Here is a 144179-nt window from a genome sequence, read left to right on the forward strand (position 1 = left end):
GAGAGGAAAAATGTTTGAGATGGAGAGAGACAGAGTTCTTATAACTTTGAGTATCTGGATTCAGCCATGCCTGAAGGCCACTCAAACTATCAGTTAAATGAACCTACAAATACCTCACTCTCCTTTTTTGACTTGTGTTTTATATCACTGTAACCCAAAGAATACTGTCTAACTCAAGGTCTTAGAGACAGACTAATGCAATTGCCTCTATGCGAACATCTACGTGGGTGAGATTTTATTCCTTCCTGAGGCACGAAGACCTGGATTTAAAGTAGCACCCTTTCAGAGCATGGGTTTGTATACATCTTCTCTGAAAGGAATCTCTAAATGCTGCCAGCTCATGACTGTTCTTTTTGCTAATTCTTTATGCCACATTCACACTTAATTAAATGCCTGATATGTGGCAATGGCCTGAAATTGGTTAGCAGGCCATCTTTGAAAGGCAGGGAGCTCAACACTCTCCAGTCCCCAAACTGGGACTACGAACCCCTGCCCAACTAAATCGTATACACGAAGCTATGGCACCATCAAATTAACTGCCCGTGTATTTTACCATCTTTCTTTACTTGTCTAACAATTATATTTTTTTCTTCAAAGAAAGATAAGACTCGGTTACATCCCGGTCTACTTTTTCCTTGTCTACTTTTTTGACACTTTGAGTGTGAAAACCCAGAACTGGCCAGTGCCTCCTAATGTGGCTGCACCTAATGTCATTGGTGGGATTCTTGCAAAGGGTCTGCATGGAGCCAACTGAGCTCTTCCCTAGAAGGAACTAGTTTGCGAAAAGAGCTCATGAGGGCAAGGATGCAGATGCATCCGCAGAGCAGGGCGGGATGAACACTGCAACCCCAGCAGCCAGTCCCCACCAACTTCAACCCAGGGACACTGAGGCAAAGATGAGTTATGCGATTTCCCAGCAAGGGCGGGGCATTAATCAACTCCCACTGCATACCAGAACTGGACAATTCACGGGGTAGACCTGGCTTCATCCAGGCTTTAAACAGTGTCACCGGGGCCTGTGTCTCTGATCTGCTTTCCCCAGTGTTGTCCTCATTTTCAATTCTCAATGGAAGACTCAGACTTACATCTTCCTCTTGGCCAGGGGTTCCAGACAGAGATACAGTTCTTTTACACCCTCAGCTGGTGTAGTCTCTGAAACGGACTCTGATTGGCTGACTTGGGCCACATGCCCTCCCCAAATAAGTGCTGGGAATTGTGCATGGAGAGCTCTCTGATTGGCTGGCCATCTGGAGGCAGTGAGCCCTTGATTGACAGGTCTATCAAAATCAGGTGGAGTGCGTGTGGTTAATTTCCAAAAGGAAGGGATGCACTGCAGACCTTGAAATACACGAGAGCTCCCATAGCCATACAGAAATGATTTATTTTCACGCGCCATGCCACCTTCATCGGATTGGCCTTGGCTTGCTCACCGGGAGTGGACTAGAAGGCTGCACTTGATTAGCAGGGTCTGCCACGGGTGCAGAATATGGGTGTGGTGAGCACATGCTTTCTTATTTGCTGCATCTGAGCTTCTCAGGCATGAGAGGCTAGAAAGTTCACACTGACTTAGTTTGGAGAAAGTTCCTATTCGCACGTCAGAGGAGCCGATCCAGAAATCCCAGGGCACTGCATTAGCTTGCTCCCAGTCTCTCTCCCCTATCCCATTTCCTGGCTTCGCAGGAGCCCTTCCTCCCTCTCAAGGGCCTCTGCTTGGGCGGGGGAAGGAAGCCCAAAACACTGTTCTGGGGCTCCTGCTCCTCCCCTGATGCCTGCACAAGTCCTCGAATATCCCTTCTTTTGGGAGGAGGGACTGTTCTGGGGCCAGGTGCTTTCTTCTTGCCTTACATCCTGGATGGAGAGAAATTAAATATAAATAAATAAATAAATAAATAAATAAATAAATAAATGATAAATCAAAGAAAAAGGAAGCGAAGAGAGCTCTGCAGCAATTTGGACATCTTACTCTGAGCTGTTCTCTTGTCCCCAGTCAACAGCATCTTGGCTGGTGAAGGGAAAGGGTAGCGGCCTGGACACCTGGGTTCAAGAGCCACATCTGACTCAATGAGTGGGGGCCCTTAACTCCTTCTCTGGCCTCGCTTTCCCCATTCCTAAGACAAGGGTCAGGACCTTACAGCCTTCTTTAGCCCAGACTTCCTGGGGTGATGGTGATGCTAGAATCAAGAATTTCCTCCTCGCCCTGGCTGGTGTGGCTCAGTGGATTGACCTCTGGCCTGTGAACCAAAGGGTTGCCTGTTCGATTCCCAGTCAGGGCACGTGCCTGGACTGAGGGCCAGGTCCCCAGGTGGGGGTGCATGAGAGGCAACCACACATTGATGTTTCTCTCCCTTTCTTTCTCCCTCCCTTCCCCTCTCTCTAAAAATAAATACATAAAATCTTAAAAAAAAAAATTACCCTCTTAAAATGGCTTCTCACATGGGGTGGGAAAAGTGGTTCCTTCCGGTCATGTGCAATCCCATACAAACTTCTTCTTCTTTTTTCCAAAGATACTTTTCAAGAACAAAGAGAACTTGGGCACACATGGTCCAGACACTCTATTCAGAGCAATGGTGTAATTGACCCCAAGTCCCTTTTCAGTAGTGACTATGAATTCAAGAATGAACTCTTTTTTTTTTTTTTTTTTGGCAAATCCCTTTGCTTCTCTGAATATTATATTCTTTCTCCATAAAGTAGGGATGAGAATATTTATCTTATTGAGTTGTTGAGATGTTAAAATATGATAATGGGTTTGAAAATCATAAAGAATCAAACAGGAGACAGGGATGAGCTGTTACTAAGCTGTTACTAAACTCACTCAAAACTGGCCTAGAAATGGGCCAGAAATCCCTTTAGGCCTGTTTGTACTGTGCCTTGCACGTAGCAAACATGAGGCAAATATTTGTCGAATGATTGGAATCCCAGGGGCTGTTTTTGAGTTATAATGTTATATTTTGAGTTATAATGCAACCAGACAGAGCGCTTGGGCTGTGCTACTTCAGGTCCCAGACTCAGGTCTCTGATGGGGCAGGTGGAATGGCAGATTTGGGGCCAGGGCCAGGGGTGTCTGATTCCTGCTTGATGACAAGGCCACCTATAAGCGTGGGAGAGGGGGCATCTGTCAGCCAAGATGGATAGATAGCTTCCTATCTTTCTGTCAGGCGAGGAGTGGGGGTGGGGTTTTGTTTTTCTGCTTGAACTGTAGCTGTTTTTCCTCTTTTCTTCTGGGAATAAATTACTATGGCTTAATAGCCCTTACAGGAGTTTCTGGAAACTCCAACTGGATGAATCCCAAAAACTGAATTCTTTTTCGAGTTTCCAACTCCCCCAGATCCTTATTTAGAAGGAAAATGGGGTCAACCTCTTCGCCTCTGGCAGACACCCGATTACCCTCCAAACGATCACTTCTCCTTGATTGTTCAGGTTTTCCTTCCCAATGGATTCCACAAACATGGCTGAGCCACCCAGACACACAGGCACTTCCTGAGGATGAAGAGGTGGCTTTGGAAGCCACATCACCACCTCCTTGACCACGTGCTCACCCCAATCAGGACAGAGCTTGGGGCTGGTGGAAGCTGACCTGCTACCCAGCCTCGTTGCCCTGTTCTATATTCCTTGCTCCCCAGAAACATCCATGGACATCCATCAAATGCTTTTATGCTGATATAGATGCATATGGCTTAATAAGCATTGGCAATGCTAAATTGTCAATTCAATTAAACTCCGCAGCCCCCAGTCCCCAACTTAGAAAACTGCTCTATGCAGCCAAACATCTGTAGCCCTGGATATATAATCTCCTTTCATTTTGTTTTGCTCCGGACAAAATGGTGGAAAAGCTGAAATTTATGCCTCTGGAATCTGAGGCATTAACCATTGTAAATCAGCCTTTGGTGCTCAAAGGTAACAATTACCGCTCTCATTAATAGATTTCCCCAGCCTCGCTCATAAAACAACTCTGGAAATGTCTCCGGGGACAGGGTGGGGGAAGTGTGCCCAGGGATCACTAACCATCAAGTACTCTGGACAAAGAGGGAGGCCACATCCCTCTCCCTAGAGGCCGCCCGAAGGACGTGACAGCTCGCATGTGGTCCCCTCATGGGGCCAGGGTGCTGGGTGCATGAGGTGGGTATTCTGGCCGTGCAGGTCCCTCACATCTGTGCAAATGCCCCCAGCCAGGGGCTCAGAAGCCTGAGGACTTGAAGAAGGAAGGCCTGGGGTGGGGAGGAGAGAGGGAGGCTTGCATTTTTATTAGGACAGGTGACTTTCTTCTCTTGAAAACACTGGGGATAGGAAAGATCATGGAGTCCATCTCTTTAGCACTCACACGAGAACCACGGGAGCCTGGGACTTGCCCCAGGTCACCCAGCACGTCAGTGGCTGAGCTGGATGCCATGACAATGAAGAACAATGTAGAAGACTACCCAGAGGGCTGAATGTGTTTCTCAGGTGGCTTTGGACCCATTTTGTCTCTTTGGTTGAAACATAAAGTAGCTCTGAACCCAAGCAATGCTTCTTCTGTCCTGTAGCTGAAATAGGAGTAACAATTCTGAGGTCACACCTGTGGCCACTGGAAATGGTGGATCAGGGGCTGCTGGAAGGGAGGTCCTTTCTCTTCAGACATCTGGATCTGGATCTGGGTGAAAACGCTGGACTGTGGGGCAGAAAGGATAGAGACAGTTCATTACCACAGTGACACGCCCCTATATTTATGTCTTTATATTTTTTAAAAAGATTTTATTTACTTATTTTTAGAGAGAAGAGAAGGAAGGGAGAAAGAGAGAGAGAGAAACATTGATCAGTTGCCTTCTGTAGGTGCTCTGACTGGGAACTGAACCCACAACCCAGGCATGTACCCTGACCGGGAATCCAACTGGTGACCTTTTACTTTGGGGGGTTGACACCCAACCAACTGAGCCACACCAGTCAGGGTTGCCCCCCATTTTATTTTATTTTTATATGTATATTTGGGTGGGATTCTTGTCTCTCTTCTTCTGGGTTGCTGGTTTGTTGAAAGAATCACCTAAGATCTGGATACCGACAGAGCCTGTGTAAGAATCACCACTACATCATTAGCTAATGAGGCTTGTCTGCAAAGGGCACTGTGGTTCCTGCCTGAGACTTTGCTGGGAGGTGACCACCTTGCTGTGCATGTTGTGTGTGAGCCTAGCAGAATGTTTGACACTTTGTGGGGCTCACAAACTATGACCCTGCCCTGCTGGGTCAGTTTAATTCTCCCCAGCAATTTACTCAGATGTGAGCAACCAAAGCTTTCCCGATCTCTGGAAGACCTTCTGGCTCTTGGGAAAAGCCTGGCTCAGAGAGGCTGCCCTGCTGCTGGGGGCACACAGCATGGTGAGCGCCAGGCAGTCAGCTTCCCAGGCTCCATGCCTCCCACCTCTGAGCTTCGTATCCGCTCATAGCAACTCCACCAGGTCGATTGACAGGGGTAGCTACGCTTTGTTTGTTTCAGCTGTGGTAAAATACATGCAGCATATAATTTACTATTTTAACCATTTTTAAGTGTCCAGTCCAGTGGCATTAAGTGCATTTACATTGCTGTACGTCCATTGCCTCCACCCATCCAACGAACGTTTTCCTCATTCCTGTGCCATGGAACCATAACTCCCCACCAGCCTCCACCCAGCCCTTGAGAGCCTATCCTACTTCCTGTTTCTATCCTCTTTGCCTATTCTAGGTCCTCCTATAAGTAGAATCAAAAAATATTTGTCCTTTTGGGTCTAGCTTATTACATTGAGCATAAAGTCTTTACAGTTCATCTGTGTTTGTAGAGTGTGTCAAAATTTGTTTTTAAGGCTGAATAGCATTGCATTGTTTGTATGGACTGCATTCTGTTTATCCATTCATCCATCCATGGACATTTGGGGTATTCCCACCTTTTGACTATTGTGAATAATGCTGCTGTGAATATGGTGTATAAATATCAGTATATGTCCCTACTTTCAATTCTTTGGGGATAGATTTAGAAGTGGATCATATGGTAATTCAATGTGGAATTTTTTGAGGAGCCACTGTAGTGGCCTGTATTTTAACTTTCCCAGTGGGAGGGCAGGGCTGCAGGGGTGGCATCTGATGAGCCCCCACCCCCCAGGCCTTTCCTAAGTTAGGGAAGGGTGCTGTGGCTGGCCAAGGAAGCCCCTGGAGCTGGATGGGGGCCTCTTGGAGGTTCAGCACCACCCTTCCCCACTCCCCCAGCCCTCACCACCAGTTTTACACTAAGATCCAGGAAAGGAAACACTAGCTCTGTGCACAAGGATGAAAGCAATTGTTCTTGGTCTTATGATTAAACAATCACAGCAAGATCCCCACCCTAAGCCTGTCTACACAAACTCCAAATTGGGTTCAGAAAGGCGACTTAGGGAGTTCTAAGGGGTTATGATTGAACACATGGGCTTTGGTGCCAGTTCATATTCTGGTTCAGTCACTTACTAGTTGGGGACCTTGGACAAATCATTGAACCCGTGAGCCTCAGTGTTCACATGTATAAAACAGGGATGACAGGATGCTGTGATGTCATAGAGACATTATATGTGAAGAGCTGCGCAGAGACTTGGGCCACAAGGAGCTCTGTCCAAGGACTGGGACTTCCTTCTCAGAGGCCAGTGACCACACCGTGAGTAAGGGTGGTAGGTGTCCCCACCCGACAATTTGGCCCTGTCCAGCTTGCCTGCTCTGGATGATGTGGAAGGGAGGGCCCCACCTTGAGCCCCGCATGTTACCCAATCACTGTAGGGCCTTTTAGATCCTGAGGCTGGTGCTGCCCGTGGGGACCTCGAAATGGAAATCAGCGCACGGTGTGGGGGGTTATTATCTTTGGATTCTGGTGCTTCACGGGTCATGTGATATGGCTAATCCTTAATTACACCTAATGTTAAAGGTTAGTCCACCTCTGGGATGTTTCCCAGCTTGAAGGTGCTTAAGGGAAATTAGTTCATTGGTAAAACAAAGTGTCAGGTTGCAGACCCCAGTGGCTCCCCACAACCTACATGGTGGTGATGGGTGGGTGGGGGCTGCTGAGAAACGTCTCCAACGTTGCCTCCTGACTCATCCGTTACGTCTCACAGGGTGTCAAGTGGGTGTTTCCCCCCAAAGGAAGATATTATCGTGCCCAGGGAAAGGCGAGTTAAAAGGGCTTCAGAGGCATTGGACTGAACAGTCACTCAGATGGACAGAGATCAGCACGGAAAAGATGAGGCCCAGGAAATGACACGCTGATGGCCCACCTTTTTGGCTCCTCCATGAATGTCCTCCACCCCCACCTCTGCTGCGCTTTGTACAGTCAATGGAGCTGTTGCCAAATTGCTCAGAGGTGCTCCTGACTCCGCCCTGGGCACTGAATGTCCCAGTGGGTCCCCCGGTCATCACAGCCAAGTAGCTGATAGGTTCAAATATTTCGTTGGGTATCACTAGTGGGCACACAGCCTTGGGCTCACAGGAATGAGATCTTGGCAAAAGGCTTCAGTGGTCTTAGTCTCAGTTCCCCTGTCTGTTAAGTGGGGAGAATTATTTACGGAACTAAAGTGAGATAAGGTGCGTGGCACGGAGGAAGTGCACGTTCAATGAAAGTTGCTGCTTTGATCATCAGACCGATTCTTCATCATCTCCCGTGTGCCAGGGCATTGGGAAGTTCTGAGGATCTAGGAGAAAAATCCAATACCACTGTCACTGCCAGACTGCTGCTCAGGGCACGTACGAGCTGGCAGTACCTGGAAGGAGGTGGGCATTAGTTAAAGGCCTCCCTTTCCACAGCTTGGCCTCCAACCTAAACCCACTGCTACCCGAAAGAGCCTCAACGAGTTCAGCACATTTGAACTTGCAAATAATCTTTTATTTATCATCAGTGTGCCCAGAGTTGAAGCTGGTCATGGGTTTTTATTGTGCTGCAGTAAGTACTGTTGCAAAGCCCAGTTAGTGTATTTATTATCAGGTTTTTTTATGATCAGGTAAAAGTAATAATAGGACATTATAGAGTTTTGCCCACTGGACCCAGTTTGAGCGTTCATCGATTTTTGAGATGAGGGAGAAAGTTTTGGGGTGGAATAGAGGTCTGGGCTTGGAAAACATTGACTTTGTTGGACAATGTCATCATGCCGTTTGACTGTGATGACAATCCACTTGAGTTACATTGCATTACCAAAAAAAAAAAAAAAAAAAGTGGCAGGAGTCCAGGGGTTAGAACGCAGACACCCACATGTATTTATATTTGCAACGCCCGGGCCATGTGTGCCGTGATACAGCGGACTAGGAAGTTGTGGGACTGAAAATAACATATGTCTGTCTCAAGTGCCAGAGGAAATTGTAGCTCTGGTGAGAAGGGGAAGGGAGGGTACAGATTCAGAGACGGGGGAGGAAATATGCTCCTTGTTCAACTGTGGTGTTCATACACACGCCCCCATTTCTCCTTGCACGTCACGGGCAGCCACGGGGTGAAGGCAAAAACAAATGCACAGTGGGGTGGGGGGAGGGGGGGCAGTTGATCGCTTCTTTGTGAGCTGGTTGGCTTCATCAAGTTCTGGATTGAAAATAAAGCTCTGGGAGGCTGAACTTGGATGCCGCCTTACCCGCTTGCTGCGATTTTTCTGACTTCCTCGGGGTCCTGTTCATTATGACGAAGCTGAAGCAGGTCGAGGTGGAGATGGTAAGAAAGAGACTTCTCATTTTACCAGAAAACTCCCTTCATTTAAAATGATTAAAATAAAAATCTCCAAACCAATTACTTTCAGTCTCTTGAGAGTGAGAGGATTGTCTAGGGTTTTTCTGGACTCAGGGACCCCTCAGATCACATTTCTCTGCTGGGTGGGGTGCTATTTTTAAAGCTTGGTTACTGCCCTCCAACTCCAATTCCATGTGCCTCTGTATAAATAGAAATGACTAAATTAAAAAAAGAAATAATGGATTGAATTCACATCTTTTCGAAAAAAATCTTCATGAAAGCAAGTAACTGGTTTGACTTCACGTTGCCGTTTTGACGTCATCAGACACAGCCTAAGACCCAGGGCACGCTTGGTCTTTGCAAGCCAAGTAGAAGGAATCCAACTCTGACACTTCTCACTGATTCTGTGATTCATCTTTCTTGGAGCACCTCTGACAACCAGAACCCCAGTCCAGAGCCCAGAACCAGCGGCAAGCCTCCCACCAAGGCCCTTAGCTTGAAACTAGGTCCCCAAGATTTTAACATACACATTGGGCAAGCCACTTACCCCCAACTCCCCCATGCCTCAGTTTTGTTCATTTACAGAATGGACATAATACTCTCGCCACCTGTCAGGGCCAGGAGAGGATGGGACAAGCTGGAAAAACAGCCAGGGCAGGGCCTGGAGGAGCTGATGAAGTGAAGAAGTCTGATATCCTATTGTTTTCCTGTCTCTTCTTCACCTTACAGGTAAAATATGGCTCTAATCTACCTTCTGTTCAGAGGTGAGTTCAACTTGTAGGGAATACTAGGCCTGAGGATTTGAGGCTGGGGGCTGGTCTACCACAGTTAGAGCACCTCCCATGGGCCAGCACTTGGCACAAGTGCTTCCCCTTGGTTTGCTCAGTGACTCTTCACAATGACCTTCAAGAGTGGCATCGCTGGTCCCATTTCACAGATTGGGAGACTGACAAGCAGCTGCTCCTTTAGCATCAGTTGAAACTTAACTATAACACTCCCTGCAAGTTAAACAATATTTTACAACCAAATAAGAAAAAAAAAATCATGCAGCTTCCTGCAGAGAAGGATGCGACAGGTATGCAGAGCAAGGCATTCAAAGATTAAAATCTTGGGAGGGAAGCACCAGGTCTTTCCACATCTTGTCTTGTGGGTTGAGTAGTATCCCCAGCCCCTCCCCAATATGTGTCCACTCAGAATAGGACCTTCTTTGGAAATGGGATTTTCACAGGTATAATTAGTTAAGGATCTTGAGGGCAAAGCATCCTAGGTTTATCATGAGAACTAAATCCAAGGAGTGGTGTCTTTATAAGAAGCGGACAGGGCATAGAGACACGCAGAGAAGAAGCCATGTCAAGACTGAGGCAGAGACTGGAGGGATGCAGCTACAAGCCAAGCAACGCCGGGAGGCACCAGCAATGGAAGAAGCAAAGAAGAGCCCTTTGGAGGGAGCTTGACCCCGCCAACACCTTGACGTTGGACTTCTGGCTCCCGAAATTGGGAGAATATAAATTTCTATCGTTTTAAGCCACCAAGTCTGTGGCAATTTATTATAGTAACCCTAGCGAACTAAGACGTTCTGCCGTTCTCTGGTTAGCTGTTTACATCTGGTCATGGGAAATGAGGCAGGAGCGCATGCTAAGCACACACGGGAAAGTGTTGGCTCTGTAAAGGCGAATGTTGTTTCTTTGGTAAAACAAGGCAAAAGGCAGAATTCCCTTGTTCTTGCCCTGGATGTGCCTTAAAGATGGGATCCATGAGTCTGCAGAGGAGCCCAGCAGCGTGAGGCGTGGGTTAACGGGGGTGATGGAAGATGACGTGATTTATTGCTTTGTTAAGCAGTACTTTCAACCATGGATCTTGCTTTGAAGTTTAAATGCTTGCTGAAGTAATAGGCGGGCTGCGGGGATTTGAACACACAGAGAATAAGTATCTCCGGAGGAGGGACAGTGAGCATGGCTGATGTTTCTATTGGGAAGCGGGAGGTAGGAGGTTGGAAGACTTGACTGGAAAAACTGCTCTGGGCGACCAGTTGACATCACCAATAATTTAGTGACATCAGCATATGGGGAAAAGTAAAGTAGGCTGGTTGAGCCATATCTCCAAGGGACTGATATGAGAAATCCTTCAAACTAGGACAACCATTGGGGGGGGCCTCCAGCCTCAACAGGTGAGTGGGCAGTGTTAAGTGAGAGGCCTGGGAAGGGTGGACGCTGCACATGAGGCCAAATTTTGAAGAGAACAAATGATCTGATAGATCGAGAGCCAGCCAAGAGCAAAGCACAGCAGGTCAGCTGGGAGATGCCTGAAGCCAAAACTAGAATCTTGGCAACAGTCATCGTTAAGTATGTAGCCGTGCATGCGTGAGTGCATGCGTATTACATTTTTAAAAAGAGGTTAAAACCTCATAATTACAAGACTTTAGTAATGTCTCCAGAGGAGTCAGAAATGATCATCTATATCCAAAAGGACATCCAAACTTCTAACTTGGGACCGAGGGTGTGGCTGGGAGGATTTGACCTCCGGAAACTGGCCATCTCCCACTGGGAGAAGGTGAAGATGGACCAGTTGTGTGGGAGGAGTTAATGCAGGAGGAGGCCGGAGAGGGTTCCCTGGAGCAGTAAAGGGCTCCTTGGCTCTGTCTGTGCCTGCAGAGGACAGACTGCCCGCCCGTGTCCATCTCTCTGTTTTGTCAGGGGGCTGGCCTTCCTGTCAGGCTCTCAGTTGGTGCCCAAATCGCAGAGGCTGAGAATTATTCAAGTTGATGGAACTAAAAACGTGATTTATAATGAAATAATAGCTCCCACATATTGAAGGCAACAACATAGGGCAGTCGCCCAGAGCCTGCGTTCTGAAATTCAATCTTGCCTCTAGCTATATGACAAAAATTATGAGATCAGCACATTGTACATGATTATCCCATTACCTAATCTCCTCCGTCAGAGAAGTGGGTTCTAGGACCGTAAGAGGCAACAATTAAATGAAATGATATGTGTGAAAGAGAGAAAGCCTGGCACGTGGAGAAACTGCATACAAGTGAGCTGCTATTTTCAGGTGTGTGCTCTGTGTTGAACTATATTATCCCATTTAACCTGCACTACGTCGAGGGCTGGGAGAGGTAGGTGTTCTTCTCTGACTCGTATTTAAGGAAAAAGACGCTAAGGACTTGAGTTATTTGCCTGCCTGGTGAGCGGCGGGGTCAGGATTTGAACTCACAACTATGAACCTTCAACCATTCTACTACTCTGGCTCTGGGTATAATATTACCATGGTTCAGATCAAGTTGAAAGGAGAAGCAGCAATGTGTGCCCCTGTCACTATCCCTCTCATGAGTTAGTGGCCTTGCCATCTGCAAGGCACCAGCAGAAGGGCCACACACCCAGATGAGCAGACCCAATCATTTCTGTTGCTTCTGGGGCCCAGGTACCCCCACACTCTGTCTCCTGGCTTCTTGCCTCACTCTTGAATGTTAATTACTATTTGGTTGTTAATGACATACAGTAGCAGACACACATACACACACACACACTCCCCTTCAATTTATGCCTCTTTCCTCTTTGTTTTGACTAGCTCTGCATAGAGTTTTGCCAGAATCCCCAGAGGTACAGGTGTCCAAGATTGTGAGGATATTGAAGGTGGCTTGTCAGGGCTGTCCGGTGACAAACCTCATAGATTCAGGGCCTTGCTTTTTGGCAGGTTTGGAAAGCCATCCCAAGACACCTCATGACTCCTCTCTTTTCTCACTCCATCTCACGCCTTCTTCGGTGGTCTGTCTTTTTAGCATTCCCAGCTCCGCTGGCCTCTCTCTGTCCCATCATTTTCTGGGGATGAAGTGCCAGATAACTGCCCGAGGGTGGGTGTATCATTCCAGAACCCCTCTGCTTGCTGCACAGCCCCCTTTCTGTGACATTCTCATTACTGTCTATATTCCATTGTATGACTACCCCTCAATGTATATATCCATTCTATAACTGATGTATATTCAGTTTGTTTCCCATTGGGGGGCTATACGGAATAATGCTGAGATGAGCATTCTTGGAACACATAAGAATGAACACATCTCTGTTCAGTATAGAAGTGTTTGATTATAAGGTTATATATGGGTTCAACTTAAAAAAAAATCCTGCCAGTTTTTCCCCTATGTGCTCGTACCAATTTATATTCCCAGAAGCAACATAGGAGAGTTCCAGTCACTCCACATCCTTGTCAAGACTTCGCATTACATTTTTAAAAAAATTTAAACTGTTCTGTTGGGTGTGCAGTGGTATAACTGTGATTTTAATAGGTATTTCTATATTTATGTTGAACATTTTTCTTATGTGTAGTGGCCATTTTGATGGCCTTTTTGTAGTGAAGTGTTTGTTAAAGTCTTCTATCCTTGTTTCATTGAGATGCTGATATTTTTCTCATTGAGTTACAGGAGTTCTTTATATGTTCTCAATACAGATTTGTTAGATTCGTTTTCTGACTTTCTTCATGGTGTTTTTGTTGAACAGAAATTCTCATTTTTCTTGAAGAAGTTAATTACATTTTACAGATATTAATGATGATAAAAGACTGAATCATCATTGGAATTATTTCCTGTTGAATACTGTTTCCTACACTGCTTTTAGTTTTTAATTGCAATTAAAATTTTAATTTTAATGAAGTCTGATTTGTTAATTTTTCCTCTATGATGATTGCTTTTTGTATCCTGTTAAATTTTTTAGCTTACCCTAGGCCTATGAGGATGTCCTTGTGTTATCTAGAAGCTTGTTGTTCTACTTCCACATTTAGATCTATAGTCCATCTAGGATTGACTTTTATGTGTGGCGTGAGGTTGGGGTCACCATCAGCTTTCCGTCATGTGGACATCCAGTTCGGCCCTGCAGTAGGCGGAGAGCATCTTCCCTTCATCCATTGCAGATACACCTTTATTATGAACTGGGTAACCACGAATGTGAGCACCTCTTTCTGAACGCTTTTCTGCTGGCTCAGCGAATTCTTCGGGGATCAATGGTGGGTGGCCCGGGCCTCACCAGGCTCCCGAGGATCTTGCTTTCAAAGGAGCTCCTGTGCTTCCTCTGCTGAATCACTCTGTCTGTCTCTGTCCTCTTCTGGCTTCTTCCCATAGACACAACTAATTGGTTGGCAAACTTATCAAAATAGCAAAGTCTTGTATAACGTTGGCCATGTGGTCCTGTTCTAAATATACTTGAACTCATTTACTCTTACCACAAATCCATGCTGTAGTTACTATGATTATTTCCATTTTTTTCTGAGAAGAAAACTTAGGCAACTAAGACCCCACAGGTAGCACATGCTAGGCCAGGAACTTAAACCCAGGGATTCAGCTTTGGAGTCCATGTCTTTGAGCAGAACACAAGGCTTTCTTTCAGCCAAAGCAGAACGTGGAACGGTGGAGGACAAAGTCACCCTGGCCTAGGAGTCAAGACATCTGAGTTCTTATCTTGGCTTCTACATCTGCCCGATGCAAGATTTTGGACACATCAATTAATCTCTGAACCAGTTTCTTCAACAGGAAAGTAAGAGCGTAAAATGATATTTTCAGCTCTGACATTTTACAATACCATTTATTTGGAAGTTTCCTAAAGACATTATGGATGTTTTTTTTGGAGAGAAAGAAATTGTACAGTGGGGACTAATGCTGTGGTACATATCGGGGAGGAGCCCACATAGCATGGTAAGAGCTGGGTCGGGGTTGTAGCAGTGAGGAAGTAGGGAGGAGGGGATGCGCAGGGACCTCTACCCTCACCCCTTCCTATCTGCTTGTCCCCTCCCTGGACCCTCAGATCGAGCCTCTCAGGTTACATGCTGGAGGAGGGGGGAGTCCTTTGTGCTAAGTTTTCTAATTGACCCTCCCCTTCTGGGAATTAGTTTGAGACCGTTTCTCTTTATTCCCAAGGTTATGGTTTCTGCGCGAGCCTCCTGGGAGGCGGGTTCTCTGCCCAGAGCTGGCTAATTGTTCACCCACCGTGTCCATTCGCTGGTGAAAATCACACCAGGCTCTTCCCCACGGACGCCAAAGGTCGATGAGGGGCAGTGGAGTGTCCTTGGGGGCCCTCGAAGCCTGAAGCTGGGGCCTGGGAACAGCCTTTTATCATTAACTCTTGGAAAAGGATATTATTGGTGGTGATAGTAGGGGCAGTAAAAAAATAACTTAGAAATGTCACGCAAGTAATACAGGTTATTGTTAGAAAAATTTAGGAAATTCGGATACTCAGAAAGAGGAAACATAAAAAGTCACTTGCAATCCCTTAATCCAGAGATGACCACTATTAGTATTTTTGGAGTGATTCTCTTTATAGGTTTTCTGAGTCTCTCTCTTTGTAGATTTCTCTTTCTCTTGCTGTATGTGTAATATGCATAAATGTAAATATATAATATATACATACCTATATACACAAACCCCTGGCTGGTTTGGCTCAGTGGATTGAGCGTCGGCCTGCGAGCTAAGTGTCGCTGGTTCGATCTTCCAGTCAGGGCACATCAGAGAAGGAAAACCCTGACTCCAAAAAACCTCCGCTGCCTTGCGGCATACCTCTTCAGGGGAAAGGCTAAGGGAGTAAACCCCGACAGAAAATCCGGAGCCGGAGTCCCTAAGGCAGTTTGACGTTGTAGTCAACACCGGCAACTCCTGCAGCGCACCTGAAGCCAAGCTGTATTGACTCCGTCTTTCCCTTGGACCCTTCAGCTGCGAAGAGAGGGGGGGTCTGCTGCATGGGCAACAGCAGACCCTCCATATCACCCTGCCCAGGCTCTGTAGCTTCAGCTTCACTGGAGAGGACACTCCAGCGTCATCGCAAGATGTCGATTCAACACGGGAGGAGACAGATACCGTGTCACTCCCGAGTCGGACTGCACAGCCATTCTCGGCGGTGCAGATAGACTCTTAAGAAGAAGCTACACCATCGTCTCTGGAGACGGACGGCTGCCGCCGACGACGACGATATACACAAACACTCATGTAATTACTTAAAAAAATAGATTCTACTCTTTTGGGGCTAGATTTTTAAATTTGGCACTATATCATAAATATTCCCTACATCACTTACCATATGCTGTCATCTTTAATAGCCATATGACAAACCACAGAAGTTCCTCATGTTTACTATTATACACTGAGAACATCCTTGTTGATGCATTTTTGAACACACTTCTCATTATTTCCTTAGGATATTTTTTAAAATATTGGAATGAACATGTTCCAGTGATTTTTGAAAGCTAATTAAATCCAAAATACTGTTCCCATCATTATCAATAAACACACGGCACCAATGACATTAATAACCCCTTTTTAATGGAATGCTTTATCCATGACCAACTCTCTCTCTCCGTTATCTCATTTAATTGTTCAGAGAGGTGTAGAACGAGAAGGCTCATTCATTCCCATTTTACAGCTGTAAAAACTGAGGCCTTAGGAGGGTCACTCGCTGAGAAGAGCAGAAACAGGAAGCAGCCTGGGTGCTGTGCACTCTGCTGTGCTCCCTGCCCCCGGCAGGGCGTGTGGGGCCTGCCCAGAATGAAGCCCTGGCTCTCAAGTGCTACGGGTAGAGGCTGGTGCCTACAGAGACTGACATCTGCCAAGGGGGAAACCTGGGTCACACAGGCGGGACCCTGTGACAAGAGGTGGGCTGGGGCTTTGAGGGGCTTTCCTGGAGCTGAGCCAGGAAGGAGGGGGACAGGGAGTCACAGAAGAGCGGAGACAGCATGCCAGGCAGGGGACATGGTGTGAACAAAGTGATGAAGTCAAGGAAACCCGACCCGCCTCCCTCCAACTCACTCCAAGTCCCGTGTTGAGATCAGCTTACAGGAGGTCTGTTCTAGCACCTTCTCCAGACACTGACAGCGAATGGGCAGTGTCACAGGCCACGGTGGTAATAACGGAAATTTAATTTTCTGTTAAGCAGCCTACATACATTTAAATCATTCCATTCTGCAGATAGACATGTTTTTCTGATCTCTTTGTTCCTCAAAGTGGTAATCGCCTTTTGCCTGATTATAAGAATATTACGAATTCAATTGTAAAAGATAAAATCTTACACAATGCAGACAAGCATAAGGATGGAAGCAAAGGCTGGCAGGACCTCCCCATCCGCAGACAACGGCTCAGAGTCCCAGCTTCCAGACTCCCTCAGGCCTGTCGACTCTGGGGGTTTTTCTTTACAGTTTCACATACACGGGATCCGGCCAGACACACTCTTCCATGGTACGTTTTCCCACTCAACAACCTGGCTTGGCCACCTGCCCCGCCATTACGTACGGATTTCCATCATTATTTGTATTTATTTTTGTAGAGCCTGACTTTCAGTAATCCAAAATGGTCAAATTTCCGGTGTGTAAAAGGTTCATTAAAGAGCCTAGAAACTGGGGTTTGACACACAGACGAAAGTCCTTCTTCTCCTCAAAATGGCAAGCGATTTCTAAGCTGTGGTGGCCCAGGAACAAGGGATCTTCCTGTTTATACTTGTTGCTCTTACTTTTTGATTTAGCAAATTTTCTAACTATTTAAAGTAGAGAGACCGGTACAATGAATTCTCAAATACCCATCACCTGGTTTCAACAACCATACAGATTTTGCCACATTTACTTTGTCTATCCTCTATTTTATTTTCTTCTTTTGCTGAATTATTTTAAAGCACGTGCAGTTATCTTGTCATTTTACCCTTTCATCCTTTCGTATGCGTTGCTGAAAATTCAAAACATTTTCGTACGCAGCCACACTGCTGGAAACCCACCTAACAAAATGAACCTTGATTATTCCTGGGCCATCTGGTCTATCATCAGATTTCCCTGATAGCCCCCAGATTATCTGTCCTTTTTACAGTTTTCTGTTTGGACCAGGAACCAAACAGGGAGAGTACTTTTTGTTTGGTGGTTGTGTTTCTTAAATTTGTTTTCTAGAGCAATTCTCAGATAATTTCAATTTACATATGAGACAGCAATGGTGAATTTCAGCTATACTTCGACCCTTCTGTTTACCTCAAGGGGAAAGTCTCAACTTGTTGGGAGTATGTTTTCAGTACAGATTTGGAGGACCTCTAATAACTGCCTTGCTTTCTTTATGAGTTTCTTTCCCAAACCCCTCCTCCATCCCTCCTTTCTTGTTCACTGCCTTAAACAGGCAAACTTCTCTAGCTAGATTTTAATAATACTACTTTCTTTGCATGTGGTTACTAATACTGTTACCTTTTACTTATGGTAACTGGCATGAATATGCTATTTAAGGTAGTGTAGTAGTTTTTACACCCTGGCTGGTTTGGCTCGGTGGATTGAGCGTCGGCCTGCGAGCTAAGAGTCGCTGGTTCGATCTTCCAGCCAGGGCACATCAGAGAAGGAAAACTCTGACTCCAAAAAACCTCCGCTGCCTTGCGGCATACCTCTTCAGGGGAAAGGCTAAGGGAGTAAACCCCGACAGAAAATCCGGAGCCGGGGTCCCTAAGGTGGTTTGACGTTGTAGTCAACACCGGCAACTCCTGCGGCGCACCTGAAGCCAAGCTGTATTGACTCCGTCTTTCCCTTGGAGCCTTCAGCTGTGAAGAGAGGGGGGGCCTGCTGCATGGGCAACAGCAGACCCTCCATATCACCCTGCCCAGGCTCTGTAGCTTCAGCTTCACTGGAGAGGACACCCCAGCGTCATCGCAAGATGTCGATTCAACACGGGAGGAGACAGATACCGTGTCACTCCCGAGTCGGACTGCACAACCATTCTCGGCGGTGCAGATAGACTCTTAAGAAGCTACACCATCGTCTCTCAAGACGGACGGCTGCCGACGAGTAGTTTTTAATAAAATACATTGATTTGAGTAAAATAAATGGTTCCGTTGAAAGAAAAGCCATGGAATGGATGCCATGCAAAAGCAACACCCTTCGATAAAGTGCATTTAACATTTTGTTTCTGTTTTTACTTTTTGGTAACTCGGGGTGTATTGGGAACATCACCAATTGCACAGGGATGGCCCTGGGCATTGTTCTGTATCCCCAGGCTAGTCTAGTCCCAGGCTAGTCCAGTGGTTGCTATTGCATGTACGTTTTATTTTTATTATTTTTTAGAGAGAGAGAGAAGGGAAGGGAGGGAGAAAGAGGGAAAGAAACATCAATCAGTTGCCTCTCGCACATGCCCCCACTAGACCAGAGACTAAACCCAAAACCTAGGCATGTGCCCTGACTGGGAATCGAACTGGTGATCTTTTGTTGGAGGGACGATTCCCAACCCACTGAGCCGCACTGGTCAGGGCCATTGCATCCACTTTTTGTAGTGTTTCTGTCTCATGTTTTTTGGTACATTTTCCTTTCTCATTCTCCTACTTGCTTCCAATTTGTTACTTCTCAAGTACTGTGAGCTGGGAACAGGTCAACATGTTGTTCTGATTGTACCCAAATTAAGAGGCAGTAGACTCTGAGTGTAGGTCTGATGGGACAAACATGAAGTGAGCTCTTTCTTAGGGCCTGCCCATCCCACCTCCTTTTCTGTGTCACTCTGCTCACATCCTCGGGCTTGCTTGAAGGGTGGCCGTTGGCGATGGTAATGAAAACAAGCCCCTGCTTCTTTTGGCAGGTAAAGTGACATGCAAGAAGATCCTGGGTTCCCTGTGTCCCCACACAGATGTTTCAGGCTGTAACATCGGTTTCTGAATTGCGTCCCTCCATCCATGTAGCATGTTGAAGTGGAATCAGCATTATGCCCTCCTATTTGGGGAGAAAGGATCTGCAGTTCAGAGAGGTTAGCTGATTTTCCAAAGGTCACCACGGCTGGCTTATGGCAGGGTTGTGGCTCGAACCAGCTCCTATGGATGTTAAGAAATGCATTGCATTTTTATACAAGTTTACTTGATCTAGGCTGGTGACATGTGCTGGGGAGCAGGATCTCAAATGCTCCCGAAAAGAACAGTTTTGCAGTTTCTTTTATGCATTCGAAATTAAGGAGGAAGCATAAGGACAATTACGTGGAGGTGGGAGGGAGCCAGGTGGGGATTGGATTATGGGAGAGTTAAGATTATGTACAGGTATTAGAAAGAGGGGTTTAAAAGGAGGGATTTCAAAGGCACGTTAACTTAGATGCACAGAAGCATTACAATGGGCAGGGTTTGCTTAAAGCAAAGATCGCCTTTTAGTAAAAAAGTTTTATGCTGCGGTGTGACTGCGCTCCATGACCTTCCCCATTAGGAATTCACAATCAGATCACCCTGAGAGTTACTTTCTGTAGAATCCTTTCCCATCCTTTTTCCCTTTTGGTCCATCAAGTTTGTGATTTTTGCACCCTGTCCCCTTGTCTACTTCTGGCCCGGGCCAGATGCACCTGGGGGTGTGGAATCGTGTGTGTCTGTGGAGGAGGGGTACCTGGAGGGAAGGGTTCTCTACAGCCAAGAGCCAGCACAGCCTGGGGCACTTAGCCAGACCAAGGACAGGAGCTGGGGGACTGGGGCAGAAGGATTCAGGGGAGTTCCGCAGCTAGGGACAGGCTCCTACGTGGCTAAAGATTTCCTCAGCCAAAAATACAGCTGGGCTGGAGTGGGGGCCAAGAACGCTAAGTCCTCATTACTTCTCAGCCTCCTGGCTGGGGAAGGTGGAACAGGGTCTCAGGAGTCCCTGAGCTGGGTTCTGGGCCCTTCATGGCTGTGTGCCCTGAGCCAGGAAACATCCCATCTCTGAGCCTCAGCTGAAAAGAGGGACTGGGACCTGGGTCAGGGACCCCCAATGGGATCCTGGGTAGGGAGATTGTCAGGCCCCCTCTGCCCCTCTCCAAGTACCTCAGCAATCAAAACAACTCTGTGCTTTTTGTTTTTGTTTTTAAATTCTTAAGACCTCATTGAAAGGATTCTGATGCCAACATTTTTCTTAAAAACTGAACAAATTGATCTTGTATGTTTCAGTCTCTCCTCCTCCTGCCTTTGCACTTCAGGGTCAGGGTACTTCTCCACCCCCATCAATATTAACCAGGTCCCTGGGAGACAGTCTTGGATCCTACCCTCTCCTCCTCCCTTCCACTACATTCTATCCAGCCACTTCCTCGGTTTCCCTTTTAGCCCTCTGCCACGGTCCTGACCTTGCACAGCTGCCTCACCTCCTCACTGGCCTCCCTGCCTTTAGCCTCATGCCCTGGGCTCTCCACAGAGGCGTTCAGGGGCTCCCCCTGCCTGACAGGAGAAAGCCCAAGCTGTGAGGCATTCCAGGCCTCTGGGTCCCCTCTTCTTGCCCCTCTCGTCCTCCCTCTCTTCCATGGCTGACCCACGGTTTTGTTTCTTGTCATCTGGAGCCCCTGGCCTCATCCTGCAAGACTCAGCTCCAATGTCATGTCCTCAGTGAAGTTTCCTGCAGGCACCTGCCCCAGCAGATGAGTCACTTTTGTGTTCCTGCAGCTGCTGCTAAGCTTTGTCATGTCACTCCTCCCAGGTCTGGGTTCCTCGCTGGACCCAGGCTTCTCAGGGTCTGGGATTTCCAAATTCACCCGAATCACAGACTTCGTGTCTCTAGAAGGTCTGGGCTTAGCAAATGCTTGTTGAGTAACAAATGAGCTCCCCCAGGTCCAGGGAGTTTGGATCTTGCCATTTTGACACTATGAACGTGTAGACCCTACCATGCTGACCCCTAGGATTCTGTGACTGCAGCTTTATGAACACCAACTTAAAAACAAAATCGGAATTATACAAAGACAGATGCATTTACACTGAGAGATTAGAGCAAACTCCTTCAAGCCAATTTAATCGATTGATTACTTTTCTATGGAACATGGATCTGCAGGTCCTGATTTTCTTTCGTTTTCATCAATATCAATTCTTTTCAAGGTCGATTTTACAGTGAAGGTGTGCTTCACGGATTAGTTTTTTGGCTGTTTTCAAGTTTTGTAAATTATAAGTTTATGTTGGAGTTTTCTGTTCTGGGTGTTCTTTCTACCCAATCCAGGTTTTCCGGGACAAATGTCGTGGTATGTTTTTTTTTTTTTTTTTTTTTTTTTCGTTAATAAAATTCACGTTTTAGAGCAATTTTTGGTTCATTGAAAAATTGAACAGGAAGCCCAGAGGGTCCCCATACACTCCCTGCCCCGCCACTGCCTCCCCGCCATGGACATCGTGCACACAACGGTGCATTTGTTACAACTGATGAACCCGCAAATGACACATCATCACCCAAAGGCTAGAGTTTACATCAGGGTTCACTCTCGGTGTGTGTATTCCATGGACGTGGACTAATGCTCCTGTGGGCATTAACTTCCTGGCGCTTCTGGCCAGTCCAAGGCGCCCTCCGAGAGAGAGCCCTCGGGCAGAGGCTGTTGGGCGCTCGCAGTGGGGCACTGTAGGTGTGTGTTGAAAGGGTAGGTGCCAAGGAACTGGGAGGGGTGGCTAGGAGGCCTCAGGTCATTTGCACTTACTGTTCCCTGATTACAGCAGCTTTCCCCTCGCTCTGAGGGGCTGACACTTCATGCTTTAGCTGTCGGCCCAAAGTCTCTCCTTCTGACAGACCCTCTCTAAATTAGCACCCCACCTTCCAGAACTCTCCATCATCTCATCTCATTTATTCCCATCGCAGTGCACATCACGATTGGAGACTAGCGTATGTATTTGTTTGTGTGCAGGCACTGCTATATCTTGAGTGCCTTCCAGATGCATCTGGCTCATACATAGCTGCACCTCCGTAACAATTTTCTCTACACATGTGTGTGCCTTGTCATCTACACCCTGGCATAAATATCAACATGGCTTCCCCTGCGACCCCATACTTACTACCAGACAGGGGCAGTAAAGACTGAATTTGGGTTATGGGAGCATGAAGACGCTGCTCAGGTTTTCAGGCACGTTGGCCAGACGTTTACTCATCAGAAAGGTCTGAGCTCTGTAACGTCCTTGTGCTTTGAGGGAAGGATGGTTTTGATATCACAGAAGGGTAACAGAGGCACTGCCCAATATTGATGAAAATAGCTGAGGTGCAAGCTCCCTGAATGATCAGATATTTTTTCTTCAGATCCCTTCTGACAGTCCACTTGCAGGTATTAAACCGACAAGAGTCCAGTGAATGTCCTTCAAGATAAATTTCATGTCATGTTTTCTGTGGAAAGAGGTTTATTGCATCCCTTCAAAAACCTACAGGGTATCCTGCTTCTATTTTTTAAAACTATATTTAGTTTGCTTTGAAGAGGCGCAAAACTGAGATGCTATTATGTTCCTTTCCTATTTTGCAACATCCAGAAATTCCTTCGCTATTAATACTCCAGAGAAACAGATTTCTTTGATTTTTTTTTTTTTTTTTTCAGTTTAGAAGATCAAAAGCTGCCAGAAAGTTTTCAAAAGAAAAATAAATCTCTGAGAAGTTGGATTTGAAATTCTGCAGGGTCAGGGCCCGCGTCCACGGTGTCAGGAGCCGTGTAATGAGAGGGTTGCTGTAATTGTGGTGTTTGGCCCCCTCTCTGCCGCCCTCCTCTCCGAGGGAAGTCCTGGCTGAGCCTCTACCATCTGCTTTCTCTTGTGAAATTGTAGAATGCCGCGCCTACAATTAAATTTATTGTAAATCTGCACAGGCAGGATCATTTCCTAAAGAGAGCGGTTAAAAGAAATGACTGCTGATCTCTGGAAAACCCCACAATTTCTTGGAGGTGAGCACTCAGATGGCAGGATGTTTTGAATGCAGGATCTCGTTTTCTTTTAGGGTCTCATCATAGACATCACGCTTATATGTTATCACCTTGATTCTACCATAAAGGAAGTGCCTGAACCAACACCTTACGCGGCTTCTCTCTGCTCCGGGAAGGCAGGCGGCTTAGCAACTATCTCCCTGCACTTTCCTGGGTGCCTTGGAACATCTGTGTTCTGAGATTCCAAGGGACTTGGGGGTCTTGGAATGCTGCTGAATGGAATAATGTCCCTTTTCTGTTCCTGGATCCAATCCAGGATCCCACACTGCCTTTAGTTACGTATCCTTCAACTTCAGTCTGGGACAGTTCTTCAGCCTTTTCTTGTCTTTCATGACTTTGAAACTTTTGAAGAATACAGGTCAGTTATTTTGTGGAATGCCCTGAGTTTGTTTTTTTTCTGATTTTTTTCTTATGATTAGATTGAGGTTATATATTTTTGGTAAGTTACCACATGTGTGTCATTGGGGCCTCCATGATCTTAATATATCTTATTGCTGGTGATATTAACCTTGATCATTTGGTTAATGTGATGTCTGCTGAGTTCCTCCAATGTAAGGTTGTTATTTTTCCCTTTGTAATGAATAAATCTTGCGGGGATATATTGAAAGTGTGCAAGTATCTTTTTTCTGCTCAAATGTCGGCCTATTGATTGTAGCTTCCACTGGTAGATCGTGAGTTCAACACTTATTCCTGTGATGTTCTAATGGTGATTTTCTATGCGCTTCATTCTTTCATTTATTAACTGAAATTTCTCTGTACTGAAGAACAGTCCTTTCTTATCTGTTTGCTTGTTCATTTATATTAGTATAGCCTCATAAATGTTTGTTCTATTCTATGGTTATAATCCAGTGCTACCTTTTTAATTTTGTCACTCAGGTTGTTCCAGGTTAAACTTTGGGAACTCTTCCGGTTGGTCCCTATGCCTTTTTTTTTTTTTTTTTTTTTTTTTACCATGTTCCCACTTCACCAAATTTCTTTTGGGCACTTTCTTTCTGGCACCTGGAGATGCTCTGTGTGTACACAAACCATTGTGCATTTTCCTTGACCAGTCTTGAAATCAAGACTACCCTCTCCAAGGAGCCCTCTTATTGCAGAATAGTACTTAGAAACTAAGGTTTTGTTAGCTGTCCTCATCGCTATTGGAATATCTTTGCTTCAAAGCCCCTTAACAGACAGACCTTGGAAATCGTCGTCGGCAGCCGTCCGTCTCGAGAGACGATGGCGTAGCTTCTTGAGAGTCTATCTGCACCGCCGAGAATGGCTGTGCAGTCCGATTCGGGAGTGACAATCCCTGCCGCACTTGTTACAGGTGAAGGCAGATGGCTGTTGTTGCTGCTGCTGACGCTGCTTCCTCCTTGATCTTTTCTGGGCCGCCTCCTCGTTGCGCGCAGCCTCTGCACGTGACGTACCTTGCCTGACCGCGAGCCTCCAGGCTAGGCGGTCGTCTGCTTGAACTTCCCATGTGTTGAGATTGATGGAGCATTGTGTCATGTCCTTTTTGCAGATGTCTTTGAACCGCAGTTTTGGGCGCCCTGTCATCCTCTTGCCTTCTGCTAGCTTGCCGTAGAGGAGGTCTTTGGGGATACGGCCTGCATCCATTCTTTTGACATGGCCGAGCCACCTGAGGCGTCTCTCGCTAAGAACTGCATGCAAACTGCTCATATTGGCTCGCTTCAGCACCTCGGTGTTGGGGACCTTATCCTGCCAGGCGACATGCTTCAGTTTCAGTTGGAAATACGTATATGCATACTATTTGGTGCATTCACATACATTTATCTACACTTCTTAAAAGCAAACAAACAAACCATGAGTGTATACTGATGCCTCTTATTCCAATCAAACACCACAGGACTCACTCTAACTTTCTCACTTTCCTTACTTACAACTTTTTCTTATATGAAAAACCTGGCTCTCATTATTTACTACTTACTTAATTATCCAACTATTCTATACACATAAAAACAGTTTCAGAATACCTCACTCTTACTCTAACTAAAATACAGGATGTGCATATAGTTCTGTCTTTAGCCTAAAAATAACCAGTAAACATATTGTTTCCTGAAGTAATTTAGGGTTAGTTCTTTTTTCCTCACACCCTTCAGTGTGGTTATGATTCCTTTGTGATACAGTCAGCTTCATTTGTTGCACCTGGTTTTCCATTTGAGGAACCTCCATCTTGATTTTTTTTAACATTACATACAGTACAATCCATTCTGTGGGAGGTTCTATGTCTTTTGACACATTCATGGAGTTACGTGCCCGTCACTCTAGTACCATACAGAACAGGATATCTCCAGTAACTCTCTCGTGTTGTTCCTGTATAGCTAACCCACCAATTTATTTACTATTTCTATAGTTTTGCTTTTTTTCCAGAATATCATATAAATGGTATCATACAATACGTACCCTTTGGATCTGACTTCCATCCCTTAGCAAGTGCATATAAAATGCATCCATGTTGTTGTGTGTGCCAACAGTTCATTTTTATTGCTGAGTAGTATTCCATTTTATGGATATACCACCAGTTGATTTTTTTTCTACCGACTAGCTGAAATACGGGTTATTTCCGATTTTTGAAGATCATAAATGAAACTGCTTTAAACAGTTTCTTTTTTTGGTGTGTGAACATAAATTTTTATTTCTCTTAGGTAAATACCTTTTATTAGGATAATGCTGACCCCACCAAATGAGTTTTCTCTTTTTTTGTCTTGTCAACTTAGCTAGAGGTGCATGAATTTTTTTTAAGTATATTTTATTGATTATGTTGTTACAGTAGTTCCAATTTTTTCCCCTTTGCTCCCCTCTGCCCAGTACCCCCCCTTCCCTCCAGGAATCCCACCCCTCTTAGTTCATGTCCATGGGTCATGCATATAAGTTCTTTGGCTTCACCCTTTCCTATATTATTCTTAACATCACTCTATTTTGTACCAACCAATTATGCTTCTTAGTCCCTGCAACATTTCCCCATTTCTCCCCCTCCCCCTCCCAGATGATAACCCTCCAAATGATCCCCATACCTATGATTCTGTTCCTTTTCTGGTTTGTTTAGTTGGATTTTGTCTTTATTTTTTAGATTCAGTTGTTGATAGTTGTGAGTTTGTTGTCATTTTAGTGTTCATAGTTTTGATCTTTTTCTTAAGTAAGTCCCTTTGACATTTTATATAATAATGGCTTGGTGATGATGAACTCCTTTAGCTTTACCTTATCTGGGAAGCACTTCATCTGCCCTTCCATTCCAAATGATAGCTTTGCTGGATAGAGTAATCTTGATTGTAAGTTGCTTTTCATCACATTGAATACTGCTTGCCAGTCCCTTCCTGCCTGCAAAGTGTCCTCTGAGAAATCAGCTGATAGTCCTATAGGCACCGCCCTGTAGGCAACTCTCCGCCTCTCTCTTGCTGCTCCCAGGACTCTGTCTTTATCTTTCACCTTTGGCTTCTCATTGATGATGCTTTCTGGTGTGGTCCCCTCTGGGTTCAGCAGGCCTGGGGCCCTCCATGCTTCCCAGACCTGTATGTCCATCTCCTTCACAAAATTTGGGAAGTTTTCCTCTTTTTTTTCAATTCTTGCTTCCTCATTTTGCACCAGTTGACCGCTTTTCTTTCCTTATGTTCCAAATCATTGATTTGAACCCCAGTTTCCTTCCCTTCACCATTGGTTTTGTGTGAATTTTGCTTCGTTTCACTTACCATAGCCTTCACTTCTTCTCTTACGCGTTTGCCGTACTCAAGCATATCTGTCAAGCCTGTGAGCATCTTTATCGCCAGTGTTTTGAATTCTGCATCTGTTAGGTTGTCTATCTCCTCATCTGTGAGGTTGGCTATCTCCTTGTCACTTAGTTCTCCCACTGGAACCTTGATCCGTTCCCCCTTTTGGGCCATACTTCTCTGTCTCCTCATTCTGATAGGCTCTTGTGTTGGTTTGCCTCCGTGTCCCAGGTAGAGCTGCCACTCCTGTAAAGGGCGGAGCCTTAGGAATTCGTCAGTACAGGGTGACCTGTTTCACCATGTTGTGGCGCTGTATGTGGGGGAGGGGTCTGAGAGGGAACAATGCTGCTTGCCTTGCACTCACCCCTTTTCCAGGCACCTTTCCCACTTCCGCACTGGACTGGTGCCCCTCTAGCTGCTGCCCTGGTCATCGTTCCCAGAGTGGGTTGGTCTGCGGACGTTCTAGGACCATGGGGGCCCTTTAAACAAGTGGACTCTGCTGAGACTGGCAGTTTCTGCCTCCCCCCCATCCCCACTGGTCTGCACAGTCAGAAGCAATGAGGCTTGATTTTCCCTGGTACTGGGACCATGAGCTATGAGGTCTGGTGAGGAGCTGGGAACACTCCCAAGGTGTCCTTCCTGACTTTAAAACGTGTGACTGCACTTTCTGCTGGCCTGCCGCTGCTGCTGCTGCTACTGCTACTACACCACATCCTCTCCACCCTGGCTCCACCCCTCTTACCTGTCTGGATAAGTATCTCTTCTCTATATCTTTGTTTGCTGGACTACCATGCAGTTTGATTTTCTGGAACTTCTGGTTGTTTCTATCTTTGAGGTAGTTGTATTCTTTCTTAGTTGTGGAGGGAGACACAGCATGTCTGTCTATGCCTCCATCTTGGCCAGAAGTGGGGTGCATGAATTTTATTGATCTTTCAAAAAATCAACTTCTGGTTTCTCTACAATTTTTTTTGTTTTTAATGTCAATAATTTCTACTGTCATCTTTATTATTTCTTTCCTCTGATTGCTTTGGGTTTACTTTGTTCTTCCTTTCTGTCTTGTTAAGCTAAGAAAGGCTCAAATTACTGATTTAAGACTACTTTTTTGGAAATATAAGGAATTAATGCTATAAAGTTCTCCCTAAGCACTGTTTCACTGTATCCCACAAATTTTATGCTGTATTTTCATTTTTTTATGGTTCAAAATAATTGTTAATTTTCCTTGAGATTTCTTTTCTTTTTGATTTATGGGTTATCTAGAAGTTTAATTTTCAAATATTTCGGTATTTTCAGAATATCTTTCCGTTATTGATTTTAAGTTTAATTCTTCTATGATCTGAGGACATAGTTTGTATGATCTGTAGTTTTTCGATTTGTTAATGTTTAATGGCCCAGAATATGATCTATCTTGGCTAATGTGCACTTAAGTGCACATTAAGTTTTTGCTTCATGTATTTTGAAGCTTAGTTTTTTATGTGATACATGTTTCAGTTTGTTATGTCTTTTTGGAGAATTGACTTCTTTATTATTATACAATATTCCTTTTTATATCTGATAATATCCTTGTTCTGAGGTCTACTTTGTATGATATTAATATAGTTACTCTGGTTTATTTTGGTTAGTGTTTGCATGACATATTTTTCCACATTTGTTCTTTTAACCTGTTTGTGTCTATATTTAAAGTGAGTTTCTTGTAACAGCGTATAGTTGGGACTTGTTTTAAAAAAATTTAATCTGACAGTCTCTGTCTTTTAATTTTTGTGTTTAGAACATTCATATTTCATGTAGTTATTGATATGTTTAGATTAAAAATCTACGATCTTGTTAGCTGTTTTTATTTGTTCCATCTTATCTGCGTAGGATAAACTACTAGAAACTGGATTGTTGGGAATGTTAAAAATTCCTTAGAAGGATTTTACTGAATGTTCCTAAATTGTATTCTAGAAAAGCAACATCAATTAACTCATCCATTAACAAATACGAGTGTTCATGATTACGGTTTGGGGACTCTGGGCCAAGCTGCCCTTGTGGCATGAGTTTCTTTCCCTTCCCGCAGTCCTGGCACGTGCTTGGAAATGCATAATACTGAACCAGGGTTTCCTGGTTTCTGTGTCTGGACAGCTCTCACTGCATGGACCCTGCCAGAAAGGAGGGCCCGGAGTGAGGCTGGAATAGGTACCAATAAACCTCAGTTCAGGCTGAGACTACCACGTGTTCTTCCGATGGCTGATTAAGATATTGGAAGAGCATTTGACATTACCTGTCTTAGGAATTCAAAACCAATTCGAAGGCACAGACCAACCACACTGACACAGCCCCAGCAGCTCAGACGGGACGCGAGGGCGATAACTTTCTGATCAAGGCAACTTCTGATTATCGTCCTGGCTGATAAACAACTGAAACGATCTTAATATTTTCGGTAGTGGGAGGATGTTGTGGTTTGGACTTTTAATTCCAATTAAAATACTAAATGCTTTATACAGCAGCTGCTATTTAAACTGCCAATAATATTTAACATGAACTTACTTACCATTTCCTATCCACATACTGTATAATTTATAACACTAAGCTCTTTCAATACTCCAAAATGCCAGATAAACTTTTCTCATTTGCTCTTAATTTGGTCACGCAGGATAATACCAACATCTGAAGGCTCTTTAAACTGCTTTTTAAAATGCATTCCTGTGAGTGCCACCCATGCCCCCTCTGCTCCTTGTCATCATCCATAATTATTTCCAATCCAAAGCAGCCCTTAATACACTTATTAATCTGGCATTCTCGTCAGTGGGAAGCACATTCAGCTCTATTAATTTTTAAAATAACCCCTTTTTTATAGGAGCCTGCAGATGCTTGGCTATTACTGAAAAGCTATTAGAAGTTAACACCTTTCTCTCCCCGGAGACGGGCATCGGCCTAGGCCTCCAAATGCCACCCTGTTTTACATTCTCAGCTGCTAAGATGAAGTATTAGGGATTTTTTTTTTTTCCCTTTTTGCTTCAGGATTGGTAATGCTATTATTAGCTAATGGCAGAATTCTGCCTGGCTGGGGGACTGCCTGGGCTAAGAAACACAGCGTTTTAGATTTCCTGGCCTTCTGAGTTGCATAGTTCCAGCTGTGGAATGTCTGTGCCTTCAGGTGAGTGAGACAGGATGGGCCTCCTGGAGAGAGAGAGAGAGAGAGACAGTGATTAGTCCCCTCTTCCCGCAATGGCCCCTTCCATTGGGGTGACTCCCTACGGCCATTGCAAGCACCAGGAAAACATCAGAAAATAGCTGAGGCTCTTGTGTAACAAAAAAACTGCATATGGACACAAAGTGACAGCTCTTGGCTTTGGGAGTCTTGTTGATGCAGTGGGGGCCTGGGTGGGAAACAGGAGAGGATGCTAACAAATGATTTGCCATGGTCCCTGGCTCCACTTCCAGGTCACCTGCTGGGAAGTAGGAGGGACAGGGAAGCCAAGTTCTCAGAAATGGCCACTTCTTAGGATATATCACAGCTGGGAGCCCCAGTAAGGAGGAAGTTGAGGGACAGCATTCTCAGGAATCAGTCTTCAGCTGAGGTCCTTGGGTTCTGGGCTGGACCTCAAACAGGCAGACCTGGTTGCAAACGCACGAGATTAACAGGATGCTGATGGTGCCTGTTTGGTCTCATGAGTTCCCTCCTCATCCTCATCCTCATCCACACTTGCCTTTGGGGGAACAGAGGCCAGAAAACAACACTGGCAATGCTGAAGGAGAGACTGTGGTTCACTCTGATGGCAGCTCTCCCGAGGACCAGCTCTGCTGGGGTGCAGACAGCCGTGGCACCCACCCACTGAGGCTGGGCCCCTGACCAAAAGCCCCACCTCTGCTTTCCTGAGGCTTGGCCATCGGCCCTGTCTAGCTCACCTGTAGATAGTTTTCTTAGAGAAGTTCCTGTTAAAACATTCATAGCCACAGTCCTGGAAGAAACATTACTAGCCCCCAGATGAGGAAACTGAGGCTCCGAAAAATGAAATCATTTCCTGAGCTCACACTGGGACCTTGCTGCTGCTGGGGTTTGTGCTTCTTCTGCTCTAACACCTGCTTCAAAGGCTCTGCTAGTTTAATGGGGGTCCTGAGTCTTCACCAGCATAAATAACGAGGAAAAACACCACCCTGGTTAGTTCAAGCTGCCATTGCTGGTCACTGTGTGGGCATCTCAATCACGACTGATTTCCTGAAGAAAATTTTCAAGGCACTTCTTTAAATAGTAAAAAAAAAAGAAAGAAAATCTAGGAAGGGGTTAAGATGTGGAACAGTATCCCCAAGATAGAAATAACTCATGACAGAACTGTTCTAATATAAGGCTTCAAAACAACACTCGTTTTTGTAACATTATAAAGACTGTTTACTAGCTGTTCTATTTTTTTGAGGGTGCCCCAAATAAATGCAGTTTGTATTACCTCAAGTAATTAAAAACCCTCACTCAACTAATTTCAAAGATTGAAGATTAATTACGATGATGCTAAAAATAGCAACAATAATGCCCTCATCAGTTTCCTCATATTGTGTGCCCATGAACCACTTACATGTACATATTTCTGTTTGGGAGGTTCTGAGGGGTTAAGTAACCCTTCCAATGTTCCAGAGCACAAGACGAAAGGATCTAGGCCCTTCAATTCGCTTCTGATACACGTTGTATTGTTGCAAACTTTATTTATCTTTTGTAGACAGTCATTTGACAACAGCTATTAAGAATAATATGCATGTAACATTGACCCTGCAATGCTCCACAAGAGGATCTAATCTACAGGCAGTCTACCCCTAAGGCAACATGGAAGGGTGGTTTTCTCCAGTGTTGTTTGTCATGGGAAAAACAAACAAACAAGAAGAAAGAAAGAAAAAATAAGGAAAACAACTTAAAAGTCCATTAAAACAACACTGGATGAATAAATTAGTGTTGATGTGGAGTGGTCTAAGATAAATTAAATGTCAAAAGCAAACTTGAAGGTAATATGTACAGTATGATCCTATTTTAGCGAAAACCAGATCAAACTCAACCAAAGGCTATATGTGTATCTGTGGTCCTACTTGCATGTCTGTGCACAGGGCAGATGCCCTCCAGGTTGTTAATATGGGTTGTCAATGTGGTTGCAAGATTATTAACTGTTCTTTCTACACCTTTGGAGACATTTATTTGTTATAGCAAATATATATTTCTTTGAAATAAAACAAATCAAAGAAAGAAAATAAGAGGAATAAAGTTACCAGGTAAGTTCAAGGCTGAGGTTTTGGGCTCCTGCTTTACAGTCAGAGGATGTTAAAAATGAGCTATGTTATGGGAAGGGTTATTTCCACGACTACTCATTTTAAATAGTTAATGAGTTTTTTCCCACTTTTCCATTGCTGGCTCTTGGTGTTGTGTTCTTACACTTGACTTTAGAAAAGAATTTCCATGTTAACACAGCTCAGCTATAATATAATCACCACAATGGTGAATATGCTTCAGTTTTCATAGAGTGTTTGTCTATCAAATAATTTAATTTTTTTCTCATGATTTAAGCAGCAGATATAGATGGCAGAATAGATTCCAGGTAGCAAAGCAGTGGTTTAAATAAGAAAGTCGTGGTTGAACCAGAAAGTGCTATCTTTCTAATAAAAAGTAATGCTGATTTAGTGTCAGATAATGTACTTGATTGAATAATATTTTTAAAAAGCTTCTGAATAGATTGCTTTTCTAAAGGATTTCACTCAGACTTACTCACGCCTTCCTCATCCCTCAAGGAAGGTCCTTGTTTCAAATTACTGAGTAACTGAAGTGTTTTATGCTTAGAGTCTAAAAGTTGTAACAGAACAACCAATCTCTGCTGAGAAAGCATCTCTGAGCTCTAGGAGCCCTGGGGTGAGAGAACAACTATGTGCGGAACCTGTGGGAATGTGCAGACTCATTCTTACTCTCCATGTTCCAGTGACTTTGATTTGGTGGCTCTCACAAGACCACTTTCCTCTGTGGCTCTCTCTACAGTGATTGTCTTGGTAGGATTCTTCAGATAGTGGAGCTGGGACTCTCATCTACCAATTTTATCATTTGTGTCATTTTAGGGTCTGTTTCTATTGGTTGATCTTGCTTCTTGTTTGGGATTGTATTTTCATGCTTCTTTACATGCCTAACAATTTTTGATTGGATGCTAGACATTGTGAATTTGCCCTTGTTGGGTGCTGGATACTTTTGCATTGCTTTAAGTATTTTTGAGCTTGTTCTGGGTCACAGATAAATTCTTTAAGAACCATTTGATCCTTTGGGGGCATGTTTTTAAGCTTTCTTGGCATGATGACAGAGCAGTCTTTAGTCCAAGGCTAATTTTTTCTCTAGTGCTGAGATAATATCCTTTTAGTACTCTGTCTGATGTCATTGTATCATGAGGTCCTCCAGTCTGGCTGGTGGGAACACAATTTCTAGTCAAGCGTGAACTCTGGTGATTGTTCTGCTGGGTCCTTTCCGGGATTTCCCCCCACCTTTCTAAAGCAGTTTTCTCACACATGCACTCTGATCGGTACTCAGTTTAAGACTCAAAGGGAGCAGATCTGTGGCTCCTTTTCTTTGCTGCTCTCCTCACAGATACTCCACCCTTGGCCTCCCCAAATTCTTAACTGTGTCTCTTTAACTCAGAGAGGCAGCTGGGCTCTGTCTGCCTCTCCCCACCCTGCACTATGACTGGAAACTCTCCACAGCAATAAGCTGGGCCAATCATAGGGCTCACCTCATTTATTGTCCTTTATTTAGGGCCCACTAGCTAGACTGCCTATTGGCCAATGCCTGAAAAATGTTTTTTCATATCTTTTTTTTTTTTTGTTAATGTGAGAGGGTAACTGTTGCTGTTCCTTCGTCATGGTGGGAAGTGGAAGTCTTGGAGCAGAGACTCGCAACCTCAAAATGCCAGCTGGGTCCCTCGGTCTCAGTGGGCTTTCTCATCACTGCCGTGAAGTAGCATCCTAGGGAAGGACAAGATGTCCTGAGAGGTTTGACCTACTGACAAGAAGTAAGATCATACCTGCCATGTGATACCCCACAAGAGCTCCTTTAAATCACAAGTCTGTCATCTTCCTGGTCAAAACTCTGCTCATTGCTCTTTTTTTTTTTTTTTTTTTAGGTATATTTTATTGATTATATTGTCACAATAGTTCCATTTTTCCCCCTTTGCTCCCCCCCGCCCAGCACCCCCCTCCCCCAGCAATCTCACCCCTCCCCAGTTCATGCCCATAGGTCGTGCATACAAGCTCTCCGGTTTCTCCCTTTCCTATATTATTACTATTTTTTAAATTAATTAGTTAATTAATTAATTTTTATGACAATAAAGAAAAATAACAATCCCCCCTCTCAGACTTGAAACCCTTTATAATCTTATAGAGGACAATGGGCAACGGTCTCATGCTGTTCTCGCTGCTTCAAGCAGGACATGGTCGCCGTCCTACCTTCCCTTGGGTCCAGAAATCCCTAATAAGAGTGAGGGTATGGAGGGGGGGTGGCCTTCCCACATGAGGAAGGATCGTGCAGACTCCAGGTCAGCTGGCTGTCCCCAGACCATGGCGTGCTTGGTTTAACAGGCTGACCTCCTTGTTGTATTCTGGGGGCAACAGATTTGACAACAGGGTTAGAAGGCATCATTCAATCCATAACCCCTAGATGACAAAAGGCAGGGATTAAGTTTTTAATGTCCCCCATTAGGGAAAAAAGAAAGGCTTCTTTGGAGGAAGGTGTGCCAGGCACATCATACCTGTCCCAAACCCTTTTGTCCACTGTACTTAGCTTGGGCTGAGGGGAATATTTTAGGTTTCCCCCCGTCAGACCTCTGGGTCCTTTCTGTCCAATCTGCTCATTGCTCTTATGATGAGGACAGCATCCTGGTCCCTGCCTATATCTGCAAACTCGTTTCTGGCCTCTGTCCGCCCCCGCTTCCTGCCTCCAGCCTGGCTGGCTTTCTTTTAGTTCTTTGTGCCAACCTGCCTGTGGACCCCTTCCTGGGCATGCTCTCATCTCCAGGCTCTGGTCACTTCTCAAGTCTTAGCTGTGGTGTCGCTTTGCTAGACTAACTAAGCCCCGCCAGGGGTTCCCGGAGCCCTCTGTACTCTCCTTTCCAGCTTTTACACCAGTGTGATGACAGGAGGCCTTGTCATCCATGAGTACTCATCCCTGGAAAGGCCACCTTAGGCCAAGTCCCTTTAACATGGGAGTCAATACTTCATGGGAAAATAGAGGGGATCTCAGAAAAAAGATTTGATTTAGAAAGTTCAGGAAACCAAAATAAAAAAGTATAAAAATAAATTAATTTTTATCCTCTTCTTACCCAATTCTGGATGCTACTTCCAACCCCATACTGAGGTTTTAGAATGAACAAAGAATAAATTAGGTGTTAATTTTGAGGGATGTAATTTTTATGACACAATTGGCTAGCGGCATGCTATAGCTTCTCCTGTTTCATTTTTTTTTTTTTTTATGTCTTTGTAACTCAAACATAAAGAAAGCTGTTTATTGCAAAAAGAGTCCAGGGCTCCATGGGTTTTCCCTAAGGCTTTTCTTAACCACCTGATGGTCCAGTCATTTTGTTTTGACCATCAGTTCATCACCTCTGCTGAACCCCGCTCTTCCTGCTGTTACCTGATTGAACTGTCAGAGCCTCATCTGTCACTGGCCTGGCCTGGGGTTTAAGTAGTTCTCTCATCAGCCTCATAAAACCCTACAACTTTGGTGAAGCCTTCAGATTCTCTTTGCAATTTGTTTGCAGTATAATCGCATCACACTGTCAGATAAGCCCAGATGAAGAGCCGTCGATCAGACATGATGGCAACTCTATGACCCAGGTTGTTTGAGTGGAGACGGATTTTACAAGTTGTTGGTTCACTAATGAATGTTTTTCAAATTACTATGATAAATTTTGTCTCCCTCTATCTGCTCAAGAGTATGAGGTCCCTGTAAGGACAAATATTCATACACAGATGTGCGTGATGCTGTGCCCCCAGGTGGCTGTCGGCTCCACCGGAGAGGGACCTCTGAGCCTCAGTTACCCGGAACAGGCCTGGCCCAGAGTGGGGACTTTTTCAAATGTTAGCTGAAAAAATAAGCAAACGAAAGAAGAGCCCGGAGGAAAGGGGCCTTGGAAAGTGGTCTCAGCTCCTCAGGTCATTCCATCATCAGTAATCTGACCTACTTTCGGTCAGAAACCTACACTTTGGTGGCAACCATTGTGCTGATCTGCTGAACAAGTTTCCTTGTTCTTTAGTAGTGTTTAGTAAGATGAGCACATAACTCTGCAGAGAAAGGCAATGGTGTGGTCTTTGTCCCCCCCCCATCCCCCTCCCTCATTGAGACCCCCCTTGAGAGTTCTGCTCTGCTCTAACCTGGGAGGTTGTGTGTGTGTGTGTGTGTGTGTGTGTGTGGCAAGTTCCTCGAACAGTTGCATGGTTTGGGGAAACTGAGGCCTGTTTCTAGGAGTCTTGCTTCTCAGGCCCAGGAACGTATATATAAGCAAACAATAATTTAGCCCCAGATTATTTCTCAGAAGAAATGCAGTGCTTTTAATGATCTTCTTTACTTAGGAAAATGTCACTTGAAAGTGTCTTGCTTCTGGGATATTTCAGCCCTCAGAGATTGCCTAATACTGGGCTTTCAGATAAGTATCCCTGGTGACAGAAGAGAGCAGACACATGCTGGGAGAAGGACATTTTTTGATGTTTTATTGAAAAATGAATGTAAATTTTGTGTTTGATTTCAAGATGGGCCTACGTGTACTTTTAGATAAAAATATCTTCCACTTACTTCCCCTAAATAAGTAAACAAATGAATGTCCCCCCCCCCCCCCAAACATTCCTTCAGGTGAAAAAAGAAATTATGCTCCTGGAAGATTCAGCTAATGGAATGTGTGAGTTGTGTACAGTCCAGGGAAACCCAAGGGTGTCCATGGTCCAGTGTGTGAAACTCATGTTAATGACCCTTTTCTGGAAGAGTGTCCATTCCCCACCCCTTGCTGCAAACTCATTCCCACATACCCCAGCAGCAGCAGTATCCGGGTCCTCCTGAGCCCTGATGACAAATTAGGAAGACAAAATCGCTCTTGACAAATAGATGCTCTTTAACACTTCCAGCCCCAGTGCCAGGAGCAAAACTTCAAGAAATATTCGTTCTGGTCAGAGGGCATTTAGGTGTTCATTACGATCACTTAAGAAAACAAAGAAAACCAATATATGCTGTTTTCATTTCGATTTTTTTCTCCAGGAATCTTTCAAAAAAATTATTGAATCAGTTTCTAGATAGGTAAAAATGTGAATGCTCTTTTTTATTTTCTCGGGGAGGGGTTAAGCAAATACTTAAGATTCACTAAGATTTTCTTCCTGTTATAATCTGGGGTTTTCTTCTCCAGAAAGCCCAGTCCCAGTTCCACCCTTGTGTTTTCTGAAAGCCTCACATGCCAGCAGAAAGCTCTTTCTGGATTTAGATGTCGATTGTAATTTCTTTTCTTTGTATGCCAGGGTTAGTTTCTTTTTGGCTGGACTTTTCCAACTTCATATTTTAGCCTAGAATCTAATAAGCTCATAAGATGCCGAAGAAGAATTTTATGTTTATGCTCACATGTCAGGTAATGGAATTTCTTGCCTTGAGGTAAGAAAACTCCAGAGACACAGCTATACCTCAGCTTGGTTCATAGAATTTTACCTCATTCATGAGTATTTGTTAGTAAGATTTAAAATCACAGGATGAGACAGAACTAGAATGGGACCCTTAATGTTCTTTAAATGGGATCATTTTGTTGACGTTCCCCATTTTATAGTGCAAGAAACCAGAAAGGTTTAGTGACTTGCCAAAGGTCACACAGTGAATTAGAGTCAGGGTCCCTGTCTCCTGACTCAATTTGGGTGACCACAATATATGGTTAAGTTTATCAAACCACCCTAAACTTAGTGGCTTGAAACAATAGCCGCTTATTTAGGGAATGACTGCAGTTCAGCAATTTGGCCTGGGCTTAGCAGGGTGGTTCTTCTGGACCGTGTTGGGCACAGCTGATCTTGGCAGGGCTTACGCACGTGTCTGCGGTCAGCTGGGACGCTGGCTGTGGCTGTCTTGCTTGGGATGGCCTCCTCTGCGATGGGAGATATGACTGAGGCTTCTCTCCACGTGGCAATCACGAGGTTCCATGAGAAGCAAGGGAGTGATTCCTCAATGTGCAATCACTTTTAAAGACTGCTAATATCCTAATGGCCAAAGTAAACCACAGAGCCAAGTGCCAATGAAAGGGGGTGAAAAGAGAGAGAAAATAATTTGTGGCCACTTTGCAACTTGCCACACATAGTGATTTCTATTTTTATGTGACAGGATACCCTACAGGCCATCGTTTTCAGGTTTCACCTCTAGTTACCTCATAGGACAATATTGACATGCAGCCTTTGTACATTAAATCATGGGCTAGCCTTGTAAATTGCAATGATTTCATTTCATCTGGTGCTGGAAGACTGCAATTTATTGCATACTGTTTTGCTTCTAGAGTATAATCTTAGGTGGATATATGAGATAATGAAAGAGAAAGCCATTTCTAGTTCCCCAGTTGATGATGGAAACATTCTTCAGTCTTCAAAAATATTGTTTAAAAGTCCCCAAAGGATCTGTGGATCTACCCCATTATTTCCTACATAGTTCCAAATGGCAACAGTAGTTTTACCCTTCATATTTTTAGAGCCATTATATGGTGTGTCCATTAACCCCATTCTATGGGATTTCAAACCCCATTGATTCTTGTAACACTCCTGCAGAGTAGTCAGGCATGGGTTCTTTGCTCCATTTTACAGATTAGAAACGAGAAGCTCAGATCAATTCTTAATTCCACCTAGGAATTTCCACGGGCTCCATGGGTGTGAATGCTTCTGTCAGTTTCCTTTTCCTTGGGGGCCCACAGAGAACCATGTAGACAGCCCTGCATCTGCTTATAACCTCTCTATTTTCCAGGACCATTGAGATGCTTCTGTTCTGAGTAGAGGGCCCTGCTTTTCTTTCACTAAGAAGAGCCAAAAATAAGGTATGAGTCCTGACCCCCACCCCTGCTTTTAGCACCTCTGGATAGGTGTGAATGTTGTCCCTGTCACCTTCTAGTGGAGGGTTCTTTTCTTCCATCTTCTGTCCTGTAGGTACAGTCCACCTGGGATATGCATTCCACCAGGGGGTCAGGAGACACTCCCTGGAGCAGGTGATGTGTGAGTTGACCCTTGAAGGGGCGGTATGGTCAGTCCAGAGAAAGGCTTTGGCAATAGCATGAAGCATTTTCTAGGGAAGAGGAAATGGCCTTGACTACTGTGAGAACTGTATGTGAGTTTTTATAACCGGAGGGAAGAGTGTATGCAGTGTATGCAATGGGGAACAAGGGAACGGAAAAAGATGGACTTTATTCTCAACTGGGCCCACCATGGCCTGGTCCCGCAAGCAAGGGAAAAGTCACTGGCCGGTGGGAGAAGTGGCCATCTTGCTTAGCCAGAGTCCAAAGTCAATGGCCACCTGGTGCTTTCCTCCAGCTGGGACTGATGGGCACATCTGCTCTAATGCTCTCGAAAACCCTGATGTAGTGCAGTGAGGGTCTTTGCTGAGTCACTGGCAACAGGTTGTAAGGATGCCATTGTCATACCGGTCAGCATCTTATCCACCAGGGCCTGAAAAGCTTGTGCTTCCTCTGAGGAGCTGCTGCATTTTGTTGGGTTGGTTTGTTTTAATCTGGTGGACACCACGCATAGTTAGACTGTAACTGATTATAGATCCCTGTTTTCCTTTGGCTACTAGGAAGCTCAGAGAAAACTGTTTTCCTAAGGTATTTTAAACAGTAAATATCACTTTTTGATTTTTATAAATATAAACACAATAATAATTTAAAATTTTCAATAGGATAGCCATGTACGAAAAAGAAAGTTTTTTTTTTAATGTTATTTTTATCCAGTTTAAATATCACTCCAAGTATTACCATTAGGTAAAAAAATATCCAAAATATTATTCTATGTGTGTGTAGACTTGTCCATATATATCAATATCCATTAATGGACTTCCATACATCTATTTATTTGTTTATCTAGTTATCCATTCATGAGAAAGAAAGTATATCAATTATGCAGTTTATTTTTCATATAAAGTCAAAATTGATGTTCCTTGAATTTCATAAAAGATCAAGAAGCTAAAGGGGAGTAAAAGGAATTGTTGAATTTGAAATAAAAGTTTTTCCACCAGGAGAGATATTCTTTTCTGAAAGATCTTCCTAAGGTTAAAAAAAGAGATAATGAAAAAACATTGAAGTTGGAGCAATTCCATTTTTCTAACTGCAAGTTGCAATTTTAAAGATTTTATTTTTATTTATTTTTAGAGAGAGGGGAAGGGAGGGAGAAAAAGAGGAAGAGAAACATCAATGTGCAAGAGAAACATTGATTAGTTGCCTCTCACACGCCCCAAACTGGGGACCTGGTCTGCAACCCAGGCATATGCCCTGACTGGGAATCAAACCGGTGACCTTTCAGTTTGCAGGCTGGCACTCAATCCACTGAGCCACACCAGTCAGGGCAACAGGCTGCAATTTTAAACCTGATCAGTTACCTCCCAGCCATGAAAGATGAGAACATTAGCATGCTCACACTGTCTCCATTCCCTTCCTCCCATGACTGTCATTTTTGCTAGTTTTGTCTTGAGCCTTTGAGGACTTGTAAAATGCCCGCTGTTCACACAATGGTTTAGAATTGATTCTATACATTTAAATAGATTTTATTAGTCACCTTGGCTATTCTCCCATACCTCCATGGCTCAGTTCTAGATTTTGATTTATCTCTTAATTGGCTAGATTTCACCGTCAAGTAGTTTTGTCAAGAAGATACTGTATTCCCTGAATTTTACAAATGTCTGCCTTGTAGTTCCTTTAATGTCTGTTTGTTGCCTTTGGACCTGACCAGCACCTTGGCTGGGTGTTGTACTCTGGGTCTCCCTTCCTTTACTTTTGAACTGAGTGTCCTTGCTCCACTGTGACATTGATGGTGGCCTTGGAGAGACCTGAGAGCAGCCTGACCCTTCTGCTTCTCAATGGTCCTTTGCTTTTTATGCCTGGATTCCTGAGGAATTGTTACTTCATTGAAGTTAAATTACTCGATCAGGACATATCATAGTGTTGAACATTCTGAATGAATTTTTTTGTCCTGGAACGTTACGTAGTGTGGATTCAGTTCTTACTGCATTTCAGACAATGCTATATTGTATCATTCAGTACCTTTCCCACCCCATGTTTTGGTTTCTCTATATCAGGGACACTGATTACTCTTGTGTTGGATTCTCTTTGCTCTGGTGTGTCTTTTTCATCTATGTGCTTTGTAATTATCCAGGCTTTTCCTTTTTGATAGTAATTTGATTTTCACCTGTACTGTTCTTGCTGATTTTAATTGTTATTTATTTTTAAATATTGTTTTTTGGTACACAACTTATTTCCTTTGGTTTTTGACCTCCATTTTCCTCTTGTTACGTCATTTTATTATCCCCTTCATTTTATTATGAAAGTTTCAAAGATTCAGAAATGGTTAAAGACTTTATAGTAGACACCCACATACCTACCACCCAGATTTTATAATTAAAATTTCACTTTACTGGCTTTATCATCTATCTGTTAATCAGTTCACCCCTCAATCCATCAATTTATCATAATTTTTGCTGTGTTTCAAAAGCAAGTGTTGACATTAATATAAGTCCCTCTAAATACTTCAGCGTGAATATCATTAAATGGAGTTAATATTTGTCTACAGTTATTTACTTTTTTCCTTTGAGGTAAAATTTGCATACCATGAAGTGCATAAATCTTAAGCTTACCACTGTACCATTTGATAAGTTTTTTTCTGATAGTTTATTGAGAACATTTTCAAATATACAACAAAGTGTAGAGAATTCTGTGGCAAGCAACCACATACGCATTACCTAGATTCTTTCACTGATATTTAATTGTATTTGCTTTATCATATACATAGCACATCCTTTTTTCTGAAGTAAAATTTATATACAATAAAATGCACAGATCTTAAGTGTGTATTTGATGACTGTTAATGAGTATGTACACTGTGTACTCCAAACCACTATCATGCTACAGCAGACGACCTCAGAAGGTTCTCTCGCGCTCCTTCTCAGCCCGTCTCCACCCCCAACCTCGAGGCAACCCATGTTGTAATGTTTTTCTCCCATAGATCACATTTGCTTGCTCTAGAACTTCATATAAATGGAAACTTAGAGTATGTACTCTTTCGTGTAGGGCAGCGGTTCTCAACCTGTGGGTTGCGACGCCTTTGGGGGTCGAAGGACCCTTTCACACGGGTCGCCTAAGACCATCGGAAAACACACATATAATTACACATTGTTTTTGTGATTAATCACTATACTTTAATTATGTTCAATTTGTAACAATGAAAATACATTCTGCATATCAGATATTTACATTACGATTCATAACAGTAGCAAAATTACGGTTATGAAGTAGCGCCCAAAATAATGTTATGGTTGGGGGTCACCACAACATGAGGAACTATATTAAAGGGTCGCGGCATTAGGAAGGTTGAGAACCACTGGTGTAGGGCATCTTTCACTCAGGATACTGTTTTTGAGATTTATGGTCAGTGTTGCTGCTCTTTCCATTTGGCGCATGCCTGTGCAGCTCTGTCCAGACAATCGCTTTGATTTAATTGAGTGTGGTTGGCTTCTTGACATTCTTCCCACTGTACATGAGGAAGGTTTGATTTTTTTCCCCCTTGGCTATACTGTTTTGTTTTTAAGTCAGGTTTATTGAGGTATGATATACATACAATAAAATTCACCGTCTTTCAGGCATGCAGTTCTATGAAGTTTGGCAAACACAGAGTTATGTAACCGCCACCACAATCAAGATAGACAGTTCCCGTCGCTTCACCAAGTTCCGGCATGCACGCCCTTCGTGGTCGGCGCCCTACCCCCACCTCCACCCGTGGCAGCCTCCGGCCTGTTTCCTGTCCCTATAGTTTTGCCTTTTCTAGAATGTTATATAAATAGATCATGCAATGTATTTGGGTATAGCCTCTTTCACATAGCATATTACTTTTGAGACTCATCCATGTTTCTACACGATTCAGTTGCTTGGTTTTTCATTGCTTTGTAATTATTTATTTATTGCTTTTTTTTTTTTTTTACTGAGCCTTAGTCTGCAGTGTGGATGTATCACACCGTGTTTACCCGTTCATCAGTTAATAAACAATTTAGTTGTTCCCAACTTGGGGTGATTATAGATAAAGCTTCTATAAATAGCTACATAAATTTTTTTCTGTGAGTGTTCATATCCTTTGCTACATTATGAGGAATGGTGTTTCATATCATGGGCACATATTTTTTTTCTGTATGACTCCAGTAAGGAGGTGTCTATGAGAGACTCCGCTTCTGAAATTTTGCCAAACACCCTCCCTTGGGTTCAGCATACCCAGTTGGGCGTTGTATACTGTTTCCAGAGGGTACTCTTGGCTTTGGGTTGTTTGCCCAAACACTTCTGTCAGAGAAATCCAGGGCCCTGATCATGTCCCCTGTTTCTTCCCGGCAGCATTTCCTCATTGTCCCCAGTCAATGGAGGGAAAGCTGTGGACCGCCCCCAGCTTCACTCCAGGTTGGATGGTATTGGGAAGAACTGCTGGGATTTTGTTGGCTTCCTGAATTAGTCAGGGTTCCCCAGAGAAACAGAACCAAGAGGAGACTTTTATATGTCTACGTATATACATATTTACTGTAAGGTATTGGCTCACATGATCGTAGAAGCTCAAAAATTTCATGACCTGCTGTTTGCAAGCTGGAGACCCAGGGAGGTGGGTGGTGTAGTTCAAAGGCCTGAGAGTGGAGAGCTCATGCGGTAGATGCCAGGTCAGCTGTGAGGGCCTGAGATCCGGGTGCACTGTGGGCAGGAGAAGATGGATGTCCCAGCTCACAGCGAGGCAGAGAGAAAGCACATCCTCACTTTCCTCATCTTTAAAGAAAGTCTTTCTATTTCAGGCCCTCAAAGGATGGGATGAAGCCCATCTACACTGGATGCACTTTACTCAGCCTGCTAATTTCTCCTGGAAACCCGCTCCCAGACACACCCAGAAATCATGTTTAAGCTGATATCAGGGTATCCCATGGTCCAGTCAAGCTGACACATAAAAGTAAATATCAGAACACCCTAAATGGCTTCTGGGGTGTCAAGAGTGAGGTTGGACACCTTGCTGCACTGAATTGTTTTGCTCTGCTCCATACTTTTTTATTTTGTTCCTTGGCTGACACTTTTGAAGTTCAAGGCTTTGGGCTGAGCCTCTTTCCTTGATCACTGTTTTTTTTTTTTTTTTTAAATCAATTTCTTCAGCTATTAGGGGAGGCTGGTTCCATATGCTTCCAGGAGTCATCCTGACTCAAAATCTCTGCATACTATTAGAACCATGCAGACATTTTTGCCTTGCATTTTCATGTCCTAACTTTTCCTCGGCCTCATCCTACTATTCTACTCCGACTTTCCTTCTCTTAGATGTCTTTTTCTATTTTTAAATTTCGTTGTGCTCCATGTATATTTATAAGCTGCCTCAAATGCTTTTTACAATGCAATGGGATATAAATGAATCCAAAAGATGAAGAAGATATCAGGATCACTGAAAGGTTACCTAAGACCTGTAGGATCCGGCAGCTGTTGGTTTAGTCAGAGTTTTGGATGTAGCAGTGACTTTGTTAAACTAACCAGTCTTGCTCTTCACAAAGCAGTTTCATTGTTATGATGGCTGAGATAGTGTTGCATAGGAGTCATGAACTCAAAGGCCTGTGAGGCCAGGAAGGTTTTATTAATTAGTAAAACTGGGTGGCATGAGTCAACAGGAAGTGGTGGGGACTGCAGCAAACCAGAGGGCACCTGTCATGGGTAATGATGGCTGCTATTCCTCAACTTCAATAGATAAGCCAGCATGTGGACTAATCTTGCAAGAACTTTTAGAGGGGCCAGATAGGAGGCAACTAATCAGGCACTAGTTTTGAACACTCATCTGCTCCCATTGGCCATGAAATCCCACCTTTAGATGAAATTTTAGTGGAAATTCAGTCTCCACAAGACTAAAGATAAGGCAGCTTAGTTGGTCTGAGTGTGGCAGCCTGAAGCCGTGACCTCCAGGGGCCCTTCCTTAAAGGCTTCATGGCACCAAGGAGCAGTTTGGAAACCTTCAGACTAGATCACCAGCAAGGTCCTTCCTCCCTCCCTGTTCTGAACTCCCCTTGTGCCTTATTTAGTCATGGGAATAGTGACAAGCATCTCAGTCCCAGACACAGGAGCTGTGCACATTACATATTCACCTTGAATTAACTGTAGGGCATGAGTGGCCTTTGCAAATTGGGAAATTCTTTTCAAAGATTGTTTTTTTCCAGTGTCCGATGGACAAAACACTGAATCTGTGTGTGTCCATGTGTGTGAATATGTATGTACTTCTGTGTCTGTGCATGTCCATGTGTATGAGGATGGGGGCACATCTGCTTCTTGGGTGTTTATAGTTCCATAAAGGCCGAGTTGACCTCGTAGGGAATATCTTGCCTGTGGGCCAAGTTCAACCTGCAGCCTTTATTTGCGCATACAGGATATGAGCGGAGAATGGTTTTTACGTTTTTAAAAGGTTGTAAAAAGATATGTGGCAGCGACTGCATGTAGTTTACAAAGTCTGAAATATTTACTATCTGGCTCATTACTGAAAATTTTAATAAGCCCTGTTTTGGGATATCAGTCCTTTAAATGTGTATCTGGGATCGGAGCTACATGGTGCTTTTCCTGATGAGGAAGCTGCCACTGTGGGCTTGCTCACAGCTTCTCTACTGACCAGAGGGATGCTCCCGAGACAGAGAGAGACTGACCATGGCTTGATCAGCTCGAGGACAGGGGCTGCAAAGCCTGGGGCCAGGATGGGCTGCTCACACATCTCTTTCCAGGCCCATTCCCCTAGGAGCTGGATTCCCCCAGGAGCTGGACTCCCCCAGCGACTGAACTGCCGCCATAACCTTGTTTGGGGATCTGCTGGCCTCCGGCAGCCTGGGTGGCAGCCATATAATCCCTCTGCATGAGCAATTTTCCAAAGCAGTGAGGACTTGGCTTAAGGCTTGAGCTCAGATGGTGCAGTCTTCTCTGAGCCCAGGTGGGTCCCACTGACACTCTTCAGGGTCAGGCATCCCATGCTGCTGCTGCTGGGGCCTCCTTGCTGCTGCTTGCACTTGGATGCCATTCCAGCCAGCAGTCAGTCTATGGGCCCCTATTGTGTGCCACCAGGATGCTGATTCCAGCTCTTGTTCATAGTGTCTGGAGGACCCAACTTCCTCCCCACTCCAGAGAAAGTCATCCACATTATAGTCTAACTAATGGCCACTCCTCTGGGATCCATTGGGCAGCTGTTCTCATGGGACCACCCTTGAGCTGAGAAGGAGTACCCTGTACTGAGAGGTGGCATATATCCCCATCCAGATCTCTCTGTAGCCCCAGCTCCCACCGTGGTCTTGCAGTCACGGTTCTTCCATGGGACTCAGTTTCCCTCTTTGGAAAAGGTGAAACGTAGGTTAGATTTCCACTTTTCAAGCAGAGATCCCCAAACAAGTGGACAGAGCCTTGAGAGATATTTTAAAATATTCGACTTTTATTTTACTGACAGTTCAAACACTGTCAGTGGATAATATATTTATTATGTAAATACATGTAAAGATGTACCTGTTTTGTTAAACATATAAATATTTTCTGGCTCCTCTGGCTGCTTACCTTCTACTTGAGTATGGCCCTAAGATTTTGGTGGCTAGTTTTAATATTGTTGAAGAGGACATTTGGTTAATCAGAAGTACATGCTGTAATTCTCAGGGGCTAATGAGAGAAAGGGCAGAGGCGGCTGAGTATCTGTATCCCCCGAAGGCCCACCCATGTCATGGCTTTCTGTGCGAATGGAAGTTTTTGCAACAGTTAGAAGAGAAAAACTCAGTGGGAGAACTGAGTCATCACACAGAGCTCTTTGAATACCAGCCTTGCCCAGCGCAAACGAATCTGCACCCAGCAGTCTAGCCCCATCACACGAGCAGCCACGTCTCTGCAGCAAAAACCATCAGCTGCATTATTTTAATGCTCTTTACTTTAATTTCAAAAATGTTTGTGTCACTTGGTTGGCATTTAATCTCAGAAGGTTTTTTGGTTTTCTAGTGATGCAAGAGCTAAAAAGCCTCGAATGTTTAAGCCTAACTATATGTATCTATGTGTATATTTAAGTCATACTGTAACCAAAATAATTGAAGTCAAAGTTGGGGCCCTGTGGACATTTTTTACCCTTTCAAAGTGACATGCACTTTACCCGAGAATCAATGGTCTGACACAGGGGCCGCACACTGTGGCTATAAAGGGGGTCATATCCTCTGTGCTCTAACAGCTCGGCTCTAAAGTTGCAGTGCACCAGCAGCCGTAGATAATATGTAAACAAATGAGCAGGGCTATGTGCCAATAAAACTTTATTTACGCAAAGAGGCCGTGGGCCAGATTTAGCTCTCGGGCTGTAGTTCGCCAACCGCAGGTCTACAGGATGGCTGAAGCATCTTCCTTCTCAGGTACCTGGCAAAGCGATCTTCCCGAGGAGGCCGGTTTTCTCTGCTTTCCCAAAAGCCCTTCTTCCTGCTTTCTGCCACATGAACTCCTGGAGGCGCCGAGAGGTCAGTTGCTAACTGCCCTCGGGAGGAGGAGAGGTTCTCGCTTGGAGCTTGCAAGCTCCTTGCTCTGGTCCCGGGGTGCTGCTCCAGCTCAGGGCTGCAGTCAGCTGAGACTGCCTTGTCTCTCCCGGTGACCGCCTCTGCACCTTGGTGGGGAATTAGCCTCACTCCCCTGGCGCACACACCTTGCCAACATTTGGAGGCTGTTATCGAAATAATCCTGCAGCCCAGCCTTAGGAAGCTGGGCCCTTTTATCTTTCTTTATAAATCACCCTCTCCCTCCACTTAATCCTGCCTGGCCCGCTCCTCTGAACTCCCTCCAATTTGTCTCTCGTGAGCTGGTTCTGAGCTCTGCGGGCTGCAGGCAGCCAGGTGCGGCTTTGCTGAGGCTTCTGGGAAAGGGAGGGGTCCCCTTCCATCTGCTGCGGATGGGGCTTGGCCTGCAAATTTCCACACCTTTTCTCTGCTCTCGCTGAAAGGAGCCCAAGGAGGTTATGTATTCAGCATTCACTTAACATTTATCTAATGAGCTCCCTACTAAGTGCCAGGCAGTGTGCCAGGCACCGAGGGCACAGCAGTGAGGACAATGGCAGGGACACACTACTTTGGGGCTAACATGGGATGGATGAGCAAGTGCACGAAGTCCTTACATATCTTGAACTGCTATGCAAGGAACCCACCAGGGTTGCATTGGAACAATGCGGGAGTAGCGTACAGGGATATCTGTTCAGATAGAGAGGTTGAGAAGATCCTTGAAAAAGCTGCCATCTTTTCAAGGCTAGGCCTAAAACCTGAAAAGGAGCCTACCATGAGAACGGTGAAGGGAGGAACACCCCTCACAGAGGAATGGCACGTGCAAAGGTACTGTGGTGGGAAAGGGCTTCCGGGCTTGATTGTGTGAGGAGCAGAAAGGAGCGTGTCTGCTTATAGACTCCTGCCCAGGAGATTCCAGGGCTGTTAGGGAAGACGGCTCAGCAGCGCTCTGGTCCGGGCAGGAAAGCATGTGCACGTGGAGATGTAAATTGCTTGAGCATACAGTTCACATAATTGCCTAATAACCATATAATGAGCTTACTCATCATTATCGCATACTAGCTTCTGTTTCATGGTGAGGACCATATGCTCAACACTTCATTAAGTTTATTGCATTTAATATTCAGGGCAACCCTCTGAGGGAGTGGCGCTCTCTTCTGCATTTTACAGATGAGGAAACTGAGGCTCCAAGAGGGTACGTAGTCTGCCCAATGTCGCACAGCTGAACAGCAAAGTGATCTTACTGAGGCGGCAGCTGTTCTCCTCAAAGGGCTGGGATTCTAATCCGGAGCAGGTGGATTCAAAGCCCCCGTTTCATTAGCACTTTGAACCAAACTCTTCCCTTATGTTTTGAAAGAAATGAAGTCTTGTGCTCATTCATTCACACCGTGTGAAAGAAGCAGAGAATACAGAGATAAAAATACATAATATTTACTCTTGAGCGCTCATGGTTAATGGAGGAGACAGATGAAGAGGCCACAGCGATAGGATGCAGCGCGCTGTGCTGGGCTCAGCCCAGGGGTCTGACAGCGTGGGGGTGAGAGGTCAAGAAAGACTTCCTAGAGGCTCAGTCTCGAAGGGGAAAGATGAGAGTAGGCAAAGTGTTTGGAGCAGAGGGAACAGCGAGCATAGAGGCTCAGAGGCATGAAATTAACGGCTCTGCTCAGTTGCGGCCTTTCCGTTGCTGGGCTTGGCCGGGGCCCTGTTTGGGGGGGAGGGGGGGTGATGAGCGTATTTTTTAGAGAGGTTGGTTCAGGGTGTACTACGTTGGGAAAAGCTGTGTTCTGCTGGCACGTTTATCCTTCAGTGATTGGAAGGAAACCACTGAGGGCATTAAGGAGGGAAGGCTGGAGCCTGACTGTCTGGATTTATGCGTCAGCTCGGCTCTTCACTCTTGTGTGGCCTCAGCATGCTGTTAACCACCTTGTGCCTCAGTTTCCTCATCGGTGAAATAGGGATTGTAATAGTATTTCCTTGACAGGTCTGCTGAGAGGCCTAAAGGAGTTAATTCAGGCAAAGAATTTGAGGCAGAACTAGGCACAAAGTAAGGCTGAAACATATTAGCTACTGTTATCATCATCACCATCATCATCATCACCTGTGATTATGAATGTGCCCACAATGCAGCTCTGTGGATGCTGGCCTGGAGGAGGTCTCCCCAGAGGCTGGAAGAGCAGTTAGGGGCTTTGGTACCAGACCAAGGTGCAGCACTGGGCATGGTGAGGAGGGAGCTAGTCATGACCAGTGCAGGAGGCTGAGGTGGCAAAACCCGAGAACTGGCTGGAAGCTGGGCAAGGCACTGGTGAAGGGGAGGCTGGGATTAGGACAGGGATTTGGAGGTTAGAGATCTGCAGAGAAGTTGCTGCCCATGACTCGGGGCACAGAGTGGGAGCTGGGGGAGATGGTGAGTTCTGTTCTGAGCACACAGCTTGTGGCAGGCCTGTGCAACTTCCTCAGGGATGTGTTCTGGGCTCAGGGAGGTGAGGCAACCTGCAGCAGACCGCATGGCTGGTGTGTGGTAGACCAGGAGTCCAGTCCAGCCTTCCCACTGCTGCAGGTTGCCTGGGATGGGCTCACAGACTCCTCACCCCTGTTTTTCCCGGTGTCCCCTTCCCATAGCCTGGCATGTCTGCAAAGTCCTGGGCCCAGGCGCCAGGCCACACACCTTCAACATCTTCCTCTTCTGGGGAAGAGATGCTCCTCTGTGTGCAGATTCAAATCCACCATGAAATGCCCTGCCATGGGGCAGTGCCAAGGGGACACACCTGTGCGTTCTGGTGGCCTTGGCTTGGAGTCCTCCCTGCCCAGCCTCCCACTCCATTTCTCCAGCTCAGCGAGGTGCAAGGAAGCCAGAGTCCCAGGAGGACTGGGAGCTGAGCTGCAAATGTCCAGCCTGGCCTGGCCTCTCTCAGCACGTGTGATGCATTAGGCCCCAATGGCTCCCCAGGGACTGTGTTCCCATCATCTCCTCTGCAGCAGTTCAGAGGTGGTGGGAAGATCAAAATGAGCCCATTTGCGGATCACGTGCTGAAGGCTTGTTGGAGTTGGGCCGTCTCAGCTGGGGTGCAGGGAAGGAGGTGACATTTGAGGTCTGAGTGAGTAGAGGAGTGAGCCCAGGCAGAGAGGGGTTTGCAGAGGCGAGGTGAGGCGAGGTGAAGGGGCAGTGACCCAGGGGCAGTCAGCAGCCTGTCAGCCGAGTGTCTGCACTCCCAGGCAGGGGTGAGGCATGGAGGTGGTGCTCAGGCTCTTCTTCTTTGCCAGGACCTGCTTCCTGGGCACCAGGCTGTGGATCTATTTCTCAGGAGGAGGGAGTCTGGCAGGATGGGGCAGCTGAAGTAGGAATAGCACTGGGGACACAGGAATAAGCTCTGTGGCATCTCTGGCATTGGTAGTAAGCCTGGGATGTGGCCAGACCTTTCCTGGGGATGGTGACCTCAAGGCCCTGGGGGACATCCTGGCTGGGGATTTAGCTCATGCCTGACCCCAGGCTACATGCTGGGCAAGGTTTTTCTGTGGGTGATTATTTTATTCTTTGATTTAAAAATTTGTTGACCATCCATTTGATGCTAAGTGCCGAGGAAATAGTCAAATAAATTTCAGTTCCTGCCCTTGAGAGAAGATAGAAGCATATATAACTATAAAATAATAAGATAATTACAACATGCCTTTGTATTAGGCAACTATTGGCCATCCCCGCCTTGAAGACCTACACCCCCAGTGTAGACAGTAACCCTGTACAAAGTGCAGTCAAGTTCATTGGACCCCTTCTGGTCTTTAAGGAGTCTGTATGTCGGGAGCTCAATGCATTTTGAGCTGTGAATCCTTCAGTTCTTCTCTGGGTTTCCTCCCAGGGCAGCACGCATCGCCAGAATCCCTTCAGCTCCAAGACATGCCAAGTAACACAGAACACTGGCTAAACTGAGATGTGGGTGCTGGGCAGTAGTCTGGGTGCACTACCTGTAAAGGCTTAGTTCTCACACTCCAGCCAGGGGTCAGTGGGCAAAAGGATAAGGATATACCTGAGCTTCCTCCTTGCTAACAGCTCCAAACAGCCCTGGGTGTTTGGCTCTGTCCGAAGAGGATGACCTAGTTTTCTGTTGCATCTCTGCCCACCCCCCACTCCACAAGGCCTGGGTCCCATATGCCAGTTCTAGTGTACTTCTTTATCACACAGGCCACACCTTCTCCTGGACCAGGAGGATTGTACATTTGAGGGGAATTGTGACCAGACAGGTGTCCCTTGGAGAGGCCTCTTGGCCCCTGGGCTTGGGGAGGCTGTGTCTATACAGGTAACACTAAGTGCAGGTCCCATAATGGCCGTGGACCGTGGGCTCCCTCTGAGCAGCCCTTAGCCCCCACTTGCCCACAGAAGGTAGGAGCCAGAGGACCAGCCTGACACCCAGAGTCAGACCGTGTTCACTTCCTGTCAGCTCACCAGGCCCTTCAGCTGTGATAATGACCCATGGGTAAACCCAGAGGGTCACGTGTCCATCCTGAAAAAGGGCTGAAGTCATTTCCATGGGGAGGACAAGCTTCATAAACCCCTCCTGCCCCAACCCCCCCCACATTGGGGCCATCCTCGGAGGAAAAAGCCCAGGTCTTCTCTCTGTAAACCAGCCCTGCACAGACATGAAGGCACACTCCAGATGACTGCCCTGTCTGTGACTGTCTGCTCACACCTTTCCCCAAAGCAAATGTCAGGCTTGTTAGAACCCTCATTTACATTTCATTAGGAGGTGTCAGGCTGGGTGTTAAAGAACAGAGCTGTTCCATCTCTGAATCCAGACTTTTCCAGGCAGCCCGCAGCAATAATTCCCCAGCAACCAACTCCATGGACCAACCTCCCCTTCCCAACTCAGAGCCCAGAACCAGCTGAACCAAAACACAGCTTCCATTTACCGAGCCCCACACGTGTCCAGTCCAGCACCAGGCTCTTGGCCCACATTTTTGCTTATTCTCGTCATGCACCTGAAAACTAGGTATTATTATCTCCGTTTAGCATGAGAGGAAACCAAGGCTTGGAGAGGTTAAGTGGCTCAGCTAGGAAATGGCAGAACTGGGTTGCAAACCAAGGTCAGCCTGCCTCCCAAGTTTATGTTCTTTTCGTTTCTCTAAGCAAACTCCCTTCTAATTCAGGTGAAGGGAGCTCAGGTGTGATACTTACCTGCACCAGATGATCTTAGTGTGGACTCTTTAAAATGAAATGCAAGAGTGAGAGGGAGAGAGAGGGGAGAGGAGAGACTGTGTGTGTGTGTGTGTGTCTAGGAGATGTCCCCACAGCTTCCACCAACTTCTTAATGCCCCAGAAATGCCCCATGGTGACGTTTCATAGCTCATGAGTGAGGCACCACGGGCAAGTCCCAAGCTGTCCTCAGCTACATGAGCTACTCCGTGAGAACGCAGGCCAAGGCCAACATCATTCTGTAGGAACACAGAGACCTCTGGTACATGCCTTCTGGAAGGAAAATGTCACACAGCTAGTCTTCTAGCCTGGCACTTAGAACATGAACAGTTTGGAATCCTGTGGAGCAGATATTGCTGGTGGCTTTTTGTCCAAGACAGGGAGCAGGGGCTCCAGGGAGACTGGGAAAATCTGTTGGTTTCTCCTGACTCCTGGGCACATGCACAGACCACGCAGTGGGCTGGCTCAGAAGAGCGGTGTCCTGCCTCCCCCGGCCCCATCCTTCAAAGCCAGTTCCTCCTCAGGTTCCTAACAATTTGTGTTTTATCACATTTCCACATGCAAAATGTCTTTTGGCATTTTTCATTAGATTTTTAAGGCTCAGATTGATGAGGGCGAGGTGAGAGCCAGACGCAGAGTAGAAGAGACCGAGGTTTAGTAATGAGTTCGAAATTTACAAAACACAGAAGCCAATATGGCTTCAATACACGATGTGACCCTGTATAAAGGCTGGAAATTACTCTTCAAAAATCATTCTGGCCTGACTTCAGAGTCGGGTGGATGCTGGGATACCACAGATTGACTTTGAAAAGTGGGTTGGTATTGCAGGAATTTTTTAATTTCCTGTAACTCACAACAATTTTCTCCCAGTGAGACTTTAGAATCACTCCTGCGAGGGCCCACGGCCGGCGTTTGCTGAACGATCTGCTGTGTGAACCCGCTCATGCAGAAAAAGAAAACCCAAGGAAGGAAGGACACAAATGGGATTACCTTCAAAAAAGTCATGCAACGTGGCAAAAACATTTTTGGGTAAATGAAGGACCTGCTTCTTAAGCTCATCTGTTCGAAAATGCAAAGTAAAAATGGCGTCACACTTCTGAACTGAAAGGAATTTGGGAAACGCAGAGTAGTATTAATTATTTTTAATAGCTCCTTAATTAGCCCTTCAAACAAGTTTTTCAAATTCCCCAAGGTGTCTAATTTGCATGACATGTTTTTACTTTTCTATGCATTTCATTAACAGCACTTAAAAAAAAATAAAACTAAGAGCAAGACAGTATTACAACACTTTCGAAAAAGAAAAAAAAAAAAACCCAACAACTCAAATTACTATTCCAAAAAAAGTCTTGTATTTCTTCTCCCACGGCAAGGATGCCTTGCCTGTATCTCAGAACACTCGTTAGAGCTTATGTGTCTTTCAGAGATCACTAAACAAACCCCTAAGAGTGAAAAGCGCTGTGCAGGAGAGCGCACTGGACGCGATCGCCGGGCCAGGGATTTACGAGGCGGACGACCCTGGCTTCTCCGCAACAGCAAATCCATTACAATAATGGGCTCCGGAGCCATCAGCGGGCGAACAGCGGGTCAGGAGGAGCCCCATGTGTGGACACTGAGCAATCCGCACGCGGCTGCTTTTTACAATGTGTGAAGCCAGGCAGAAAAGCGGTACATTTGACTGAGAACAGGGCAGCGGCCGAAAGAAACCAGCGTTCCCTTTGCTCCAGCTTCCGGTGGGGGGGGTGGGGGGGGTGGCGGGGGGCGGGGGGATGCAGGGCTGGGGAGCCGGAGGTGACACTTGGCAGCTGAGGGCGTGGGGCTAAACGGAGGGCCTGGGACCCGGAAAGAGAGGAAGGGGAACTAATTAATGGTTTGCCCTGCCTGCCCTGCACTCCCCTGTCTCCTCCCACCCCGGCTGCCAACACACAACTACCATAGAATAAATAGTGATATTCCCTAGTGCTCATCATACGCTGGGCCTCGTGCTAAGTGCTTCACTGGGATCTTCTCCTCTTTGTCCTGGCAGCAAAATAAGTCCTATTATTAGCCCCATTTAACGGAGGATCACAACGCATTAACTTTTACTGAGCACTTACTATGTGGCAGGCCCTGTACTTGACGTGCATTGACTTCAATGACTCATCACAACACCTACTGGGATTGTGCTCATTTTACAACTAAGGAAAGGGAGGCAGAGAGTTAAATAACTTGCTTTGGTTGCACAGCACGTGAGAGGCAGAGATGGGCTTTGAACCCAGTCAGTAGGACACCATCTGTTAACATCCTTCAAGGCCCGGCCTATTTGCTTCTTTCCTTCCAGGAGCCTTTCCACAAATCTGCATCCCTCCTCTTCTTGAGCCATATTTTATTTGCTGTCTTCTGAGATTACAAGCCCCAGGAGAGCAGAGGCCATGTCCTCCCCCCTGTATTCTCTACATTGCCCAGCCTGAAGCCTGGCATGTAGTAGGTGCTCAAGAAATATCTGTTATATGAAGCATGTCATCAAAAAGTGGCTTTAGCTTTGAACCTGAGCATTGGGTAGAACTGTACGTCAGCACATAAGGCATTGTTAGGTGATAAGGGACTGTGATGTCTGATTTTGTGTATCAGCTTGACCAGGCTAAGTCAGATAGCTGGTAAAACGTTAGTTTTGGGTGCATCTGTGAAGGTGTGCCAGGAAAGAATAGTATTTGAATTGGTAGACTGAGTAAAAACTGACCTCACTAATGTCGGGTGGGCATCATCCAATCCACTGAGGGCCTGATTAGAACAAAAGGCAGAGGAAGGGCGAATTTGCTCTCCTGCTGGGGCTGCGACTTTTGTTTTCTCCTCCCCTTGGACACCAGTGCTCTTGATTCTTGGACCTTTGGGCCTGAACTGAGAGTTGGACCATTGGCTACCCTGCTTCTCAGGACTTTGGGTTTGTATTGGATCTACCCACCAGCTTCCCTGGGCCTCCAGCTTGCAGAACACAGATCATGGGACTTCTCGGCATTCATAATCATGTCAATTCCTAGAATAAATCTTCTGCTCTCTATAGCGATATATGCATCCTATAGGTTTTGTTTCCCTGGAGAGCCCCGACTAATACAGGGCCCAATATTGCTTTTTAGATTTCAAGGTGATCTGTCTTTTTTCTTTTTCTTTTTTCCTTACCTACTAATGGAAAATTCTCTTCCAAAGTCACACTCATTAGCACTTAGAGGCTGTTGTGGCAAAATCTTTCCAAAATAGTTCAAGTATATTTGTCAAAGGGAGAGAAGCAAAGTCGCGATCAAATGTGTGAAGGCTTGATGTACAGGAAAAGTTTGAAGTATGTGGCTGGCAGCCCGTCACCTCTGACCTGGGGTAAAGATGGAAAATGGCCACATCCCCCGGCAGTAGGGTAGGTGTTGGGTTCAGTGGGATAGCAGCAAGGAGAATCAAAAGGAATGTACCGAAGCCACAGGAAATTCTGTGATGCCCGTTTATCTTTTCAACATACCTGGTTTCCAGCAACAATGGAACTAATCAATGGTAGTAACAGTCATGTAATTGGCATCTCTTTTATCACCAGACACTTACATCAGGAGAGAATCTCCAGTCGGAATAAAGCTTAGTCAAACTGGGGCAGGGCTCTGTTAGGACAAGGCTTCTGTTTTCCTCGGGGCTTTCTCTTTGTTCATTTTATCTCATTACATGTACTTTCTGTTCATTACTCCGCTCTAACTCTCCCATCAGCTTTTGAGGTGGACCTTCTTCCCATTTCACAGATGAGCAAATCAAGACTTAGAAAGCCTCATTCAAGAGAACTGAAGTCCCATAATAAGTTGGAATTTCAATCCAGGGCTTGCTGATGATCCAAGACCCCTGGACCTAATGCCATTGCCCTCGCCTTCAACCAGCCTGTCCTACCCTTTCCTCAGGAAGAGGAAAGGATGCTGCAAAGCTTATCTGAAAGGTGTCACAAGGCTCCCAACTAGCTCCCCCACTTAGCGCCTATCATGGATCCGACATTTTACTTACTAAGATGTCGCTGGGTTAAAACGTTGTCCACGGAAGTTTCTTGCTAAAAGACCCAACAGAAGTGCTTGGACTCTATTGAAGACAGTGGGAAGCCTGAAAAGGGGGATGATAGTGTTACAGAAACAGGGGAGTCCAAAAACAAACCCCAGAGTTTGCAGCTGGGAGATAGGCAGCAGGAAGCAGCTTTCAGGATGCCCCTGCATGCCTGGAGCTAGTGGCTGGATACATTATTGCAAAGATCCGCTTCACTTCCAAGACTCAGGAAGATGGGAGGGATCTTGGACTGTGGGCCAGTACGGAAGAAGCAGACAGAGCCTACGTAGGCTTCTGTGAATGGTCAGAACTGTTTGCAACACCCACTGCGTGAGAGGACACGGGGAGAGAGGAGGCAGGGAGGAAGAGAGAAGCAGCTGCGGACATTTTGGGCTGGCTCTGGCTCTAGGAGGCTCTCTCTCTCTCAGGCTCTCTCTGGCCCTCACGCCCTCACTCTCTGGCTCTTGTGGGCTCCCTCCATGTGGCTTGGAGACGGGATCTCCAGGCTGCTTTAAGAAGAGGCTCTTGCCAGGCTGCTTGGAGAAGGAGAGGAGATCCATGCGGTTTGCAGGAAGAAGGCAGTTTCCAAGGAAGCTGAGAATCCAGGCGGTCCTGCATTGAGAGCTGGAGGGCACCACAGCACAGAAAGGACCTCCCCAATCAGAACTGAGTGATTGGCAGCTACTGGTAAAGCTGAACTGTGCCTAGGAAGTAGGGAAACGGTGTTTCTGACTTTCCTAAGACTGGCCAGGTCTGGGAGGGGGAGGCAGGACTTTGTGTAAATAAACATTTTTTTTTCTTTTCACCAAACTCTGGCATTCAGAGTTATGATTCTGGCGGCGGGCAATCGGGCCCCTAACTAAACAGCCCGTGGGTTCTGTTTCAATCGGAGCAGCCCAGGGATTCTTTTACAATAGAACCTGCCTGCTAGGAGTATTGTGACAATTAGATGAAATACTGAACGTAAAACTCTGACACTGCCATCACCGTCGTCATCATCATCATCATCACCATCATCATCATCGTCATCATCATCCACAGGTCTACAGGGCTGTTGTGGAGATTGAACACCCCTTTTGTTTCCGTTTCATCTTAGCCAGGTTTATTGAGGGCTTGCTCCGTGCTAGCAGAGGGCTTCCCTTCACGCTTCTCCCCAAATCCTCTGAGGAGAAATGACTGAAAGCCAGACATACAGCAGGTGCTCCCTAACTGTTTCCTCCTCCTGAAAATGGAGGGGCTGAGTTCGGGGCTGCCAAGGAAAGGCCCAGGGGGGCGGGGCTCCTAGAGCTGCTAAGGATGAGGGGTGGGGGCCCCCAAGTCTAAGTGGGTTGGCAGGCTGACTGTGAGGAGGGCTGGCGGGCTTCGGTGTCCAGCTCCTGCCAGCGGTGCCCAAGACCCAGCACGCTAATCTAGGCATGCTCCAAACACAGCGAGGTGCCCCTTTGGGACTCAGAAGGGTGGCCCCTGCTGAGGCGCTGGGCTGCAAGCCCATCCTGATTCAGGATGAGGCAGGGACTTCTCCTGTTCCCCACTGTATGGTTCTTTCCTCCAGAGGCTCCATTTCCCATGCTTCTGCTGCCTGGTCAGCTGTCCTAATAGTTTAGCCAATACATTGTGGGTGGAAGGCATGTATTTGTGTCTTCCCAGCTAAAGCACATAATTTCCAGCACAAGACACAGCTCTGCTCATCCCCTGTGGCAGCAACCCCCCCCCTCCCCCCGATCATCGTGTTGAGATGGTGGCCTCATCAGATGTGGAGAAGGACCACAGAGCAAGTATTCTGTAATGCAGCAGAACTCCCCTCCTCCCTCCCCAGGGACCCACATTGGGCTTGTCGTGTGATCAATAAAGCTTTTAGTATTTTACATCATTACGATTTCTAAGTTGTTTGTTACAGCATCCTAACTTAGCCAATGCTGACTCATACATTTCTTCATTTCAGAAGTCACCCATTCTACTCTTCCAACCCCAAGAGCTGGCCTTTCCTCTTTCTCGCGTCAGCTTGAAATGTCACCTTCCACAACCAGATCTCCAACCATTCCATAAACTAAGTCCCTTCCTTGTGCTCTGTGTGTCACCCTGTTGTTTCCTCCACTTGTTTATTTGTTTACCATCTGCCTCTCATGTCAGACTGTAAATTGCATGTGGGCACACACCATGCTGTCTTGCTTGCTGCCTTATGCCAAGCACTAGAACCATGTCGGAAAGGGTGTTTCGGGTGAGGAAGTAAGCTCAGACTGAAGTGACTTGCATAGGGCCACACAGCAAGAAGGCAGGTAAGTCTGGTCCCTGGTCTGCACCCTCTCCAGGCTGCTGCTCTGCCCATGTCTCACTTCAACCCCCCAGACCAATGGTCCAGAGAGGAACGATTTGTAGGGCTGCCTGTCACTAGGGCTGTAGAGAATAAGAAAGTTTGCAGCTGGGCTTGGGAAATACATTGAAGGTAGAGCAGGCTGGATAAGAGCTGGGTCTGAATCCAGGCTTGACCTCTGGACAACTGTGTGGGCTTTGCAGCTTACGTCACCTCTCTGGGTCTCAGTGTCCTTGTCTGTGAAATGGGCAATAATTACACCCACTTCAGAGGGCCATTTGGGTCTGTGTGAAGACGAAGTGAAATGATGTGCGTACAAAGCTCGGCACAGTGTCTTGTTTTGGGGGCTCAGTGACTACTGGTGGTTATTAATACCAGCATGATTATTACATTACTGATGCCACACTCTCTTTTGAAGGAACTCTGAGGAACAACAATTTCAGCTCAAAGATGGGTCCTCTGTGGGGCCAGCTCCTGGGGAGACGGTGGCTTCATGATCTGGAAGCTCCTGTCTCCCCATCATTTATCCCATGTCTCCTGCCCACCAGGTCCCTAGTACCTCCTCCACCTGAACAAAACTGCTTCTTGGGAAAGGGCTCAGCACCAGGCGAAGAAATACTGCTCAGCTCATCTCCTGTTTCCTTTTCACAAATAAGACGTGAAGGGCCAGAGAGGTTAGGGACTTGGCTAAGCTCCCACAGATAGTTAGAGGTGGAACCCTTGTTTTAAATTGGAGCTACTGCGCCCCTTCTCTCCCAGCATTCCCTCATGTCTAAGGTCCTACTATAGTAGTATTTCTTGCCCAGGGATGATATTTCCCCACTGGAGACATTGGATGATGTCTGGGACATTTCTGGTTGTCACAACTCTGGGGTGGGAGTGTTACTGGCATCTAGAGGGTAGAGGCCAGGAATGCTGCTAAACATCCCCCAATGCCCGTGACAGCCCCCAGGCCAAGGATTATCCTACCCTAAATGTCACTAGGTCTGAAGCTGAGAAATCCTGTACTGAAGGCATTTCAGGGATCAGAAGGGGAAATTGCTTTTGGGGGCCCAGGGTCAACCATTCTACTCTCGGGAATGAGGCCACAGAATAACAACAGCAACTCCCCCAGGTCATCTTTTTACAAAGGCAAAGGGCTTTCACAGTGTCATGGTATTTGAGCCTCACAAGAACTCCAGAAGGTAGGTGAGACTATTCCATTTTACAGATCCCAAAACAGAGTCTCTAAGACTTGGAGGTAGGACTTACCCAAGGCCACACAGGCATGACTGGGCTAGAAGCCAGACCTTCTGAAGACAGTCCCTTTCCTTCCATTGACACCCCAGCTTCTCCCCATCCTAGGGCCAGGCCCAGAATGAGACAGAGCCCTACAGTCTGGGGACAGGGATCCACCACCGTTTAGAAGACAGTCAACTTCCCAGCTACCTCAAGTACAATAAATGATGCAGTAAATTCCACTTCATTGAGTCTCACTGATCAAAGACAAGGGTCATCAGGAAAAACAAATCCTGGGTCTTGGGAACCACTTCAGGGTGAGTGTGAAATTTTAACCAAAAGTATTCAGCTGGGGAGGTTTGCAGCAGTGAGCGAGGGCCATCCGCACACTGCTGACACCAGCTGATGGGCTTGTGGAGTTCTGGGAGACGCAGTGTCTCCTCAGAATAGAGGCAAGATTGAGTTTCTTACAAAGGAGTAAGCAGTCTTCTTGTTCCCTGGTCCCTGTCACCTGCAGGATGGTGTGTAGCTGGCTTTCCAGCAGAACTGGTGATTGGACCTTGAGATGCTACCTCTTCGCTCCTGGTATTGGGACTACCAGGCTGAGAAAGGCCAGCACTGGCCAGAGGTTCACGCCGTCCCCATCTGTCAGGCCTCCTTCAGGAGCATGGGGTCAATCTTCTGTCACTCGTTCCTCACACTCACGCTTGCCAAAATGCTTTCACATGCATGCAAACTAACTTTGAATGTAATCGTAACAGGTCTCCAGTCTTACAATGTTAATTGATTCATCATTTATTGAACACCTATTATGTGCTAGAAATCCAGTGGTGAGCAAACCAAACAGGCCCCAGGACTCATGGAACTTATTTGAGATGTGGGGAGGTGGGGAGTAGAACACATAAACAATAGATCAGATCAAATGTGACAGATGTGACAATGGCATTGCAAAAGATTGATATACTGGCAATCAGGGAAGGCTTCCTGGAAGAAGGGACATCTGAGATAGCATTTAGAGGATCGTTAGTTGTTTGTCAGTTGAAATAACTTATACTCTTAGAACTTCTGGGATGGATGGGTTGTAATTTCTCCTGTAGGCCTTGCTTAATGTTGGGGCAAGTATGCCAACAAAGGTAAGATTTTGTTCAATCCGTCCTCCAGCCAGTACAAATAAACTGAGCACCTACTGTGTTCCAGACACCGTGCCAGGCCCTGTGTGAGCAGACTCATGGTGCTCCATTGCAGCTGGGGAGACAGACGTAAGGATGATTACAACGCAGAAGGATGTGGCACCAGCATCATCTACATGGTACTTTTCTTGTGCTTAAACACTCGTGTCATAAACGGCAGCACATGATTAAATGCTGTTCCCTGAGCCTGGGTTACTCCCCTCACCACACACCTGCTTACCTAGTCTTTAGTTGAGTTCAAAAGGTCTTTCTTCACTTAAGCTTTCCAAGTCCCCAGGCCCTTGCTCGGGTCCTCTCTGGCCTCCATGGCACGCATCACGCCGTGTGATGACTGATTAATGTCACCTCCTCCACTCATCTGTGAGGTTCTCCAGGGTGGGAACCATTTCTGTTTCGCATCCCCAGGGAGGCCTGGCATAGAGTAGGTGCTCAGTACACGTTTGCTAGATGAACAGATAATACATAGACACTATTCTTATGCCTACAGTGAGGATGTCTCAGTTGTCCGTCCCCCTTCTCCCTAAGAAGCCATTCAATGTAATCTCCGATTCCTCTTGCTGTTAACCCCCCTAAGCATTCCTACAGGCTGATTTATGTGAAGAGCCCCAATCTTTAGATGAGGAAATCAAGGTGGGATGCTCCAGGCTCCACTATTAGCAGGGCCGAAGACAGGCTGTCCCTCCAGTTCATGGCTTCTGTGCTTAGGCTGTTTGTTAGAATCACCTGAGGACCTTTGGGCAACGCTAATGTCCAGGGCATGGCCTGAGACTCAGTTCAGTTGTTAGGGGTGGGCCTCAGAATCAGTACTGTTAAATTGCTCCCAGCCTATTTGATCATGCAGCCCAGCCAGAGAGCTGGCGGAATGGAGGCCACTGGTACCCATGAGGCACCAGAGGCTCAGAGAGGGGCAGCTCTCACTGCAGGTCACACAGCAAGGGGGAGGCCCTGTCTGGACCAGCACTCAGACGGCACCTCTGAGGCTGTTTCCCTGCGCAGGGGGAACCTTCCCTTGCAAACCCCCAGCCCTTCCACCCCAGGGACGGGTGGCTTTGAGACAGAGAGAGGGTGGCCATGCAGGCTGAGCTTCAGAGCTCCCAAATCCAGAATGAAGAAGGGGCAACCAGCACTTCCCCTGGGCTCACAGAAATGCTCTGTCACCCTTCCCATCTGTCTTCCCCTTTGCTGGAGCATGGCAGCATCACATGTGGCCCCCAACAGGACTGGGACTGCTTGGGGACAAGAGGTTATCCCCAAGTGTGGGGCCTGTTCAGGCAACCTCTCTAGGACCAGAGGTTCTGGAGCCTCGCGGCAGTGGGGGCAGGGGTTGGTGGGGGAGAGGAAAGGCCACACTGTGCTGCCCACGGAAGCTGGGAGTGACCTGGGCGGGAGTGTCGCCTCAGTTGTCTGCCTCACATACCCATTCCTGGCAGAGGACTGGAACACTCCCGCCCAAATGGGCTCCATGATGGATGTGGAGAAGCAACCAAATGTCCCTCATTAATCACCAGCTCCATCTGGCTCCCCGCCTGATGGTTTTCAGCTGACTTGAAAAAGACCCAATTAGATCAAAACATTTTGACAATTTATCTTGTGGCATGAGTAGGTCCAGATCGAGGCTATGATTTCATCATCCGGGAGGGAAGAAGGAATCGGGGTGTGGGTCACGCACAGAGCTGGCAGAGACGTGGGGGTCTCCCCCAGGAGCCTTTCTGTGAAACCAGAATGCAGCCCACCTCCTGTTGGCTGCTGACCCTGTCAATCCTCGGGCCAGAGGGAACCGCTGGACGATGAGTGTTCTTTGGCTTGGGTGGAACAGGCCTGGGGTAGGGCAGTACAGGGTGGGGCAGAGAAGATGGACACCAGAAAGGAGCTAGTATTTCAGCCAGCTTGGCGTGCGGGTGTTGGACGTGTTGAGATGTGACGAAGGCCAGGCCTGTTCTCAATTGTGCACCAGCAGGACGTCTGGGGACCCAGCTCTTCGGCCCAGAAACGAGTGGCCTTGAGTTCATGGTGGTTCCAGACCCCTCTAGATGGGCTCTGCAGATCCCAGAGATTCCCACACTTGTCTCGCAAAGTTGGGACCATGCCAGGGTTTTCGGTGTGGCCCGTCCTTGGTGGGCAGACTTGTTTCCATGAGACCACAGCTGTTGGTTCATAAACACCATGGATTCGGTTGCCCCCTTGAAGGTCCCCTGAGTTCACCAAGAGTGAGCGCCGGTAGACAGAGCACCACCTCCTTAGGTTTGCTCACCCTGCCCTCGCCTACACATGCAGAAGCGGCCTTAAGGACTAGGAAAGCAAGTTAGGGTGTTTCTCTCAGCAAGTTCATTTCCCCAGTCCCCAGGCCAAACATGAGGTGGACTGGCACACTGGGGTGAGGAACCAGTCTTGCTTCTCTGGGTAGGACTTCTAAGTTAGGCAGCCTGCCAGCCTGGGGAGGGCCGGGGCTGCACTAGCCTGGTTTTGTGGGTGCAGGTTCTGGGACGAGGGGGTCTGATGTGTGGACCTGACTGCTGCCTCCCCTGGAAGGGCTGGCCGGAAAGCCCCCAGGGAGCTGCTCATTCCCAGCAGACCCTCCCTTACACCCCCCACCGCGTAGACATATACCCCACCTACTTCCCTTCCACAAGTCAAGCTGGACTCTCGTTTGCATGGCCTGTTTGGTCATGCGTAGGCAGGTGCACACATGTGCCGGCACACAGGGTATTTGCACATCCTCTCACCACCCTTTACCCCACTTCTTCCAAGTACTTCTCCCATCCCCTCCTTCACCCTGTTCACAGGTGTGCATGCCCACTCACCTACATGCATTCGCCATATTTACAAACATCATACACCCCTCCTACCTCTGACCTCGCTCCAACACAGACCGTAGTAGGTCATCCAGGTGCCCCTCATTCCTTTGCGCACACGCCTTCACATTTGCACGTGCATGTATGCACACATACACGTGTGCATATGTGTGCCTTTTATCCAGACAGCTGGTGGGCTGAGCCTCGCAGGTGACCAGGCACAGCCATGTCTTGGAGAGAGCCTGTGTGTAAGGGCAGGGGGACCGAATGTCTGACCGAGAGAGATCTGGCTCCCAACTAGGTCTTGCCGCCAAATCCCGTTAGGCTCCAGTCCTACTCTTCTTGGCGATGCTTCCCTCCCTTCCATTTCCATTTTGTTCCTTTGGGAGCTTGTTTCTTTCCTGTCTCTGTCTGTCTGGAGTGTGTTTCCCTCCCTAGGATTCAGTTCCTCTTTGAGCTTCTCTTTGCATCCCCGGGAACCCCTCCCTGTATGTGCTGGCCCTCAGGGAGATTCCCATCCAGCATGCTGGCGGGAGGGCAGGGCCATTGCTAAGGACAGAGGGGGCCGGTCCTGGCTTTGGGTGGAACAAGCCTCCCATCTTTGATAAATGATGATGGTCTTTGAGGAACATGGGCTTACACGGTCATTAAGGGCTCTTCTGGAACTCCTGGTCTACGGCCTTAGGTGTTGCTGTTGTGTTGCTCACGCCCACTTAAACCATACCCAGCTGCGGCACGGCCGTATCAGCTCTGGTTGATATATTGCTCAGAACGCTTTTATTTGCGGATGACAAAAACCCAACTGTAATAGGCTTAAGCAAAAAATAAATCAGTTGGCTTAGGTAACTGGGAGGATGAGGAGGAGTGCTCCTGGGGATTTGGACAGATGCCAGATTCTCTCTCCGCCTCTCCATGGATGTTTCTGTGTTGGCCTTGTGCTCTTAGACGCCTTCGTGGCTGCCAGAAGCTCTGGGGTTTATGATCAGAAGCAAAGCTATTACCCATCTCCTAGTTTGAGAAAAAGGAAGGAGACCTCTGATTGGCTCGTTTGAAATCATGTGACATCTCCAGACCTAATCACTGTTTCTGAGTAAGGTTCTGCTGTGATTGGTCCACCCCTGTTAGATCCCACTTTCATGGCCAGAGTGGTAGTTTCCTGTCTCATAGAGACCCCCAGAGGAGCCGTGGGAAAGGAACCACAGATGTCCCTTAAATCGGCCTCTGCTTCCTGTTCCTCTGCCCCCCACATCCCCAACCCTCCCACCCAGGACATGGGCATCAGCAATGGTAGTACTGTACTGGGGGATCTTTTCTTGGCAAAGTTGTCTCAATTTGCAAGCTCCTTGGCAAGCCTCTGCTCTAGGACTTTGGCTTCAGACCCCTAAAAGAAGCATCCTTCCATCCCCAGAGGGGTTGGGGGACTCTTCTCCAAGAGCACCCAGCAGGGAGCCAAACAGAGCCTTGCTTACAAAATTCAGCCTCCAAGCCTCCCATTCCTATAGGTGTTCTCCCTGCAATGCTGTGTGTGATTCGGGTGTTCGTCCACTCAGGATCCCAGGTAACCGCAGTCACTGAGCCACGCGCTGGCTCAGTGTTGTGTCCTAATCTGGTCCTGTTCAGGGGCTGGCTGGCCACGGACCTCCTTTTCTCCTTCTGTGATTCCTGTGTTCACTCATAGGGTGAGTCTCGCTGAGAAGCTGGCATTTTTGTGTTGGTCAGGTTGGGACATCTGCAGTTCAGTGAGTTAGTGTCAGGAAAGTGTTTCGTTTTTGGACAGGAGATATCCGTCATTTGACCCACTTTCCCTGGAGGATTTTGATGGCACTTCTGGGTGAATTGGCTTGGGCAGACTACCAACTAGTTGGGTTAATAACAATAATACAAATCAAATTCTACTACTACAAATAATAATAATTGTATGATATAATGAGGCATGGTAATAATAATGGCCAATTCTGCCACTTTTGAATACTTCCTATGTGCCAGGCACTGCATTCAATGTCATTGAAAACTTAAGCACCAGTCCTGTGAGGTTCCCATTTGACAAACAAGAATCCAAGGCTCAGAGAGGTCAAGAAACTCTTCCGAGGTCACACAGTTAGTCCAGTATTCTAATCCAGTTTTATGTGATTCCAAAGCCTCTGCTTTTGACCACTGTACCATATGTTTCAAAGAGCCCCAAAATGGAAACAACCCAGATGTCTATCAACAGGGGAGTGATGATATCCAAACCGCGGAATATTAAGCAGCTGTTTAAAAATGATGTATGCCTGCATACATCGAAGACAATGGGTAAGTGAGAAAGAGTAACTCTCAAAAGGTAAGCACAGGACCGTTTCATTTAAATCTTCGTTAATCGCACGACAGGACTACGGAGCCCTTTACGTTCCTGTATGTACAGACAAAAAGGTTGGAGAATATACATGCACCAACGGGGGCATGCGCATTGCGCTGCATGGGGGGTGAATCTGGGTGAGGGCCAAGGGTGCTTTGGCTCCATCTGTTTCTGGGACGTTTTAGATGAACTTGGCTTCCTGTGTTAGTTCCCTGTATAATTAGAGAGGAAACTTGTGTCCTGGCTAAAAGTGAGTGCCTGGGTTTACATCTTGGCTCTGCCGTCACGAGCTCGGTGACCACAGGCAGGTCTCTGTTTCCACATCTGTCACATGAGAATAACCACCAGCATCACAACAATGACCCAAACTACTGCACTAATAATAATAATAATGATAATATATTGGAGGGTTAATGCAGGGTTTTCTGATCAATCGTACAGCACTGTGGACATTTTATGCTGCATCATCCTTTGTCGTGGGGGACTGTCCTGTTCCTCGCTGAATGTTTAGCAGGGTCCCTGGCATCTACTCACTAGATGCCAGTAGCATATCTTTCATGACAACAAAAATTGTCCCCTGGCGGGGCAAAATCACCCTAGCTGAGAACTACATGGTTAATGAGATGGCCAAGTGAGCGAATCCATGTGACGTGCTTAGGCCAGTGCCTGGCCCCGAGTAAGACCTGGTCAATGTTCTCGCCCATGAATCCAAAGGAGGCAGAGGGTGCATGGGCGGGCCTTCTCCCACAGCCAAGCATGGGTGTACAGCTTGGTGCGGGGTAGAGAATTCAGAGCAGGAAGCCCGGGTACCTGGGGTCTGCTTATGCCTCTGCCCCTCAGTGTTGGGGCACTTCAGGTTTACTTCTTGGGGCCTTAGTTTTCTTATCCATGATAAATGCGGGGACATGACCAGAGCTGGCACTTGGGGCCCTAGGGACCCCTCCTCCAATTCTTAGAGCTGCAGGGGAGTGGGGGATCAGCCCCTCCCAGCTCCGCTCCGTGCCGGCCTAGGCTGCCGGCTGGCCCCGCTGGGAATCCTTCTCAGAGGCACCCCCCTCCACAACTGGGGAGCAGATGCGGCCCACGAGGCTGCTGCCCAGACACAGGTGGCACCACCTGCCACGAGCTCCTTGATTCTCGATCATCCTACAATCACTTTTGGCCCCGAAACAATTTGCTGGGTGAAGGGAGAGGAGGGCCTGCAGGGAAAGGAGGAAGAAAGGGAGGGAGGCGGGGGGTGTTTCGGGGTTAAGAGTGGCCTTTGAAGTTTGCAACCATCTTATATAAAACATCCTCAGTCATTCCCCATTTGGATGATGTCAGGAGAGCACATTACCATCCCGAGATCAAATGCAACAGCAAGAATCACTTGTTGCTCACCAGGCTACAGTCATATATCAAGTATTCCAGGCACATGCAATTCGTAACTTTCCCCGAAACAGATTGATATTTTCCTCTTCCACTTTCTGGGAAGGAGACATCTGACTTTGCTTCCAGCGCAGTTTGGGAGGCTGCGGGAAAATTGTCTTTGCACGATGCTGGCCATGCAGCCGGCAGCGTGGTTCTATTTCTTCACTCCTTTGTGCCCACTTGGAGACAGGCGGTTTGTGATCAGCCACACAATGAACAAAAAAATCCATTTTATTCTCTTCGGCTCTCCAGACGTTGCTCCAAATGATAAATAGAGCCGCAGGGGTTGGCAGTGTGTGTGCGTATGTTTCACTGCTTTTTCTTAAATGTTCTTTCCTTTTTCCTCCACTTTTCGGTTATTTTTGGATCCATGGTGTCTTCTTAGTGCAGAGGTATTGGAGTAATTATCTTCTTCCAGAAGAACTAGTAAAACTGGGAGACAGGGATTTTGGAACCCCTGCCAAATGAGGGTAGTCAGAGCTGGAAGATCCCTTAGAGATCATCAGCGTCAACCCTTCTGTTCTACAGATGAGGAAATTAAAGCCCCGAGAGGGAAAGTAATCAGCCAAGGCCACATGGCCTTGACTTTGGGCAATTTGTTTACTCTCTGTGGGTGCTCCTTTCCTTATCTGTAAACACTCACCAGTGGAGTGTTAGGGAGCCAATAAAGGGCACACAGATGTGTTATCCAATAGCAAGGCCCCTTACGCTGCCTGTTAGCACTGCTGGGGGCTGAAATGATAAACTGAGATTTAACGGGATTTACCTACTTTTCTCTTCTGCTTTCCGTTTCTCTTCCTTATTCTACAAATCGGTGATAACTGCGCAGAGCCTGGCAGAATTCTGAGAGCCCTTTGCGAGCTGGGTCGCTGTGTGTCCCGTGGAATGGGGCCAGCTGGAGATTCAAGGTGGGCTGTGGCCCCTGGAACCAGCCCGGGGAAGAGACTAGGTCAGCACCGACCTCACCTGAAGACTTCTGGCATGGGGTGTCTGCCTCCATCTCCTTGTGGGTAGGTCATTTAATATCAGTCACCCGGACCCTGTGGCCTCACCAGAGGATAATGTTGGTGGCTGCTCTTGCGGCCATCCTAGCACACAACAGGCAGCATAGCTCAGTGGTTTATGTGGGCTCTGCAGCCATTGCCTGGGTTCAAGCCCAGCACTGCCAATTACTAGCCGTGTAAACCTGATACTTGACTTTCAACATTTTACTTTCTTTTTTTAGAAACTATCACTTAATGCACACATAAAAGAAGACATGCAACATGCAAGTGAATGAGGAATCCCTTTGCATGCATTTCCCTTCCCCAACATTTTTGCGTTATCAATGGCCCTCTTTCCTTCAACCCCTGCTCCCACCGCAGAAGTCACCGCGATCCAGAATGTGTCTATGGCTTCCTTCCTGAAAGAAACAAAACTAAACTAAACTTGTTTATTATTTAGGTAAGCATCCCCAAATAACAGACTGCTTACTTCTGCTTGTTTTTTGCGCTTTATAAAAGTTGTATCATACTCCCTTATGAGGTCTGCTGTGCCTTGCTTATTTTTCTCACTTAAATATGTTTCTAAGATTCATCTTTGTTAGTGTGTGAGGCTGGGTTTCAACTGTTTTGTTTTGTTTTGTTTTGTTTCTGCTGGAGAATAGCCCATTGTATGAATACACAGCAATGTTTTCATTTGGTCTCCTTTTGATGGGCATTTGGGTTGTATCCAGTATATTTACAATTATAAAGAGCCCTTCTATGAACATGTTAGTTTGTACCTTCTACTACACATGTGTCTGAGTTTCTATAGGACATGCATATAGAAGTGGGATTGCTTGACCTTAGGGAACAGGAATATTTGAGTTTATGGAATAGCTGAAAGTTATTTTTCAGAGTGCTTATACCCAAAGCCTCCATTTTTCATTTGTAACATGAATACCAACTTCATAGGGTACCTACAAGAATAAAATGCACACAAAGCACACAAAACATTAGGCACGTTGTGATGTTGTAACATGTGATGTTCAGGACACAGTGTCTGTGACTGGCAGGTTCCATTCTCCAGCAGAACTTGGGAAAGTCCTTATCCATCTTCAGGGATTCATCCTGCTGCTACTCAACCTGACACGTGACTAGTCTGCCCTGTGACTTTCATGGCAGGGCCGATAAACCACTGTTCGTATTTCTGTCCACACGGCATCCTGCTGGTGCAGCCTCACATTGCCCAGTGCTTGCCACAAGGGCTGTCTCTCACCACGCCTCAGCGAGAACAAAGCCCTGAGAGTAATTTCCCGTAACCCGTCCTTCTCAAACACACAGATCTTGACGTAGTCAGCCTGGGGCAGCTCGGAGACGCTGCATTTCTAACCACCTCCAGGTGAAGCTGGAGGCTGCTGGTCCTGGGCAGTGGATGGGAAATGCTTTCCGGGAACAGTGAGGTCAAGCTGAGTCCTGGTGGAAGCCCCAAGTTAGGCAGGCCATGGCAGAGAGAGAGAGGGCCCAGACCACAGAGCTGGCCTTGCAAAGGAGCAGCCTGGGAGTCGGTAATGCCCCTTCCACTTTGTCGGACCTGCTATTCCTCCAAGAATTCTTTCATTTATAAAGAGTTGCTCCAGGTGTTATTAGGAGGGGAGTAGAATTGGGTGGCCCCACCTACCTGGGCAGTGCCTTCCAGAACATTCCAAAGAAAAGCCTAGGGAAACAACTTCCCATTGTTGGCCGGGATCCTGGTTTTGGACACAACTCCATTTTTCTCACCCAATTTACCCTGGAACCCAGGAACGTGCTGGTTAGAGCCAGTTTTCTTCATTTTACTGGCTCCAGTTCCCATCTCAGGAGTTCTGGAGCTGACTGACAGGCAGAGAGTGCAGAGCTTGTTCAAATGTATGGTCTGGGAATGGACCTTTTACTGTCACCCCAAAGCTGCCTCCTACCCTAACTGTCTGGGTAGAAGGCTCACTTTGCTTTTTAAAGTCAAGAACATCTTGGGATATTCTGCACAGGGAATTTCTTCAGAATGTACACGCGACAAAAATACTCATCCTACTGTGAACTCTGTGTGTTGGGGTTTCAGAGATTAGATTCTCGTTTGTGTGTGTGTGTGTTAAGTGGAGGCTGATGCTCTTCCCTCATCTCCATCTTTGCTGTTGACAGCGAAACACCCAGGAAAGCGTGCAAACACAGTTATCCACGGCTTGTTGTCAAAGATATTTATCACTTCTCAGTGCTGTGTGTGGCTCCTAAATGAGACACCCAAATACACATAAATGGGCACCTTTTTGTTCTTGTTTCAAGTAAAAACTTGCAAGTAGTATCTGATGTCAGCACAGGGTGTCTCTGATTTGAGGTCATTTAAGCTCACCTTTTAACACCACTTTAATCCTTACGGTGCAGGGGTCCCAAGGTCTCACTTAAGAGCCACTTTAGCAAGGAGTCATGGAAGGGACTCAAAACCAGAATGGGAGACCTCAGCAATACCCCAGATGTGCTAACACGTAGCTGTACAATTCCAGCCATGTCTCCTCACCTCTGCATGGCAGTCTGGCATTTGAAAAATAATCAGCAGTATTCAAACACTTTGTAAAACAAAGAACCCTTTGGCCAAACAAAATCTTATGTGGAGTCTCGGTATAGGACAGATAAAAGCCAAGGGGCAGAGTTGGAGTCACAGATTTCCATTTGCTTTTTCCCTCCCAACCACGGACGCTCCCAAGGTCATGTCAGGAACCCTGGTGCTCCACGGAACACAACTTGAAAGCCACTAAACTAGATAAACCCCAAGATCCTTTTACGATTGGTGGTCTACCCAGTGATGGTAAGATGGCTGAGCTGAGGATGAGAGGGTTATGGGCTGAACTGTATCTCTCCATAATGTATATGTTGAAGTCCTAACCCTCCTGAGGACTAAGAAGGGCCCATGGTAGCTAACTGGGCAAAAAACAAAAAACAAGCAACAACAACAAACAGAGCCTAGCAGCCTTTTCTGCACACAGGCCTCACGCAAACTACACCTGGGTAGAAGCTTCTGCACTGACCTGTCTCTGCTACACTCCTTGTCTCTGTGCTGAACTTCCTTCCTGCAATGTGCGTTCACCAGATGCGCCGTCCCTATAAAGGCGTTCCTGGAATCTTATTTCAACCAATAGGACTGAGGCTTTCCCCATCTAATCAGAGCTGTGCGGCTCTGACCAATCAAAGCAGCTCTATTTGGACCAATCAGGGCTGGGGGTGGGGCTTCTGTCTATATAAGCCAGCTGTGCGCTTTGCAAAGTCTTGAGGAGGACAGAGTGTGTTTGTCTAACTGGAGCGGAGTGCGGCAGACCCGGGCAGAGTGGAGCTGCCTCGGCGAAGAGGGTCCTGTCCCTGGGGCAGCCTCGGGGCCAGGTTGTGGTCTTCTCACAGCCGCGCTGTAGCACTAGCGGGCCGTTCATGGCCATGCCGTTTGCACGGTCATGTTGCATTACTTCCAAGCTGTGTGCACGAAATAAAGTTTTTCTTATCACACTCCAAATTGCAGATTACTGTTGGCTCTCAAATTGCTGCCAATAACCATCAGTTGGTATTACCTTAAAATGGGGCTGTGTTTGGTGCTAGGGTCTTAAGTAGATAATTAAGTTAAAATGAGTTCACTAGGGTGGATCCTAACCCAATACGACCGTGGTGTTTATAAGAAGAGATTAGGATGCAGACACATACAGAGGGAAGACCATGGGAAGATGCAGAGGCAGGTGGCCATCTATAAGCCGAAGAGAAAGGCCTTGGAAGAACTAAGCCTGCTGACACTTTGATCTTGGACTTCTGGCCTTCTTGACTGTGAGAAAAGAAATGTTCTTTTCTTTGTCGTGGCAGCCTTGTGAACTCATATAAGGGGGTGGGGCAAGGAGGGGAAAAGCTCGCTAGACAGGTCACCCTTTTAGGGAATTCTGTTTATCCCACTCTAAAATATCTAGGGAACATGGTGTGCCTTTTCTCAGAGGGTCTGAGCCATGCTCTTTACATGGGAGCTGGATTGGCCCCAGGGCCATAGTTTGCTGAACTCTGGGCTAGACTGTCAGTTTTTGGACTAGTTCTTCTTCTTATTAGAACTCAGGTTGGTACCTGAGGAGTCCATTCCTGACTTTGGGAGGATAAGAGGCATGTTTTTCAGTTTGGTTGTATCTATTAGGGGGTCTGAGTTCAGAGGGTACCTATAAGGGTGGTGATGTTGCTCATGGGGACCAGAGCCTTGGGAAGGCCTCACACTGACTCTTGGGATGTGAAAGTCTGGCCACTAGAACAGTTAAGGCCTGCTGAAAATATTACCCGGGCTTTATTTTTTTCTGATCACATTGTGCTCATCTAGTGCCCATATAATAATAGTTATCAGCGATAGAGCTGTGTGAAACTAGCAATTTTCACTTCACAGGAATTTTTCTGGGAAAATAGCAGTTTTTCACCTTTGGAAACTCATTTGATTTCACAAAAAATTTCAAGGTGAAAGGAAATGTAGGAGAACATTTTCCATTTTTCATGAATTGGCTTTTGGCAGGAGTGGCAGCTCTCTCTTCAATCTCACTTAATGGTGAGAGGGTCCATCATGGTGTGGGGCTGGAAAAGAAGTGGAGGCTGGTGGATGATGAAAGAAGGTATGGGGAGCCCAGATGGTGCCATCAATGTCCTTCCAAGGGCCTCCTGAGGCACAGGCGGGGCCAGGGTGGCAGTAAGCTCTGGGCAAGCAAAGAGAGACATAAGACTTTGGGATAAATCATTATCTTCTTTAACATCTTGCCCTGGATCGTCTGGGAAAGGGTTCAGTTTATTTATCAGCTATTTTATGAGTGTCCTCTTCATTTATTCCTCAGGGATTGGCCATGTGTATCTGGGTCAGGCCTCCTTGGGGTTTTAAATATGTGTGGTTTATTTGCTCAGCCACTTGCCCTGTATCCTCTGTACATAACATGTATGCAGCCACAACAGTCACGGTACAGGTGTGTGAGCGTGTGTGTGCATGGGAGTGTGTGCGTTAGTGGGGAGGGGGATGGCAAAGCTGAGGGCAAGGCATACAAATCATAGAATAAGATGTCATGTCTTTACACTTGAGAAATTAGAACTCAGAGAAGAGACAGAATTCCTGCTCCGGAAACATCTGGAAAACAGCGTTGGGGTAAGCAAAAGTAGGTCAAAGTGCAAGGCCTGGCTCAAAAAAAAAAATTGATGTCTCCTGAATTTGTCAAGATGACCCAAGAGCCTTAAAATTGTAATTCTTCTTCTTTTGAGAAACTTTCCCAAGGAAATAATCAGAAATGCAGTCAAGGACATCTGCAGGCTTATTTACAATAGCTCCAAATTGGATACCAGCCTAAGCTCTAATAATAAGAGGAACTGGTTCAAAAAGTGAGTCTAGTCCAGAGGTCAGCAAACTATGGCCCTTGGGCCAATCCAGCTCTCCATCAGTTTAGTAAATAAAGTTTTATTGGCACATAGTCATGGCCATTCCTTTATGTATTGTCTAGGACTGCTTTTATGTACTGCAATGACAGCTGAGCAGTTGTCATAGGAACTATGTGGCTCACAAAGCCTGAGGTATTACTATCTGGCCCTTTAATAAAAAGTTTTCTGATCCCTGGTCAGGGCATATGAAAAAATATAAGGCAAGCATTAAAAATGATATTAATAAATATTTTTTGTTGGAAGAATGCATATGGCATAACATTAAGTAAAAAAGGAGGATATAAAATTGACATCAATAATGTTATAAATACTAATAACTAACATTTGTTAAGTGCACATCAAGTGCTAGGCACTGTTAAAATGGTGTTTATCAGGATTTCTTAATAGGAAGGGAAAATGCATATGGTATAATGCCATGCGAAAAAGGCAGAATATACAATTGATATGTGTAATGATTATACTTATTAAGCACATGTTAACTTTAGGCACTGTGCTCATTACTTTATATATCATTCCATCGAGACTTCAGAAACTTCCATACAGAAATTACCATTATTATCTTATATTTACAGGTCAAGAAAGGAGACACAGAGAACCCAAGTTGTTTGCTTTAGAGGCCTACCTGGTTAGTGACGGAGCTAGAATTCAAAGACAGGGCTTCTGCCTCTACACGGAGAAAGGCCTAGGAGGAAATGGGACAAAATATTAGCAGCAGTTGTGTGTAGGTGGTAGGAGGAGGGCTGTGTCAGTCAGGCTTGTCTTTGGCTGTGAGTAACAGAGAACATGGAACATACCAGCTTAAGCAAGTGAGGTGCTTATTTCTTCACATACCAGGAGGCCTACGGGCTGAATCAGAGGCTCTCTGACCCCCACAGGGACCTGGGCTCAACCATTCTGAAAGTTTTGTCCTTAGACTTGCCTCTCATGTGCCAAGGTGACTGCCCCTACTTCTTGGGTCATTTCCTGCATTCAGGCAGGAAGAGAGGGAAGGGCAAAGGGCTAAAGGTGTAAGTGGCCGAGTGGCCCCTTTTCCTAATAACTTTCCTCTATGTCCCAACTAACAACTTTCGCTTATGTCTCATTGGCTGGGAAGGGGTCACGTGATCATTTATAGTTGCAAGGGAAGCGGGGAAGTGAAGTTTTCTAGCCAGGTATATTGCAACCCTGAATAAAATTAGGATTTTGTTAGTAAGAAAGGAGGGGAGAATCAGTAATCGGCAGTCAATCTGCAGTGGCTGTCGCATAAATGGTTGCTAATTTGTCCTTTATTCTTTTTTTAATTTTTGAAAATCATATAAAGCTTGCTGAATCTGAAGGCCTCGGGGCTGAGGAGAGGTGGGAAAGAAGAGCAGTCTGTTTGGGCTGTTACAACAGAATCTGTAGACTGTGTGGGTTACAGACAGAAATTCACTTCTCACAGCTGGGAACTGTAACACCACGGTGCCCACAGACCCGGTGTCTGGTGAGAGCCTGCCTCTGATTCATAAATGGCTGTCTTTACCTGTGATTTTATGTGGACCAAGAGAAGTCTTTTACAAGGGCATGGACCCTGAATATTCATGAGGGCTTCACCCTCACATCATAATCTCCTCCCAAAGACCCCACCTCCTGAAGCCATCCCATTAGGGTTTAGGTTTCACCATGTGAATTTGGTGGTGTTGAGGGATGGGGGCACACACATTCAGTCCACAGCAAGTCAGTAGATGTACTCTGATTTGTGGGTGATTGGTGAAGGGACAAGCCTCCATCTTCCTTTGTTACCCGGGGAACCTTAATCATTCTGGGGGTGTGTAAGAGAAGCCCCGTGACTGCTCAGTTGGCTTCTCCCATCTTCTGCAGAAACATAAACCAGCGGGATCAGCCCTGCCCCTGAGCCGTGGCCTGTGGGCAGGGCTGCAGCATGGGGATCCAGAGCCACAGATGCCCCACTAATAGGGCCAGCAGTCCAGGAGGCCACTCTGGCAAGGGTGACCTTGGCTCATTTTGAACTGTGCTCCTCCCCAAAATATGTTCAAGTCTTACCCTCTCTCTCTAGTGTCTATTTGGAAATAGGGTCTTTGAAGAGGTCAAATTGAGGTCATACTGGATTGGGGTGGCCCTAGTCCAGTGACTGGTGTCCTGATAAGGAGAGGGAAAGGTGGACAGACATAAAAGGTACAGGGAAGAATGCCACGTGGGATGGAGGTGGAGATCATAGTGATTCATCTACAAGTCAAGGGATGCCAAGGATTGCCGGCAACCCCTGAGACAAGGAGAGGGGCACTGACAGACTCTCCCTCCAGAACGAGCCAACCGTGGGGCATCTTGATTTCGAACTTCCGGTTTCTAGAGCTGTGAGAGAGTAAACTCTTGTGCTCAGCCACCCAGTGTGTGGTAATTTGCCGTGACAGCCCTGGGACAAGTCTGGTCCTCTTGTTTGTCCCGACGCAGAGCATCACTTGCAACCTCTGTACTCTCCCCCATGGGCCATGCCCCTTTGCATGGCACCAAAAGGGAAAAGGAGGTCACGTGGCTGTCCTTTCAGCCCCTACCAAGTCCAGCGCCCTGGCCTGAGGCTGCACACCTCTTTCCTCAGGGTCAGAGCACTGTCGCGGCTCCTCCTCCTTCAAGCACTCCTGCTTCCCGTCATCTCCATCAGCGCCACCTCCCAAGCTCTCCCAGATAAAATACCATCCCATCTGCACCCATGCAGCCAGGGTGGTCACAAGCTTCAAGCTGATACAAGTTGGGGTAAGACTACAGAATTACAAATGCAAAGCCAGGTCCAGGGCCTTGGAATGAATGAGTTCAGAGAGGTCCTCCGGTGGGACCTTCTGTATAGGAATTCGCTCTACGCGCTTGTTTTGCACACGCATCCCAGCCTGCTCCCCGCCAGGTTTCAGCCATCTCTGCACTATGGACGCCTCTGTCCTGGGGAGTAAATGGCTGCTCTCAGACCCTGTCCTGGGAGCAGGTGCTGGGGGTGGGGACAGAGAGCCCAGAGGCTGCTGACCCTGAGGGGGTGAGAAGCCTGGCTTTGGTGTTTGCCAGCTGTGTGACGTAGTCTCACCTGTCAATGGGAATATGGTTAAGAGAGACCAGGGATGAAGATATAGCCTGACTACCGTAGGTAATGAAAAAGTGTCCATTCCCTTCCACGTCCCTTTCCTCCAGGGAGCAAGAGAGGGGCGTCTGACCCTCAAGATCAGGGTCACCAATCATAAACTCAACCGAGTTCCCAAGGGTTGACCTCACCCACGGGCCCTGAGTTTCTTTTCTCCCCTGAAGCACCAGGTAATCAGGGCTCTCCTCTCACTTTGATTTGGTCCTGAAACCTTGTTTGTCAGGATCCATCCTGAGGAGGGTGATGAAGCTTCACATTTTCTGTTAAACTGCTGAGCAACCACTTGGAAAACCCTGCTCTTCTTGTGTGGGACAGGCGCTGGCAGGTGAGCGAGGCTTCGTGTGCTGTAAACAAAAACTTAAGATTTCGTTACTTTGGCTTAGTCTGCCGTTCATGCAGAAAATGAGACATGATATCAAAGGCACGTGGGCTCAGCAGTATTAGGAGGCCTTTATGAGACTGTCAAGCTCCGTCTCTGAGGGGTGGAACCTCCTTTATCTGATATCTTTCAGATGATTTCAGTTCCTGGGGCCCCGGCTCTGGCAGCTTTGCCTGGACACAGTAACAATTTTCTCTCTGGACGGGGTCCGGGAGCTGGTTTCTTTCTCTGGGCTACTGGGTTGGGAGGGCATCTAATAGGGCTAGGTGTCTAACCCTTGCCCTGCCCTGAGTCATCATCCAAGTGTATATAAAGCCCTCCCAAGTTTGGACGCACGGGCTGAATTTGGCCATGTGACGTGAATGGCCGTGTTCATTCATGAGATTTGCCTGCCTGCTTTCCTGGGATAGGATCTGACCTGCTTTCTTCTCTTAATCGAGCTTGGGGCAAAAGGGAGGACTTTAGCAATCCTTATATGCTGAACAAGGAGGCGCTCTTATGGATGGACCAGGACTGCTGTGAAGGGTGGGATACTGCACTCACCCACAGAAGGGTGCATGCTTCTAATTCGCAATTTACAATTCACACCCCGCGGTTCAGGGTGGCACCCTGAGGTGCTGGCATGAAGGATGCTAACAGAGGAAACCCCAGTAAATAAATCAGAGTGGGCACTGCTCACTGTCAAGCTGTTTCGGTCCATGGCATGCAGGACTACCAGTCACTATGACCTTTGCTTCCGCTTCTAACTCAGTGACTCTCTGTTGAATACATGTTTTTTATAAGGGACGTTTTATTTCTCTTACAGGGATTTTCATTTCCAATTCACAGATAAAGAAATTGAGGCTCAGAGACGTGTGTAACTTGCCTAAGCACATGCTTTACCATCGACAGAATCGGGATTTGAACCCGTGACTTCTTGACTCCAAGGTCATCTTGTCAGAGGCCCTGGGCTGGCAGTGGCCCAGGGTCCCTTGCACATGAATGGCTCACAGATGATGAGTCTATATTTTTAGGTTGTGAAACATAGCACATATAAGAGAGTATGTAAAACATAAATTTATGTATTAATGAATTACTGTAAGTAAGCACTGATATAATTTCCACTTAGGGTTCATTATGAGTACCCCAGAAGCCCAGCCCATCACCACCATGGCCCTCAGGTGCGGAGGTGTACCCTACTGTGAACTCTTATAGAATCACTTCCCTGCTTTTCTTTCTTTCTTTCTTTCTTTCTTTTATTTTATTACTTAAGCAGATGTACCTAATCAGCATAGTTTCATTTTGCCTGTGTTTTGAACTTTACATAACTGGGATCATATAGTATAGATTCAGCTGTGTCTGGTTTCTTTCATTCAACAGTGCATTTTTGAGATTCATCCCGATTATCAGTAGTTTATTATCATTGCTGTGCAGTATTTTATCATATGACTATTCCACAATTTATTTATCTGTTCTTCTATTGATGGACCTTTGGGGTCTTTCCAGTTTAGGGCTATTATGAATATTGCTGCTAACGAACATTCCTATATCTGTTTCTGCATCCTAGAAGGGAAACCTCAGTTCCACAGGACATGCATTTGTTAATTTTAGCACACACTGACAAAATGTTTACTTAAGTGGTACCAGTTCGTGCACTCCCCAGCAGCATGTGAGTTTCACCACTGATTTGTGTTCTCGGTCTTTTCAACTTTAGCCATTTGGGTGATGGGTGAGTAGTGATATTACACTGCGATTTTCAGATTTTATGCTGTATCTGTTCTGGTGCAGCACAGATTAGTGTTCTCCAAGTAGATAGGACTTCACCCTATTGAGTGAGGCTCATAGCAAAACTTGCTAGTCAGCCAGCATCTGCGCACTTTGGGCCATTCCTGTTTAAACACAGTAGACAGCTGTTGAGAATTTCCCAGGCTGAGATTTTTGCAATTTGCAAAAAAAAAATTTTTTAAAAGTGATCTTGAAAAGCTGGCTTGTGGGAAACCCCTGTGGGTGTTTGGGCTTCAGGATCAACAAGCACCCCTGAACCTGGGCATAGATGACAGCCCTGCTTCCTGGAGGCCCTTCGCTGGCTCTCCACCCACATCCCAGCCATTCTGCTTTCTTCTTGTCCTGGTGCTGCCTTGTCAATCACCCAAGATTTCTAGGGGCTGCTAACGGGGAGAGCGGCAGTTTCTGCACCTCTCTCTTGGCCTCGGTTTCTTCAATAGAAAAGGGGCCGTAGGGAAGATTGAATGTGATGGTGCATGACACCCAAGGCACGCTGTCCCGCACAGCATGGGCACCCTGTCATAGGGCAGAGACTGCGGTGTGGCAAGTGAGGTGCTTAAGGGTGAAAATTTTAAGGAGGCGCACACTCTCCTGGTGTGCTGACTGCACACTTGCCGGACCCTGAGAACCAGTGCCTCCTTAAATGTCACACTTTTGGCATGTTGGTTGCCTCATCCTAGTCTAGCCCCCACCAGGCTCCACTGCTGCTGCTGAGCCTCTGCCCTCCGCCTGCTGCACACCTTGTCCAGAGAGCGCTGTCCAGATTACTCATTACAAAGCTCTGGGGGATTCCAAACCAGTTCGCGGGGTGCGCTACACAGCACGTATAAAAACATGAAATAAAATAGAAAATATTCAAGTTCATCCTCTATAACGGGGTAAGTATTGACTCCGAAAACTAAGGTCTCAGTTATACATACATACACTTATACCAGGTCACAGGGTAAAATACAGTGCTTGCTGTGGGTCACAGTACAAAGGGGTTTTGAAAACCACCGTTCTATCAACTCTGTATCATTGTCCAAGCCAAGAATGTCCCCCACTTTCCCCTCAATCCCCTTCACCTGTCAAGTTACCCTTGCCCCTCAGACATCTCTGCCTGAAGCTCCCTCCCCTCTGAAGCCTGCCCTGATTTCCCCAAGCAGAAGCTACTTCCTGCTGCTTTGTGACCCTGCCATGCCTCGGATGCAGCAAGGCAGGGCAACATCAGTGGTGGAGCCAGACTGCCTGGGTTCAAGTCCCAGCCTGCCTCTTCCTGGACCTGTGACCTGGGGGCAAGTCCCTGGGGCTTCCCATGCCTCAGTTTCCCCATTTGTAAACTGGGGATGATGATCATCATATATGCCTCCCAAGACTGATGTAAGGGCCAAATGAGCTAAGATGTCAGGAGCAGCTAGACCAGCCCTGAGGGAACTGTCACCAGGGGCTGCAGCGTTTCTTTATAGCTCAGACCCTGGCACGGTGGTGATTTTTTCCCTTTTGATGACTTGACTCCCTGTCTGCCTGCCCTCCTGGACTGCAGCTCATTGCAGGAAGGGTCCGTGCCTGGTAAGCGTCCAAGCTCTGGCTCCAAGGCCTGAGCCTGGCACACAGCAGGTGTGGCCCAAGCCTCAGCCTTCCCCATCCAGAACATATTGGGCAGCTCCAGGTTTGTCTCCTGTCTGCCTCTCCAAGAGTGTCCCCTGGCCCTTGCTCCTCATCCTTGGAACCTCTGGCACCTTTGTGATGGTCACTGCCTGGTACTCTTAGGCTATGAACCTTGGCAGGCTGAAGGGTCCAGGGTACCTCTGGGAGTTGAGGGGGAGTCAGAGGACACATAGACATGTACAATCCTGTTCCTCTGTCCCTGAAACTTTGTCTCTTGTTGCTGCAGAGCGGGGCCAGACTGGACGGAAGAAATGGGAGTAACTAACATGAATTATGATTCTAGGAGAGGAAGATGCAAAACTACCCAATTCATGGGATTTCTCAGACTCTAAAAGAAAAGCATAAAAACAAGGTCAACCATTTATAGGGGTTATGCGCTCCTAGCTAGGGTGACCCTACCCTTGACCTCCCTTCCCCAAGAGCCTGCCTCCTCCTTTAAACCTTCTAGATGAATCTCCACCCCATGTGAGGGAAGCTCCATGTTCTCTTCAGAGGATTGGCCGGGCCCTGGAATTCGTCTCCCTCCTTTCAGCAGCTAATCTGTGAGCTTCAGTACCCTGCAGCTCATTTCCAAAAGCTGAATGATTTGGTCAAAACTAAAAAAAAAAAAAGTGAGTGTGCATGTGTGCATTTGGTACGTGCACGTGTGTGTGTTTGGGAGAAGACTTGAGCAGGACGGTCAGGGGGGATTGGCCACAACGTGTCAGATCTTCTTCCAGATCTCCCACCGGGGGAGGTATGATGGGATATTTCACCCAGTCACCCAGTGGACAACTAATGGGTCACCCCCCACCAAATAGACAGTGCTGCAAATGAGCACATACACAGCACATACATAAGCACAACAACACATGTATAATAGACACACCACACATACATTATACATGCACAATACCATACACGCAAACTCACATGCACACACACACAAATATGGAGCATAAACACACACACACACTTACCTATACCTCTTTTAATGACAAATATTAATTCTCAGAGATCAAACAGTCTAGAATGTACTAAGGAATAAAGATACTTTCCCAAATGCAAGCTCATCTTTAGACTCCTGCTCTTCAAGTGAAAAGCCTTTAGAGTGTTAATCAAGGCGGTCTCTGTTCCTTTTAATTCTTCTTCAACTAATCCCAGGCTGCCCTCTGAAATCCACCTGCATAAGAACCTGGCACCGATTTCAGAGCCATCTACCCGCTACGGCTTCACAATGACCAGGTAGAAGTTTTGAAATTAACTCTCATCTGCATCCCAAGGCAACTCACCTCCCAAGCTGGTCATTCTCTTTAGAGTGGCAAGGAGGGAGGCAATGTGTAGATCTGTGATCCTCCTGTATAGGCCATACCCTGAGATTCTTGCCTCAATTTCATAGATAGTCATTAAAGCTTAGATGAATAAGTGAGTGAATGAATTCTATTACAAAGGTTCTGGAACCCAACAGGCACGGACTCTGTGTGAACTTGGGCAAGTCACTTAATGTTTAGGAGCCCAGTTCCTCTCTCTGTAAAATGGCCATAATCATACTGCACTATTTAAAGATGAAACTATAGTGATAAAACAAAGAGATGCCAAAATACAGTGGCTCAAAATAGATATGTCCTTTTCCCTCTCGTGTATCCTCCTGGGTGAACAGATGAGGTCAATGGGCAGTTGTGTTCACTGGGTCATCCAGGACTAGACCCCTTCTTTCTTGTTCTTCCACCTCCCTGGGCCGTTGTTCTCAGCCACATGGCCAAAACCAATATGCAGGAATGTGATAGAGAGAGAAATCACAGTCGTGGCCTTGCCTTTGGAGTTAAAAATGATCCCCAAATTGCCCACATAACTTGCAATACCATTCCACTGATCGCAATGTAGTCACATGACCAGGCTAGCTGCAAAGGAGCCTGGGAAATGTAGTCTTCAGCTGGACAACTATGCCTTCAGCTACAATTCTCTTTCTATGGAAGAAGGGGAGATTGCTCTTTGGTGGAGAGCTGACTGTCTTCCCACAAATGGCTACATCAGATGTCTGTGGTAAGAACTAAGTAAGTTAGGTTATATGCATAACCTGCAAAGCACAGGGCTTGACATAGTCTGCAATTGAGAAATGGGAGCTATTTTTAAATAATTTCAAAGGAATCCTTTTAAGATGAATGTTATAATAACATAATCAGGGTACACATTTTCTTGGTCCTTTGGTGGGGCAGGGTGGTATAGAAAAAAAAAGAGCCCAGCCACAAACGTGTAGACAAGACTCAGGAAGTGTGTCGCTTAGAAGGCAAAAGCTCTGGGTAGGATATAAGACTTGCTCCAGGTGCGTCTCCAGGTAAAGTGTTGGAGGAAGGTTAGGCAGCCCCAAAGGTGTCCCTCGGATATAAGAATTTGGCAATGGCAGGAAGCGGTTGTGATGAATGTCAGACAACTTGGGAATTAGTTCTCATGCCCCTGGTGAGTTCCGCTTGTCGCAATCCAGAGGTGAGTTTTCAGGAGGGTGAAGGAGGTCCCCTGTCTTCATGGGGAAGGCTGTATGATGCAGTGGGACATCTGTGTTCTAACGGTCTCATCACTGGGCAAGTTCCCTCACCTGTCAGAGCTTCGTTTTTGCCCATGCACGGCACGGGGACCCAAACAAGTCTTCCTCTAAGGGGTGGTTATGAGACCAAAGCAAGGCATTGGGTGTGCTGTAAACTCTGAAAGGCTCTACAGATGTGAGGAATTAGGGTAATTAAATACAAGTGGGGGAAATCCATCACCGGCAGGCAGGTGTGTCCCCAGGCCCGCTGGGGCTCTCGGGGTGAGTGGGTGGAGCCCGCTCACCTGTCCACAAGCGATGCCTGCCCGTCCCCCGGGAGTGGCGGCAGAGCTGTCTGTCTTAATCAGAGCTTCCTTTCTGGGAGTGGCCTCCTTCGTGTCACAAACTTGGCACAGTTCAAACCTCTGCTTCAAGAGTTATTTTCTTTAGGTTTCACAAATCCTCTTTTGCCCGGAGGAGACAGAAAGCTCCACATTTCTTTCCACCTGGAAATCAGCACGGTTCTTAGGCTGTCCTTGTTTTCCTGCAAAAGACATATTTGTGTGTCTACACCCCGCAATTTTCCCATGTAACTTTCATTAAAGTTAATTGGCGTCACAAGATTAAGGCGGGCAGCAAGAGACAAAGAATCCAGCGCCAAACTGGGCCTGGCCGAGGTGCTGGGAGAGTGACAGGCCTCTGTGGGGACACCACCAAGCGAGAGGCCGGGCTTCGCTTCAGGGTCTTCTGAAGAAGGGGCTGCAGAGGTACATTGCGGGAAGAGCCGCAGCCCAGAGTTCTTGGGTCAGGTAGGACTGGAGGCGCCTTCTCTCTAACATGAACTGGCCTGGAAGGTATTTTTAGCTCTCAGTTGTAACACATGCTAGAGCCATGCCAGCAGCCATCATTGGGTCTGTCACGCACTCATCTCTGGGTTAGGGGCTGCACTTGCACTTGGCCTCATTTTCACAGCGGCTCTGGGAAACGGCCGGTTATCTGCATTTAATACAAGAGAACACGGAGGCTCATAGAGGTGTCATGATTTGCCTGAGCTCGCATAAGGAGTAAAGAGCAGAGCTAGTGTTCAAGCCTCTATTTCTGTTCCATAGCAGGACACCTGGCTGGAGGCAGGGTGGGAAGAAAACCCTGCCTTCCTTAGATGGCCCTTCGCTGACACCACATCCCTCGGAGAGACCCTCCCAGGCAGCCTGTCTTTGGGCTGGCTGGGTGAGCGGGACCCATCCTGGGCAGGGCTGACATTTGTAGGATCTGTGAAAGGCCGGTGCAGGCCGCCCTGGAGCTCCCAGGAAGCAGGGGGTCAGTCCCTTCTGTGTTCTGCAGAAGGCAGGGGGCTCTCCAGAGCCCGCAGTCCACAAGTCCCCTGGTTCTTGCCCTGGTTCTTGCTCTTTACTCCTTATGCAAGGACCCAATTAACACTAAAACATTCTACATAGTTTTAGGATCTGTTGGTTGAAAAACAAAAGAATAAAAATAAAAAGATACTCTCAATTTAGTAATACTTGGAAAGGAGACTGTATTTAATTCATCACAACCTCTATGTAAGTTAAAAATAATGATATGGTTATAGGCAATTTATAGAGGAAATACAAATGGCTGATAAATATATGAAAAGATGATCATTCTTACTAGTAATCAGGGAAATGCAAATTAAAACAACAATGAGACATCATTTTATTCCTCAGATAGGCAAAATTAGAAGTTTGATGTTATCTAGGTTTGGCTGGGGTGTGGGGAAATAGTTTCTTTTATCTATTTTATGTTCATGGGAGTATAAGTCGTTGCAGCCCGTTTGGAGGGGAATGTGATTATTAAAATGCAACACACACACACACACACATACACACGTACACACACAAACACACGCACTCTGGGGCTTAGCAACTTTACTTGCTGACTCCAGTGTATATGCAATGCCATGAACACTGAAGTATTGTGTGAAATAGCGAACACTTAGGAACTAAGTTAAATGTCTGCCAATGGAGGGATGATGGTACACAAACAGTGCAATATTTCTACCGGGGAATACGATGCAGCCATTAAAATGAGTTAGCAGATCGATATGTACTGAAAGGGAATGATTTCTAAGACATGTTGTTGAGTAAAATAAAAGCATATTATATGGCGGCCACAAGAATGAGCCTCATGTATCTGCAGGTAGCATCACTGATTGGCTAAGGAGCCTCGCTGTTGCACTTGGAAGTCCACGTATTGCTCTGTGTGAGTCAAGGCCACGCTTCCAGGGGCTGCTCCTGCTCAACCACTGGGTGTGGGAAGAATAACTAGCAAAGCAAACCCATTCCTAGAAGGTGTGGGCTTTACTGACCAACTTTGAACTCGTGGACTCCCGAATGGTGGTCTAGGCTGCTTCCACCTAACCCCTCCTCCTCTCTTCTTCTGGGCTGATGGTTTTCCCAGGGCTACTCCTATTTCCTCTCTCTTCCCTTCCCGCGCAGCTCCTGCCCTGTAAACTCTTAGACAGGAGTTTCCCTCAGTGAGATCCTTACACGCTTAATCCTATTTTGGTGTCTGCTTCTTAGAATACCATTGCATACCATTAATGCAATGCTTCTCCAACTTCGGCATGCACTCGAGTCACCTGGAGGACCTGTTAAAACGCAGATTGCTGGGCCCCAGCCCTAGAATTTCTGATTCAGTTGGTCTAGGGTGGGGTCTGGGAATTGGCATTTTAACAGGTTTGCAGGTGATGTTGATGGCCAAGGACCCCACTTTGAGACCCACTCTGTTAATTGTACCACACATTTAATTTTTAAATATTTTATAGGTTGGCGTGACTATATGAACATGAGGAAAAATATCTGGGGAGGTCAATGGTATTGCAATTAGTATGTCATTGGTGGACTCAGAAACCAAATAGCCTGGGTTGACATCCTAGTTTTACAACATGCTGACTGTGTAATCTCAAGCAAATTTGTAACTTCTTTGGGCTTCAGGTTTCTTGTGTGTAAAATGTTGGTAATAATAGCAGCAATCTCTAAGGGCTGTCCAGAGGAGAATATAAGTTAATACATGTAAAACGCTTAGAACAGGGTGTAGGGGACCTAGTAAATACACAGTCTGTTTTCTTTTATTCCCTGTGAATTAAATGAATGATGAAGGGTCTTTAATTCTGAGCTTTTTCCAAACAGAATTAGGTGTATTACTACGTAAAATTCAATTTTTATTTTATTATAAAGAAGAAAACAGTTGTGCCTATATTTGGGTTTGGCACATATTCTGTATTAAATCTACATGCAATGTGGAAGAACAAATGAAGCCAGAGATTTCTTACAAGAGTTTTGCCTACCCTCACCCTCTGAGGCCCCAAATCCATAAGTTGTGAACCTTTAAATAAGGCGACTACCACTGCCTTGTTGGCTGAGTTTTTAAAAATTAGTGTAACCCCATTATAAGTCAGTCCCTACATGACCCAGTCTATGAAGGGTCATATTCAAAGAAGCACAGCCCATCTGCCAAAACTAATTGAAAAGGAATTCCAAATTTGACTTACATCATCACAAAAACATTGAGGGAGTTCCACCGAATGACCTCAGCCACAGTTCTTACGCTGCCCTTTTCTCGGTCTCCCCAGGGAAAGCCTGGGAGCACATGAGTGTTCACAGTTAACAGTGTTGGTCCCTGTCACACTGGATTCATCAAGAAATCCGTTTAATTAAGACTGAGTGTTAACAGGCCTCCTGTTTTTTCAAGCGAGCCCCTGCTACTATAAAAGGGTCCCTGGCCCTGGACACATAATCCTGTTTCAACACTGAGCTATCGGCCACGGAACCTCGTGCATCAGGCAGATTACCAAGGACTTCAGGTCCCCCTCTGCAAAAGAGGCTGGCTGCCAGGGAACGAAAAGTTAAGACAGTCTTCCTTCTTGTTTCTTTGTTTCTTTTTCTAAACCTCTTCACCTGTTTATTTATTTCCCGCCTATTTTAGATGTATTCTGGATCTGAAGCTAGGGGATTTACCTGCATTCTCTTATTCAATCCTCGCTACTCCACCTGCGAAGCAGTCATTATTTCCACTTTTCAGATGAAGCTTAGGGAAGTTGAAGAAAACCTCTCTTCGAATCGCTCAGTGTATCAGTGGCTGAGCCTCTGTGATCCTTTCACTGTAGTACCTCTTTTGCTGAACTAGGGTACAGCCAAGCAAAGCTCAGCAATGCCGTTTACTATCTGTATGATAAAGGATGGGGCAAAAGTAGGTTTACAGTGGTTTGTATGGAAATTATACAATAATTAATAAATAATAATACAGGAAAAAAACTCTGTGTTTCAGGTACTCACAGCTGTAAACCTACCTTTGCTCCACCCTGTATCGAATATGATTTTTAATGCATCTAAGCCTCATCTGTGGATAAGATCACAAATATTTAGCTGAGGAGATTTTTGTGGAAATTACATTAGAGGTGTGAAAGTACTATCTCAGCACCCACACATGGTCGGTATATTGTGAACCTTACATTGTATGGGTTTGTTTTTAGAAAAGAAAAACCATGACCAGCATTCCTATGGCTAGGTTTGTAGATTAGCTCACTTAGTACTTGTCGTAACTTCTTTCTAGGTTATCTCTTTGTATTACAGAAGTGATAGAGCAAAAACAGAACATAACTACATTTTCCAGATTCCCTTGCAGCTAGGAATGGGCATAGGATCTGAATTCTGCCAAGTAGATGCCTCATGCAAATCTTGGAAATAAAGTGAACAATAATGGTTGGTAGACATGATCAGGAAGATTAGATGGACTGGTGAGTGGGGTGTAGCCATCTATATTTGGTGGTGGCTATGGTGGGGTTTTTGGAGGCCATTGTTCAATATCATAGTTTCTGATCAATGAGTTTTATAGTATAGTAGTTTCATGATGTGGGTATTTCTTCTGGCAAAGTGGCCCCTTGGCTATAGTATTTCTTGTAGCATCCAAATCTGGTTCTCTAGCCCTCCTGGAAGTTTTATGAGCTGCTTAATCTTCCCTAATAAATCTCTTTCTGCTTAAGCTGACTTGAGTAGCTCCTGTTGTTTAGAAATAATATTTAAAGACTGACATAGTGTCAACCAAGAATAGGGATTTGAAAACATTAATGCTGAGTGTTCAAGTTGTCCATGGGCACATGGCCAATGCTCTGAACTAATATATTTTTAAATATATAATATGTTTCTAGGTTGCCTTCCCAAGGCAAAGAATATAAGGTTGATGGGGGAGAGAGATAGTTTCTGAATTTATTCTTGAATTATTTTAACAATCTGTAGTAATTTCAAACTAATAGTACCGATGCACCAGGAAGTGTTGACTGCAAAATAACACGGATGTCTTTGAGAACCAAGTTATAATTATGCAAAACAGTGAAGGAAATTTCCATGTCCTCAAACAGCAAGTCATCTATATGGTTAACAATTCGTATTATTCTCATTGCTGATTTTGAATGGAAAACCAAAAGAAGGTATTTGGACAAGATTGACAGAGATTCTCCCTGACAATGGGATTGTGTAAGACATCTCACAGCAAGCTAGAGCAGAAAGAGAGAATGGGTGACAGAGTCAACTGGCAGTAGGCCAATTCTGCCACCTCCCGGGTGCCCCTGGACAAGTTAAGGGTAGTAATTCCAGAGTGTCCGTGTCACAGTGTAGTGAGAATTAAAGAAGACAATGTATGGGCTGGGCCCAGCACATAATAAACACCCAACTTGTGATGAATCCCTCTTGTTGTCTTTCCCTTACCTATTTCAGCAAATAGAGAGGTATAAGATGCCAGTTGCTACACCTCTGAACTATTGTATACTAAATAAATTTTGGAATATCAGATCATCTTGATATATGTCAGGGAGGCTCTCTAAGGACTTAATGTGTGTGTGCATGTTTATATATCTGTATACACACACATACACACAAAGTTGTGAGTTTTTGTTTCTTTGGCCTCAAGGAATTTAGATAAGTACCCTATATGATAAACAAGGGAGCTTCTGCCTCTGCGTGTCTGGAAAGGGATTTTATCACTGGGTTAGTCTCAGTCTTTAAACCTTCAGGTCAACTTCTGATTGGCACCTTTCTGGCCGATGAAATCCAGAGGCCACACACAGAGTGAATGGATTACACATGCTGAGTGACCTCCTGAACAAAGCGCCCACTTTGCGTCGGTATCTGGAGGAGCGAGAGATCCTTGGCATGGCTACTGCCTGCACAATATTCCTTCCTTAGATGAACAGAGGTAAATCTCTGTCATTGTCCCTAGAAGGTATTTTTAACAGCACTACTGTTGAGTTAAGTGAACACTGAAGGGAAATAAAGAGGAAGAAAGAGAGAAGGTCAAGGGTAAATGAGGTAGATGACCACATCTTGTCACTTAGAGGTTGCCTAGATTTCGCAAAACTCAGTCTTCCCCGTTTAGTTAGCTGTTTCTAGGCTGGAACAAACAGGTCGTTTTGAACAATAAAAGCTGAGTAAGAGGCTTGGCTGAGTTCTTAGACCCAAGTTTTCCATGGGTTAGGTTAGCTATAAATTAACCAGTCTGCAAAATATATAAATAAATGAATCGCTTTGTTCCCAGCTCTCTCCAGTAGGGCCCTGGCTGCTTGCTATGAAGCCTGTGGAGGTTCTGCTGCCCAGCGCTTTTATAAATACTAATGAGTGACATATTGAGAAAAAATTGTACCTACAAAAGCAAAGACTTCTTCCATGCAAATCAGGCCCCAATTCCCCACAGATAAGGATCTTTTTGATGGAACACATGCAAAATCTCCAGCTCTTAATTCTTTCATTAGTATTCCAGGCAGATGGCTGCCAAATAACAGAGAAAAGTGTCTGAATTGCTGTGTCTGAAACCTAATATTGATTTGTTTAATAGTGTCAGGAAGTCAAAATTCACAAATCTCCTGTCGATTGTTTATGAGGCAGTTAGCAGAGAATTGGTTGCCCCTGCTTAATTAATAACTCATTACTGAAATTTGATTATATGCTTGAATGCTTTAAATGGGTTCTAACACAGCGTCTGCAAAAGTGGTGTAGCGATAAGGTAAGGCAGCTCTGGAAGCTTCCCGTTTTCGACTTCTGCCATTAGACGTTGCCAGCAGTCACACCACACAGGCCTCTGACTTTCCTTCCAGGGTCAACCTCCTTGGTGTTAATATATTGGTTTAAAAGGTGCTCTGGGGTCACATGAACTGAATAGAGGGTGGGGCTGAAGTTTGGGGCTGAGTCATTCCTAAAATACACACACACACACACTCACACACACAAAACACTAGACATAATTCACTGGTTACTTGATCAGAGGAGACGTATGTGTGGTATTGTCTGTGAGTATACAAATTCTGAAGGAGGAGTGCTTGGGGGGGCTGATCAACCAGTGGGAAGCTAGCATATGCTCTATCCCTTAAGGTTGTTGTTTCAAAAAATAGAATTCAGTTCATGTGTGGATGGACAAGGAGGATCAGAGCCCAAAAGGTCCCAGAATTTTCTGACCTGTGCTCTGAGGCTGGGGGTGTGGAGTGAGGCTCCTCCATGTGGCCCCGTGACAGGGACAGAAGGGGAAAGATCAGAGCCCAAGTTCAGATGACATGAGAACACACGAGTGTCTCTGCTGTCTCTCCTGATTAAAAAAATGCCGTGGGGAGATCACATCTTGGAGGACTGGGCTTGGGCACACGTGGAAGGGCTGCTGCCCACAGTTCCGTGATGTAGGCTCGGCTCCCATGATCCCTAAACTTATAGCCCCCATCCATCAGACAGTTTGCCTTGCCAGGGGCAGGTTCTGGCCCACACGGGTTCCCTGAGACCACTTTTCTTTTTTTGTTTTATGTACAACCAGGCTGACTTAATCAGGGGAGGAAAACAGAAGGAGAGGGCACTCATAGCTTGGTCCCCTTTCTGTATGTACCCTGCCAGCTGCCGTGGCTGGGGATGGGTGGGAGTGCGGAGAGATGAGGGTGCTTCTCAGCAAAGCATTTCCCTTTCATGGAAAATGGGGTCAAGTTCGGGGGCTAGCCCACAGAATGTTACTTAGCTCACAGTGGATTGACCCTGTTAATCGGAGCATGTCTGTTGAAGAATACTGCAGTTATGTTAGGGGCCAAATAGCACTTTGTGGGCTAGCCTGTGACGAGGCCACCACCAGGGCACTGCTGCATCCTTTTAGATCATTGTTATTCCAGAAGAAATGAAAGAGCACAGGCTAAACTCCAAACAGCTGACTCACAAGTGAACCTTTGGAAACCAACCCTTTGTCAGCAGGGGCTGCCTGTTTGCAGGCTCACATGGGGGTTAGAAAGGCCTCTCTAGTCAGGGTGCAGGCCATGTGCTGTGGCTCTGCCCCGGGGCCTGCAGTCTGATTGTGCATATGGTGAAGAGCAGCGTCAGGCAGACCCCAGGAAAGTCCCCGGTGAAGGGGCACACACCATGGCTGCAAGATTTCCGAGGGAGGGGAGCAAGCCTGCTGGCAGGGGCAGGGAAGGCTTCTGGGAGGAGGTGGGAGCAGATGGAGCCTTGAAGGGTGGTCGGATTTCACGGATGGGTGGTGGAGTATTCGGGCAAGCCCAGGAGTGGGCTGGTCAAAGACAGGTTTTGGGGACAGCGACTGGCCAGGCTGGCTGGAAAGGAGGGTAATATGACCAGCCTGTCTCCTGCCTGTGATCTTAATTGAACCAGTCAAGCTTTCAAAATGAATAGTTGATCATTTGATTAAGAAGGGCCTTTGACTCTTTCAAGACCCACGGAGACTGATTTTTATCAAAGTGGATCAGAACAGTTTGTATGGAGGAATGCTGGCCAGATTCAGGAGGGAGGGTCCTCGCCGCCCCTCGGGGCCAGCCTGAACCTCTCCTTCTGAAGGGACTGTCCCCCAGTGGGGTGGGCGTTCAGGGCAAAGGCCAGAAATTGCCACCCTGAGCAGGGTGACCGGATCCCACAGCAACACCCACTCCTGCCAGCCGCAGGAATGTGATCAAGCCTGGGTCTTCGGTAAAACCTGGGTTTCTCCCAACAGCCTCCCATCAGGAATGTCTCCCCCAGGTTTTAGCTTGGCTTAACCAGCTCCGGTGCAAGCAAAGTGCACTACCGGTGTCTGCCGTGAAGCCGATTTGTCAAAGCGCTGCTAAGGATTTTCAGTTATACAAAAAAAAAAAAGAAAAAAAATGGAGTCAACTTTTTAACTCTAATTTATTATGCTTGATTACGCAGCTGGAATGGGAAGGTAGCTGCTGTTTGTAGTTAAATAACTCCTCACAATTTCTTAAAGAAATGATCTTCAAAGCTTTAACGGGTCAGTGGCTCAAGTACAAAGGAAAGATTGATTTTCATCCTCCCACCCTTTGTTCCCAGAGTTTAAAACAGACACGTTTGGGTAAATTAGTTTGTCTATGTTATTAATGGAAGAAGTTATTAAACTCCCATAAATATACGGGGGTATCTCGCTTAAGATGCCAAATTTGCTTTAAGGAAAATACACAAAGAGAAAATGTGGAAAAGCCCAGAAGACCTCTTGGTCTTTAAAAATATCTAGAAATGAATTTGGATCAGGGAGCTGGAGAAGGGGGCTTGCCCCAGAGATCCCCCAAGTGGTGGGATAAATACTTAAGGAAGGAGACCCCTGCACATTTTAAAAAAATATCTGAATTTAATGGAAAACATTCAGGGGCTGGGTTGTGGTGGTGGGGGGCATTCATGAGTGGGAGGGTACAGGAAAGGTATTCTTACCGTCACAAAGGGGATGATGAAGGACCCTCCAGCTTTTAAACCTGAGGGGCTGCCGAACATTTGATGACTGTGGGGAGAAATGTTTTTTATGCTCCAGGGGCTCAGAGAGGACTCACCTGAGTGAGAGAGGCAGCCCCCAACCCAAATCCTGGGTTGCAGGGTGAGGCAGACACAGCCGCAGGCCCCACTGGGGGGACTGTGCCCAAAGCGCTGCAGGTTCGAGGCTCCAAGTAGTTCCCCCACCGTGTACAGCAGTTGACAGTTTACAAACCTCTGAGTTCAGTGTCTCCTTTGAACCTCACAGTGACCCTGGGAGGTATGTTGAACAAAGCTCATGTTTCCGATATTGCAGATAATGAAAGTCAAATGCAGAGCATTCCCCCCGCCTCCCCCCCGCCACCCCCAAGGAGAAAAGTGAAATAAAGAAAATCACTTGAAAAGTCAAGAAAATCATAAAGAAGAAAATGAAAATCATCACCAGATGACATTTAGCGTTTGGGATTTTTCTCAGTGGCCACACATGTGCGTGTGCATGCATGCATGCGCCTGCGTGCGCGCACACACGCTTACTGAATGCTCAGTGTACCAGATACATTATAAGTGCCTTTTACATATTAATTGATTTACTCCTCACAACTGCATCAGGTAGGTACTATTATTACCTGCATTTTACAAATGAGGAAAGAGAGGCACAGAGAGGTGGTGACTTGCCCAGAGCCACACAGTTGATCATGAGAGGGAAGGTTTGAATCCAGACAGGTGGGCTGGCTGCTGCACCTGTGCTATCGCCCTGTGTTTGGCCTTTGTATTCACCTGCGGACTTCTTTAATATCGGTGAGATCGAGCCATATCTGCAATACGTCAGTCATCCTGCCTTCTTTACCACTCAGTTTTGCTCTGTGAGCATTTCTAGTGGGACTGCAATTCTAAAATAACTTTGAGCGGCTGTACTGCCAGATGGAGAAGTTTTGGCAAGGCTTGTTTGTCTCGTGTGGGTCACACAACCCAGGCCTGGCACTGTTTCGCACTCTTTCTACTATGCATACTGTCAAAATAACCGCAAACTGAAACAGTGAGGAAGCATGAATCCAGAAGCACCCAGGTGGCACTTCTAGATTCAGAAGTGGCCCTGGGATCTGCAGCCCTGCTAAGGCAGGATGAGCAGCCCCCCAGATGAGACTTTTTCTTGTCACTTGGTGTCCCTATCTTAAACCCTATGTGAAAAATTAATCTTAAAAAATTCAAGATGAAGAAGAGCTCTTCATCTCCTGAGAAGCTGAAAAATGCTTCTTGCTTTCCTCTTTCATAACAGACATTTATCCTCTTCCCTTTTGCCACTAGGAAGCTCAGCATTAAATCTGAAGCTAAATTAGGGCAACCACGTGATCATTATGACCTGCACACTCCCACTTTGTTCTCCCAAGTCTTGAGGGTCCTGCTTTCAGTTTCTCAGTGTCTGTTTTATGTTTACCCGTTGCCATGACGCACATAACAAGGTTTCCTCAGGCAGCAACCTCTCAGGTGCTGCCACTGTCTGCTCAGGTCTGGCGGCCTCACACTGTGGGGAAAGCTGAGAAAAACAATCTTGAACACTCAATTTTGGGCTGTGATCATGAAGCTCATGAACAGCCACAATCTCAATGAATTGTCGTCCCAAGCAAAGACTAACCCTGCTCAGCACCATTTTAGAGCTGAAGAAGCTGAGGCCACATCCAGGCCTCCCTGCACCTCCAGGACTTCTCTGCAAAACACCATGCAGCCTCGGTGCAGAAATGGGAATTCCTCTTCCTTCCGGTCTCTCAGCCTCCCTCTTCCCTTGCGTGGGTGTCTCCCACCGTGCATCCTACCGGGGGCACATGAGCTGATTGTAGTTATTGCAGTGAGGAACATTTTTATAATTTGCAAGTTATATATTGGTTTTAATGAACTATGATAAGTGAAACTGGTTTTCCATTTCCAATAGTAATGTGAAATGTTCTTTTACAATAAATGTATTAAAGTTATTAAGAAAAAAGCATATCGACAGAAGGTATGACTTTGTATAAAAATAAAAGGGTCCTGGTGTACAGATATGATGACCTTATTCTTGGCTCACTGCCCACTTCGGGCTGCATCTGCAGAAAAGGGCACTCGTTTCACAGATAAGACTCTAGAAGACCAAATTGTTCTCAGATCCAAAGAAATGACTCCCCACTCGAAGAATTTCAGGCCAGCAGCAAGGGAAACTCCCTGTCTGAGAGGCAATCCATGCTTGGAAAGAACTATCCAAGGACCATGTGGTATCAGGAATCCAGGTTAGGGTGCCCTTAGCCACCATGGCAAACCTGTTAATCTTTCTGCACCTCTATTTGTTTATTTGAAAACTGGGTGATCTCTGTCTGGTTAGGTTAAAGTTGAGGTCCCTTTCCCTAAGATTTGCTTCACCAAAAGTTGCAATGCTCCTCTCTTTCTTCTTAGCAGCCCCAGCCATACAAGGCGGTTCCCTGTCTGGTAGCACGTGGTTGCAAAGCGCTGGAAAAGTGAGCTGCAAGACGCTTCCCGCTCTGCAAAGACTTTGGATGCCGTGGACATTTCTCTGTCCCTGTTTTCTCATCTCTAGGATGAAGCGGGGTGGATTGAGTCAGGTCTGGCAAATTAGTGGCTACCTAGAGTGCTATGTGTAGGAGAATCTGAGGTCTCACTCAGGCTCTGTGAAAGTGAGGGGGCCAGAGAGAAACCCCAGCACTTACAGGCGGCATGATTGTTGATATAGAAATGGCCCCAACAGCCAGGATCTCCTGGGCCACTGACATGTGGGGACCTGCACTCATGATCTTTAATTCTAGTTGTTTTTAGTTCCCTGCAAGGCAGCTCGTAGAAAAAGTCTGCCCACCTGTCTTCATTCCTGCCTTCCTTCCTGTCTCCATGGTGATAACGTGAGCCCCATCTCTTAGGATGGCTGCTAGGCTCACGTGAGCCGTGTGTAGGGACCGCGTGCTTTATCATCCATTCTGAGCTACTTTTGGGAATAAGAAGGGCACTCTTGATAATTCTCCCGGGACCACGGCGCTCACCTGGGACTCCTCCAGGGAGCTGGTGTCGCTTAAGGTGGCAGTTCACCAACTTTTCCGTGCTAAGGATCGCCAGAGACATTCCTGGGTCCTGCATTCAGAGATGCTGCTTCAGTTGGGTTAAGGCTTGAGAATTTGCATGCTAGCACATTTCCAGGTGATGCTCATGTTGCTGGTCCCTGGATCACACTCTGAGAAGCCTGACTTGGAGCCTAAGGACTTACCAGTTCACGGAACTCATTCTTTACATGTTCTAATTGGTCCTTCCAAAAAGCCCCTTTGGCCTGGGAAGTCATTGTCAATGCTTCCGTGCTAAGCTGAGGAACTGAGACTCAGAGAGCTTAAGTGATTAGGCCAAGGACATCCAGCTACAAGGGGAAAAGCCCCGGGCTAAATTCAGTCTTGCCAGCTCCCGCTTCTGCTCCGCTCACCATGCACAGAGCCTCCCAGCTCAGGGGCACGTACAGAGCTGAGCTGGTCTCTCTGGCTCTGCAGCTATACCTCCTGCTTCCCAAAAAATGCTCTGACCCCAATTAAAATGGGCTTTTTTTGCTTCATAAGTGCCACTTCAGGCCAGCCAAGAGGTCAGGGACCTGATTTAAGAAATTAATTTAGCAATGCTTTTGTCTATATTTATATATTATATCTATATTTTATATATACTATTTATACTTAATATTTTGGAGTTTTAATCATTTTGATATATTAATGATTTTTAATGTTTAAATAATCAGGTGTATGCTCTTGAACATGTGTGCCTAGGTGTCTTCTATGTTTCACATCCTTGAAATGAATATTTATTTCTAACATATCAGTCTTATCATACAACTTCCATACATGTAACCATCTTGTATATTTTCAGGAATGTAGCAGGGGACTGCCTATATTATGTCTCCTCTCTATGCCTCAGTTTTGTCATCTATAAAATGAGACAGGTAATCATGTCTTCAGAATAGCATAGCTGTAAGGACTGAATGACTTCACGCACGTTAGAGTCATTGGAAGAGTGCTTGGCAAACACTGAGTGTCTGGAGACACGAGCTATTCTGTTTTTTATTCTCTGCCGACACCAATTGTATCTGGCCCTTCAATGTCTTCCATCATTTTGATATCTGTCCATCCGGGAGCTCCTTGCAAGCACAGGCCTCTTGTCCTTCCTCACCATATCCCCCCAAGTCTTGCTGGCACACAGTAGGTGACTAAGACCTACTTCTTGAAGAAATGAGGCGTGTGCAATGCTCAGGAACGCTCATCTCTATAGAGCAAAACCGGGAAACCCACAGCAGGAGTGACGGGGCATTTCCCTGGGCCTCTGCGGCAGTTGCTGCACAGCCCAGCTTGGCCGTGGCCCAGCTTCCAGCATCTCACTTCCAGCTGCATGAAATGTGTTGGGGGCCCTGCGGCACCATTCCAGACGCGGGGCCTTACAGGATTTCCAATGTGAGCTCCACTCCAGCCTTGGGGTCCATGGAGTCAATGGGGAAACTGAAAACGAGCTGGGCGAGTCTCATTGAGCCCGGCTGGCTGCTGCTGGGTCTGGGAGGGATGAACATTTTCCTCTGGATGCGTGGCTAGGAAAGGCAAGAAAATAAAAGCGAGAGTCTCAGTGGATGGGGGAAGTTTTGTGGTTTGGTCCAAAGTCAGAACCAAAAGTGGGAATGAATTTCACGTCCAATGGCCAAAAAGTTAGATTTTTTTTAAATAAAAACTCTCATTTGTCAGTTGCTTGCTGAGCAAAGAGGCTTCATGGTGCGGAGGGACTGGCGACAGGAGGAGACTATTGAATCTCGCCAAGTGGCTAGATTTCAGGGTCTTTAGCAGGAGCGCTTGCGCCCTAAAGATAACCAGTCAGTTAAAGAAGGAGGTGGGGGCGCCCATCCCAAGACAGCTGAGATCGTAAGCAAAACCACCTGGCTTGGAGAGCACATTGTGGTTAGTGCCTGCTGTGAGGCAAACCATCCTGAGCCCGCCCGACCATTTCACTCTCTGCGTTTATGTGGTCAGTAGGTCTTCCTGTGTGTGTGTGAGCAGGACTTGGAGGGATACAGTGAGGAAGGACTTGCACTGCCACCATTTCTTTAGGATTCCGTGGGTCAGCAAACTGAACTGGGCCCAGAGGATGCTTCTTTATGCATCTGTGGTCAGTGCTGGTCTGAGGTAGCTTTGCCTCCAGAGGTTGGCTGGCTACTAGCTGGTAGTGGGAACAATTGGGCATTTATTGCTTGTTATCCAGCAGGCTAGCCTAGGCTCATTTAGGTGGTGGTGGCAAGATGAGAGAAAGAGAGAGAAAGAGAGAGAGAGAGAGAGAGAGAGAGAGAGAGAGAGAGAGAGAGAGAGAGAGAAGATGAATGCAATGTCTCTTAAGACCTATTCTCAGAACTGGAATAATGTTGCTTCTGACATATTTTACTGGCTAAAGAAACTCACAAGGCCAACCTAGATTCAGTAACACACTCTGTGAAATACATTCCACTCCTGAGGAAAACAGCCACCTCGTCTCAGTGAAAAGGAGGCGTGGCTATGGGGAGAAGTGAAAAACTGAAGCCATTTTACAGAGGAGCACAGATTGAAAGGGCTGATTAATCAACGAAGGTCAGGGTCCTGGCCACTGTGGCTCAGCTGGTTGAAGCATCAGCCCATACACCAAAAGTTAGTGGGTTCGATTCCCAATCAGGGCACACACCCAGGTTGTGGGTTTGATCCCCAGTTGGGACGTGGTCAGGAGGGCAACCAATCAATGTGTCTCTTTCACATCGATATTTCTCTCTCTGTGTCTCCCTCTCTTCCTCCCTCACTCTCTAAAAGCAGTGAAAAAATATGTCCCTGGGTGAGGATAAAAAAAAAAAATCAACAGTGATTAGGGGAGTGAAGCAGATAAGGAAAATGCATGCTGAGAATGAGCATTGCTGAGGATTTGGGAAGCTAGGCACTTCGTTTCTTGGCTGCCCGTTGGAGCAGAGGAAGTTTGTATAAGGCTGAATAATATGTCCCTGTGTGTGGAATGGAGAATGGGGTAGGTTTGAATCATGATCCACTGCTGACTAACCATGTGGCTTTGAGGGGGGTGGTCAGTGAGTCCATCTTAGTCTCAATTATCCCATCTGTAAAATGGGGTCAGTTTCTACATCATAGGGTTCAAGGAGGATCAAAGAGGTAATTGATCTAGTGTATGGTAGGCACTGGAGAAAACAGCTGCAATAATGAGTAATATCTAACATCAATCAAGTAGCAAATAACAGCATATATGATGAACTCTCATGAATAATTAGAATCTCCCTAGCAAATGAGCATGGAATTTCTTACCCTGGAAGACAGACAGGCACCATAGGTTTATACCTGCAGTGGTCGGCATTTCCATGATGCAAATATGGCCAGCAGGACCGGCCACTGGCCACCCAAGGCCTCCATGGCCTCAGATGTCTCCCAGGGCTCTGCTGGATCTGGGGCTTTTGTTCCTCAACAGGAATCCCAGCGAGTGCCCATTGAGATCTGGGTAACACATTCAGCCCTGGGCCTGACCTTGGCCTTGCACAAAAGTCCAGGGGAAATGAGGAGAGATCTTACTGAGGAGGCAAAGTAGCCTCTCAATGAGCTCAGGAATACCTCTCTGGCTTTGTCCTTTGACACCCTCTGCCAGCTATGCCAGTGTTTCTGGGCCGGAAATGAACAGGACAGAGAGCAGAGAATTATGGAGAGTTCTAGACCAACGATCTTGAACATATTCTCTAGCTGTGCTCTCCAATATGGCAGCCTCTAGCCACATGTGGCTATTGAGCACTTGAAATGTAGCGAGTGTAACCAAGAAATGGAATACTTTATTGTAGGTAAATATTTATAGAGCTGCTTGTGGTGAGAGATGACCATTTTGGACAGTGCAGCTCTACAATAGATTGGTGAGCCTCTGGAGAGATAGGGCTTTGAGGATGATGAGCGACATGGCCATCAGGCCTGAGTGGGCTGGGGACATTGTCTTGGAGCTGTTTGGGAGCCAGGTGAGGGTCAGCTGAGTAGCCAGGCCTTGGTAGAGCCTCCAAGGTTGTTGCCTGGTTTCTTCCTATTTCTAAGCAGGGCTGAGAAAAGAGAAAAACTTATGAGTCTAAGGAAATGCAAAATCTAGTAGAGATTTAGCCTCTGTACCACTTGCTCTATCCTAAGAGGCCACTTGTAGCTTCTAGAAAGACTATAGCTCTGCGTATACCTCATCCTTTTTTGTGCCAATGAAAACCGGAGCTCAGCTGTCCAGTTAAGGAGAAAAGAGGGGAGCTCACACGGAGCAGAGAAGGGTACTCCCCATGTGGGTGGTTGCTTTTGAACCCGAAAGACCATGTGGTCCAAGGTGGCTTTTGAGGACACAGACACACAGTTTGCTGGTGAAGGTTACTTTTGGAGACTTGGGACAAGATGCCCTCCCCAGTCTGGCAAAACGAGGTTTTGCTTCTGCTTTAATTGGGTTCAAAAAGATGACAAACCGAATCCATTTCAGTGTTTGCTCTTGAAGCTCACACTGGAACTTATTTCAGGACCTTCCTCAAGTCACAGCCGAGTGCTGCTTGCGGAACCGATGGTGGATTTTACTTTTCCCAATGGCGTTTTAATTCCAGCAGCAATAAATGGCCCCAACCGATCCCCGTCTTTGGATGAAAGCAGATGAGAAAGGCTACTCTCTGCCCACCTCACCCGTCTCTCAATCCCCTGATATTTCTTCAAGTCGGGCCTCTATTGCAGACAAACGTTCTGGTGTCCTTTACCGGATAGACTCTTTCTGGAGCCTTCGATTAACTGACCGCAGTGGTTACCAGCGACGGGGCTCTTCGCTGTGGCATGAGCGAGATTAGTTTTCTGCTTTTGCCATAATTTACAAGGCTCACATAACCATGTAACGACTTGGTGATTACATGGCAAATATCGTATAAATACATAGTAATTACAAGTTCATGCAGATTACTTGCCGTATACATTTGAAGTTACCGAGGAGTTCAAAGATTAATTATCCTGTAACTGGCAGTATTTAAATCATCTTTTTCTCATACACGACTATGTCGAGGCCGACTTCAAGGCTGGAGACGATGGGGATGTGATGAGTATGATCTGAAAAGAAAAAATGAAATTTGACAGGCGTGGATTATTTAAGGCCCGCATATGGGAGCTGCACAGTGACTCCACTTTGATGCAAATCGTAGGGGAAAGAGCCGGGGGATGGTGTGTAGAGAAAGGTGCTGAACAAAGTAAGGATTTCCTGCTGGCGACTTGAAATTTAAACAAATAATCATTTAAATGGCGGCCCAGCATTACGTTCCGAGTTGTGTGCATTAATGTCAACATCTGGTACCAACATTTTGACAATTCTATTAAAATGCCCCAGCATTCCCTATCTAACACCTGTTAGCTCTAATTTTCTTTCCTGAGAAGCACACCAGTAGACAGGGTAGATTCCAAATCATTTATCACTTTTAAAGTGCTTCCATATGCGTGTTGGACCCAGCCTGGCCCTAGGCAAACGTTTTCTGAATGCATTAAAATTCAGGACTATTTTTTTTTTTAAGTGTAGACACCAATGTTTCATTGAATTCATGTCTGGTAATTATTAGCTTAAATTATGGCTCACACATGACTTGACAAAGTGGACCATGAATTAAAACACACACACACACACACACACACACACACACACATACACCCCAGAACTCTTCAATAGATGCACCCACTCCTCGTTATGGAGCTGTCAGTCAGTAATCATTAGGCAAACACTCTTCATGGAGGGAACTGCTAAGAGGCCCAGGAGTCCCAAGAGAGGATCTAAAAATGTCAAAAATGTTACAGTATAAATGAATGACACCAACAAGAGAACATGTGTTAGAGATGCAAGCAATTAGTTAATATATTACAACTTTCAACCTCTGAGCAAAACAGGCAACAAAAATTTCCTCTTGACAAAAAGCTACAGATAAGATCAAGCGATCAGCTTGATTCCCACACAATGCAATCAATGGTCCTGAACTGGAGCAACCCCTCCAGGAGCCTGGGAGGGAGGGAGGATCTGGGGTCTCCGCAGGGTGTGCACCCCAGGGGTGTAGGTCTTGCCTTGCCTGGAAATGACTGGCTTGTCTGCTGGGCTCTAGAGGTGGAGAAGTGGAGGCTGCAATGAAAGAAGACATCCTGTGCCCCATGGATCCTGGTCACGAAGCTAGCTGCCTGTTTCTTGCCGGGCCTTTCAAATGAAATTTAGAAGGTAGAATGAAATTGCATTGCTGTTTTCAAAGGAAATAAGGTGCCTGCAAAAGGTGACAAGGGCTGGGGAATGGACAAATGCTAGTTCATTGCTTTTCAGAGATTTTTAAAACTATTCTGTATTATATAGTCTCTCTCTCTCTCTCTCTCTCTAAACACACACACAGAAAATATGTTTTAAGCAAAAATACACATGATGTACACTTGGGCTAAGGATTTGAATAGGTCCCTTAGAAGTAGCACGGAAACACCGAGAATGTAAGAGAGAAGGAAAGGAAACCTGAGTTCCCCAACTCCAAATGTAAAAATACTTTGTAGACAGTTAAAGATGTCCACCCTTGTACACACACACACACCTACTCTTTCACACTTCCTCTGTTTACTAAATAACATTTCAGCACAGTTTTCATCTTATAAGGAAAGTGTTTGAAACTTGGAATAAGTGCACTTAATTAAAGGAAGGCTGTGAAAATGTGCACTAATCTGATATGACTAATAGCAAAGTGCATGAAATTGCTAATTAGAATTTCATTAAAGGTGCTGCTTTATCAGACTGTGAATATCACAACCTTTAAAATTCTTTCAGGAGAGCTTAATTCCTTTTCAAACAGAAATATTCTTTAAAGACATTTGATTTGTTCTGAAGGAATTCAGGACTTGGGCTGGATATTCCAGGGAGTCCTAGCAGAATAGGAATTTAGACCAGGGACATTGTTTCATTTGCCCAGTGAATCCCTTCCCCTTTGGGTTATCGTTCAAAAAAACAAGCATGAAAATACAGTTTAGTCCTTCGTTTGTGCAACATGCAGATGGTTTTCTGCTAAAGCCAAATGTTTATTCTCTCCTAAAAGATAAAAGAAAAAAATTACTTAATAAATTTGAAATCACGAAAAATAAAATGAAACATTTTAATTTTCACATGCATTACAAAAATAAAAGGGAGCAGACAAAAGTTTTTAATGGAAAAAGCCATTTATTATTCTTTTTTAAATCAGCTGGCAGCCTATAGTCTTTCTTTTTAAAAAATGAACCTCTTAAAATACAAATAACATTTCAGTCAGATTAAACTTTTTAAAATTAGGAAAATCCACTCTTAATAATAGCAAATGCATCTGTACTTCTTTTCTAGCTTGCTTTCCTAGGTTACAGGGTTTTCTTATTTCACATTTGAATCATTCTCTGTACTAAATCTGCATTTTAGTTCGTTTTTTTTTACCACTCCGATTTTTAAAATTCTACTTTTCTATTTTTCATCCTTTCTATTTTCAGCCTTATTTCGGTCACTTCTCTTCATTGTCATGTGCATCAAGTTGCTATAACATGTTCCTGTCCCTGCCCACAGTTCCTAATGTTACCAAGTGCAATTTTTTTATTTGCTGTTTTTCCTTGTTGTTCAAGTTCTTACAATTAGTAACCTTTTAAAAATATTCCAGCTTGATTGACCAGTTACATTTTGTTACTGAAAAACCATCCATGTTAATGGAAACGACAGCTCACTCAAAGCAGCAGTTTGCTTTTACTGAAGTTGTTAAAAAACCAGCCTGGCTTCAAATTTGCTGAACACATCAGTGAAGGGTGATGTAATTTTGCAGAATTGAAATTTTAAAGACACTTTAAAAACCTTGATTTAAAAGCTAATCAGTCATATTTACCTGACGACCAAATCTAAAAGGGGAGAAAATGAGAACAGAAGTAACTTTATTTGAGAAACTGTGTGATTTCTTTGGTCATTTAGACAAATCTCAAGTGGGTTAATTACAGTTTGCTCTGCTTTTAGCTCCAGCAAGAGGAATTTTCATGGTATTTAGATAATTTATCAAGTGGGCTAGGTAACAGATAAAAGATTATGTTTTCCTTTCCAGCTTTGGGGAGGTATATTTCTACAATAAATGCAACGATTTTAAAAGATCGGTCTAGACTTAAATGAGTGAAAATTAGGCTCGTTAACCGTAATGTCTGGAGTCCGAAGTGGGATGTCAGGCTGCCTATCTCTGGGCCCCCGCAGTCAAACGAAGCTGCTAATTCCAATGTTTTAAGTTGCAAATTGAGAAATATTGTTCTAATATGGCAACAATGGGGCTGTTGAGACTCCTTGTGCTCGTTTTATGCAAAACGAATGGCAGGTAATTGTGATTTAATTCTTTTCAAGTAAATTACAGTGAGTGCGTGTCACAAAGCCGCTGCGAACCCTCCTTTCTCTGTCAGTAGTTGAATTAATGATGGCAGGAGTAAAAACAGCAATTGTGCGCAACAGCCCTCCCCTGGGCCCCCTCCCCTGCCAAGGGGGGCCTGCCAATCAGGCCGCGCCACCAGGAGGCTCGGATCCTCTCTCCCGTCGCCCACGTTCGGGGACGGAACGTCCCGGGGTTCGCCGCTCGGGGGTCAGGGAGCCCGCGGGCGGCCCGGAGCCGAGGTGCCCACCCGAGTCCAGCATCTGCGCGCGCCAGGCCCGGTAGCTCCCGCGTGGTCACCGTGGGCACGGTGGGCACGAGGGTCTTACGGAGCTGGATGTGAGCCGCCCAGTTGGCTGCAGCTACGGGCTGGTGGTCCAGCGGCGCGCGCCTGGGGTCCGAGGGACCCCGCGACCGGAGCCTCTCCGCGCCCAGAGAGCCAGTTCTCACCCGCAAACCCGCGTAGCCCCGGTCGGAAGAGACGCTGGGCGAGGCCCGAGGGGCGAACGGGAAAGGCGGAGGTCGCCTGAGAAGGGCAAATGTCCGATGTCTGCACCTGAACGCTTCCCATTGTGCTTCAACAAAACCCCAGCTCCTTCCACAGAAGCTGTATCCTCTAGCTTTCGCCTGGGAGATCTGCTGGGGTGAGAGGTTCTGAATTTGGGATGCCAGAGGTAGACTCCTGCCTGCCCTGGCCTCACTGGCGAACTTGGCAGGGGTTGGGGGTAGGTTATTTAATCTGTCTGGCCTCAGTTTCCACAACTGTAAATGGAGTTAGTAAAGGAGCCCTTCCTTGAAGGGTCCTTAATAGGTATTTTGTAAGCTATTCATAAAAAAATAAAATAAAATAAAATAAAATAAAATAAAAGCTCAGAATGGAGCCTGGCACAAAGTAAAGTGCCCGATAGATGTTAGCAGAGCTCACTTACTCCACCTCAGCTGTATCTCCTCTTTCCCTTTTCCCGGGCCTCCCTTAATGAGTCCTGGCCTCAGGACCTTTGCACTTGCAGCCCCAGCTTTTACCCTGCTCCTGCATGGCCTCTGCCTCAGGCCTCAGCGGGGAGAGAGCTTCATGACCACTGGCCATCCCGCGCTTCACCATCACAAAGCTCTCTGTTTTCTTCCTGATATTTATCCTGATCTGAATTTTTTTTTGTATTTGCTTAGCATTTATTGTCTGTCTCCTCCCCAAAGTGTAAGTTTCATGAGAAAAGGGGCCTCACTTCTCTTGTTCTCTGCAGGTGCCCAGTACCTTGAGCAGGGCCTGCTATGTCGAAGGTGCTCAGTAAATACTGTAGGATGGATGAACGGAGTCACTTCCTCTGACTTATACATCAAAGTGGTTGAACTGCATGATCTCTAATGACTGGTTCTGTTGTTCAAGATAATAAGCGAAATTGTCACCATGGAAATAATACTTCCAAAATTTAAAAAATAATTTCTTTTCTAAAGAGACCTAGGTTCTCAAGAAGGGTGTAGACAAAGGCTTTTCTCCTTTGAGCAGTTTTCACCATGAAGCTGGAGTTGATGATCTCTTTGAGTTCTCCCATGGCTCCCTGGGAGCTGACGGAGGACCCTCTGGATTTTCTCCCTAATCGAGGGCTGTGCTGGCTCTGGGCCAGCTTAGGCCCCAGAAGCCTGTAGACATCCACCCCACAGCACAGCAATGTCCACCTTCATGCTACCCAACCTTCGACCTTCGGTGTCTGCCACCCACCTCCGGTGACTACATCCTGTGACAGTGGCCTTTGTCCTCAGTCTCCTAGGCCAGAGCCTCTTTGGCTTTAATCACAGGTTCACGCCTGCTTTTCCTCCTCCCCAGAGCCAGCTGCTTTCGACTGGCTCCTGCTGGGCTCGCCAGACCATCTGAAGGAGCCAGAGAGGCTGGGTGGGGCTGCCTCAGCCGCTCAACTCCTGTTGGGGAGAGGAGTCAACTGGCCAGGGTCGCTATGTCTCCATGTCCCTGCGGAGCCAGGGACAGAGTATTTTTGGAAGGTCTGGCCCAGCTCCTCATCTCACACTCTTTATTTACTCAGTGAGATCATTATAAACAATGAGTATCTCGGACACGGTGACCATCGTTGGTGGCCAACTCCAGTCCCGGGATCCTATCTTTAGGAGAAAATCCGAAGAAGACCTCTGGCTATCAAGAGAATAAGAAATAAAAATACTCAAGTCATTTATGTATCCCAGACCAGTTGCTTAGCGCCGTCATTGGACGGGGCACAGTGAGAGGTCTCAGGGGCGTAGATACAATAACAGCTAACATTGTTCCGTACTTCCCATGTGCCAGCAACTGTTCTAGGTGGCTCGTGTGTGTTCCATCACTTAAGGAAATACTCATATCTCTGTCAAATAGGTTCTATTATTACTTCCTTTTACGCAGGAGGAAACAGGCTCAGAGAAGACACAGAGCTTGCCACCATTAAATAGCCAGGAAGGGATGAGATCTGAACTTGGAACCAGAGCCTACACATTCTGACCACTGTACTGCATTGTTCCTCTGTCTTAGTCTCCTAGATGGAAATGATGCAGCCTCGCCTACCCAGGACTCACAGTGTCAGAGGCAAACACAGGAGGTAGGTGGGTGGGGATGGCTCCCTGTACAGTAATGACACATAGTGGTTCTTACTCTACAACAGGCCTAATTCTGATTGCTTTACACATACCATTAGCTCTCAATCCTCACAGCACCCTAGGACGTGGGAAGTAACGTCATCCCCATTTTATAGACAAGACACAGAGGTCCAGCAGCTTGTCCAAGGTCTCAGGGCTAGTAAGTGGCAGAGATGGGATTAGAACCCGCAGAGCCTCACTCCAGGGCCCATGCTCTTACCCTGACCTCGAGTAAGGCCTCTGCCTGATAGTTCTAGTGCCCATGTGCCAGTCCTCAAGCACCCTAGTATTGAGCCCCTTTGGTGTGACCCCAAACATGCTGTCATTGGAGCCCCATAGCTGCTGCTCATGCACTGGAACCCTCGGGGAGTCTCTGTTTCCTTGTCTGTAAAATGGGCAAAATGGGCCTCCCAGGAAGACCACATGAGCCGCTGACCTCAGGAACACTCAGTTTTATGGGTGCTGCTCTGTGCTGGGCACCATGGGGAGGGTGACAGGTGACTGACTCACCTTAAAGACCAGGGTGCACGATTCATGAAACACAAGAGGTGATTACTTTAATTGCAAAACAAACAGCTACAAATTAAGTGTCCTGTTTGATGATGCAGATTAGAGAATTAAGTCTGTTACCTTTCGGGGATCTTTTTCTAAGAGGATTATATTCGAAGGTCCCTGGGCCAACACTCCTAGGCTTCATGCCAAGGCCTGGGGCTTGGTGCTGTCTGTGCTCAACTCAACTGGGCCCTCCCACAGCCCTGGGAGGCGAGACTGACATTACACCCATTTTATAGGCCGAGAAACTGAGAGGCTAACGAAGGGAGGAGCTGGGCTCCGAAGCGAGTCCAGACGGCTCCAGTCCCGGCATCCTTGCTGCATGCAGCTCTGTGGGGTCCTGACGCAGACCTTCCACACGGCGCTGTCCCTCTTCTCTTCTGGGCCTGACCTTGTGTCTTTAACTGCTTCTTTGTCTGAGTGACCCTCTACCTTGACCTTGGTACTTTTACACCCTTCACCCCCTCCTCAGCCTTGAGGGTCCCCGATGCATGGAATGCCTCTCTGTTGAGTGCCCTAGGACAATTCCACACCCTTTCCACTTTCCACCCCGCCCACCCACCAGCTTGCTGCTTTTAACGACTTGAGGTCAACACCTTGGCTTTGTGCAAGGCACGAGGTGAAGAGACAAACTCCCCATCCCCCGTGTCTCACTCAAGGGAAGCAACACTTTCACAAGCCAGGGCGGCATGGGTACAGACAATGTTGTCTTGGGTCTTCTTCACATTCACCCCAGACCTACTTCTGGCCCCAGTAGCTGCATCTGTTTTGGCTTAAATGACAGAGTGGTCGGAGATGGTAAACACCTGCCTTCGTGAAGCCATCATGTCGATTGAATGGGGCTGTGAAGAGAATGTCAGCTGCCTGTGGCTGGTGACTATAGCGGTGTGTCAACATGCCTTTGGGAGGAGTCCTACCCTCGGACCATGGCTCCTGAGTAGGAGGGGCAACCTGGGCTGCATTGTGGGAGCATGAGGATGAGGGAGACACTTTCCCTCTTTGCCTTGATCTCATGGGGTAGCCAAGGGCAACTGCATGCATGGGAGGGAGGGCAGAGCCATGGGGGATAGAGACCCTATTCTCCCACTTGGGGCGTTGGGCAGATTATGTAACGTCTCTGTGCTTCCACTTCTTTGTCCATAATGCTGAGGTAATAGTTGGATGTAGCTCATAGGATTATTGAGAGGAGTTAATTCTTCCCTACATGGAAAAGCATTTTGGCTGGTGTCTAGCACAGAGTAAGCATTCAATAAATGTTAGCTAACTCTAAAAGACAAACTCAAAATTATCTTCTCCATTCACACTTGCCTTTCCAATCAAAATACGTAATACACAGAAGCTGCACAATGGCATGCCTTTAAAGCTGCATGTGGACAGGAGGCAACCCTGACGGGTGTTCCGGGCTTCACCACCCACTCCTGTGTGATCTTCAGTTAAAATAAAACATTGCATAATGAGGATTAGGTAAACAATGTACATAAAACAAATGACATTTAGCATTCTTTTTCATCTCCTGCCTTTTTTCCCTTCTGTAAACTTCTGTAAAAGTCCTTTTGAATGGCTATGAGACGTATTCTCCAAAGCAGTTTTCTTTCCCTCCTGGGTACACAGAAAGACTACATTTCCCAACTTTCTTTGCGGTTTTGGGCCCCACGTGACTGAGTTCTGACAAGGAAAGTGTGGGCAGGAGTAATGCATGCCTGGCCCCTAAAATTTCTTGTAAGATCTTTTATACTCATTTTCTCCTCCACCTGCCAACTAAATGTCAATGCTCAGGGTAACCTTGGACTTCACGTGTTAAATATGTGGAGCCCCTGCCAGTGGAACCCTTGTCTTCATTCCATGTTTCCTGTTGGCCTTCTTGGACTGGGACACAGTGTATTAGGGCTTATTTGCTACTGCAGCTAGCAGTTAGCCTATCCTGACATAAACAGACTTTTATACAACCTCTACCCAGTGTATACAACTGCATACATTCATACAAAATTTTGCAGATTTCTAGAGTCTTCCTGCACCCCCCCCCCAGGCCCTTTAAGCTCATCTTTGTGACTCAAGGTAGAATCTACCGCTTAAAGAATCAGCCAGTCAGTTATTATTGGTGGTGGTGAGATGATTTCTGAAAGCAACTTCCCGGCCTCCCTGAAGCAGGGTGGTTCTAAAGACAACTGCTAACCTAGGGACTTTTCCTGACAGCCTCTACTCTCAGAGCTGAGGTCTCCAAAGAAGGCGACACTAATCCTACAGACACTCTCCTCCAGGCTGAAGATGCAAAGTGCCTGCTCTCATCCTCATGGCACATGCCACAGGTCTGATGGATGACAGGTCACAGGATCGGGCAGCAGCTCTTCTCTCCTGCACCCCTGGAGACTTTGCTCAGGCCTGGATGCAGCCCAGCCCTTCTTCCCTCAGCAAGGTGGTCTGCCCTCTTTAGGCGCTGCTTGCCCCATTGAAGCAAGTGCCCCCTGGGGGTTGGGGCTGTGCTGTACCCATCCCCTTTCTCCTCAGAGTCTGCTGCAGGGTTGGGGTGTAGCAGATGTCATTTGTTTTGCTCGAGGCTGTTGATTTCAGGGGTCAGGGACCATCTTGATTGTGTTCTGGGAAATAAAAATAAAAATCCTCACTTGGGTGAAGTTTATATTAATTAGAAATAATAATGACCTTACTATATTGAATGTGTTCTGTTTTAGGCCTTTCTGTTATTTTATTAAATTCTCCTCCATAATCCTACAAGGTGGGTTTTAAGTAGCCCGTGTTCCAGGTGAGGACGTGCAGGTGCAGAGGTGTCCGGCCCAGGGTGCCCGAGCTACATGGGATGAACTGGAGATGCCAGCTGAGGGTCAGTTCAATGGTAATAACAGCTAACTCTTCCTGAGCCCTTAATGTGTGCTAGGGACTATGTCTCCTTAGTGTTTTGATGAATTATTTCATTTAATTTGGATAATTTTCTTAGAGAATGGGGATTACTACTATTTCCATTTTACAGGTGAGTAAACTAAGGGTCAGTGAGGTGAATTCACTCTTTCCCCCCAAGTTTCATGGTGGTGCCTGGATTCATATTGAAGTCACTTGTGTTTTCACTCACTCAGCACTTTGCAGCACCTCCTCCCGCCCCTCGGAAAATGCAACAGAGACCCGCTCATTCCTCGTGCAGGGGCGTGACTTTTGGTGGGGAGCTACCCTGCGGTCAGGTTGACAGCTTGCTTGAGTCAGCACCTACTGTGTGCAAAGTCTGGCCCTACGCCCTGCTTTGACACAAAGCTGGCCCAGACTGTCCCAAGGTGTTGGCATCCTGGCAGAGAAGACCGCTGCGCACCTGTACCTGCAACCGGCATAAGTCAGTTCCGTGGTACCGTGGGTGGAGGGTATCTCAGAGGGGAGGGAGGGCCCCCAGGTAGGGGCAGGACTAGCCTTACCAAGGGTGTGCACTTGCGATCAGCCTTGACTACCTGGATGTGAATCCCAGCGCGCTGAGTGACCTTGGGCAAGTGACCTAAGTTCTCTGAGCCTCAGTTTTGCCATGTATAAAATGGAGACAATAAAGGTACCTCGCTCATAGGATTATTATGAGGAGTAAATAATATGTAAAGTGCTTGGAATGTCAGAAGCTCTGTATTATGCACTTATTTACTCTTTTCATAATCAAGGATTGGTAGGCATTCAGTACATGAGAAGGGAGGCATAATGCGTTGTCGAGTCAATGTCATGAGCAAAAATTGAATTGAGAAAGGAGAAGGTTTTGTTTGTTTGTTTAGAATAAGAAATAGCTGAGTTTGGCTTGTTCCTATGGGAGCAATAGAAGATGAAGCCAGACTGAGAGGCTGGGGCCAGGTGGATGAGCATACACTTAACTCAACAGGCAATGGGGAGCAGGGCAGCATCATAGCCAGAGTTGGGCTTTAGAAAGATCCCTCTGGCCACAGTGTAGGGTGGACTGAATGGGAGTTATGGGAAATGCCCAGTAAAAAGCTGTTGTCATCGGCCAGGGGACGGGGTGGTGGCAGCTGGCAGGGCAGGGAGCATGCATTGGCACTCATGGCAGGGGAAGCCCTCTGGAGCTGGGCGGTCTGTAAACTTTGCGCTGCACAGGGTGTGTGCTCCGTGCGCCCTCGGCCAAGGGCAGGCATGGCAGTGCTGCCCACCCCGGTCCAAGTGGGCAGCTGGATACCCAGAGCCGGGCTTTCCCCTTTGCAGACCCAGGCTTGGGATGCGGTCCCTCTGGGCATCACATCAGCAGTAGTATCTTTGTGCCAGTAAAGAGACAAAAGAAAGGTAGAGAGATGGGGCACCAGACTCCTTTTGATCCTGAGAACTCAGGGCGCCCGGTGTCCTCAGGGTGGAAAAGCTCTGACGGTCCACAAATAGGTTCTGCAAAGGTCACTTGGAAGGGAAAGGAAGGCTGCCTTTTTGGGGCGTTTTCATCTAGGTTTTTGAAAAGCAAAGCCAACTAGTGAGAGCCACTTGTCTGAGGTGTGTTTTATCTTAACCTTTCCATGTAATCCTGAAAGCCCATCTAATCAATTGAAGATCATAAAATATTAGACTTAATGCTGCAGAGTGCTGCTTTTTAATTCACATAACAAGCTCCTAAATAATTCAAATAGCAAACAGACCCTGCAAGGCAATGGTGGGAGGCTGCCTGGATCAGCGGGAGAGTGTCAACACATGCCGCATTTTCCGGATTGACTCCATTTCAAGAGCCCTATTAAGTTAATTGCCAGTTTCTGACAGCAGAGAGCATGCTGGGAGCACAGCAAGCTTTATTAGCCTCTGTGGCATCTGCAGACATCAGCCATTTTGCCCCCACTTGCAGGCGCTGGGACCAGCATGGAAAAAAGTAAACCAAACTATGAGACAACAAATGCTTTTGGCGATACGTGAGCATCACCTTCATCCGCAAATCCAAAGGGTTGAGTGTCAATTGTGGGCCCGGTAAATTTTTTATAGCAGCACCGTCTCTTTGTTGCAAAGTCTTATAGTTGGTCACAGAGCGGTTGCATCGTTTGGCATCACATGGCTGATGCAGGTAAGCGCTAGTGCAAAGGAAAGGACCTCCATCCCCTAATGAAACTATTGAGGGGAGAGGGTCTCTAAATGGAATGGAAGTTGGGGTGGGTATTTAGAGAGGCCCCAACTGTTATACATGCAGGTTTATAAGCAGACCTCTCTGGATTTGAATACCTAGTGGAGACATTCCCGAGGGTTCTGGGGGTGGGCAGGGAAGGATGACGTGTGAGGTCAAGGTCCCCAGCCTTTTGTCCACCCACCCAGCGCACTGCCTCCATGGCTATGTGCTCTCCCTTTGGCCGCCCTGGTCTATATTAATGGACGGAGCCAGGTAGGGGCATCTTGGAGGCTTGGAGATCTACCCACAGGTACCCACTCTGCAGCGTGGGGCTCTGAACTAGCCCACGCCCACCTTCAACACATGGAAACACACAAGCAGAGAGATTCTGCGACTGCCCTAAGATCACACAGCCAGGCAGTGGCAGGTGGTCGTAGGACCGAATTCTGTTTTGTCGCCTGGCGCCATCTCCTCTGGCAGCATTTCTATTTCAGGCCTCAAGATCATGGTGCGGTGGTGACAACCTGGATTAGATCTAGATTAGAGTCCTGGCTCAACCATTATTGTTGGCGTGACCCGACGGAAAGCCAGATATGTAACTTTACCATCCCTCTACCCTGTGGGCAAAATGAGGAGGGGAGGTTTACCTGATGGGATTCTTATGGAGAGAACTGAATTAATGATGCATGTTAAATATGCGGTGAGGGCCACAAGCTCCACAGACAAGCACTCAGCATGATTTCTTTGCCATCACCTACGTAGGGAACTCACATGAGCAGGCCTCAGATGAGCAAGATTGTGTTTCTAGATGATTTTTTTAAAAGATTTTATTCATTCATAGAGGGGAAGGGAGGGGAGAGAGAGGGAGAGAAACATCAATCGGCTGCCCCTTGCAAGCCCCTAGCCGGGAACCTGGCCTGAAACCCCGGCATGTGCCCTGACCAGTAATTGAACCAGGAACCTTCTGTTTTTCAGGATGACACCCAACCCACTGAGCCACACCAGTCCAGGCTCTTGATGGTTATTTTATTAACCAATAATTTGGAATATTATTTTTTTGCACATCTGAATGTTTGCCTCAAGTTTGTGTAAAGTGAGGCAAACTACTCTCTGAAATCTCTCCTTGCTTCTGTCTTCAGATCTAGCCTCGTTGCCTGCAGAAATGACGCCTCTTTCTGCATCAGGCCCTTGATACGATAGGAATACAACAATAAAGAACAGCTGGCTGGTGAGGAGGCGGGGCCACAGTGGACAGCAGGTATAAGGAGAGCAGGTGGATTGGCCGTTCGGATCCTGCCTCTCCAGGCTCCCTGTGATCATGGGATGGCCTCACTTTGATGATGGAAGGGGGCCCAGAGATGGAGTCTGGCAGCCTCATTTCATGGGTGGGGAAACTGAGGTTCAGAAAGAAGCTTGCCTGAGGTCACACAGCTAGTTAGTGATGAAGCCAGTGACAGGAGCTGTGTCTCTTCCCTCCTGGTCCTGTCCTCTTTCCAGTTCTCAGGCCGTCGGCAGTGGCCTTCATGACGCCTTACCTGGGAAGAAACAGAGCAGCTCCACGGACCAGAGCCTGGCTACCTCTCCACTTACGAAGAGAGGATGTGCCATTACCCAAGACTTATCTCGGAAAATAACTATCAGTTCATAACTACCCGTTGTCATAACAGCTATCATTTCTGAGGGCTGAGTTCCAGGCACTTGATTTACATCATCCACATCGCCTTCTGAGGTAAGTGTTACCATGGTGCCCATTTTACAGAGGAGGAAACGGGGGCTCCGCACTTGAGTGGCCTGTCCAAAGTCACACAGCTAGTCAGAGACAGAGGGAGGAATGGAATGAGGGTTCATTTTGACTTATGCCCCTTACCCTTCTGTCCCATGTTAGATTCCGGCTTAGGCTGGAGATCCCTAGAATGTGAAACAGGGAGAGATGGGTCACTCACCTGAGGTCTATCATCAGCCAAGTCTGGTGGACACTAGTGAGAAGGTGCTGTTGGATCCTCATCCCGCACCATGATGTTCTGCCCTCTCCTCCCACCTCCCACCGTGTCTCCTGCCAAGAATGGATTGGTGGCCAGAGACCCAGAGTTCCTCTTTCACACACTCAGCAGCCTCTAGTAATTAAATATATATATACATATATATACATATATATACACACATATATATACATATATATGTGTGTATATATATATAATATATATATTAGGAGTAGGTTCAGCTACACCTAACAGAAAAGTCAAATAACAGTGGCTTAAACGCACAAAGGTTTCCCCTCTGGAGTACAAGAAGTCCTGCGTAGGCTGGGGTGGTGGCTTCATAATCATCTGGGGCCAGGTTGTGTCTCTCCTCCTGCTCTGATATTCCCAACATTTGGCTTCCGTCCTCGGTGTTTCAAGATGCCCGCTGCAGCTCCAGCCATCACGTCCACATTCCAGGAAGCAGGAAGGAGGAACAGGGGAAAGCATAAGGGTGCTTCTCCAGTCATTTTTTTTCCCCTTCAAAGAATCTTCCCGGAAGTCCTTCCTTACGTTTCTCTTGTTCCATGGGCCGGAACTGAGTCATGCGGCCACAGCTAGCTGTAAGAGAAGCCGGGAATCAGAGTCTTTAACTGGCATATTGCTGCTTCAAGAATAGAGAGGCCTGTGAGGGAGGAATAATGGGGGAATGGGTGCTGGGGAAGCAGCGGGGAGACTCGGCCACAGCCCGATTCTGTGGCCCCATTCTCACTCGCCAAAGTGCTGGTGACCGAGAATGTTGTTTGAATTAGAAAAAACTCACGTGAGCTTTGGTCACAGTTCTGTCACACACAGAGTTTTGAAATCACTGGAGACACTCTGGGAGGCCACTGGCCTAGGATTGGAACCACTGTGCTTTCTGGGGCTGTTTGTTCTAAGGACAGCAACAATGACGAAATTAACAGTAAATCACACTGTCAACGACTTCCATCCCATGTTGTCCCCTTTCAAAATAAGTTTTGTTTCTCTGGATTTCTTGTGCTCATGAAAAATTTTCCTGTGGTTCTTCTGAGGTTGATTGGAGGATCTGTTTCCTGTTCTGGAAGATTCTGATGATTATTGGGCTGTAGAAACAAACACAGACTCCACTGAGCAAGCACCACCCACGTACCGGACACTAAACTTGTGGCAGGTCATGTCATCCTCACAACAGGCCTGCAGGCAGAGGAATTTGATCCATTTTATAGATGAAAAGTGGAGGCTCAGAGAGGCTAGACAACTTGCCCAAGATCACACAGCTGGTGCTATGCACTAAATGTTTGGGTTTCCCCTAGATTCAGATGTTGCAGCCCTCGCCCCTGATGTGATGGTATTTGGAGGTGGGGCCTTTGGGGGGTGATTAGGTTTGGATGAGGTCATGAGGGTGGAGCACCCATGTTGGGATCGGTGCCCTTAAAAGGCAATGAAAATCGCAGAGCTCCCTTTCTGCCGTGTGAGGACACAGTGAGGAGGTAGCCATCTGCAAGCCAGGAAGAGTTCTCACTAGACACTGACCAGGCTGGCACCTTGATCTTGGACCTCCAGGCTCCAGACTGTGAGAAATAAATGTCTGTCATTTAAGCCCCCCATCTGTGGTAGTTTTGCAGCAGCTTAAACTGCCTAGGACAGCTGGTAAGTTCCGTTCAAGAGCTGGGGGGAGGCTGTTCTTCCCACCAGACCACGAGGCCACATGGTGCATTCCTGGCCTTCACCCTGACTCCCCATTGCAGATGACAACTCTGACAATAGGGCACCAATGAGACCTCCAAGCATATGCTTCTCCTAGAGTCCTTTCTTATCTCTACTTCCTCCTCCTTTCTGTTCCACTCAAGACCCCCCTCTAATCTTGGAAGGACCCCTGCAAAGGTGCCACCCGAATCTAGCCCCATCACCAGTCCTCTAGGTAGACTTGGGCCAGTCACGCCTCCTTTCTGGGCCCTACCTGGTTCAGGCTCTTGGTCCAGGCCTGCATCTCGCTTCTCAACTCACCCGCTGAGCGTGGAGTCTCCACGGAAATGGCATTACTCGTCAAGTTAGGACCCACAGGGTCTGCTGGCCGGGCCCAGGTTCTGTAGATAACACCCACCATCGGCTGTCCCTGTCCCCAGATGCTTTCCCAGCTCAATGTGTCAAGCCATTGCAGCTGAAGACAAACCCCAGCAGCCTCTTCTCGCAGCCCAAAGAGGCAGAAAGAGCCGTGTGTGCTGCCTACCGACATCTGTCAGGTGTTCATATACATAATCTAAATATATACTTTGAAAATTGAAAAGTGCTCACATATAGAATGTGGTTGTGAGGAGAGAGTGCTCTCTTTGAACGTGTCTCTTTAAAGACAAAATTTGCCAAGTGGGTTCCTGCCCTTAAGGAGACACTTGAACGTGGCAGCAGATGTAAAATGGAAATTGAAGTGTCTCTCCCAGGCCACCATACACGTATAAAGCAGGCACAGTCTATTCTAAGCGCTCATTAATAGCTGGTCTCCAAGGATTCCGGCAGCCGCCTGAGGATTTTACTCATTAAAAAGGTGGCGAGGTAGAGTTTTGTGCCTTCCCTGCTTGTCGCTGTGTGATCCTGGTGTTCCCATGTCCCCAGCAGGCCCCAAAGGAGCGCCCCGAGATTGCTGGCATGGGTGACTATTTTCTGAAGGGTTTGAAAGCATCACCCACTCACTGACAGGGCGAGAAGCCCTTGCTGGTTATCAAGTGGATTCGTCTCTCTTCTGCGGCACCCGGACAGGAAAGAGCTTTTGTTTGTCTGCTAATAAAAGATCATCTGCGATTCTCAGCATCTCCGCACCATGGTCCCCGAGACGGCATCCCCCAGGCGTGGTTTCTGGGGGGAGGCCAGTGCCTTGGAGTTAGAGTTGCTGACCGACAGCTCCCTCAGTTTCGCATCTCAGCAAGATGGCCCCCGTGCACAAAAGCCATGGGTTTATTTTAGAAAAAAAGAGGGTCACGGGCCTCATTCCCCGCCCCCCTTTTTGTTTGTTCTTTATTTTGGTTCTCCCATCATTAAGATCAGTGTTTGGTCTTCTCATCCCCGTCTCATGGGAGGGGAGTGACATTGTCTTATCCCAATTTCCCAGGCACCCTCAGGCCTGTGTCTCCTCCCCAAAACCTCGGCTGGAGGCAGGGACCCTCGTCAGCCTCTATACTTCTGCATCTTCCACGGCCACGGGCTTTCCGGCTCTGGACTCCAGCTATTGATTCTCTTGACTTTTGCTTCCCCTGCCCTTCTGGTGGCCAGCTCACATGCCGCCTCTTCTGAGAGGTCTTTCTTGGTATGTCCACCTCCCCTCCCCCTCGGATGCCTGTTCCATTAGCACAGTTTGGCATGACCTGGTTTACTGGTAGCTCCCTTGTTAAGTGCCAGCCCCCCGCCCCCGGCCACTATGAGGTGAGGTCTGGGAGAGCCCACACTTCGTCTTCTTCCCTTGTCTCCCCAGAGCCCAGCACAGTGCTGACCCCAGAAGTACCTGATTGATTGAATGGGCCAAAAAGGAATGAATGATCAGTTCTCTGATCCCCACACCTGGCTCTTCGTCACTCTCCTAAGGGCAGACCTTTGGAGATCTTTGTCACTCGTGACCCTTAGTAGTTCTGGGCTGGGGCCCCCTCTCTGCAGGTGTTCCCTGCAATGGTGCTATGGCTTCCCTACACTGCACATTAAATCAGGGTCACCACAGGGGACAGAGCTGAGATTCAGACAAGAGGAAGGTCATGGTCTAGAACTCCTGTTTGGAGTGTTTTCTTGTTTGTTTTTATGATACAACAATCTCAATATATGTTGAAGAATTAGTTTATTTTTAACCCTCACTAGCAGATCAAAAATGTATTATTTGTGAAATGCTAATCATAATTTGGGTTGTTTAAACTTCAAACTAATTAAGCCCAATATGAATAAAATTGGTTCAGGTTGGAGGGGTGGGAAGAGAGGCATCTGAGGACACCCGGCTCACCTCTGGAAGGACTTGAGTTGCCCTTCAGAGATGCAACCATTATGACTTCAAAAACAGATGGGAAACCCAAGGGAAAGGGAATCAGGGACACGTGAGGACTTATCATGTAACACTGTTAGGGTTCCGCGGGTTGTGGTCTATGTATGTGGCTCTGATTTTCAGAGAAACCAAAGCAAAGAGGAAAAAAAGGAGCCGTAAAGTCCGTAGGAAGAGCAAGAGACAGTTTGGAGGGAAGGAAACCAAGAGGGAAGCGTAGAGACAACCTTGACTCCTTTTAAAAAAAGAACTTTAAGTAATTCCTTAAAAGACTAAAGAATTGTCCCTCATGGTCTCAAGGCAGCCATCATGCTACTGAAATGTCCATTACTTAAAAACACCCGGTGGCGTGTCCTGGTGCTCTGATGGCTCAGGAGCACCACGGCTCAATGTCCCCCTAGGGCTCTGTCCAAGGACTCACGATTGTGGCATCCCTTCCTAGGAAGGGTGGATGATTGTGCTGGTGGGTGACGGAGGGGTCGAGGAGCCGGCTGTGATCGGGGTGAGGGAGGGCAGGGGATGGGGGCTGTGACTGGGAGGGGTGGCGGGGTACAGGTTAGAGGGATGCCAAGGACAGGTGCCCACTCATTTCACAAGCATGGCACAGTGGGGTTGGGTGCTCTGGATGTATGGTGGGCTGAAGGTCCATGTATGACACTACTGAGCCATGCTCAGAGGAACCCTGGTCTCTCCTGAGCATCAGGCGTGCAGAGAAGTGTGACTGGGTCACAGAGTCCTTGGAAGCCCCAAACTGTCCTGACAACAGGATCAAAGGTCCCCCCCTTTTCTTGGAACTCTGCTTGTTCATTTTTGTGTTGTCAGCACCTGATTTGACACTGAGCAAAAGTCCCCCAACTGAATGAATGAATTAATGATTGAACAAATGAATACTATCATTACCATGCCCAAATTCCATTCTTCCTCCAGCTGCTATTCAGAGCTACTTCCTCCAGGAAACCCTCCTTGAATTCTCCTGCTCCCTCTTCTCAGAATTCTTGTAGTGCTGGTTGTGCAATCAGCACATAAATGCTTCTGTAGGTGCCAAGAATAGGTAGGTGTTTCTCGTGTTTTCTGTTGTTCCTCATCCCAGCTGAACAACTTCACAATTCCACATGTACTTGTTCAGTTCTCATCATATTCCCCGTACTACGCTAGAGTTGAAGAATTCAAGAGGAAAAGAGACAGACATGGAGCTTCTTGTTCAGTCGGAACTGGCAAATTATTGCCCATGGGCCAAATCCAAGCCCCTGGATTTTAGTTACTGTTTTTGCAAATAAAGTTTTATTGGAGCACAGCCACACCTATTTGTTTACATATTGTTTATGGCTGCTGTTGAGCTGTAATACAAAGTTGAGATGTTGTGACAGAGACCCTGTGGCCAACAAAACCTAAAACATTTGCTCTCTGGCCCTTTACAGAAAAAGTTTGCTGATGCCGACCTGGTGGGGAGGACAGCCTGGAAAAGGTTCCTTATAGCAGTGACGTGTGCCCTGAAGGATGAGAACGGGGTGCCTGATCAAGACTAGCAGGTGGGGATGTATGTGTCGCTGTAGATTAGGGTGGTCAGGAAAAGCAGCTCTCGTGGAAATGTTATGGGAGCTGAGACGCAGGATGAGAAGGCTGCTGTGTGGACAGCTGCAGAAAAGCAAACCCAGTGGAAGCGGAGAGCATGTGCAAAGGCCCTTTCAAGTGTTGCACGAATGGAGAAAAGCTGTGTGGCCAAGAATGCAGTGTATAAGGGGAGAGTAGGACAAGACCAAGGCTGGAGAAGGGGCTAGGTCAGTGGTTCCCAAGGGGGACAATATTGCTCCCTGGTATTTATTTAGGATATTAATGTGCAGGTTGAGTGGGGGGGTGCCATAAATCCAGTGAGAAGGAGCCAAGGATCCAAGACTTTAAGCAGCCTATGATACAGCTCTATGGAAGGATGGACACTCCTGGGTCCTGCATGACTTGGGGGTGTCTTAATGGATATTCATGTACACAAAAGGCAATTTCTAATGATCTGAGCCTGGCAATAACTCTCATTCATATAAACAGAAGACAATTTTAACAAGGTGTTAATTATACATGGAATTGTCTAGGAATGGAACTAATGTATAGATTAAGGGAAGACTGCACTGAATTTCATTTAGAATATTACCAAGTGGTGTTCACCACGCTGGGAAAATTATGTCACCCACATCAATCTTGGTATTTGAGTCTCCAAAACAACATGCCTGTTGTCAGTCTGTGTTATTAGCTGTGGCATTCACTCTGACTTTATGCCCAAGTGCAAGTCCTTGTGCTGATCAGTGAAGTCACGTCAGAGAATCTACATATTGAAATGCAATGGTTTTATTACAAGTCATTTCTCTTTCCCCCTTTCTAGTGAAGATAAGGCATTCTATTGATTTAAACATCTCGTGTATAGATAAATTATATTACCTCTGGATTTTATCTCAGGATAACAGAGGAGCATTATAAAATATTGTCTGCTAGAAGCACCCGGACTGGGTCCTCAGTTTTGTATGACTTTTGATACAGAGTTTGGATTTTATGCTAAGAAAAATAAGGCACCATGGCCAGAGTTTAAGAAGAGTGATGGGTTCTTCCAGGCAAGGGTAATGATTTCACCTCCTTTTGTCCTCTTTGAGCCTCCAACCCCGCTCCCTCCTGCACCTGGCACAATGCTGGGTGCCCAGCAGGCACTCTTTAAATCAAAGTGCTACCAGTTAGAACAGCCTCAGCCCACGAGTGAGGCAGGCCTGTACTCCTCCCTCACCCAGGAGATCGCTGAGGCCCAGAGAGGTAAGTTGTTTGCTGGGGCCAGGTAATGTCTGGTAAGCAATACCTGACAAATAAGGTACAGGTGTGTGTTTGGGCTGGGAGTGCCTGCCTTCTCTTGCCGTTGACATCAGTCGTAGGCCTTTATGGCTTCTCTGCTTACTGATTTTGGTCACCTGCCCGGGCCCAGCCTTGCTCCTAGGCCTTTCTGCCTTGCTCCTGTCACCTGGCCGGTGCTTCAGGCATCCCTGTCACAGGGGCTGGAGTCTCAACCTTTAGACCTCAGGCCAGGATCTAAGAATATCTCTGAGAGTGTTTCCCAACACCTGCAACAGATGTGCCCACAAATTACCTGGTCCCAGTGGGTGGGGGGAGAGGGGGGAGAAGGGGAGGAAAGGGCATAATTTTTCTAAAAGCGTTACACATTTCATTTGCAAAGTTACATCACACACTGGTGCACAGGTCAACTTGCAGGGAGCTTACTTCAAAGCCAGAGAGGCAGGTCAGGGGTCCCGAGCATGCTCTTCACAGAAAAGGCAGAGGGGAGGAGGAGGAGGTAGAGGACCGGGAGTGTCAGGCGCTTTCCCAAGTGTAAGGTCAGCTGGGGAGAAGTGGGTGGTCAAGGGGCTCCTTTTCTGCAAGAGCCAGGCACCCCCACCCGGGTCATCTCGAGTCTTTCCAACACTGACCCTGCCAAGTGCGTCAGCCTCATCTCCCAGGTGTGCACGCTGAGGCCTGACGGGTTACGTGTGTTCTCACCCCTTACACGCTGGGTGACAGGACGGCCACAGCCTGAACTTGAACCCAGATTTCCGGGCTCTGAACCCCCCATTTTCCCCACCATCGAGCGCAATGAGAGATGTGAATGGGGGTGCGTGGCACGTCACATGGGTGTAGAGGTAGACATGCATGCACATTGAACTTTACTTTAAAACTTATTAGGTGGATCTGGAGTCTGTATTTTATCAGAGTCACAGAAAAAGCTATGGACCCTGTGAGATGACAGCCAGGAGAGAACAAAAAATTGTCCTTAGAACAACTCTAATAAAAATTGATAAAAACGAATAAAGTTTAGTTCACTCTCCAGTCCCATTGAGTCCAGTTTATTCAACTGACAAAATAATTGTCTTGAATTATTATTGGTAATTTACAGGGTTTTAAAAGTTTACTTGAGCCAGTTTTGTGTGTCAATGAAGCCATTTAGAAGTTTTATTTTGGTTTCTAAAATTACTATTACCATTGCAAAGAAAAAACATTTTTTTCTTATGCTCTAAAATCTGCTTAGAAATTGCATTATTCTGTTTATTCCCCTAATAATATTGTGGTAATATATATTACAGAATTTATCATTTTAATAATTTTCAACTGTACAATAATGTGGCATTGAGTGCATTCACACAGTTGTGTATACCTATATATCCTTTTAAAAAAACATAAGAAATCTCATAAAAATTCTAGCGAAGAATGAATGGACCAAAGGCTTCTGGGAGGAGAGGCAGCCCATGGGCCCGTGTCCACCTCCCAGGGTCCCGTGAGCACTTGCCGGTCTCTAGGGAGATGTGCGCGTCCGCCAGGGTCTACCAGCTGCGGAGACCCCGTTGCTTGCTGCCTCTGCGAGGTCATCTCAAACCCAAGCGTCTTCCTTCCTCTGTTTTTCAGAGCACTGTTTCCCCAACCAGGTTTACATTTTCAAAAACCCTTCAGATAATCACCAGCCCAAGAAACTTCCACTCCTCCGGGGTTTAATTAGGAGAACTGTCTTTCTGGTATCTGTGAAAGCATTGCTCCAAATTTCTCAGCGGGAAGGGAAGGGTCGCGGCGGAGGAGTGGGAGTGAGTGGAACCTGTGAGCGGCCCCATGGCCGCCCCCTCGCCCCTCCACAGCAGAGAAAGCTGTACTGCAGGTCACTGGGGTCACACTGTGACTGTGCCTTGTATCATTAGGACCCAGAGAAAAGGGACGATCGGCACGCAGGATAACACATTAGCGATAGATAATAGGGTCTAAATAAACGTAATCAGCTTTCCTCTATGTCTCCAGACCAAAGCGTATCTATAAATACCCTAATGACGCCCAAGCAGCCAATTACTCGGTTCTTGGAAGAGCCCCTTATTAATGGCGATGCAGCGAGGGAAAAACATTAATTATTGGACACAGTGGGATCTTTTACGTTCTGTCTGGTCTGGACAGCGCCAATTAATGCAACAATTATTATCAACGACCGTGGCAGCATACTGAGTTCGGCTTCCCTGGGCTGGCTCGAGGGGGCAGGAAGAACACGTGGGCTGCGGGAATGTCACCCATGCGCTGTTTTAGGGAGCCTGCTTCTTCATCACTGCAGAAGCTGCTGGAACAAAGGAGAGGGTGGCCAGAGTGTGTCGGTTTTTCTTTATGAAGCCTCAGAACGGTGCTCCTGGGATGCTAGGTGGGGCCCGGGGGGAGGACTCAGGCACTGGTCTGTTGCAATGAGTCGCTAAGGGAAGCCTGGCAGAAGATGGGTGAAGACAGGCGATCTTCAGAGCAGGGAGCCCTTGATTTGGCCCCTGTGGATTCCCTCAGCCCCTTCTTTGTCACTCCACACACTGCAGCCCCACTGGTTCTCTCAGCTTCACCAATGAATCTGTGCTCCATGCTGCCCCAGAGCATTTGCACAGGCTGTTCCTCCGCCTGGAATGCCTTTCCCTGCCCTTTGCAAGGATGGCCCTTTCTGAACAAAGCATAATGGTTTCCTTTGTAGGGAGGTTCTTCTGGAGCCTGAATCCCAAATATATCTTTCCCTAAAATGAGTCACTTCTTGTTTCTATTTTTCTTTTTTGGAAAGCATCTATCACAAATTATAATATATTTAAAAGGTGTACCTTATTATTGTATTTGTGTCTGTCTCCTCTATCAGAATACAAACACCGTGAGGGCAGGACTTTGTCAGTTTTCTCTAGTGTCTATCTGAGTGCCTTGCATTTAGTAGGTGCTCAATAAATACTTGGTGAGTAAATGGATAAATCTATGCATTGTATAGGAACAGATAATACTTAAGAGACTCTGTGCCAGGCACCACAAAGACTAAACCAGCTACGCTCTTGCAGGAATTCCACAGAAAACAAGCTGTTCTATTAATAGCACTGTCTCCTGCAAACTCTATGTCAACTCTCCTTCTGCATTTTAAAAGTGATGAACATGCTTGACTGGCCTTTGATTGATTGGCTTCTATTTTACTCACATCAGCGTATTTTATTTGAGCAGGATAAAGACGAATCTGCTCTGCCCAAGGTATAATACAGTTGCCGGAATGCTTTTATTTTTCTCTTCTCGGTAACACGGAGAGGCTCTCTCTGGGAGGCATTAATTACAAAGCACTTTGGAAAATTGGTCCAGCGAAGGCTAGGGGACCTCCCCAGAGCTCTGGTCAGGGCTCTGAGGAGTGCGCGTGCCCGTGCGGCCCTTGGAGAAAGCTCTCTGGGCTGTTTCCACTAGATGTTGCCCTTTGGAGTGCTAAGGCAGTCTGTACATGTAATATACAAAGTCTGAGCCAAGTTCAAGGAGCTTATAGATCTCACTGACCCTCAGCAACCCCCAGCCACTGACCCGGGTTCAGCCTCATGCTCCATTGACCGAGGAGGTGGTGTTCTCCTGAGGTTGTTCGCAGTGAAGAGGGACCGTGGAAGCTTAAAGGCAGCCACAGGCGCCCTCAGCGAGGACTGCTGTGCAGATGTGGCCACGGCAAGCGTTGCCATCCCAGCTCTCCTACATAACCGTCTCCAGGGAAATACTTAAAAGTGACAGGGACACTCGGGGCATCTGTCAGGACTGTTTTTGCTTTCATCTCCCGGAGCGTGGCAATGACCTCAACTCTCAATGATCTCACCCCCTCTGCGTGCCTCGCACACATTTGGTTTCGACCCTGGGTTTGGGCTCAGGGGTGGACTGCCCAGCTTCTAAGCTGTCGGGGGGCAGATAAGTGGTAAGCCGGCAGAGGGCAGGGTCCGCAGCATCCCAACGCCCTGCCCAGGGCCCAGCTGGGTGGTGCCAGCTTGGCAGCGCTCGGAGGAGCCTGCTTCAGCGCCACGTTGTACTGACAGCGTAGGTCTCTTCATCTGCCCCGCAGACCAGCCTGTTACTCCTGGAGAACAGGAACCACAGACTATGCATCCTTTTAGCTGCAGCGCCTGGCCCGGGGCCCAAGTTCCCAAATGACTTGCAAACTGCAGGGTGAGCGAATTCGTAGGCTTTCCAAGGAAGCTGCTGCAGGCACATTTCAAAGGGGGCAGTTCCTCCTGCAGAATGATGCCCCTTCCTCTTCCCCTTCCCCTCAAGAAGGGGCAGTCCGGGTCACTCTGAGCCTCTGATGTCCAGAGAGAATATAAGAATGTGAAACACTTGAATGGGGTGGCTCCAACCAGGGCGACCTCGGGCTAGATCCTGGTCCTGCACCGACGGGAAAGGGGCACTGAATGTGACACTGAATCTTCTGGTGCCTTAGTTTCCTTTCGTGAAAGATTGAAATGATGGTCACAGTCTCCTCCTGCTGGGTGGGTGCTCACTGGTCAGTGTCAGGGGAGCATTTAGCATGGTGTTCCAGACAAAATAAACCGCCACTAAGTGTCAGCTGCTGCCACGCCTACTGCTCCGAAGGAAGAGCTTTACAACATAGGAGTGGGGTCTTCAAGGACAGGCCATTGACAAATTTACACTGAACGTCCAGGATGAGCTAAGCATGGTCCTGGGCCCTGAGGATTCGATTCTGTCCCTAAGACCTGTGGCCTATCCACCACAGACAGTCCTCTGCTGGCTGGAATCTCGCTTATTCTGGAGACCCTGACCTGTCCTGCAGGAGGACACCTAATGTGGACGCGGAGTGCTGGATGAACAAAAGGAATGTGTGGGCTTCTGAAGGCACAGCACTGACATTTGGGAGCGTATGTCACAGCCAGCGGCCGCTCCCTGGACCGTGTCGGACAACCCTCAGCCATCTTGAAATCAACCAGGGCCTGCAGCCACATAGAAATGCCCATGTCAGAAGGATCTGGATCCTAAACCATGGGCTGCGTTCAGATGGTCTGCTGGTAGGATTTTAAGTTGGGACTCATATCTGAAACCAGTTTTCTCTCTTGGTAGCATCTCGATGGGTCTGACATTTATCAACCGATGTGCAAAGGGTCTCCGGGTACTCAGGAGGATGGCTGTGTATTTTTCTGGGACCCCTCCAACCCCCTCCTCACCCCAAGTAAACATGGCGTGTTCCACATTGTCACTATCTGAAATTTGGCCACCCCAAATCTACTTTCTCACCTTGGACAAAATCAGTGCAGGCATTTCCCATGACGTGGAAGCAAACAGGCACAAAGGTATTGTATTTACGTAGATTTGATGCCATTGATTCTAATTCATTGTCCCCTTTCAGTTCTCTTCTCCTCCCACGTCCATGCCCACTCTCCCTCAGACACACAGTGATTCCTGACCCCCTGGAGAGCTGAAGAAGGTGATAGTCATTCAACAAGCCTCAGATTCTTTACCAAAGAGGACGGTGTGTCTTCCAGTGATTTCCATTATTATTCAAGACAAAATGACTTGTCTTTGGAATTGGGAGTATTGTTCATTTCTGGGACAGCAGAATATGTGTCGTATTGATGCTCAGGCCTCTGCTGTGCAGCGGCACTTCTGGGCCCTCAGTGGAAAGACAGACAGAAGGAACACCACATTCTCCTGTTTCCCGGGGCTGACACATGACAGTTAAGGGGTAAAACCCCTTCACAGCTTATTTACTGTCTTTCTTTTTCTCCCATCAGATCATACTCCCATCATGCTTGTTACCTCATGACATTCTGTGGCAGGTTCAGCGTCCTCCTCAATGCGGAACCTCTACTTGAACTTGTGTAATTGGGATCCTTTGCGTAATATACGTACCTTACATATAATTGCTCTAACGATGTACCCTGTTTAACTGGAAACCAGGAACGTTGGAGCTGTCTAATGACAGCATATGGCTTTTATTAATTTCTGTCTATTTGCTTAGTTGACAGTTTCTAAACTTGTCCTGAACCTTGAGGAGGAAAGGAAATGCTGAGTAGACAGGTACCAACAGGGTTTATTAAGCAATAAACAAAATAGTGATTCAAAAGAAATGAAATCTGTGATAAATGAAGCCCACACAAATATAAAGTCAGGGTCCTGAAGATGCCCTTTACTGTGTACTCACAGCACCGCACTGTGAAGAAGATGACTTCAGGGTTTCAAATGGCCTCAGGGTAGGGTGTAGGAGGAGCGGCAGGTACCAGAGGTCCTGGTGTAGTGAGTGGCTAAGAAAACCAGTGCTCAGATGGACTGCTCACTAACCACGTGATCTGGGACAAGTTATCTATGATTGTGGGGCCTCCATTTTGTCATGTATGAAAACAAGGAGCTCCGATTAGTCCTCATTCTGTAGGACAGTGCTGGGCTTAAATGAGATCCTTTATGTGATGCACTTAGCACAGTTACCGGCTCACAGAGAGTCAGTGAAGGAAGGATCAATGCTTTTCTAATCATTAGAACAAGTTGAAGAAGGCATGGGCTTCCTTGGGAATGAGGTAGTGAGTCCCCTGCCACTGGAAGTATTTAAGAGGAGGCAACAGGCTTCTCACAGTTTCCTGTTCAAATGAGTCTCCTGGGGAGAGTGTTAAAATTCAGATTCTGGTTTGAATAGGTCCTGGGTGGGGCCTGGGATTCTGCTTTTCTAATAAGCCCAGGTGATGCTGATGCTGCCAGTGACCTCACTTGAGTAGTGGGGAGCTGGTTGATTCCTGGGTGGGGGATGGGGGGGTACTGCGGAAGGTTCATGTTAATCCAGACGGAGCAATGAGCTAGACCTCTGTTGTCCTGTACGGTGGCCACTGGCCACGTGTAGCTATTCCAAACTCAGATGTACTGTAAGTGTAAAATACACAAAAACTTACTATCTAAAAAAGAAGGTCAATATCTCGATATTTTTTAGATTGATCCCATGCTGTGGTGATAGTATTTTGGATATATTAGATTAAATAATATATGAAAATTAATTTCACCTGTTCCTTTTTCTTACTGTGGTTATTCGAAAATTCAAAATGGCCTCTGTGGCTCACGCTGCATTTCTACTGGGCAGCGATGAGCAGATCTTCTCCATGGTCCCTCTGGACCACGGGCATTCAGGAGTCTATGTTTTTTCACTAGGACTCCAAGCTGTTGGCCACACAGATGTGTCCCCTGGTGAACCTGTGGCTTGTTTTGTCCCACAGCTGAAGACAGTGAGCCTTCGGGGTCTCTAGCCTCCTGTTTGCCTGGGGCAGGGATGGAAGGTGATGTGGGAGCCTGGGTGCTGTCTCCAGCTCTTTCTCTCTCATTGTCTCTCAGAACTAGGGGACTAAGCTGTCACAGGCAGGGGCTAATTCAGGCTCCATAAGGGAGGACTTTTAACATCATCTCTGATCTCTGCTACCCATGTCCAGTCCCCCCAGCCCACATTTTTATTCTTTATTTTTTGCGGTGCCTGGTTTTTGCATGTCATGAAAGTGAAACAGGACTCTGAAAACCAGCTGCTAATGTCACCTCTGCCATTGCCATCTTTCCTGGTTTGTCCACAATGACAGCTGGATAGGAGGTTCTGATTTTTGCCCGAGTAACGTGATGAAAACCTTCTTATAGGACCTTGGAAAGCCCTTTCATTGCATGAGACTCAGCAGAGCGAGCAGTTAGGAGCTCTGGCTGGGGACCTCAGACAAGCAGTGCCAGCTCTTTGTGCCTTGGTTTCTCTACCCATAAACTAGGGATGACAATAATGTCCACCTCCCACCTCAGTGGAGCTGTTGTGAGAATAACTGAGTTAATACAGGTAGAGGGCCAAGAATAGCTCTCAGGGCCTGGGACACATGCTGGCTGTTTTTCTGGGCTAATAAGGGCTCCCTGAATGGCAGCCTCTTTTTTCAGCTGGCAAATTACTTGACCGCCCCCTGCCCCCAAATCACACACCTGGTTGAGTAAGAGTCAAGTCCTGTGTGGCAATGATGTAACACACCTATTTTTGGAAGACTTGCCAATTCAGGGAGTAACCCATTCTCCTGCATTTCATGGAGGTCATTGCAATGGGTTTCATCAACCTGCAGGCTTGGAAGGGAGCCAGAGGTTTAGAAAGGGCCTATTCTGTCACTCTGGACTGCTTTCTCTGAGGTGCAGCTTGAGTCAGGGCTGGGAGGGCATGGAAGATGCTTCTGTGATGACACCCATGTTCCAAATGATGGCAGCAGAGGCAGGCAGAGCTCATAGCCCCCACCTGACTCTCCAGGGGTCCCTCACAGATGATGTTTGTTTGGTGCTTGGTGCTTGGTATTGACCTGGTAAAAGGAAGCTTGAGTTTCCAGATATACATACAACCTTTGCAGATTGAACAACACCATCCTGGGTGAACATCCAACAGAGAGAGGGTAAGAAGGCTTCTAAGCATCTCATTGGACATCTTGATTGTTTCTTAAAAAGTCTGACCCTGCATCTGGGGAACACACCCTCCTGGGATTTCTGCATCACCGGTCCGGCTGGCGCGGCGGCTCTACTTGGAGGAGACTCCGGCAACTACAGAGAACCTGGTGCTTCACACCCTCTTTGGAATGAGGCTGAGTATGTCTGAAAATGTATACACGCAACTAACTAGCTAATTAACTGACCCAGTAAACTGAGTTGCCCATGGTGGTAGCTGATCAATCAATGAGTCAAATCAAACGAGGTCAATGCTAAGGGCAGAGGTTGGGGCCAGATGTTCTGGATTAAAATTTCTTTCCACTGATATCGGCTGTGTGGTGTTGATCAAATCTCTTAGGCTCTCTGAGCCCCAGCGCATGCACGTCTGTGGGGTGGAGGAGGATGCCAACCTTGTAGGGCTGTCAGAGCGGCTAGCCTGGAGGTGGACCCAGGCCTTCTGAACTGCCTGGTGCAGATCCAGTCCTTGCTGGTTCCACTCTGCCCTTGACTCACTGGCTGCTTTTCATCTTCTGGGGTCAGCGTAACTATCACCTCCTCTGAGAGGCCTTCCGGATCACCCCCCCCAAAAGCACCACACCAGCTCCTCCCACTGGTAATTGCCTTCCAAGGCTTCCCCTGGTTTGTTCCCATCCCAGCTTGTAAGACGCTATGATTTTCATGTTTGTTTTTGGTTCACTTTTGTTTGTTGAATGATGACTGTCTCTGTTCCCCAGACTGAGGTCCCCGAAGGCAGGGGCTTGATCTATATTGTTTTGGGACTTGAAGTGCCTTGATCAGCACAGTGGCTGAAGTATCTGACCGAAGATCCTTGGGGCCAGGGCAAGCTCTGAGCCTCGTGAGTTCTCAGCTTTTCCATGTCTCTGAGCCCAGGAGCCACTTTAAAGGGCTGTGGTGTGGTAAGAAGGGACGAGGTAGAGTGTGGATTTCACTGGGCGCAGGATGAGTGACACAGAGTAGTAATCCCCACTGTTAGATAATGTCATGAGGTGGCCTGCGGGGCGCAAATGTTTCTATTCTCTTTCCCTCTACTCTTTTCTCCTCTCTATGAAGTTTCTACTTCTTACTTGCAGATGCAAGTTACCCCGAATGCAAAGTGTGGGATCATGGATGTGACCCTGAAAAATGAAAAAAGGACACACAAGAGGTTCAATTTCTCAATTCACAAAACCAGTGACTTCATTTATAATGTCAGGGGAGGGATCCAGTGGGTGACCTCACACATTAACATGTCAGCTGACTGAATGAGTCAGTCTGGATGGGAAAGTCAGCCTCTTTGGATGTGTTGGTATATTCCGTCAGAAGAAGAGCACAAATCTTTTTCTCTATTCTTCACAAAATAATCTCCCTTAAAAAGAATTGATGTTTCCTCATCAGTCAGAACTATGGAACGTAGTGGGTTTTTCTATTTACCTTGAGCAACAGGAAGCTCAAAATTAACTTCGGTATTCAATAATAACATTAGCTGTCAAGTTGCTACTCCTGCTCATTTCTGTATTTTGCACAGAAACAGGACTTAGGTAAGCAAATGCATTCTGGGAATGTGATTTGCTTACTAAAATCCTGTGTCTGAGTTTTCTGGGATGGAATAGCTACCCAGACACGTCCCAGTATCCGCTGTGGCTCTTGCTGGGACGTGGCGGTGACACTGAGCTTGCCTCTTACTCTTGCTCTGGTCACCAGTTTCCTCAACTGTTAGAGGAGTTTGGACCAGGGAGGGTGGTCCTGGGCACGTGTAGGTTGGAAATGCTTTTACTCTTTCAATGTCCTGATGAGCTCGGAAGCCCTTGCTTGTCATCCCACTGTGTCAGTGCATTAAAGCAGGGGTTCTCTTCAAACTTTTTAAAAGCCACTTTTATCCTAAATGAAACTGATGGGGAGGCCAAGTACATTAAACAGATCCTAGCAGAGCTACTGCGGTTGAGGTGAGCGGTGGGTGAAGAGTCCTCACCTCTCCCTCCCCTCCCTTTCACAGCCCTCAGGCACTTCTCAGGGGTCCCTAGAGTTCCAGGGAGCATTATCTGAAACGAGCAGAATGAAATTCATTTTCTAAATGCCACCTGTCGTAAACCAAACCTGGACTGTGAGCTTCTCAGGGGTCAGCAGTTTCTGGTGCCCATAGAAACCGCAAGTGTCTGCTGAGTGAAGAGGGGCGTTCAGCAGTTTTCCCCTCAGAGCCCCTGGCCTGGCTTCTCCAGATCTGCAACACCTCTGCCCGCGAGCTGTCATCTCTTAAGGCAACAGAGTCTCTGACTGGATCAGGCACTAGAGAGCTTGTGCTGTGTCTGCCTTTGTATCAGAATAAGTGGTGAGCTCTCAGGTAGAACTGTTGAGGATGTAATCAACTCTTCAGAACTCCGTAACTGCCAATTTAATGACTTTTGAACATTTGGGGATGTTTAAATGGTAGCTTGAGTATGAAGTGTGCACTTTACAGGAGTTGGGGGCATGGGACAGGGGGAAGAGGAGGAGAGCATTTCCCAAAACCATATCAAAGACGGATGAAAAACATTATTGTTTTTTTTTCTTTTCCCTAGGAAAATAGTCTTTTCCCCCTCTTTAATTGAAATGTTGCTTTAAAGCATTGGCAGGCTTACAGAAGTGAAATGAAAAACAAATCCCACAAAAATCTCGAGTACCATAACAATAATAAATAAAGTAGTGTAAGATGCTTTGATTTCAGTAATATTTTCACTAAGGCTGGCACATTCCGAACAGATTGTATTTGTCCTGAAGAGGCCCTTCTGTCCTGTGGCTTAAGAGTCTATAACAACCTTTTGGTGGTCCTGGTTGTGACGTGATAATAAAAAGTGCTCATGTAGCAGAAAGGCTTGCGTACTGAAAGAGGGCTGACCTGGGTTCGGATCCCTCCTTCCCTTTATGTGACCTCGGCCTCTTTGAGTAAGTGACTGGCCCATCTGGAGGAGTGTCCTTGTCTGTAAAAATCTGAAGAGCGATGCCCCCCTCAGTGGGCTGCTGTGAAGCTGACATGGGAGAATGTCACGTGGGAGCGGCTGGCAGGGAGTACAGGCCCTGAGCCTGAGCTTTTATTTGGGTAAAGATGGAGATTCTGTTTCTGCATCCACAGCTCGATAGTTTCCTACAGAGTTCAATATTCCAAGAGCACAGGAAGCTATGGCTGTTGCCTCATTTTCCTTTTGGTTCTCATGGTTTCTTTTTCTGATTATAAAATTAATATATATTTAGTGGAGAAAGCTAGGAAACTAAAGACGGATGTTCAAAAGGAAAAGAAATTACTCACAATTCCAAAAGAAACACTGGTGTGCTTTTTTATGTATATAAATATGTAATTTTTCTTTGGTCAATTTCTTTCTTGCCAGGAAAATATTTTATTTACTGAGATTTCCAAATATGAGATTTCAATATCAAATTCATTAGAATGTGTTGTATATATTTTTCTCCTCTTACAAGTTCTTAAAATATTATTTCTATTAGTGCAAGAGTAATCTGTGTGCATTGGCAAAAATTTAGAAAGTGAAGGCACAAGAAAAAAAAGAAGAAAATATCTCCCATGATCTCAATATGCAGAAGTAGTCACCGCTTACACTTAGTTGCCTATCCTTTTAGTCTTTTTTCTCAATAAATATTTAAATTGATAAATTTTAAATTTGAAAACTTAAATTAGGATCTTCTTGAGTGATCAATATTTTAGATTACTTTCTTTTGTTGAATATTACATTGAGAATATTTTTCTATATCATAACTTTTCTTTTATTGTACCGCATTTTTTGCTCCATAAGACACATGTTTTTTTCCCCCAAAAGTGGGGGGGAAATGTCTGTGAGTCTTATGGAATGAATATTGCGTCACAGAATGTGATGTATATTACCTGACCTGTCAGCAGTGGTGACAGCTGTTAGAAGAGGAAGCGGTGGGCCCACGTGAAACACCTGGGGACACTTAAATGTCCCGCTTTACTGCTGAATCTCAGGGCGTCTGGTCAGTATGAAGATAGCGAAGAAAGTGATATCAGTGATTGTGAGCAACTGAGCTTCATAAATCCTGACACTAGCGATGATGAGTTCTTGGGGTTCCCAGAAAACTAGACGTGTACTTGAACCTTAAAGTCTGTCCTCATTTGTTAATGACAGTGATGATGGTTCTTAATACCGCTGCTGACTTCTGTTCACTTTACATAGTTGAAATATTATTCTGTTATATTTTATTAAATATCTTAGTACACCATTTGGTTCAGAATATTTTTTTTCTTGTTTTCCTCCTCTAAACCTAGGTGCGTCTTATAGTCAGGTGCATCGTACAGTGCAAAAAAATATGGTAATTTTTTTCTATTATAATTTTTAGCGATTGGTACTATTTAGAGTTTCCCACCTCCAGTAGGAGGGGTTTTACCAAGTTAACTGGCCACAGCCACCCTTCCACCCGAAGGTCTCCAAGGGTGTGGTAGTGACATTTCCCAGCAACTTCTGTAAACTGCTGATGTCTAAGCTTGGTCATCTAAGTAGCCTGTTTGTTCTCAAGTTCTACAGGAGCATTCCCATGCTTACATGGTAAGAAGGCGGCCCAGCAGAATTCCTCCCTCCAGTGAAATGCAGACCCACTGTGTGCTAGGCTTCCCTGCCCAGGCCCTGGCACTCTTCTAGATGGAGTGATGAGAGGAGAGGAGAGGAGATGACCAATCCTTTTCTTATAGATCCTTGGCTTGTAAATTCCCACCCACACCCACCCTTTTCTTTAGCCAATACGGCCTGATGTTGTAGGCTTGGCCTTAATCCCTGCACTGTATCCCACTTCATTTTCTCTCTTAATCAAATTATTTTATCTTGTTATAGTGTATTCAATATTGCAAGCTACATTAAACTCGTCAGGAAGCAAAGCAGCATTTAAATGAACCAAAATAAATAAAGCATGGCAGTTGTGTTCCTCCTCCCCTGCCCACCCACCTCGTACTTTCGGGAAACTGACTACTGTCTTGGGGTAAATAATAAGAACGGGTTGCTATATTTCATAGCTTATAGGTCAAAGCTGAGAAGGAGTCTTAAGGTCTTTCAGCACAAAAGGACATAAGAACTATTCTTTCCGGGTCTCACCTTCCAATAAACATAGAGCGTCTCTGGGTGTCCTCACTTCTCCCCCTTCTTTTTGCAGGACCTTGATGAGTGAGGGGTGGGAGTGAGAAGGCAAGAAGTTAAAAGAACCAAAAAGGATTGTTGGAGAGGAGAGAGAAGGCAGGACAGAGAGGAACAGGGAATTCTCTCTGTTCACTGAGAGGCAAGGGACATCTTCATAGTCTGGGAGTCAGACCCCAATCAACACCCACCCACAGACTCTCTGGGTTGGATTGCATTGCTTGAATCAGAAGAACTAACAGGAAAATTCTTTGGGATTCTGAGTTATTTCTTGCCTGGCCAAGGGTCATCCCCTGCCTCTTCTCTGCCCACCCATCCTTCCAACCACCTCCAACCATCATGTACATCAGAAGCTTGGCATTTACAAAAGATTCACTTAATGTTGGCTCTTATGATTATTGCTTGTTATACTTTTTCCATTTTGGTGACGGTCATAGGAGAGGCCATTCTGGGACTTGCTGACTTTTACCTCTAAGAGGCCAATATGTGGGTGCCACCAACGATATGTGAGACCACACTATGAATACCTAGTAGCCTCAAGTGAAAAATGCAAGACTTTTCCATTTCTTTCCAGATACTCTAATAGTTCCTGCCTCCCAGTCAAAGGAGAAACTGTTTAGAAAAATCAAGCCACAATTATCCCAGGGAGAAAGTATGTTTTCAGTCTAGTGAAGGCCTTTGCTAAGTGACATTAATTATACCCGTTTCAGTTTGACATTATTAATTAACCTTCTCAGCTGTTTATATTATAGCCTCTACTAAAACAATATGATTAAAACAAATAGTTAAAGAATACTGCTTCCTCCTAAATGTGTACATCCTTTTACTCTTACAAAGGCTTCTATTCACGATCACATTTGATAACACACTTTTATTCCCTTTTTTATTATGGCAAAATATACATAACATAAAATTTACCATTTTTATCAGGTTTAATGCACAATTAAGTGGCATTAAGTACCTTTGCAACACTGCCACCATCACCACTATCTGTTTCCGGAACTTTTTCATCCTCTGAAACAACTCTAGACCCATTAAAAATACAAGCCCCCATTCTTTTTTCTCCCCAGACCCTAGTACATTCTAATCTTTCTGTTTCTATGAGTTAGACTATTCTAGGTACCTCATGTCAATGGAATCATACAATATGTGTCCTTTTGTGCCTGGCTTATTTATCTTACGCATAATGTCCTCAAGGTTCATCTATGTTGTAACGTGTATCAGAATTTCATTCCTTTTTAGACTGAATGGTAGTCCATGATATATATACTACATTTTGTTTATTCATTCATTTGTTGATGGACACTTGGATTCTTTCTACTTTCTGGCTACTGTGACTCGAGCTGCTATCTACACTGGCCAGTCTTACATGTATTTGACAAATGTGGTTAAATGATCTACCTCATCTCATGGGGAGGTAGACCCCAGTTTTCATCCCTGGCAGCAAGTCAGAATGGACTGCAGAGTTAAAAAGAAAAATACTCCAGACCATCAGAAGGTTAGCGTCTCTGGAGTTGCAACCTGGATGGGGCAGTTTAAAGAACCCCCCAGGTAACTCTTCTGTGCAGCCAGACCCCAGGGCCATTGCGCCATGACACTGGCCTCCCAGACTGGGCTCCTCCAGACCATCGTAGGCTCCCTCCTCGGGGCCTCCTCTTTATTAAAGCCACCCATCTCAATCAGTGGACCAGAGTGGATCCTCTTTGTATCATTTTAGCTCATAATTTAAAGTAGAAAAAAAATAAAATAAAGATTTTAAAATTCAAGCTTAAAAAAAAAAAAAGCAAAGCCTTCTGTCAATACCAGGTGTGTGGGCCGAATGTGTGGATCCATGTATTTTTTGCATTTTCATCATCTCGTTTTAATAACACACCACAATACAAACAGTTGTGCGGGTTAATTCAGCTCCATTTAAGTCTTGTTCCGCACGCCAAAGCTTGTTGTTCTGTCTAGTTAAATGCTCCTGCATTAAAATGCTAATAATTAAACTGTTACGATTGACTAATGAACTCTGCCAGCTATAAATGACCGTCTTGTTAGATTCACCGCACAGCAAGCCTCCTTTTGTACTGAGTAAGTTAAAGGTTAAAGCGCTCTTGAAGCTAGTGAGCGGGTCTAGAAGCAATTACAATTTTTCCTTGAAACTAATAGTTACGACAATAATGTTTCAATTCCAACCCAGTAAGAGTAAAAAGGGAAAAGGGGGGCGGGGGGCCGTGAGGGAGGATGACTCTGAGCTCTATTCATGGAGAGAGCCAGGGAGCTTTCTTTAGCCCTCCAGGCAGATGGCGTGGTTATTCAGACGAAAGCCTGCCGAGTTACAGACACCCTTCTTAGAGCCGCCACCCAGGATACACCGCAGGTGACCCAGCATCCCGAATACTATTCGGAGCATAATGGTTAAACAAGGGGGGAAATTTTGCTCCAAATCTGTGTAATTTGGGGGAAGTTGCTTAATCTTTCTGGACTCAATTTCCTCATTTTTAAGAGCAGGATAATAATAACAGCTCTCTTATGGTGAACACTTGCTTTGTTCTGCTGAGCAGCCAGCTCCCTTCTTTGAATAAAAGGCCCCAAGGTTCCAGGTAGAACCCTTGTTCCTTGGTTCTCAGTTCACGTGGTTGGTGGGAGTTGACTCACACCCGTGAGCTTCAGGGTGAGCATATGACCGGGCCTGGTCAATCAGAGCATCATATCCCTCCCTGGTCTCCTCGGGGACCCATCAGAACCAGCCAGAGCGCTCCGTACAGCAGCATTACAGCGAACTTGAACCTGGAAAGTGTACTCCTGGAGCGGCAGGCTGCTCCGCGCAGAAGGCCTTCCTATCACACACAGACGTGAGGAGGAGAGGCAGGCGCTGAGGCACTGCATCCAGCCTCACTCCAGGATTCGTCAATGACATGAGCTACGATTTCCCCGCATTCTCCCCCGAGGCCAGCTTGAGTTCAGCTTCTGTTGCCAGCCAGGAGGGAGGACTGTAAAGCTGATGCTCAGCCCGGCCTCCTCTGGGGGACTCTGACGGCTTCAGAGGGAGCTTGAGCCCCTTCCCTCCACTCTCAGGATCACTCTGGGTTCACAGCAATGCCTGAGGCAGGCTGGCATTTACAGGAGCTCCCCCTCTCCAGCGGGACTGGGGATTCCTCAAGGGCAGGGTTCCCACCCCCCACTTCCAACTGGTCTTCCTTGCAGTTGTCATTGTGCTTGACTTGGTCAGGTGTGGGGCCAAGATGCACAACTGGCCAGAGTCAGCAGTGACGATAAAACCCTTCTGGAGATTCCATATCCTTTTCCAAATACGTGTATTCCTAGAGGAAGCAATGGAGGGGTCTGCTAAAAACATCAACCGAGATCGTGAACTCAGTTCATTCCTTAGCCATTGTGCTTGATCATTGGACTCAAATCTAACAGTGGACACATTTTACCAACCAGCACAGGCAGGTTCCAAGCATTTGGGGAACGCCTGTGTTTGGAAGGTTTACATAGGGGGAAAAGCTTAGGCTCTCAAACCAGAATACTATCCAGGGGACCTAGAGCAGGTCACTGTCCCTCTGAGACTCCTTCTCTCTCAAATAAGGATAGAAATCCTTGTCCTGGTTTCAGGGATATTGGGGGTATGCAGAGCCATGGAAAAGAATAATAAGTAACCACTTCTATGGAGACCCTCTATCTTCTATAGAGTTTCCACACCAACTTTGTTTTTTGGCAAAAGGCAGTATGAATGAAAAGCATGAGACAGATATAAGGGGGTTATGATAGTCCTTTCAATTCCTTTCTGGTCACTCCCTGTATTTTTTGCCTCCTTAAAAATGTTAATTCATTTGATTAATGTTACTGAGTGTCTGCTGTGTGTGAGACTCATGCTGGGAATATAGTCATGAAAACACAGATGTGGTCTCAGCTTTCATGGAGTTTATAGTCTAGGGAGACCACCCCCCCAAACACACACCCTCCAAAAAAACCTACAGGAAAATAAACATGTAATTACCAATGTAATGAGTCCTGTGATGAAGAAGAATGAGAGCTGGGGGAATAAAAGATGAGACTCTGGATAGTTGTGGAGGGAGGGCAGCTGAGATCTCCGAGAATGTAAGGCATGTCCTGACACCTGCAGAATGACACAGAGTCAAGCCACCAGTGGTCAAGAACAGAGGTCCAGGCAGATGGCGCAGGACCTCGAGGGTCTGGAGGCAGGAAAGAGGCAGCCCAGAGGACAGAGCCTGGGTCTGCTCCTTCTTTATAACTGTCTCCTGCTCCGCCATGTCCCCCCACCCCAAACATCCAGGGCTCCCAGCCCAGCACTGGGCACAGACCTGGATTTTTCAGGGAGAAGGACGAGGTGGTTGTTAGGGCTGGTGACCTGCAGTCCTGTTTCCCCCCATACCATCTCTGTCTAAGTGAGGCATGAATGAGTTACCTGCTTCAGCTGTGGGAGTCCCCCTGCTCAAGTGACCTTGCCTTCTTCTGAGCTCCCCTCCGAATTCCCTTTCTGTCTCCAAATAGAGCGCTCTGCTCTGCTTATGACTGCCTACAAATCTCCCTTACTATATTATTACGTATCCAGAGGCACGGCTCCTACCAGACTCACCTTTGTGGCCCCGCTGTGCCCAGCACAGTGCTGAACACAGAGAACACCCACTAGTTATATTTTTGTGTGTGATGGGGAGATGCATTTCAGTTGGCACCAGTGGAACTGTCTGATTTTTCTTTTTCTTCTGGGGCTCATTGACCACTGGTCCTAAGACAGTCAATAGGTATCAAGTTCTTACTGGCGTGTGTTAGAAAACACTTCTGCAATGATCACGGCCACTCCACTGATGATAAAACTGAGGCTGAGAGTATGAAGTAACTACTCCAAGATCCCATAGCTGGGAAGTAGCAGAGTGAGGCTTTGAACCCAGGGAGCTGACCCCATTTAGAGTGCTGTTCCCTTTCCACCAGGATGCATTGAAAAGCCACCAGGAGAAGATGAAACACTCATGGATTTCTAGGCCCCCCAAAAGTTCTGTTTAAGTCCTGAAAGCACCCCCTCCCCAGCTGGTGCTACTTGGCTGGTTATATTTTCAATCTTGTTTTGTGACCCTCATGGAGGTCCATCATACATGAAAAATTATTGGGAGAATGGGGGAAGCTTGACTCCTTCTTTCTTCTAGAGAATCATGGCTCCCAGCTGGCATCCCCCTTTCTCCTGAGAAACCTGGGCTTCTGCTCATTCTTCTTCTTGGGGAGAAATAGGTAGAAAGGGGGAAATGGAGAGCAAAATTTACCAACTCAAAACCAGGTAGAGAGGGACAGTGGATTCCTTCTCACTACCCTACCTTAGATCACTCTACTCCCTCAAAGTGAGGTTCTCCTACCACCCAGGTCAGTCCAAAGCTTTTTGCTAAATTCTTCACTGATGCCGGGTAATCTTTGTGACATTGGACACAGTTATAATTTTACATTTGTTTTCAGGATCCTTTAATTCATAATCTCTATCATAAAACTAAAAAATCCAGAAGGGCAGGAATCATATCTGCTATCTATCCATCCATCCATCCACCCACCCATCCATTCATCTATCCATCCATCCATTCATCTGTCCATCCACCTATCCTCCCATCCATTCATCTATCCATCTATCCTCCTACCTGTTCACTTAAAATCAAATATTGTTTTATTGAGAACCATGCGTCAAGCACCACTGTAAACACTAGAAAAATTGCAATAAACAAAACAAAATCTCTGCGTGTTTGGAGCTTGCATTTTGGCGGGGAGAGAGACAATAAATGAGAAATCTAGAAAATGTAGCATGTGTTAAAGATAATAAGTGCTATGAAGAAAAATAAAGCAATGTGGCAAGAGTGAGAGTGATGAGCGATGGGGGACTCTACCACCAGGACCTCAAAGAAGCCTATACACTTGCCTCCCAGAATTACCTTCCAGAGACAGAAAGTCCTGGGAGTCACTGGTCACCAGCTGACAGCTACTTTCTACTGAGACCCCTGAGCTCATGTTTCTGTCCCTTCTTAGGAAAGAAACAAGTGAAAAGAGAGATACAGGGAATGAAATTTCCAGTACCCAGCAAAGTGTCTGGCATTTAGTGGGTACTCAATTAATAGAGAGGAAGGAAGGCCTAGATGGATGGATGGATGAAAAGGTGTTGTCATGGGGATAGTTGGGGTGGGATGCAGGCTGAGGACAGCCCTGGCCCCATCTAGAAGAGGGGTGGACTTTGAGAGCAGAGTGTGGGTGCCTCACCTTGACATTTGCCCACTGCCCATGAGGAATCCTTTGGGGAAGATGAGGTGGGACCAGGAGGCACCTAGAGGACTCCCTGGATCTCTTGAAAACCCCTCTCCTCACTGGCATGAAAGGTAAGTAAACCTGATCCCAGAGTCAATGGGTCCATCAAAGCCTTGAAGCAAAAGGTGGGATCCCAGTGTGAGGCGCGAACCCGAGTGACCATAAGAATTCCTCTTCTTGGACCCACTCAAGTAGGACCAAGGCTCAAGTGGAAGTTCAAGTAAAAGTTAATAAGAAAGCCCAACTGTGCACCTAATGAGTTTTTAAAATCAATTATGAAACGGTCTCATTGATCACCTTAAAGCCTTTGCAGATTAATTTTATTTTTAAAAAACCTCTCACAGTCTGTTAACTCCACAAATGTGTTTTAAATTGGTTTCTGAGGGCAACAGTAAGCTGTGCGTGTGTGCGCGTGCATCTGTCTCAGCCTGACCATTCTACAAGAAGCCACTCTGCGCTTGAGCGGGGCCACCTGCCTATTCACAGAAATGCTCTGTTTGCCATGTCAATGTCAATGCCAGCCCTCCTGTCCAGGTGGAGTGGCAGCTCTGATGCAGCTGCCCAGTGCCAGCAGAGGGGCGTCTCTAGAGATACTGCTTAAAACTGCCATATGGGTCAGTGGCAACTCTTCTCATGGGGTTGAGCTGGTAGCAGCTGGTGACTGTGGTGAGCTGCCCAAAGTGAAAGGGACAATGTGAAGGCAGCCATCCTGAACCCCAGGGGCAGAGAGAGCCAGGAATCAGAGCTGTGAGGCCTGGCCACTGAGGGACACCGGGCTGTGCAGAGCAGCTGGCGGTGGTGGTCTTACCAACAGTATAGTGGGGTTCTCCTTTATTCAAGCCAGGCCATGGGAATGAACCAATAGGAGAGGCTTTGCAGGGCCCACTGCTCAGCTTTTTTGGGGGGGTGTGGTGGGGGGGAAGTTTAGAGCTTCCACATATGTATTTTTAACTTCAGCCAAGTGCATCTCTGAGTTCTGTTTGGGGCACCCTGTTTGCAGAAAGATGCTGAGGTCCTGGAAAGAGGCCAGAGGAGGAAATAATCACTCGGGAGTGCTGAAAGGCAGGAATAAAGGAACTGGGCGTATTTTGCATTTTGAAGAGGAATGGACAGGAGAGACAGGATGTGGAGAGAAGGGCTTAGTGACTACCCACTTTCAAGTCTGCAGAAGTTTTTGTAAGTGTGTCACCAGACTCATTTCCATAGAGAATAATGGTGGGCTTTCCCTCCACGCTACCCCCCAAGCTGGGGAGAATTGATTTAGACATGAGGAAGGCTGACTTGAAGTAAATCAGATTTATCACAGCGATGATCCTCCAACTAAGGTTCTAGCCTCTGCCCCTTCCTGAAAACCCTTAGGAACGAGGCAGACATGGTTGCTTTCCTACCAGAGGGCACAACCCCGCTGCAGACCAAAGGCTCAGTCTGATCTGACCATTTTCCTAAAAATGAAACGTTCCTTGCTTCCCATCTTGTATTTCTACATAATCACATTTTCTCAGATCAAATATAGCTACATTAAATTTGTATTTTTACATGAAGTTTTTCCCCTGACTATATGTTTATTGCAAGTTGTTTGGAAACCCAGAAAAGTATGAAGCAGAAGAAAAAAAAATATTGAGATCGTCACTGTTGAAGATTCCTCCTAGTCTTTCTTTTCTGGACGCACGATTCTTAGAATTATTCTACCTCTAAAGGTTTGTACCTTGAGTTTTTAAAACTAAACCCTGCTTCCAAATTGTTTTTCCATGTCACTATGAAACCCTTCAAAACCTTTTCCCGCATTAAATAGCATGCTTTTCTTTTCCTGTTAATAAATGAAATACAAAGCGATATATATTTCAGAATGACCTTATAAGAAAAAATAAAAGCACCATACCTCCCAGAGATAACACTGTGAAAGTCTTGGAGCATGTTCCATGATCCAAAGCGCTTTTGATGGCTGTATAATATCTCTTTAAGTGGCTGTACCAACGTTTGCTTCCCTGCCCCCATTATTAAACATTATATATTCAGTGCTTCAGTGAATTTCTGGTCTTCACTTACTATTTCTTCGTTCGTGTATTCAATCACTGTTGGGCAGCTCTATGTGCACTGTTCTAGGTAATGAGAACATAGCAGGAAACAAAACACACGAGACCCCATGAGCAGAGAGCTTACTATTTAGTAAAG

The sequence above is a fragment of the Furipterus horrens genome, unplaced genomic scaffold (assembly GCF_987537825.1).
Source record: "Furipterus horrens unplaced genomic scaffold, mFurHor1.1.pri manual_scaffold_5, whole genome shotgun sequence".
Taxonomy (NCBI): Eukaryota; Metazoa; Chordata; class Mammalia; order Chiroptera; family Furipteridae; genus Furipterus; species Furipterus horrens.